Source organism: Coregonus clupeaformis, chromosome 29, assembly GCF_020615455.1.
Source record: "Coregonus clupeaformis isolate EN_2021a chromosome 29, ASM2061545v1, whole genome shotgun sequence".
Lineage (NCBI taxonomy): Eukaryota > Metazoa > Chordata > Actinopteri > Salmoniformes > Salmonidae > Coregonus > Coregonus clupeaformis.
The window spans coordinates 20,057,802-20,159,090 of NC_059220.1; the positions used below are offsets into that span (position 1 = coordinate 20,057,802).

Consider the following 101,289-nt stretch of genomic DNA (forward strand, 5'->3'; position numbering starts at 1 on the left):
ATTCTGCCAAAGTCTGGAATCCTTCCATAAGACCTTGAAGTAACTCCTCGTGTCTTCCAATGATGGCTCCCTGGGAGGAGACGGCGTTGCGGAGCTGGTTCGAGTCTGCTGGGTGAGTCATGGCCAGTTCGTACTATCACGATTCAGGATAAGACCCAGATACAGACAGTTCGAAATAGCAGAAGTTTATTTACAAAAACAGGGGGCAGGCAAACGACAGGTCAAGGGCAGGCAGAGGTCAGTAATCCAGAACAGTGTCACAAGGTACAGAACGGCAGACAGGCTCAGGGTCAGGACAGGCAGAATGGTCAAAACCGGGAAAAACAGGAAAATAGGGTCTAGAGCAAAACATGAGTACGGGAAAAACGCTGGTAGGCTTGACGAGACAAGACGAACTGGCAACAAACAAACAGAGAACACAGGTATAAATACACAGGGGATAATGGGGAAGATGGGCGACACCTGGAGACAAGCACAAAGACATGTGAAACAGATCAGGGTGTGACAATCATAACAAACTTGAATAACCAAATGGCACGTTCCAGGTTGATTTTATTGCAGCCGTGCTGTGCAGATGATCTCATCTTCTTTTAAAGCTAAACTTCAGCATTCAATGTTATTTGTAAACACCGGAGTAATACATCCTTACAATGGTAGAGTAAGACAGTTGCTAAAAAAGGTCATTTAGAAGTTACATTCTTCAAGAATCAATAAGTAAATATAGCTGCGAACAGCAATTAACGGGGTTCACAGGATGACAGAAAGGACACAAGATCAGTTGGATAACACAGCAAGCACTCTATCATGTAGGAACTATCATCCTTTATGTGCAATCAGTGAAAGCATTACCATGTTTATCTCGCAATACCACAAGTATGACGCAAGTGAAGTTTAGTCTAGTGCTGTATGTTGGTTTTCTTTGAATACAGCAGGTAATCAATTGTTGAAGTCATTACTTAATGTATTGAGTTTATATATAAATTTAAATATATATATACAGTGCCTTCGGAAGGTATTCAGACCCCCTGACTTTTTCCACATCTTGTTAGGTTACAGCCTTATTCTACAATTGATTAAATTGTTTTTTTCCCCCTCATCAATCTACACACAATACCCCATAATGACAAAACAAAAACAGGTTTTTAGAAATGTTTGCTAATTTATAAGAAATAACACATTTACATACGTATTCAGACACTTTACTCAGTACTTTGTTGAAGCACCTTTGGCAGTGATTTCAGCCTCGAGTCTTCTTGTGTATGACAAGTTTGGCACACCTGTATTTGGGGAGTTTCTCCCATTCTTCTCTGCACATCATCTCAAACTCTGTAGGTTGTCTGAGGTCCTGAGCGCTCTGGAGCAGGTTTTCATTAAGTATCTCTCTGTACTTTGCTCCGTTCATCTTTGCCTCTATCCTGACTTGTCTCCCAGTCCCTGCCGCTGAAAAACATCCCCACAGCATGATGCTGCCACCACCATGCTTCACCGTAGGCATGGTGCCAGGTTTCCTCCAGACATGACGCTTGGCATTCAGGCCAGAGTTCAATCCTGGTTTCATCAGATCAGAGAATCTTGTTGCCTTTTGGCAAACTCCAAGTGGGCTGTCATGTGCCTTTTACTGAGGAGTGGCTTCCGTCTGGCCACTCTACCATAAAGGCCTGATTGGTGGAGTGCTGCAGAGATGGTTGTCCTTCTGGAAGGTTCTCCCATCTCCACAGAGGAACTCTAGAGCTCTGTCAGAGTGACCATCGGGTTCTTGGTCACCTCCCTTTCTTACTTGTTCAAAGGTTGCCTGAAATAGGCCTAGATCAGGCATCTTGCAATTGGTTCAAGAACTATTTAACGGACAGGACACAATGTGTGCTTACTGATGGTATCAAATCTAGTTTCTTCAATATTACGAAAGGTTTGCTGCAGGGGAAGATTTTGGGCCCTGTTCTCTTCACTATTTACATAAATAATATTGGTCTATCTGTTAAAACTTGTAACATTCATCTCTATGACGATGATACAGTTATTTACTCCTGTGCCCCCTCAATACAGCAGGACATTCATGAACGTCAGCATATTTTTCACTCAATTCAAAAATCGCTTACTGATCTTAAACTAGTGCTAAATGCTAATGAAACCATGTTTATGTTGTTCTCTAGGTCTTGTAATATTGACCTTGAGGACCTGCGTATTTACGCATTAAAGGGAGACCAAATTGAACAAGTTCCCCATTATAAGTACTTGGGTATTTGGATTGACGATAAGCCCTCTTTTAAAACACACATTGAAAAACTGACAAAAAAAGCAGAGAATTAAGATTGGTTTCTTTTATAGAAATAAATCCTGCCTCACTTTGGAAAGTAGAAAGAAGAATGTTTGAGCAACGCTTCTCCCAGTACTTGATTATGATGATATAATCTAAGTACATGCGGCAGCCTTGTCGTATAAATATTTGACTCAAAAGTAGTCAACTCAAAAATATCTCTCAAGAGACTGGAGCTTGTGAATCCAAAAATTAGACTTTATTATTGCGTAACAAAGCCGAGCTTGCTCCATGGAACAACTGCCTCTCCTTGGCTCAAAGATCTCCTTTTATACAAATACAAGTGCACAATCATCCTTACATAGCATATACAGTTACTCCCCTTAGGGTAAATGATTAACTTCTTTCATGGCCACTCTACCCTTATCTTTCAATGTCCAGATGTCACATGTGGTTTACTCCAAAAGGCCATGGGCGCTTTTCCATATGAGGCCTCTTTCCCTTATCTCATTATATTGGTGGCGTGGCTCAGACACTTTCTTAAAAAATAATATACATACATTAATTAAAGCATGGTTACATACTGCATTGATTATATTCCTTATTTAGGCATGCATCTGGATTATAAAATATCAATCATGTTTACTATATTTTACCTTTGACATTTCCCAACTTTTTGCCTTAATGATACATAAAATATTTCTATATATTCCCCCCTTTGAGACTTCCAACAAAGTCCCAACAGTACAAAGATTAACTTTAAAATGAATGTAAGCCTGTGCATTTACTTATTCTTAGCCTTGCCACATGTGGTTACCTTTACATGTATATTTTAAACCAATATATCTTCCTCATGGTTAGACCCATCCTGATGAGGACCCAGAGCCCAGTCAGGTATTGGATACAAGTCTAAAAGGTTTTCCTCTAAATTAACCTCCAAGTTTTTCTGTTGAGCTTTGTAACCATGGCAGGCCCATCCACCCCCAGGAACAACACCATACAGACATTCAGGATTCCCGAATGGACAGTCCATTGGTCCTCCTTTAACATTACAAGGTTTCCCATATTTATTAACATACTGTCCTGGAGCTCCCTGAACTGGATGTATTTCTTTGTAAACATTGCTCCCCACTTTTGTTTAGTTATAGCATTTCCCATATATGTGTTAGTAACCTAACACATCAAAATATGCAACTTTGTCTTAACATTAATATCTAGGACATGTTAAGAATGGTGTCAACATCTTTAGCTTACATAACCTTTTTCACAAGTATTATAACAATCAAAATAATCAATATCAATATCTAATCCATTAATTGCAATGTCAACATCATTAGGCATTAATATGAATAACTTATTCAGATCAATCAGTCCACTTATAATTCATAATCATAATCAAATTAATTACTCAAAACAACTTCAGAATGACAATTCTTAGTTAGTCACCTTGGTTCCTTCATTCAAAGTTAAAACTCTCACCTTGGCACACATTGACACTGGCAGAATGTATATTTATATTATCATAATTCTAGCATTAACTTCCTCATAACGAGAATTACAACAGATCAGTATCTTAATGCATTCCTAGTCCAAATTACTATAAATTTAGCAGTGTATAATACCTCCTTTATCAACATACTGTCACGCCCTGGCTCTAGGGACTCTTTTAAGTTGAGCCAGGGTGTGTAGAGTTGATGTTTTGTGCTCGTTGTGTCTAGTCTAGTTTTTGTATGTCTATGTTGGCCAGAGTGGTTATCAATCAGAGGCAACGAGTATCAGCTGTTGCTGGTTGTCTCTGATTGGGAACCATATTTAGTCAGGTGGTTTTCCCACAGTGTTTGTGGGATCTTGTTCCGTGTTGGTTTGTGTTTTGCACCTGTGGACGTCACGTATCGATTTGTTGTTTTGTTCGTGTATCATTTAATAAATAAGTATGTTCACCTTCCACGCTGCGCCTTGGTCCTCTATATCCGACGATCGTGACAGAAGATCCCACCAATACAGGACCAAGCAGCGTGCCCAGGCAGGAGAGGAGAAGCGGCGCCAACCGGGCAGTCGTCGGACAGGCGAGGGGCACCCCCAATACATTTTTAGGGGGGGGCACATGGCAGGGACGACGGGGCCACTGGAGGCAGATAAGGGGCGAGTTGGTGGACGAGGAGAGAAGGCCACCGGGTTACGGGAGCCATTGGTGTGTAGAGGGAAGGAAAATTTTGAGGCACGGCGAGAGGTACTGAAGTGTGTTGCCAGTCCGGTCCGGCCCGTTCCTGATCCCCGTGTAAGGCCAGTGGTGTGTGTTCCCAGTACGGTCCGGCCTGTTCCTGCCCCTCGCACCAAGCCTATGGTGCGCGTCGCCAGCCCGGCCTGGCCCGTTCCTGCTCCCTGCACCAAACTTGTGATGCGCATCGCCAGCCTGGTCCGGCCTGTTCCTGCTCCCCGCACCAAGATAGTGGTGCGCGTCGCCAGCCCGGCCCGGCCTGTTCCTGCTCCCCGCACCAAGCCAATGGTGCATGTCGCCAGCCTTGTCCGGCCTGTTCCTGCTCCCCGCACCAAACCTGTGGTGCGCATCGCCAGCCCGTGCCCGTTTCACCGGTGCCTGAGCAATCCGCTCCACCGAAGTCCAGTCCAGCTCCAGCCAGTGGGGCTAGACCAGACCAGGGGCACCACGGGGGGGTTAGTAGAGGGTGGTGGTCAAGCCCGGAGCCTGAACCGCCTCCGAGGAGGAATGCCCACCCAGCCCTCCCCTGTTCGGTGATGTTTAGGCGCGGTCGCAGTCCGCGCCTTTAGGGGGGGGTACTGTCACGCCCTGGCTCTAGGGACTCTTTTAAGTTGAGCCAGGGTGTGTAGAGTTGATGTTTTGTGCTCGTTGTGTCTAGTCTAGTTTTTGTATGTCTATGTTGGCCAGAGTGGTTCTCAATCAGAGGCAACGAGTATCAGCTGTTGCTGGTTGTCTCTGATTGGGAACCATATTTAGTCAGGTGGTTTTCCCACAGTGTTTGTGGGATCTTGTTCCGTGTTGGTTTGTGTTTTGCACCTGTGGACGTCACGTATCGATTTGTTGTTTTGTTCGTGTATCATTTAATAATTAAGTATGTTCACCTTCCACGCTGCGCCTTGGTCCTCTATATCCGACAATCGTGACACATACTACCTTAACTAACACTCCCTTCCTCTACCGGCACTCAATCTTCTGGCGTCTTCATTATGTTCTTCAGATAGCTTCATATTTCATCTTGGGTTGCCCATGGCAATATCCCAATTCCAATGTCACACCTGAACCACCTCACCTCTACCCCCATTCTGTTTTGTCCATTTGCCAACCAGTATACCAGCACCATCAGAGATGTTATATTTGAATAAATCTCTATTCATGCCCACTCCAAATGGACTCCTGTCACACTCTTGAGAGAAAAGGCATAAGAGAAAAGAAAAGGCAGTTGATTGCTTCGATAGGATGCTGGTTCTGATTCAGGTCTGGTAGAGGTGATTCTGAACAGGAACATCTTCAACGCCTTTGTTGCTCCTCTTCAGCCGGGTAGAGTTTTTTAGTTTTTTTTATTGAGGTTCACACCGTTCTGGACCGAATTATCTCTGCTATGCATCAAGACATCATCCGTTGCAACCTCGAGAAAGGACAAATCATAACAATTTAGTTGAGTTCATTTCCAATCCAAAACATCCCTATAAGCATTGACTATATGACAAGTTATTATGTTTCACCAATCATTCTTAATACCAATTTCTAATACTTGATCCTGCTGCCTGATACATTTTTCCTTGAGGGGTCCCTGTATTCCAAAGGCTATCTGTATAAATGCCACATATTTCACATTCTCCCTTGTATTCTTCCAAATTCTATAACTCAATTGTTTTATTGTACCACTCCAATATATTTGCTCATAGTCTATTTGACATTACTCTGGCGCTTTCCTTTTCCTTATTCCTATTCTAACCACTAATTGCTTACCCTTCTGTCCCCATCCTGGTTGATTATAAAATTGTTTATATTTAGGATTTCCTAAATATTACAAACATTCTGCTGGCCAATATGGTCTTTCCGAGTTCCTTATATGACAAAAGTTGTGGTTGAATCATAGCACAGTCCTAGTAACTGTGGAGATGTTGAACTACTGTTAACTATTTAAAACGGTGATGTGGTGCATTGTTTAACGGCTCCTTCCATTCCCTTTCTTCTGTATTTGGTATGGCTCTAACATGTACAGGTTTTAGTGCACTTTCCCAAGGAATAACTACTCCAATAACACTTCCCCCTGGAAATCTAACACTAAATATTACATCAAATAGTTTATCTAAGTCTTGGGCTGTTCTCCTTATGTCTATGATTCACCTGTGTCACGATCGTCGACAGATGAAGCGGACCAAGGCGCAGCGTGATAAGCGTACATTCTTTAATTGTGTACACAACACGAACCAAAACAATAAACAAACTATACGTGAAGTCCTAGGTTACAACACAAAACTTTCGGAACAAGATCCCACAAAATATTAGTGCCCAACAGGCTGCCTAAGTATGGTCCCCAATCAGAGACAACGAGCTACAGCTGCCTCTGATTGGGAACCACCCTGGCCAACATAGATCAAAACGAACTAGAACCAAAAACATAGAAAACAAAACATAGAAAATCCACACCCTGGCTCAACATATAAGAGTCCCCAGAGCCAGGGAGTGACAGTACCCCCCCCCAATGGCGCGGACTGTGACCGCGCCACACCAACACAACAGGGTAGGGGCCGGGTGGGCATTCCGCCGATCCGGCTCCGGGCGTGACCACCACTCTCTCTCTACCCCCCCGTTGTGCCCCTGGTCTGGTCTGGCCCCGCTGGCCGGAGCTGGACTGAACACCGGTGGAGCGGATTGCTCTGGCTCCGGAGTGGAGCAGCTGACCGGTGCCGGACCAGGCACCGGTGAAACAGGCACGGACCGTGCGGGGAGCAGGAACGGGCCGGACCGGGCTGACGACGCGCACCACTGGCTTGGTGCGGAGCAGAATGGCCGACCGGTCGACGCGCACCACTGGCTTGGTGCGGGGAGCAGGAACAGGCCGGACCGGGCTGGCGGCACGCACCACTGGCTGTGCGAGGGACAGGAACAGGCCGGACCGGGCTGGCGACGCGCACCACAGGCTTGGTGCGGGGAGCAGGAACAGGCCGGACCGGGCTGGCGACGCACACCACTGGCTTGGTGCGGGGAGCAGGAACGGGCCGGACCGGGCTGGCGACACGCACCACTGGTTTGGTGCGAGGGACAGGAACAGGCCGGACCGGGCTGGCGACGCGCACAACAGGCTTGGTGCGAGGGACAGGAACAGGCCGGGCCGGACTGTGGAGACGGACTGGAGGTCTGGAGCGGAGAGCTGACACAACCTGTCCTGGCTGAATGCCTATTTCCACACAATCTGTGTGAGGCATCAGCACAGGACGTACAGGGCTGTGCACTCGTACTGGCACTACAGCACGTGGCACTGGCGCAGGATATCTGGGACCGAGGAGGGGTACTGGAGGCCACGAGCGTTGAGCCGGCACACTCCGTCCTGGCTTCATGCCCACCTTAGCACGACACGTGCGTGGTGCTAGCACAGGACGTACAGGACTGTGCCGGAACACTCGCGGCACGGTACATGGCTCCGCATAACACGGAACCTGCCCAGTCTCTCGCTGCCTAGCCTGAGTACGGGGAGTTGGCTCTGCTCTACCTCTAGGCTCCGCCAACCACCCTTCCAAGCCCCCCAAACCTGGTGGCCTCCTCTCCTAGTCCGCCGATTCGCCCTGTAGCTGCCTCCAGCAGCCCCGTCGTCCACGGCGTGTGCCCCCCCCAAAAAATGTATTGGGGTTGCCTCTCGCGTGAAGCGGACCAAGGCGCAGCGTGATAAGCGTACATTCTTTAATTGTGTACACAACACGAACCAAAACAATAAACAAACTATACGTGAAGTCCTAGGTTACAACACAAAACTTTCGGAACAAGATCCCACAAAATATTAGTGCCCAACAGGCTGCCTAAGTATGGTCCCCAATCAGAGACAACGAGCTACAGCTGCCTCTGATTGGGAACCACCCTGGCCAACATAGATCAAAACGAACTAGAACCAAAAACATAGAAAACAAAACATAGAAAATCCACACCCTGGCTCAACATATAAGAGTCCCCAGAACCAGGGCGTGACAACCTGTCTCTTTCTTTCATTATCTTAAGGTCACACTACCCCATGTGACTTCCCCATACTCTTTGTGCGGGTTCCTCCCACACCAATAATAATTTAACCCTTGTATTTTAATAGTGATCCCTTCCTGTATTTTAGTAATGGTTCCTGCCTGTGCAAGAATATACATTTTAATCCTGTCTTCATCCCTTCTATGTCTTGTTCTTCTGCTCTTTACTATTATCAGTACCCCATTCCCCTTATTCTCAGGGAACTAGTCAAGTGCAGAGAAATCAATGATGGGGATATCTGGTGCGTCTTGAATATCTCGAAGATCTCGAAGATCTAGAAGGTCTTGAAGGTCTTGAAGGTCTCGAAGATCTGCCCCTCCGCCGAGGGAATCAGCAAGAACACGTAGCTCATCAGTAATTGCCATCCTGACCCATCTGATTCTCGCCAGCATCCTCAGCTCTCTCATCTCTCAGTCATCGGTTCCCTCACTCTGGTACAATGGTTTAGATGATACCAGGTCACGCTCCCCTCTATCCGTACCGCCGTTGGTGTAACCTGGACGACGATGTATGGTCACTTTAGCTGTTAACCTTCTTCCGTCACTAGGGTCTCCGGATCAGCCAGAGTCCCTCTCAATCTATCGACATCGGTCTGCGAAGAGTGTCCTTCTACCAGCCTACCCATAGGGAAGCTCGGAGTTACTGCTGCAAAGACACACAAACACAGACAAACACAAAAGACAACAATGCTACCCAATGGCGGGCCGTCTTCCTCTCCTGGGGTTGGAACACTCCTATAGTGGGAAACATGGATCTAAGTATCGGTCTCACCTACTTTTACCATCATTGAGGTAGCCAACAACACCTGGTATGGGCCCCTCCACATAGGGTCTTTCCAGCTCTTTCTTCTGTAGTCTTTTGCCATCACATAGTCTCCAGGGCGCAGAAAATACTCAGATTCTCCTACTCAGTTGGGCAGAGTTATCTTCACCCATGAAAATAAAATCTTAAGAACATTGTTAGGTTAGGTGAGACACAGTATGCTACTTATGTCCTCTCATCCGTCAAGAGAAGCCTTGAGATTATGAAGCGCACCTGCTTCCAGCTTGTTGTAGTCCACTAATTTCATAGACAAACCACCTCTACACCCTGCCTCCTATCACAAAAACAAAAAAGATTTAACGTAACCCATAACACATTATTACTGCTGCTCATATCCTTAATACACCTTGCATATTTCCCCACAAACCCATTATAAAACATTAAAACCTCTGTAAGCCCAACTTCCCCCCTTGGACACATGCATCACATCGTGATGCATGTGTTCAAAAAACAAAACAACAACAATATTGCCTATCAAACCAAAAATAATAACTAAACTTAAAATGACAACTTTTGAGTATATCTTTACTTAACTGTATCCCATAACACTATTCAAGGAATACCTCTCCTTCAGGACTAACTCTCTCACTTCATCCTTGTCCTGTTTTAACTAATATATAGGATTTTTTCCAAATTATAAACTTCTTCACAATTATCCTTATTGTATCTAACCCCCAATTCAGCATGCCTCTAGGATTTACAGTGTGGGTGATCAGGTCACACTATAAAGCCAGGACAGATTTCAGAGGTCATTGAAATCATTCAATGAATTGTTCCATCCAATAGTATACTACTCATTAACAACCATCAAAACATTTCATAAATGTTGTATCCCGAGTGTACAGTAAGTCCTTAGTACAGCTCTTTTCAAAATAAATCACACGTATTTACTTATCTCTCAGTAAATAAAAACCCAAATTACATGTGTTTGCCCCTTTAAGATATTTCACTTCAGAGAAAATCACTCCCCCCTTTTTCCTGGAAGAAAAAGTACACATTTAGTTAGTTTACATTTTGATACCTCCTAACCAATCCAAACAATCTAAATTCGAAATTCTCACTCTCTATTCCCACCTCTCCTAATTCTCCTACTCAGAAAACCCTCAAGAACATCACTTGTGACTGCTCCCTTCCCCGATGAATTCCACAATCCAGAGCACATAAAACGACATAAAGTCCCATAAGATTTCAACCCCAGAGGCTTTTCCGTAACCTCAAATACAGTCAATTTCTCCGTATAAGGAATCAGTGATATTTGATCCCAAGTATCTATTAAAATGTTGTTTGAGACGTGGGTCTCCTACATCTCCTTCATCATTCATTCTGTAGGGGATTTCCATCAATCCCAGAAAAGACTCCCAACCAAGACACATCAGACATTTATCATGTTTCATTAAGTGGAATGTACACCTATAACATAACAAACCCATTACCACTTTCCAGTAATCTAATAATTTCAACCTGTTGCATTGTTTTTAGTAAAAATATAAATTGTTGTGTAACCAATCCAGAACCCACAAGAAGTTAGTGCTGTCTCCTGTCCCCTAGTCCAAAATAAATGCTTCTCTAGCTATCCTGATTTGGTCTTTCCCACAGGTTCTAAGACTGCTGCCATTCAGCCAAGCTGGGCCCATTCCCTTGCCAATTTCTCTGTTGTGGTTGCCTAGGCCACCACGGCTTGGTAGGACAATCCCTTCCTGTATGTCCTGATTGACTGCACCCCCAGCAGACCCCTGGTCTTCTTGGTAGTGGTGTAATTAAGACTTTTTTGGTTCACTCTCCCTCTATTGTTATTGTAGTATCTGAAGAGTCTAGGATTGTGCTGACGTTTACAAAATTGTGTAACAGCTGAACGTGGCTCTTTTTGCTGAAACATCTGGAAAGCATTACTAAATTCCTGGAAAAGAGGATATGTAATGGGCAGGGATTGGATGTTAGAATCACGCCATGCTCTGGCCATGTAGGATATAAAAGCATGTCTTGAACAATAGAATGGGGAATAGCTAATCAGATTGGCTCGGGCTATCTCCAGACATCTGCAGGTGTTGGTCAAAATTCGATGCTGTAAACTCTTTGTTATAATAAACCTTTGTGAACAGAGTACAGTGTCGGCGGATTCCTTTATCATCACAAGCATGGACCAGCAAAAGTGTTTCTTTTAGGCACTACATTAATGGCGACGAGATTGTTTTCTTTGGGACGTGCTATGTCTCTTCTTTGCATTCCATTCCTGGGCTACAAAACGACTACCGCTCAAAGAAGCCGGCAAAAATAAGGTGAGTTTAATCCCTTACATTGGACGCTGGCCGTTTTGTGAGTCCAGAGAGTGTGTGCGTTAGAGATGTACCGTTAAATTACTTATGCGTGCATTTTGCTGGTTCTTTTTGCTGTGTGGTAGGAGTTCCGTTCTAAATTTTCTGAATTAGTTTGCGTTGAGAACAACGCAAACAGTGGGGAAGTGTCTGTAGGGCACACCGATTTGGACACACATATTTTGCCTTGAATAAAAGTGAAAGGAGTGTCCAATGAAAGGCTTAGAGGATAACGCGTGATATGAGTCAACAGTATACTTTTAGGGCGCCGTTAATTTAAGGAAGCCCTTGTGAGACCAAGGCATCCATATGATGGCCGTGAAACCAGGGGGAGTTGTTAGATTGACTCTCTGGTCTGTTCTGGGAACAGTGAGTTTGTACGACATATATTAAATTGTATGTAACCTCTTGGTATATAGTTGACGAATTGTATATCCAATGTCGCCTCTCATTTAATGTCGTCAACTTAAGGTAGCAGAAATTTAGCAAAACAATTTAAAAGACAAAGAAACGGCGATAGGCATGCCTTGTGCAACGGATCCTGTATGTGACAGAAACGTAGCCTGTGTGTGTGTGTGTGTGTGTTTGGGTGAAACGGAGTGAGTTTGGCTGCGTGCTTGATGACTTCCAGATGTGTGTCGACTAAGGTTTTGAGCAGAGTTTTTAGTCTCTTGTAAATAAATGTGTTAGGTATCTTGGTTTTCAAAAGTTAAGCCCCTAGAGTAAAAAGTTAAAACCCCTACAACACAGTTAAGGTTAAATATCTTATGAGTCTCTGTTTGTGAGAACGTTTGTAATTCTTAAACTATATAAACTATGAGCCCCCTGGAAGGACTATAAGTTTAAAGATCTTGTGAGTCTCTATAAAAGAGAACGTTTACTAACGAATCATGAGCCTACAGGGAGGACTTTTTAAGAGTGTATAGAGATGTTTTGTAATTGATAACAGCATAACTATAAATCTGCAGATAAGTGAAAGATAACAAGCTTGGTAGTGGGTTTGTGTTCTGTGTTCTGTATGTTCTATGTGTTCAGTTTGTGAGCTCTGTTAAAGTCTAAACAGTTATTGTCTATGGGAGAAGAGAACGGAGCAACTTTCTATAGCTCCTACCACTCTGAAATCACATTGGTGACCGAACTGCGCACGCGTAGGATTCATGAGTTTAGCCACTCCCCTGCACTGAACTGGAGAGAGAACGGGAGAGTCCGTTTTCAGTGCAGACAAAATAGAAAACGGGAGGGGGAATTTTGCACACAAGTGAAATCTTCTCTTGAATTAACTATTGCTTGACTGTAAAACTGTTTGGTTGATAATCGGTTGAGTTGGTGAATGACAGATATATTGACGGATTAATAATAATAATAATAAAATAAATGAATAAAATAAAATGATATTGAGCTATTTATAATATTCCTGAGTTAAGCTGTTTGCTTATTTCTTAGCGTGAATGTGGGAAAAAATATATACACTAAACTCTTCTTTGTGCTTTTGTCTTTCTGTCATACGAGAGACGAGAAGGAGGAGACAGAGAGAGAGAGAGAAAGAGGAGGGGCTGACATCAACTGACACCAGTGACGGCAACCCAGTCCAAATCAAGGCCAGTGCTGTCATTATTCACAAATCTACTTTCCCTTACAGGATATAATTGATACATTGTGTTTACATAGAATATTTCATGTTGTGACCATTTCGCAAGAGCTTGGCAACAGACTGATGAATTTATGTAATTGATAATTGCACATTACAGTTTCCGTGAATGACTTGTATTGATTAGAGTTGTCTTGGAAATCCAGCATTAACATTATTCTGTAAAATTAAGGTAATTAGGTGCTTATTAAGCAATTGGGTTGTGAGTTGGTACAGATCTTTTATTTTTAATTGCTCTGGAGTTGACTACTTTCCTTTACCTTTCCTGATCGGATGTGGTAAGACTGCCACCAATCAATAATTTGGTAAAATAGAATTCACAAACAAATTGATATATTGATTGAATTGATGGATTGAATTGGTTGATTTAGTTGGTTGGTTGATTGATTGATTTAGTTAATTGGTTGATTGATGTGGTTAATTAATTAATTGATTGATTGATTTAGTTAATTGGTTGATTGATGTGGTTAATTAATTGATTGATTGATTGATTTATTGATTGAGTTGGTTGATTGATTTTATTTTTAATTAATTAATTGATTGATTGATTTATTGATTGAATTGGTTGATTGATTTTATTTTTAATTAATTAATTGATTGATTGATTTGGTTTAATTAGTTGATTGATTGATTTCATTGGTAATCGATTCATTGATTGATTGATTGGTAATTGATTGATTGATTTGGTTTAATTTGTTGATTGATTGATTTCATTGGTGATCGATTGATTGATTGATTTGGTTTAGTTGGTTGATTGATTGATTTGATTGATTGATTGATTGATTGATTGATTTGTTGATTGATTGGTTGACTGATTGATTAGTAATTCATTGATTTGATTGATTGGTTGATTGATTGGATTAATTGATTAATTGATTTGATTAGTGATTGATTGATTGACTTCATTGATTAGTTTATTGATTGGATTGGTGATTGATTGATTGATTTGATTTTTTGATTGATTTAATTGGTTGATTGATTGATTGGATTAATTGATTAATTATAAAAAAAAAAAAAAAAAAAAAGGAGGGAAACAACAGGGAAGCACATAACATAGTCATTACAATGGGGAAAAAGATATCAGGACTATGAAAGTCATTACACGGGTTGAAATAGGGGTAATCCTTTAATTAAAGTGTTGCTAGGTTATCCGGCAAGTGAAACAAAAATTGCCCTTCATTCTCAAACAGAAATTGATAAAATATTTCAGCGATAAGATAGGTTCAAAAAGTAGAGCTTGGGGATGTTTGTTCTCAGCTTACAATGATCATCCAGGAGTGATTATTGCATCAGAAATATAGATTAATAATAGATAGGGTACCCGCAGAAACAACGATGAAGATGAATCCAGAAGACGGAAGAAAATGAGATGTCTGGAACGTGAAGGAGAAGAGGATGATGAAGATGAGAGTGATTCAGAAGAGATCATGGGTGGATATGACCCTGTCATCAGACAGGGGTTGGCAAGAGAGGAAAGAAGAAATGGAGAAGTGGAAGAAGTAACACGACTGGATGAAGACCTCAAGAATTGAAGGAAAAGAATAATACAGTGAGGCCAAAGGAAAGGCCACTGGTAAGAAGATGATATTTCAAGAACAGAACTTAGAAGAGAACCTTTTGAAGAATACTGATATGTCAACAACGAGAAAGAACAAGACGAAGAAACTCTGAAAACTCAATCATACAACTGGTGGAGAAGAAGAAAAGAAGTGTTGGTTATGATCAATCAGAGGGAACCGAATCAACAATCACTGCTACAGTTTCAACTGAACAAGGTCAAATGCAATGGTACCAGCCACAACTAGTGGTACAAGTTGTTTCATATCCATAGATAGTTTCTGGAAAGAAATAATTTCAGAGGAAGATACAGGAGCAAGTGAAGATCATCTGGAGGACAGGTGAACCCTTTAGAGGAAAGGAGCAAGAATTCTAGAGGTGCCCAGAAGATCCGAAAAGGAGGAGTTTCAACTGATAGCACCGATTAGAGAAGAAGAGAAAAAGATCCAACAATGGAAGTGAAAATAAACAATGGACTATGGGAAGTGATGATGGATAGCAGAAAGGCTTTTATCTGTGTTCAGCCTGAAGAGGTTACACATCTCACTATGTCAAATCAACTAATTATGAGAAGGATTTGGAGGAGTGAAAATCAGCGATTTCTGAAAATGATGATTTTGGCTCAAGGACAAGGAGAGTCATAAGCTGTACGGAAGATAAATGAATGTGTTTGAAGTGTGAAGATGGATTGAGAATCTATGGAAGAAGAGATGTTGAAAAAAGTTCAAGAATGTTTGTGATATCAAAGAAGGACTGATATTGAACTCAATTGAGGTGAAAGTTGAACTTCGACCAGGAGCCAGACCTCCTTGGAAGAATCAGTATCCATTGAAAGATGAAGCAATCCAAGGAATTGAACCAGAAATTGAAGGACTTTCGAAAGCAAGTGTTTTGAAGACAATGAAAGAGAAAAATCGTTAGAGTAGCAATCAATTATTGTTTTGGAGAAACCATGATGATTTAGGAAGCTATGGGTTAGCTAATGTTGTAAAAGGGGAGATTAGGATAAAGATCACAAAGGAGTAGAGTTTTTGGGAACCATATTTTCTTGAATAGATTGACTATGTCATAGGTAGGTGCATAATCTGTCCGAAAAATAATGTGTGACTGTTATTCTTGGTTACATTCATATACCAAGTGGTGCATAAGATGTTCAACTAAGCTAAAATATGCTCAGTCGGTTGCAAAGTTATTGTGTAAAGAAGTCATCAGCAGGTGGGAATTTCCCGATTTAATATCCTCAGAAAATGGGAAAGAGTTTTGTGAATAAATCAGTGAAATGGTTTTTGAAAAAATTTGATAAAGAAAAAAAATTGGAAAAAGTCAGACTAAAATGTTATGAAAACTAGGGTTGAAATAACTCTAGGAAATTTGGAATATCTGATTGTGGGACGATTATATTATTGTGATGAATCAAAGGGGGGAAATGGAATGTGATTCATTTTATATCTAATTTTATATATCAATTTTAGTTGACATTGATGTTTTAATTTGCATGTGTTGTTTTGCAAAAGATACTGTTTGGTATTTTCTTTTCTTCCAGAAGCATATGGGGGAATATGTAGAGGGACTCAAATACTCAAACATGGACAATATGAATGGACTGGAGGAAGTGGAACAAGGAAGGAGTGGAAATGTTCCGATTCCATCATCAACGTCGCATTGAAAGACGACACTGTGGAGGAGATGAAGTGTAGTGGACTACATTCCAGTGTTATATTCTTTCTGTATTAATTTTGAAGAATTATGTTTTCTGTGTTGGGTACATGTGGGGACCTCAGATGTTTTTGTTTATTTCGTTGAAGTTTAGGGATATGGGGTCTAGGCAAGGACAGAGAGAATCCACAGGAGGGTCCGATGGGTCGACCAGCCTGAATGTGGACATTTTGATTGTATTTTGTTTGCTGGGGTTTTCATATGTATTCAATTGTATCATAGCTTAAAATGTATTCATGAAGATGTGTGAATTGATCTGGAGTACTTAGGTGGTCGCCTAGGGCAGAGGGGCCGTGAGAGAATTTTCCTGTCTTGACTGACTGATGGATATTTGGAATGAAAGCTGCCAGACAGGTTTTTCGCTCTTACACTCCATGACAATTCATTTACACTCCATGACAATTTATTTACACTCCATGACAATTCATTTACACTCCATGACAATTCATTTACACTCTATAATAATGTATTTACACTACATACAAAAATGTGTCTATATAAACATGTGTTTAATCTCCATAAATTTTGGTTTATTGTTAAAGTTACTCAAGAGCAAGAATTGTTATTTGTCATAATCTTATTCTTTTTGTTTTCGAGACTTAATTAGTCTCGAAGGGGGGAAATATGTAGTATCTGAAGAGTCTAGGATTGTGCTGACGTTTACAAAATTGTGTAACAGCTGAACGTGGCTCTTTTTGCTGAAACATCTGGAAAGCATTACTAAATTCCTGGAAAAGAGGATATGTAATGGGCAGGGATTGGATGTTAGAATCACGCCATGCTCTGGCCATGTAGGATATAAAAGCATGTCTTGAACAATAGAATGGGGAATAGCTAATCAGATTGGCTCGGGCTATCTCCAGACATCTGCAGGTGTTGGTCAAAATTCGATGCTGTAAACTCTTTGTTATAATAAACCTTTGTGAACAGAGTACAGTGTCGGCGGATTCCTTTATCATCACAAGCATGGACCAGCAAAAGTGTTTCTTTTAGGCACTACATTATCCTTCTAGCTTTGTATCATTACTGGATTAATGACATATGTAATAACTGTTTCGCATTAGATTGTGCCTTTTTCTGATATTGTTATAATTGTAGCCTATTGCATTAATTTAGTTTAAAATACAAACTTGTTGTTGAACAAATCTAGAACCTACATTAAGTCGGTACTATCCCATCAGCATAATAGTTAAAACTACCTACACTCCACTGGTCCACGTAGTGAAAACAAATTATCATTTTAGAATTCTTTAACTATTTGCATACATCACTGGTGTCACGCAAACTATAGAAGAAAGTAATAACAATTAGAATTTGTCAAATAAATGTTTTCCACCCAACTATTCAAACTTGCTTCAAATATCTCTTTCAGCTAGATACAGTCAAGCAAGTACGACTCTCTTTTTCCCGAGAACTAAAACATGGCATCATTAAAATCTATTCACAACCCAACAATAACTAATAGTATATTTGTATTCATATTATTAAAAGACGTTACTTTCATTCCAGTCTACCTAAACAATTCAAATTATGGCCACAACTCTATCGCAATTGCCAGTCCGCTATTCAAATGTATGTAACTGTCCTTTCTGATTAGACTATAGTCACTCCTCCCTCTTTCCCGTTGAATAAGTGAGTCCTTCAGTTTGAAAAGACGCAGGCTGCTAAATCGTCCAGTCTTATCCTGACTGTTCCATCAATCTAAACAACCCACAACCATAGTTGAACTATACTTAGAAAACCTAGACTCAGCAGAATATATGCTTTATTGAAATGACAAGTAAATCCTCCTTTATTCCAATGATAATGGTCAGTAGTTTTAGTATCTGGCACATACCACACTTTATCAGAAAATAGCTTTACAGGACTAAGATTTCACAAGCTGGAAGCTTTAACAGTCAACGAGTCAAATCTACATTCATTAATTTGGAAACAGATCTAACGAATTCAATCAAATGGATTATGTTCTTTCCCCCTATTATACTAACATTCCTTTACTATCTCACTTCTGCTTCAAAATGATAGATAGTTATCATAATGCCTGCTCTTATTTCTATCAATGATCTATGTACTTTCCCTCACGTACGTCTACATTTTTGGGTGTGCAAGTCAGCACCTATTATTTTATCTAATCCCTCGTAATAAATTACACTCACATAAAATTCATTATATTCTAATATATTCACATCAACCAAACCATTCATGTTTCTAATGATTCTTTATTACCACAAATCAGTTAATCATAATCTAGTCTCAGCGGAACAACAACTAATAACCCAAATCCTTCCCCTCAGTCATAGAATCCTCCCAGAATCGTATAGGCTGGTCACTATTCACTGATCTTACAAAATTCTATGACAGGCATTGTTGTACGAAACTCCAAGATATCATTTACATGAAAAGCTTATTATTCAAACGTACATGCAGTGGGGAAAAAAAGTATTTAGTCAGCCACCAATTGTGCAAGTTCTCCCACTTAAAAAGATGAGAGAGGCCTGTAATTTCATCATAGGTACACGTCAACTATGACAGATAAAATGAGAGAAAACAAATCCAGAAAATCACATTGTAGGATTTTTTATGAATTTATTTGCAAATTATGGTGGAAAATAAGTATTTGGTCAATAACAAAAGTTTCTCAATACTTTGTTATATACCCTTTGTTGGCAATGACACAGGTCAAACGTTTTCTGTAAGTCTTCACAAGGTTTTCACACACTGTTGCTGGTATTTTGGCCCATTCCTCCATGCAGATCTCCTTTAGAGCAGTGATGTTTTGGGGCTGTCGCTGGGCAACACAGACTTTCAACTCCCTCCAAAGATTTTCTATGGGGTTGAGATCTGGAGACTGGCTAGGCCACTCCAGGACCTTGAAATGCTTCTTACAAAGCCACTCCTTCGTTGCCCGGGCGGTGTGTTTGGGATCATTGTCATGCTGAAAGACCCAGCCACGTTTCATCTTCAATGCCCTTGCTGATGGAAGGAGGTTATCACTCAAAATCTCACGATACATGGCCCCATTCATTCTTTCCTTTACACGGATCAGTCGTCCTGGTCCCTTTGCAGAAAAACAGCCCCAAAGCATGATGTTTCCACCCCCATGCTTCACAGTAGGTATGGTGTTCTTTGGATGCAACTCAGCATTCTTTGTCCTCCAAACACGACGAGTTGAGTTTTTACCAAAAAGTTATATTTTGGTTTCATCTGACCATATGACATTCTCCCAATCCTCTTCTGGATCATCCAAATGCACTCTAGCAAACTTCAGACGGGCCTGGACATGTACTGGCTTAAGCAGGGGGACACGTCTGGCACTGCAGGATTTGAGTCCCTGGTGGCGTAGTGTGTTACTGATGGTAGGCTTTGTTACTTTGGTCCCAGCTCTCTGCAGGTCATTCACTAGGTCCCCCCGTGTGGTTCTGGGATTTTTGCTCACCGTTCTTGTGATCATTTTGACCCCACGGGGTGAGATCTTGCGTGGAGCCCCAGATCGAGGGACATTATCAGTGGTCTTGTATGTCTTCCATTTCCTAATAATTGCTCCCACAGTTGATTTCTTCAAACCAAGCTGCTTACCTATTGCAGATTCAGTCTTCCCAGCCTGGTGCAGGTCTACAATTTTGTTTCTGGTGTCCTTTGACAGCTCTTTGGTCTTGGCCATAGTGGAGTTTGGAGTGTGACTTTTTGAGGTTGTGGACAGGTGTCTTTTATACTGATAACAAGTTCAAACAGGTGCCATTAATACAGGTAACGAGTGGAGGACAGAGGAGCCTCTTAAAGAAGAAGTTACAGGTCTGTGAGAGCCAGAAATCTTGCTTGTTTGTAGGTGACCAAATACTTATTTTCCACCATAATTTGCAAATAAATTCATTAAAAATCCTACAATGTGATTTTCTGGAGAAAAAAAATCTCAATTTGTCTGTCATAGTTGACGTGTACCTATGATGAAAGTTACAGGCCTCTCTCATCTTTTTAAGTGGGAGAACTTGCACAATTGGTGGCTGACTAAATACTTTTTTTCCCCACTGTATAATTATCATACAAATCTCTATATCTCAACATTCAAACTTCAGAGTGCGACTCATTTACACCATTATACCACTCTCATTCCACATTCACACAATGTTGTTCTCAAACGCGCTTAATTACTATTTGTATAACCTACAAGAATATTTTATTCTATCAAAGGGCCCAAATTTGGAATGTTAACCCTATCCCAGTTATTATTTTACTGTAGTCAATTTATCACAATACTACATCACCTCTAAAGTTTCCAAATATAATGTCAGAGACACACCCTAAAAGATTGACCAAAATACAATGCATAGACGTCATATGATCACACCGGTACACGTGACCTGTTCCTCCAACAGGATTCCTCATACCCCTCCTAGTAATGTGAATTTTCCACTCAGTTGGTAAATGTATATCCACATAACATTAATTCTTCTCTTTCCTTTTTGAACATGTTGAGTACTTATTTTTCTCTTTTTCTATTGGTGCTTTTCTTCTTTCCTGTGTCTTTTGCTTTATGGTTCTTTATCAGTGTTTCCATTTCCTCACACACCGAGACATCAAATGTTCCTCCTTCTGGCCATTTGGTGCCCATTTTCCTGGTGCGTTTCTCCCATTTTTCAGATGTTTTCGCTATTTCTTCCTTGCCTAAGGGATACTTAGCACTCAGTATTTCTACCGCCGTTTTATTCATATTTATGGCCTATATTTTTAACTTCCTTTTTAATCTATTTTAGTATTCGTCCTATTTATTTATTTATCCTTCTTAATTATTTTTATATTAGTATTCGCTTTTATTGTTAAACTATTTGTGCTTCTTTGATTATTGTTTGGTCAGAACTTATTTATTATTAATGGGCATTTGACAGTCTCTTTATGTAATAATAATATAATATCTCCTGATGTCCACTTTTCCTTTGTGTGGAACACCTCATGAATCTTTCCCTTGCTAGTGTTTTTTCTTAGCTTTAAATCACTCAGCTATATTCTTTATGTAATAATAATATAATATCTCCTGATGTCCACTTTTCTTTTGTGTGGAACACCTCATGAATCTTTCCCTTGCTAGTGTTTTTTCTTAGCTTTAAATCACTCAGCTATATTCTTTATGTAATAATAATATATTATATCCTGATGTCCACTTTTCTTTTGTGTGGAACACCTCATGAATCTTTCCCTTGCTATTGTTTTTTCTTAGCTTTAAATCACTCAGCTATATGTGTGTTTCTACCCCTATGAGCATTCACACACCATTCACTCTTCCTCTCCTGGTGCAAGACCGGGTGCGTCCTTCCTACCAGATTACACTTAAGTAACGGTCCAGGAAAGGTGCGCCAACCTTTCTCCACCAAAGACAGAAACTTCAAACGACCTCAAACACAGTTTCTCTCCTCAACACAAAATAAGCTATTATCTGCAGGATTTCTTATTATTCTCATTCATACAGATGAGTAGCCACCCGCGCCTAAATTAATCAGACAGTTAAATGACTCACAGTAGCCCAAGCAAACCACTCATCCACATGAGATGATCAGACCTACTCTATCTAACACTTTCTCTATATTTTGAAGCCTTAGTGGCTGTTTAACCCGTTCACCTACTCAGGATGACCGGTGTTAACTCCAATTTATGTCACCTACTCCGGATGACCTATCTTTTTACCTGATCGACCCTTTCTGATTCACTTCCCCGACACAAGAAAGATGATTTTATACAGGATTTCTATCTACCTATATAGCCCTCTAGGTGATTCACTTCCTCGACACACCCTTACTGGACTTCTATCTTACGTTTCCTAAGCGACCTGTAAATTCAGCCCTTTCTTCTGACAGAGAAAAAAGCGGTATTACACAGGATTTCTGCCTACCTAAGCAGCCCTCTAAACGATACACTTCCTCGACACGTTTAGAGCGGTATCTGTAGGGCTTTGACCAATTTATTATCTGATTGTTCAAACAGATGGACAGCCGCCCGTGCCAAAGCAACCCAGACAAAGCGATCAGCAGGATGAATCAAGTGAATCAAATGAATTGAACAGACGGTTCAGACAAACAACAGAGTGACATCGACATGTATTCTTAAATCCAAAAGCTCCCAGTCTCTAATTTTCTGGTTCTTAAATTTGGAGAGACCTACTTGGTATTCTGCGGCTGAGGCCGGGCCCCGGATCGAACCACACAAACGTTATACTATATAAGTAAGAACTTGGCTTACCTTTTTTAAAAGCGGCCGCTTTGTTTGTATGGTCCGTCCAAGCCGTTTCACAGCCGCAGATGTCCACCATGTCTGGACCCGGTTTCCAACTCCTGGCAACGCTCGCCATTTATGTCGTAGAAATATTTGACTAAAAAGTAGTCAACTCAAAAATATCTCTCAAGAGACTGGAGCTTGTGAATCCAAAAATTTGACTTTATTATTGCGTAACAAAGTGCACAATCATCCTTACATAGCATATACAGTTACTCCCCTCAGGGTAAATGATTAACTTCTTTCATGGCCACTCTACCCTTATCTTTCAACGTCCAGATGTCACATGTGGTTTACTCCAAAAGGCCATGGGCGCTTTTCCATATGAGGCCTCTTTCCCTTATCTCATTATATTGATGGCGTGGCTCAGACACTTTCTTAAAAAATAATATACATACATTCATTAAAGCACGGTTACACACTGCATTGATTATATTCCTTATTTAGGCATGCATCTGGATTATAAAATATCAATCATGTTTACTATCTTTTACCTTTGACATTTCCCAACATTTTGCCTTAATGATACATAAAATATTTATATAGCCTCTGTTTTAAAACATTTAGATTCAGTTTATCACTCAGCACTGCGTTTTATCACTGGGGACAATTTTCATACACATCACTGCATTTTGTATAGTTCTGTTGGCTGGGAGTCTCTGACTACCAGAAGGGCCCACATTGGCTACGTTTTGTATATAAAGCGGTTCTTCAGAGACGCTCCCACTACCTCAGCTCATGTATTTATTGGAGATCCAGCAATTTTCAGACTGACTGGTTCTGGAGGTCTCACGGGTCTCCACTGACCTGGGGAAAAATGCTTTTAGTTTTTATGCCCCCAGCTCATGGAATATCCTTCAGGCAACCTTGAAATTAGACTTGTTGGTCTCCATTGGACAGTTTAGACCCAGTTTAGGGGAGGTGATATGTGAAAGATGTGTTTGTTTTGATTAATCTTGTAATTAATTTATTGTATTGATATTATTATCTTACATTCTGTATATTCAATTGCGTATGTTCATATTCACAGGGTTCCCTAGTAAATGAGACCCTGGCCTCAATTGTGACTCAACCTGTATAAATAAAAGTTAAATATATATACAGTGCATTCAGAAAGTATTCAGACCTCTTCCCTTTTTCAAAATGTTGATGCTTTACAGCCTTATTCTGAAATGGATTACATTTTTAAAAATCCTCATCAATCTACACACAATATCCCATAATGACAAATTGAAAACAGGTTTTTAGAATGTTTTGCAAATGTATTAAAAATAAAAAACAGAAATAACTTATTTACATAAGTATACAGACCCTTTGCTATGAGACTCGAAATTGAGCTCAGGTACATCCTGTTTCCATTGACCATCCTTGAGATGTTTCTACAACTTGATTGGTAAATTCAATTGATTGGACATGATTTGGAAAGGCACACACCTCTCTATATAAGGTCCCTCAGTTGACAGTGCATGTCAGAGCAAAAGCCAAGCTATGAAATCAAAGGAATTGTCCGTAGAGCTCCGAGACATAATTGTGTCAAGGCACAGATCTGGGGAAGGGTAACAAAACATTTCTGCAACACTGAAGGTCCCTAAGAACACAGTGGCCTCCATTATTCTTAAATGGAGGAAGTTTGGAACCACCAAGACCCTTTCTAGAGCTGGCCGCCCGGCCAAACTGAGCAATCAGGGGAAAAGGGCCTTGGTCAGGGAGGTGACCAAGAACCTGATGGCCACTCTGACAGAGCTCCAGAGTTCCTCTGTGGAGACGGGAGAACCTTCCAGAAGGACAACCATCTCTGCAGCACTCCACCAATCAGGCCTTTATGGTAGAGTGGCCAGACGGAAGCCACTCCTCAGTAAAAGGAACATGACAGCCCACTTGGAGTTTGCCAAAAGTTACCTAAAGAACTCTCAGACCATGAGAAACAAGATTCTCTGGTCTGATAAATTCAAGACTGAACTCTTTGGCCTGAATGCCAAGTGTCACGTCTGGAGGAAACCTGGCACCATCCCTACAGTGAAGCATGGTAGTGGCAGTATCATGCTGTGGGGATGTTTTTCAGCGGCAGGGACGGGAAGACTAGTCAGGATCGAGGGAAAGATTAACGGAGCAAAGTACAGAGAGATCCTTGATGAAAACCTGCTCCAGAGCACTCAGGACCTCAGACTGGGGCGAAGGTTCACCTTCCAACAGGACAACGACCCTAAGCACACAGCCAAGACAACGCAGGAGTGGCTTCGGGACAAGTCTCTGAATGTCCTTGAGTGGCCCAGCCAGAGCCCGGACTTGAACCCAATTGAACATCTCTGGAGAAACCTGAAAATAACTGTGCAGCGATGCTCCCCATCCAACCTGACAGAGCTTGAGAGGATCTGCGGAGAAGAATTTGAGAACCTCCCCAAATACAGGTGTGCCAAGCTTGTAGCGTCATACCCAAGAAGACTCTAGGCTGTAATCGCTGCCAAAGGTGCTTCAACAAAGTACTGAGTAAAGGGTCTGAATACTTATGTAAATGTCATATTTCCATTTTAATTATTTTATAAATTAGCAAAACTTTCTAAAAAACTTTTGTTTTGTCATTATGGGGTATAATGTGTATATTGATGAGGGGGGGGGGGAACAATTTAATCAATTTTAGAATAAGGCTGTAACATAACAAAATGTGGAAGAAGTCAAGGGGTGTGAATAATTTCCGAATGCACTGTATATTTATCCAAAGCGGTGCATATATTTTTACATATGGGTGGCCCCAGCAGGAATCGAACCCACAACTCTTGGCGTTGCAAGCGCTACTGACTGAGCCACTATACCATTGCAATATACACTGAACAGAAATATAAACACAACATGCAACAATTTCAAATATTTTACTGAGTTACACTTCATATAAGGAAATCAGTCAATTGAAGTGAATACATTTGCCCTAATCTATGGATTTCACATGACTGGGAATACAGATGTGCATCTTTTGGTCACAGATACCTTAAAAAAAAAAGTAGGGTGATGTATCAGAAAACCAGTCAGACACACTGTCTGCCATCTGCCCGGTACAGTTGAAACCGGGTTTCATCCGTGAAGAGCACACTTCTCCTGTCACGCCCTGGCTCTGGGGACTCTGAAATGTTGAGCCAGGGTGTGTAGTTTTTGTGTTATATTTTCTATGTTGATGTTCTAGATCGTTTAGATCTATGTTGGCCAGGGTGGTTCCCAATCAGAGGCAGCTGTATCTCGTTGTCTCTGATTGGGGACAATACTTAGGCAGCCTGTTTGGCACTAGTCGGTGTGGGATCTTGTTCCGTTAAGGTTTGTTTTGTGTAACCTAGGACTTCACGTTTCGTTTGTTTGTTGTTTTGTGTCGAGTTAAGTACTTAATAAAATGTACGCTTATCACGCTGCGCCTTGGTCCGTATCTTCCATAAACGATCGTGAGATCTCCAGCGTGCCAGTGGCCATCGAAAGTGAGCATTTGCCCACTGAAGTCGGTTACAATGCCGAACTGCAGTCAGTTGAAGACCCTGAAGAGGACGACGAGCACGGAGATGGTCTGCGGTTCAAATAAAATAAAATAAAATTGTATTTGTTACATGCGCCGAATACAACAGGTGTAGACCATGCAGTGAAATGCTTACAAGCCCTTAACCAACAATGCAGTTTTAAGAAAAATAAGTGTTAAGTAAAAATAGATACCTAAAAATTATAAAATAACATTAGCGAGGCTATATACAGGGGGTACCGGCACAGAGTCAATGCGCAGGGGCACAGGTTAGTCGAGGTAATTGAGGTAATATGTACATGTAGGTAGAGTTGAAGTGACTATGCATAGATAATAAACAGAGAGTAGCAGCAGCGTAAAAGAGGGGGTGGGGGGGACAATGCAAATAGTCCGGGTGGCCATTATATTAATTGTTCAGCAGTCTTATGGCTTAGGGGTAGAAGCGGTTGAGAAGCCTTTTGGACCTAGACTTGGCGCTCTGGTACCGCTTGCCGTGCGGTAGCAGAGAGAACAGTCTATGACTAGGGTGGCTGGAGTCTTTGACAATTTTGAGGGCCTTCCTCTGATACCGCCTGGTATAGAGGTCCTGGATTGCAGGAAGCTTGGCACAGTGATGTACTGGGCCGTATGCACTACCCTCTGTAGTGACTTGCGGTCGGAGGCCGAGCAGTTGCCATACCAGGCAACCAGTCAGGATGCTCACAATGGTGCAGCTGTATAACTTTTTGAGGATCTGAGGTCCCATGCCAAATCTTTTCAGTCTCCTGAGGGGGAATAGGCTTTGTTGTGCCCTCTTCACGGCTGTCTTGGTGTGTTTGGACCATGATAGTTCATTGGTGATGTGTTCCACTACAGCCCCGTCGATGAGAATGGGGGCGTGCTCAGTCCTCTCAGTCCACTGTTGTGTAGTCAGCAAACTTAATGATGGTGTTGGAGTCGTGCCTGGCCATGCAGTCATAGGTGAACAGGGAGTACAGGAGGGGACTGAGCACTGAGCACGCACCACTGAGGGGTCCCCGTGTTGAGCATCAGCGTGGCAGATGTGTTGTTACCTACCCTTACCACCTGGGGGCGGCCCGCCAGGATCCAGTTGCAGAGGGAGGTGTTTAGACCCAGGATCCTTAGCTTAGTGATGAGCTTTGAGGGCACTATGGTGTTGAACGCTGAGCTGTAGTCAATGAACAGCATTCTCAAATAGGTGTTCCTCTTGTCCAGGTGGGAAAGGGCAGTGTGGAGTGCAATAGAGATTGCATCATCTGTGGATCTGTTGGGGCGGTATGCAAATTAGAGTGGGTCTAGGGTTTCTGGGATAATGGTGTTGATGTGAGCCATGACCAGCCTTTCAAAGCACTTCGTGGCTACAGACGTGAGTGCTACGGGTTGGTAGTCATTTAGGCAGGTTATCTTAGTGTCCTTGGGCACAGGGACTATGGTGGTCTGCTTGAAACATGTTGGTATTACAGACTCAGTCAGGGACATGTTGAAAATGTCAATGAAGACACTTGCCAGTTGGTCAGCACATGCTCGGAGTACACGTCCTGGTAATCCGTCTGGCCCTGCGGCCTTGTGAATGTTGACCTGCTTAAAAGTCTTACTCACATCGGCTACGGAGAGCGTGATCACATAGTCTGGTAGGCTTGTGTCACTGGGCAGCTCGCGGCTGTGCTTCCTTTTGTAGTCTGTAATAGTTTTCAAGCCCTGCCACATCCGACGAGTGTCAGAGCCGGTGTAGTATGATTCAATCTTAGTCCGGTATTGACTCTTTGCCTGTTTGATGGTTTGTCGGAGGGCATAGCGGGATTTCTTATAAGCGTCCGGGTTAGAGTCCCGCTCCTTGAAAGCGGCAGCTCTACCCTTTAGCTCAGTGCGGATGTTGCCTGTAATCCATGGCTTCTGGTTGGGGTATGTATGTACGGTCACTGTGGGGACGACGTCATTGATGCACTTATTGATGAAGCCAGTGACTGATGTGGTGTACTCCTCAATGCTATCTGAAGAATCCCGGAACATATTCCAGTCTGTGCTAGTAAAACAGTCCTGTAGTTTAGCATCTGCATCATCTGACCACTTTTTTTTTACCGAGTCGCTGGTGCTTCCTGCTTTAGTTTTTGCTTATAAGCAGGAATCAGGAGGATAGAGTTGTGGTCAGATTTGCCAAACGGAGGGCGAGGGAGAGCTTTGTATGCGTCTCTGTGTGTGGAGTAAAGGTGGTCTAGAGTTTTTTTTCCTCTGGTTGCACATTTAACATGCTGGTAGAAATTAGGTAGAACGGATTTAAGTTTCCCTGCATTAAAGTCCCCGGCCACTAGGAGCGCTGCCTCTGGATGAGCGTTTTCCTGTTTACTTATGGCCTTATATAGCTCATTGAGAGCAATCTTATTGCCAGCATCGGTTTGTGGTGGTAGATGGACAGCTACGAAAAATATAGATGAAAAGTATCTTGGTAAATAGTGTGGTCTACAGCTTATCATGAGATACTCTACCTCAGGAGAGCAAAACCTCGAGACTTCCTTAGTATTAGATTTTGTGCACCAACTGTTGTTTACAAATATACACAGACCGCCACCCCTTGTCTTACCAGAGTCAGCCGTTCTATCCTGCCGTTGTAGCGTATATCCCGTCAGCTGTATGTTGTCCATGTCGTCGTTCAGCCACGACTCGGTGAAACATAAGATATTACAGTTGTAATATGTCCCGTTGGTAGGATAACTGTAATCTTAGGTCGTCCAATTTGTTCTCAAATGATTGAACATTGGCTAATAAGATTGATGGAAGAGGCAGTTTACTCGCTTGCCATCGGATCCTTACAAGGCACCCCGACCTACGTCCACAATATCTCTGTCTCTTTTTCATGCGAATGATGGGGATTTGGGCCTTGTCAGGTGTCTGTAGGATATCCTTCGCGTCCGGCGCGTTGAAGAAAAAATTTTCATCCATACGAGGTGAGTAATCGCTGTCCTGATATCCAGAAGCTCTTTTTGGTCATAAAAGACGGTGGCAGAAACATTATGTACAGAATAAATTACAAATAACGCGAAAAAACACACATAATAGTACAATTGGTTAGAGGGCTGTAAAATGGCAGCAATCTTCTCCGGCGCCACTTCTCCTACGAACACAGGCTGTAAAACAGTGATCACTAGGGTCATTACAGAGACTGATACCTATCAGGATTATTTGTGAGGATAACATCAAGGAGAGTAGCCTTTTCTGGGTGTTTGGAGTCATACCTTGTGGGATTGGTAATAATCTGAGAAAGATTTAGAGAGTCCCATTGCTTTAGGACTTGGTCAGGTGGTTTAAGCATGTCCCAGTTTAGGTCACCTAGCAGGACAAATTCAGACTTAGTGTAAGGGGCCAGTAGAGAGCTTAGGACAGGTAGGGTACAGGCTGGTGCTGATGGTGGACGATAACACCCAGCAAATCAATTTATAACATTTTTGACATGCGTTTTTCTGGATTTATTGGTTGTTATTCTGTCTCTCACTGTTCAAATAAACCTACCATTAAAATTATAGACTTATCATGTCTTTGTCAGTGGGCAAACGTACAAAATCAGCAGGGGATCAAATACTTTTTTCCCCTCACTGTACATACAAAATATGATACATCAGGAAGTCCTAAAAACATGTTTACAACAAACAATATTGTTAGCAAGTCTTGAATGCTTCTTGCTATTGCCCAATCCTTAGTTGGCCTCATTCAGAAGGACCAAATCGAATGGTCAAAGTTATTAAATGAGAAGACAGAACAGATGATACCTGATTGGTTGAAGACACAAACCTTTTCTGTTAATCCGCCTGAATGAGCAAAGCACGAAGCGCAAGCTCAGGATCTGCAAGTCACACCGAGACTGAAGGTCTAACTGCAATGGGAGAGCTGCAGGAGAAATGGCAATCAATCAATCAGTTGATTGATTGATGGTGCAATTCTTCCAGATGGTGTCAAATATCATTGACACCTGTCTGAAGACATCCCTGCAGGATTTTGTCAAAACAGCCAGGAACCCACACCTGAAGTATGACTCAAGTATGTTCTTGAAGGATATGATAAACCAACAGGCATTTCAAGCTTCCAACATTGTAAATCTGGTGAATATGATATCTGGAACCTACACTGAGGTCTCCAGCAAGTACTTGATGGACAGAGTCAGCAGCCTAGGAAGACTCATGGCTTTGGATCCCAAAGACCCAACTTTCAAAGCTGGACGCTTAACATTGGCTGCATCTTGTGATGACGCCAGAAACGAAATCAAAGCTCTTGTCCTGAAGAACAATGAACTTTACAAGGCAAGGACCAAAGCAAGACTTGAGAAAATTTAAAATGAGCTAAATGCAGTTTTACCCCCACCATCTGAAAAGGAAATAAGAAACTGCGAGAGATAGTGGCCTCTGGATTCCAGGACAACCCCGAGGATATGGATCAGTTTGAATAAAGATTTCTGGAGGAAGTTGAGTCTAATCAATCCCCCATCCCATGCCTTAAAGACTGTGTTTACACATGCAGCCCAATTCTGATATTTTGCCCATTTATTGGCGAAAGAGCTGATCTGATTGGTCAAAAGACCAATTAGTGGAAAAATATCAGAATTGGGCTCTCTGTGTAAACTCAGCCAAAGTGCCAGTAATGGCTTCATGGAACTAGCTGAACTAGCATGCCTTTGGGCAAAAATCTGAATGTTTTTTCTTTGTTTTTTGTTGTTGCTGTTTTGGATAACATTCAAGTAAGCTACTATATATCTTCCTATACTAATAATAGCCAATAAGAATGTGATTGAGGCAGGAGACTCCAACTATATTATTTTTGGTAAAATAATAATAATAATAATAATAATAGTCAAAAATAAAATTTCTAAAATGCCAAACCAATGAAACGTGTAATGTAGATGCTCAGCCTTGATCTTCCAGTGCTTAGTCTCTTAGTTTGTTGTCAACATTTTTTTCTTTAATTATTTCATTATATCTACTGGTAAATCTATTTTTAGTCCAATATTAGTTTTTTATTTGAACGACAAAAAACACTTATTTTCGTATTAAAGTAAGATACATGTTGCATGTGTGTGTTAAACCAATTGTGATCTGTTGTTTGTGGGGAGGATGTAGTTAAAAAGATCAACAATGTCACTGATATTGAAATAATTGCTTACTGCATGTTCAATAAAGTCACGTCTTAAAGCTGCGGTATCAGTTGCAATTGGTGATCAATTCTGTTCAGACATTATACTGGTTTGAGACAAACTGCCAAACTGCCATGGTCAACCATAATGAAAGTGTCCCTGTCCTCTTCAGCCGTCATTGTTCTCATTGGACACTCAGCTATCCAGCGGCCTCAAGCCTACTTGAGTTTGAGTTTGAGTTTGAGTTTATTTTTACAGGGACAGTGCACATTAATCAACGTTTCAGTAAAAGTGCCGGTTTTAGCCAGCCGGCTAATTTTCAACCGCAGTCCCTGGGCAGGTTATTAAAAACAATTACAATATAGACAATAACAACATAGAACAAGACATAGCATACAGACATAGCAACATAGGACAAACAAGATGTAGCATACAGACCGAGCAACATAGAACAAAAAGCAGCAAGACAAAATTCATAAAAGCAACAAAGTGTTTCCACACCTCACAAGTTACAGACAACAGACATGGAAAGCGGCAACACACAGCTAGGGGACCATGTTCTACAAATCTGATTGACCTTTAACCATGTCTTCAAGCATTTTGTGAAAGTGTGATATGTGGTGCAGTTATGTGTGTCTGATGGCAGTGTATTCCAGACATGGGAAGCTCTCACAGAAAAAGCGGATTTACTAAAGGTGCTTTTCCTTAAGGGAACTACACAGTCACCTCTCATGGCAGACCTTGTGGATCTGCTGCCATATGTTTGGGTTTTCTGTTTAACAAAAATACTGAGTGGAGGGGGAGCCAAGCCATTTAGGATCTTGAATACAAGACATGCATCGGTGTATTGCACAAGATTTTCCCAACTCAGGAGCTCATGCTTTCTAAGGATGTGACAGTGATGATGGCTATTGGGCTTCCTATCAAGCACTTTGAGAGCCTGTTTGTAGACAGACTGAATAGGTCTTACTGTTGTACAGCAAGCTTGGGCCCAACTAGTCAAGCAGTATGTTAAGTGGGGGAGTATCATAGATTTGAAGTACAGTTTTGCTACCTCTGTAGTCAAACAATTTCGTATAAATCGGAAATTAGCTAGGTTGAATTTGGTTATTTGAATTACCTTTTTCACATGCTTTTTTAAAAGAGAGGTTGGAATCAAGTATGATGCCAAGGTACTTAAAATCAGATACCCCCTGGAGCTTCTCCCCTGACACATAGACTTCTGGCTCAGTAGCATCTGTTGCCCCCTTTGTGAAGAACATGCAAACAGTTTTTTTCACATTGAGATGCAAACACGAGTCACTGAGCCACTTTGTAACCTGGACCATTACAGTAGTGAGTTCTTGTGCAGCTTGTTGTTTGCTCTTTGCATGCACATATATCACTGTATCATCTGCATACATTTGAACTTCAGACCCAGTACAGACAGAAGGCAGATCATTAATGTACAGGCTGAACAGAGGGGCCCCAGTATTGACCCTTGGGGCACACCCACATCATAGCTAAGAGTGGGCGACAGCTCATTGCTCACTCTGACACACTGAGTTCTGCCTTCAAGGTATGATTTCATCCATCTCAAGGCATCGGGGGAAAAGTTGAACTTGGACAATTTTGTGATGAGAATCTCATGGTTAACAGTATCAAAAGCCTTCCTTAGGTCCAGAAACACAGCCCCAACAACGCCCCCCTTTGTCCATCTTGGACTTCACATTTTCCAGAAAAAAGCAGTTGGCCATTTCTGTGGAGTGTTTCGCTCTGAAGCCAAACTGCATGGAATGTAATGTGGAAGGGGCTGTTGTTGAGGTGGGCAATCAGTTGTTCTGCTACACACTTTTCAACAATCTTTGACACCACAGGTAGTATACTAATGGGCCTGTAGTTACTCACATCAGCAGGGTCGCCTGATTTAAAGATGGCCGTTATTAGTGGCCGACTTCCATACCCTTGGAAACACCCCGAGACCAATAGATGTGTTGGTGACCTTAGTAATGGGGCCAATGAGTGACTCTTTGTAGTTTTTAAGAAAGGTAGAGTCCATCCCAAACACATCTTTGGCTTTAGAGTTCTTTAGTGAGCTAATCACCTTGTCTACCTTTGACTCAGAAACCTCCCTTATGATGAAGACAGGTTGAGCATCATTTACTAGCACTGAGCCCAAGAAACCAGTGGAGGGGTTCTGTGTCAGTTACATGTTGCTGATTAGTCATCACTGCAAGGCCAATATTGTTGATGTGGCACCTAGTCTATGGTAATGGTCGTTCTTTACTAATCAGTAACTGTGAGTTCAACCCCGTATCATCAGAACGTCAATATTGGTTCCCTGCTTTACAAAGTCAGTCGTAACAACAAACAGTAATCATTGTGGCAGTAGTAACAATAGCCATAGCAATAGTATTAGATACATGGTAGTGAATTCTGCATTATAGTCTTACAAATATTTAGTAGATACACTGCATTGTCCATTTTTGATCTGCAAATACAATCCTGCTAGATGTCACAGAGAAAGGGACTGGGGGTTGTTATGCACAGAAACTGGTCAGGGCCCAAACTGAACCCACATATACAGCCATCCATTTGAGTAACTTGGCATAACAAGGCTCTTCAGACACAATATCACTCCACTGCATTCACAACTGCAATTGTTGCCTTATTTCTGTTCCCCTGTGCAGCTCTAATGTTTAGTCAGGACTCACGTGGGTTTCAACTCCATTATGAAAACCTTCCATGTGACTTGTAAGCCTCTCTTGTGTTCCCCCTACCCATGTTATGCACAAACAACAACCTCCCCAGTATCTGGTAATAAGGGGGAGAAAGTTCGCTCTAATCCTTTATACTCTCCAACACACACGCACGCACGTGCGTACATGCGCACACACACTATTTGGAGACTCCGAAGCTTTCCAGAATTTCCCTCATTCTCTGTATTTGGAGGAGAGGTAGCGTTAGTTTCAGCTTTCTCATTCACAGGCTCCCATCATTTTGCATGGACCACGTTTTGTTTACTGTGGACTCATATAAGAATCTGGAAGGTATCTTGCTGGTGTAGAAGATTCCTATTATTTCACTGTTAGTTTATATGGTGTTTTTCACTGAGGCAACTGAAACACTGGAATGGAGTCTGGAGTCAACACCACAGGGGAGGTCATTCCCTACGGAGGAAAGAGTGCCTTTTCACAATTGGAGCACAACATAGTGGCGGCATACCTGATCACTGCAGGTACAAATGCACTGCATAGCATCCACAACACTGTCAATCAACGTAATTATTTTAGGATAGGGAATGTCGTTTTGTCAATTGTTTGTGTGTTTGTGTGTTTCTCCGAATTATTTATAAGCTACTGTAACTGCTATGATCATTATTTTGATGATAAAACAGCTCCCTCTGTGATATAATTTAGATGATGGATTGTTGATGTCTTCTTAGATTGATTTATACAGTAATGTACACTCTTCATGCCTGACTGAATAATATACATTTGTAGCGTCTCTCCCTTGGTGTGACAAGTTATGAGAGAATTTTAGTCATAAAATGTAACACTACTGTTATAATCTACAAAAGTGATTGAGAGTTACTTCATCATGAATTGATGATTGCTATAGCAGTGGTATCACTGGGGAACCAAATCTGGTATTTTTTTTTGCAAAGGTGCAGCAACTTTATAGGTAGTACTATGCTGCCCTATAGATTCATCCTCTCTCCCCTCTGTATGGTAAATCACCTGACATGACCTCTGCACTTCATCAGTGTGTGTGGACCAACGCTGTCTCTTGTCTCTGGGTGCTGTTAGCATTTCTCAATGAGGCCCACCCCACACAGTCCTTCTCTTTCATAAGAGGCAAGTCTAGCTCTGGCACACTCTTACTGCTCAGGCGGCTGATGTCATTATGTAACAAGTAGGCCTACCAAGCAAGTGTGGCCTTTCAAAATAAGTTTTCCCCATGAGTTGGCATTAATTTACCTTTGAAACAGTCTTGCTCAACTATTGTTGGGCAAGCTTCACTTGAATGGCTTCTGTGTCTGTTATAGCTAGGCCTGAGATTCTAGTCTGATTCACCAGAACAGAAGGTGGGTTTCTTTGGGGGGGAAACCAGAAGGGACCATTTTCAAGATTAATAAAGATGACACCAGAGCCATTCAATTGAGTAGGCTGAGTAGGCTAACACCCACTTATCAGAAACAGGGGTGGATTGGCCATCTGGCAATTCTGGCAGATGCCAGATGGGCTGGACCATTTTTTAGTTGGGTGGGCTGGTCGTGAAGAATGGAAAATGAAAATAGTGCCGCGGCCAGCAGGCCATGGCCCTGTTAAGATTTTTTGTAAAAGATTTTTGCCAAATTTCTCTGCTATAATAATATACAATGAGCCTTTGAATGATCGGTTTTCTGATAGGCTGAGCTGAGGTCACACAAACTCACATTCAAAGTTTAACACGCCATTAGCAAAGAGACCAGCTCCGTCATCAATTAGACAGCCAAGATAATGGATAATAAGAAACGGAAAGTTGGTGCCGATAAACTTAGAAAGAGCACATTCTACATTGTCACCTCACTCAAAATGTCCTATTGTTGGTTGAAGTGCATTATCCTCATGATTCCTGTAATGAAAGAGTCTGCCCTGCCCCTGTGCCTGTTTTGCTGGGGCCTGCTGCTGTGATGAGCGAGGCACTCTCCTCCTCCCATGCGCTCGAGAAAAATGCATTCTGATTGTAAATTATAACATATCTAAATGCAATTGCGGGAAAAAAAACGGCTTTGGAAGCTTCTCAACGCTCAATATTCAGCTCAATAGCAACTATTTCACAACCAAGATATTTGATTTGGCTTTGAGATATAGAGCGGCACACGTGCGCGAAATGCGCACTGGCTTTTAGGAGGGCAGAGGCCTATAGGTCTCACAGGTAGTAGCCTACAACTGCAAAGTTTTTTAGGACATTACATTTACTGTTGGATGAATATATGGCTACTAGCAGTGGGTATTATATTTAGAGTTAGCAATCTAGTTCATGTGTTTTGAGTTTCTACTTCCTCAGCTGTTGAACCCCAAATTAATTAGCCTATGATTTAAGTTAGTGCACATAAAGATGTATCCAATTCATCTCTATTGAACTAAAATAATCTGGAAATTATGTAGTCCTATGTTGACAGTAAAATATAGCAACTATAGTCTAAATTTCAACCCAAAATTCATGACAATCAATGGATAAGGTTGCACATCAAAATATCTTGATTCATGCATTCCTCACTCATCACTAAGCTAAGGACCCTGGGACAAACACCTCCCTCTTCAACTTCCTGACGGGCTGCCCCCAGGTGGTAAGGGTAGGCAACAACACATCTGCCACGCTGATCCTCAACAAGGGGGCCCCTCAGTGGTGCGTGCTCAGTCCCCTCCTGTACTCCCTGTTCACCCACGACTGCGTGGCCAAAGACGACTCCAACACCATCATTACGTTTGTTGATGACACAACAGTGGTAGGCCTGATCACTGACAACGATGAGACAGCCTATAGGGAGGAGGTCAGAGACCTGGCAGTGTGGTGCCAGGACAACAACCTCTCCCTCAATGTGAGCAAGTCAAAGGAGCTGATCGTGGACTACAGGAAAAGGCAGGCCAAACAGGCCCCCATTAACATCGACAGGGCTGTAGTGGAGCAGGTCGAGAGTTTCAAGTTCCTTGGTGTCCACATCACCAATGAACTATCATGGTCCAAACACACTAAGACAGTCATGAAGAGGGCTAGACAATACATTTTCCCCCTCAGGAGACAGAAAAGATTTGGCATGGGTCCCCAGATCCTCAAAAAGTTATACAGCTGCACCATCGAGAGCATCCTGACTGGTTGCATCACCGCCTGATATGGCAACTGCTCGGCATCTGACCATAAGGTGCTATAGAGGGTAGTGGGTACGGCCCAGTACATCACTGGGGCCAAGCTTCCTGCCATCCAGGACCTACAGTGGGGAGAACAAGTATTTGATACACTGCCGATTTTGCAGGTTTTCCTACTTACAAAGCATGTAGAGGTCTGTAATTTCTATAATAGGTACACTTCAACTGTGAGAGACGGACTCTAAAACAAAAATCCAGAAAATCACATTGTATGATTTTGAAGTAATTCATTTGCATTTTATTGCATGACATAAGTATTTCATACATCAGAAAAGCAGAACTTAATATTTGGTACAGAAACCTTTGTTTGCAATTACAGAGATCATACGTTTCCTGTAGGTCTTGACCAGGTTTGCACACACTGCAGCAGGGATTTTGGCCCACTCCTCCATACAGACCTTCTCCAGATGCTTCAGGTTTCGGGGCTGTCGCTGGGCAATACGGACTTTCAGCTCCCTCCAAAGATTTTCTATTGGGTTCAGGTCTGGAGACTGGCTAGGCCACTCCAGGACCTTGAGATGCTTCTTACGGAGCCACTCCTTAGTTGCCCTGGCTGTGTGTTTCGGGTCGTTGTCATGCTGGAAGACCCAGCCACAACCCATCTTCAATGCTCTTACTGAGGGAAGGAGGTTGTTGGCCAAGATCTCGCGACATGGCCCCATCCATCCTCCCCTCAATACGGTGCAGTCGTCCTGTCCCCTTGGCAGAAAAGCATCCCCAAAGAATGATGTTTCCACCTCCATGCTTCACGGTTGGGATGGTGTTCTTGGGGTTGTACTCATCCTTCTTCTTCCTCCAAACACGGCGAGTGGAGTTTAGACCAAAAATCTCTATTTTTGTCTCATCAGACCACATGACCTTCTCCCATTCCTCCTCTGTGTCATCCAGATGGTCATTAGCAAACTTCAGACGGGCCTGGACATGCGCTGGCTTGAGCAGGGGGACCTTGCGTGCGCTGCAGGATTTTAATCCATGACGGCGTAGTGTGTTACTATTGGTTTTCTTTGAGACTGTGGTCCCAGCTCTCTTCAGGTCATTGACCAGGTCCTGCTGTGTAGTTCTGGGCTGATCCCTCACCTTCCTCATAATTATTGATGCCCCACGAGGTGAGATCTTGCATGGAGCCCCAGACCGAGGGTGATTGACCGTCATCTTGAACTTCTTCCATTTTCTAATAATTGCGCCAACAATTGTTGCCTTCTCACCAAGCTGCTTGCCTATTGTCCTGTAGCCCATCCCAGCCTTGTGCAGGTCTACAATTTTATCCCTGATGTCCTTACACAGCTCTCTGGTCTTGGCCATTGTGGAGGTTGGAGTCTGTTTGATTGAGTGTGTGGACAGGTGTCTTTTATACAGGTAACGAGTTCAAACAGGTGCAGTTAATACAGGTAATGAGTGGAGAACAGGAGGGCTTCTTAAAGAAAACTAACAGGTCTGTGAGGGCCGGAATTCATACTGGTTGGTAGGTGATCAAATACTTATGTCATGCAATAAAATGCAAATGAATTACTTAAAAATCATACAATGTGATTTTCTGGATTTTTGTTTTAGATTCCGTCTCTCACAGTTGAAGTGTACCTATGATAAAAAATGACAGACCTCTACATGCTTTGTAAGTAGGAAAACCTGCAAAATCGGCAGTGTATCAAATACTTGTTCTCCCCACTGTATATACTAGGCGGTGTCAGAGGAAGGCCCAAAAAATTGTCAAAGACTCCAGTCACCCAAGTCATGGACTGTTCTCTCTGCTACGGCACGGCAAGCGGTACCGGAGCGCCAAGTCTAAGACCAAAAGGCTCCTTAACAGCTTCTACCTCCAAGCCATAAGACTGCTGAACAATTAATCAAATGGCCACCCGGACTATTTACATTGACCCGCCCCGCCTTTGTTTTTACACTGCAGCTACTCGCTGTTTATTATCTATACATAGTCACTTTAGCCCTACCTACATGTACAAATTACCTCAATTACCTCGACTAACCTGTGCCCCCGCACATTGACTCGGTACCGGTACCCCCTGTACATAGCTTTGTTATTTGGTATTTGGTATTTTATTAGGATCCCCATTAGCTGTTGCAAAAGCAGCAGCTACTCTTCCTGGGGTCCACACAAAACATGAAACATGACGTAATACAGAACATTGATAGACAAGACCAGCTCAAGGACAGAACTACATACATAATTTTTTTTAAAGGCACACATAGCCTACATATCAATACATACACACAAACTATCTAGGTCAAATAGGGGAGAGGCGTGCCATGAGGTGTTGCTTTATCTGTTTTTTGAAACCAGGTTTGCTGTTTATTTGAGCAATATGAGATGGAACGGAGTTCCATGCAATAATGGCTCTATATAATACTGTACGCTTTCTTGAATTTGTTCTGCATTTGGGGACTGTTAAAATACCCCTGGTGGCATGTCTGGTGGGGTAAGTGTGTGTGTCAGAGCTGTGTGTAAGTTGACTATGCAAACAATTTGGGATTTTCAACACATTCATGTTTCTTATAAAAAGAAGAAGTGAAGCAGTCAGTCTCTCCTCAACTCTTAGCGAAGAGAGACTGGCATGCATAGTATTTATATCAGCCCTCTGATTACAATGAAGAGCAAGATGTGCCGCTCTGTTTTGTGCCAGCTGCAGCTTAACTAGGTCTTTCCTTGCAGCACTGGACCACACGACTGGACAATAATCAAGGTTAGACAAAACTAGAGCCTGCAGAACTTGCTTTTTTGCAAAATAGCCTAAGTCGTTAGCTTGGTGGCTCGCCCAGTGATGTGGGCTGGTTTGGATAAAATGCCAGGGCCGAATTCTTGTCCCAGTCTGGCCCTGATCAGAAAACACAAAGATCTGAGTATTTTCAAGCTTAGGTTTCTCTTCCCCAGGTGTCATCAGTTTGGCCAGCAACATTGTAGTACTGGTGATGTTTGTCAAGTTCAAGGAGCTGCGAAATGCCACCAACGCCATTATCATCAACCTGGCCTTCACTGACATTGGAGTGGCTGGCATAGGCTATCCCATGTCTGCTGCCTCTGACCTCCACGGGAGCTGGAAGTTTGGCTACACTGGATGTCAGGTTGGTGTAATGTGCGGAGCCCACTGTGTTAGTCAATGGCACTGTTTGAATGAACCTGCCATTTGTAAAACCTGAAGTAAAAAATATTTGTACGCTATGAAAATGTACGAAGTAAATTCAGGCAAACTTCATATGCTTTATATTAACTCTATATCACACAGGACAGGAAAATGGATTTATTGTTTGCTGGATTGGTTTGAACTGCCCCTCAGTGCAACAGTGTTTAACACCTCACGTGGCCAAGCCAGAAATAGCATTTCTTATTACATTTTCTAGACTTCTCTAATGATCTGAGATTATGGCGTTTAGGAGGTGCTGTGTGAAATCAGAAATTCAGTGCCATGTGACGCTAATCTGGGGCTGAAGCCTTGAGCTTGAGAACCACATATTGGACATGAGGTGGGTTGGTGAAATTGACAATGGCCTTCTGATTGGATATGCTGACCGAGGCCCAAATCCAGTCTGTGGTTATGTCTAGGGCTCCCAAGTTGCATCTCAATAGTGTAAACAGACTTCCTCTTAATCTGCTTTAGGAGATCTGAAAGACCTGGACAGGAGGAAGTCAAATCCGTGGGGGTATCCACTCAATTTCACCTGTTCTTTGTTTTCAGACCACATGAAACCAATGTTTTAATCCTGCTAAACAGATTCTGAAATGAGGGATGCTGCTGACTGTTTTCCCCTCCAGATCTATGCAGCTCTGAACATCTTCTTTGGGATGGCCAGTATTGGACTGCTGACTGTGGTGGCCATTGACCGCTACCTAACCATCTGTAGACCTGACATAGGTATTTACAAAGTCTTCTATTACTTTCCATGGATGTTTGTATTTCATCTGTCTGTAGTCTCTTGCTAGAAGCTACTATTGGCCTGGTAAAATATAGGCTAATCTCTGTGAACTGACAAGAGCCTACAACATCTGCATGACCTCTAAGCCTTTTCCCTGCTTTTCCTACTGTTCTCCAGGGCAGAAGATGACCACCCGCTCGTACACACTCCTCATTCTGGCTGCATGGCTCAACGCAGTCTTTTGGTCCTCCATGCCTGTGGTGGGTTGGGCCGGCTATGCCCCTGACCCCACTGGTGCCACCTGCACCATCAACTGGAGAAACAATGATGCGTGAGTTGGGATGTACTTAAAATATATTTGGTTAATTTCAAGGATTATATGGCATGAAGATAAAATGAATATTATGTAATTAATCATATACAGTGACTCTTTTCCAGGGGCTTTGTCTCCTACACCATGGCAGTGATCGCTGTGAATTTCATCATCCCTTTGTCAATGATGTTCTACTGCTACTATAGTGTGTCTGTCACCATGAAGAGATACAAAGCCAGCAACCGTTTGGACAGCATTAACATGGACTGGTCAGACCAGATGGATGTGACTAAGGTAAGCCAGTGTTTCTCCATCCAGTCCTGTGTGTTCACATGTTTCTTCTTCTAGCACAGTTTTGCCTCTCAATATGGTCCATTTTAACCTCACAGTTTGACTGACAGGCAGGATTCTAGGATTCTATGGTTATAACGAGCAGTAACAATCTGCAGAAGGGTATGTACAGTATATTAAATCTACATGAATCTTTCTCTCTGATCTGTCGTTGCTGGCTAGATGTCGATAGTGATGATTGTCATGTTCCTGGTGGCGTGGTCACCATATTCCATAGTGTGCCTATGGGCATCCTTTGGGGACCCCAAAAAGATTCCTGCCCCCATGGCTATCATCGGTCCTCTCTTTGCCAAGTCCTCCACCTTCTACAACCCCTGCATCTACGTTATTGCCAACAAAAAGTAAGCTTTCGCCCCTTCCTCTTGTTGATCCCACTTTATAATAAGTGACCATAATACCTATGTGTATTTAAAGTGTAATTACAGTAAAGGTACACACTGTATAGTAGTTACAACCTATTAACGTCCTTGTGGACTTTTTATTCAGGTTCAGAAGAGCGATCACAGGAATGCTCCGATGTCAAACCCGACAACGGATCACCATCAACAACCAGGTTCCCATGACGATTTCCCAGCTCCCTTTGACCCAATAAGGGAGGATTACTAGATGTTACATTCTACAATTATTTTTTCCCCCCAAACTCTCTGATTACACTTGTCATTGAGTATACTGTTAGAGGATGGGATACGTGTAAGCAAGTTTAAAAGATCCTACCCTACCAAGCTTTCTAGACCCTACCAGTGTTCATGGGAGAACAGGAAAATACTAAATTCAAGAGTACTGAGGTACAGCCCAAGTCACCCATTATTTATAGGGACCTCAAAATATACGAAGTCATTTTATGTAATTAGAGACACATTAGACGCCATCAACCTTACATCTTGCCCTACATTGCTGTACATCAAAGAAGAGTGTCTGTCCAATACCAGTGTTTCTGGACCACGTGGGTACATTTTTAAGATAGGTGCTTCTATATTAACTGGATTTTGTTTTGATATGTTGGGGTTTACCATGTAAATTGCTCTTTTTATGACATTCTAGCCATTGTCTTCCCAATGTGTTTTACTTTACTGTAATATTAGCATAAACTAACAATAAAGTATGTTTCTGTGTACACCATTATGCTTTCTTTATTTTCTTTCCTGTGGCAACACTCATCCAGACTGCAGTATTCACAGTAAGTGCATATACGCTCTTCTTTATTTCTTATACAGTTGTACATTCTACTAAGTACATACATTTGTAAACTTTGCATTATTTGAAACATTATTTAGAAATACATCTTTGTATATATAGATCAATATACCTGACACGAGATTAAAAGTAATCATGGTTATTTGGATATGACATCTCGAATTCTGTACAAGCACTTAATAAGAAATGAAAATGTGTGTGTCTAAAACATTAAACTTGTTTTATTTGTCCTTCCTTAATTTAACACAAATATACTGTAGATAATGCAGGAAAGGTACTAAGTTGATTCCACTTGAGTAAAGAGAAAGTGGCTCACTGAGTTACAATCACATCAGAAGCACAGCAGCATATCCAGTACAGAGGGACTTGACACTTGATTTAGAAAGGCAGTCCTGTAGCGTGAACTTTCACTGTCGTTGAATGAATGAATGAATGAATGAATGGAAACAGCATGAAGGTTATTTTATTTGGATTAGGCATGGGTTCTTTAGTCTTATGTTGACCTGATGTCATCAGTAGGTGACATTGATCTCCAGCCATGAGCTGATCTCTGCCTTGTTTCTCCTGACCCACTCAATGTTGTTCTTCACTGTCTCTAGAGCTTGCTGCCTAGGCATCTCCCCAGCCCCGGCATTAGGGTTCAGCTTGAAAAAGTGCTCCATCTAAAACACAAGCACACAGTCAACACGGTCAGTCATAAACCGAGCCACAATAAAAAGACACAATCCACAACATAGATCATGGTCAATCTTAAATTCAAGCATACCAATGCTAGTCTCGATTTAAGTGGTATAATGTTCGATTTACTTATTCTAATTCTATGAGTAGAACATCCCAGTTCTAACCTGCCACAGCTGTAGCTCTGTATTGTAGGTGGTGCTGATTCTGGTCAGCAGGCGCCCCAGGCTCCTGTCATTGATGGTGTATCTGTAACAAAACAAAAGGAAATTGAAAACTGTCACAGTATTCACATTATTCATTCACTCTAGGCTCAGTTGCTGCTGATTTAGTGAATTGACTTACAGCATTCCATTCAGTCACTATCACTTCAATGACTCTGGGCTCAGTAACTCTCCATTCAGACTCAGAGAAGTGACTCAGAGAATGGGCTCACCTGTTCACTAGGTAGACCCAGTTGGGGGTGACCCAGTCTCAGGCCATGGTCTTGCCGTAGCGATTCAGAGAGACATATTGGACCACAGTGAACAGATCCTGAGTCCTCACAATACTCTCATCTTTGGATGCCTCCAGTAAGCTGCAAAACAACACCATTCTAACAAGCAGCATTCTCTCAAGCCATATCTAGCTAAACAAACTAAAATGTTTGCCAGAAAAAAAATTACACACTTTTGCCAATAAATGTACAGTCGTTCTAGTAATAACTTTTCACTGGATGATGTTTAAAAGCGATTTTGAATAACACATGTAATAATTAATGTTTTTTATTTACTTGAACAGAAGAGTGATGTTCTCCACAGATGCCAATCCATACAGGAGCTTGTCCTTCTCTTGGGCCAAGGTCTCTGTTTTGTACCTCTCAAACATTAAGTTCCACTTCGCCTCAGTGCCTGAGTTCCTCATGCCATAGCGATACACCAACAGGCGCAGGTTCACCCCCACACTGCTGGAGGTCAAAGGTCATGTTATCATTAGGGCTTAGTGGGATGAACATGCTTTTAGGAATAGTAATGCTAATAAAGTAGTTAGTTGTGTCCATCAGTTTAGGGCTAACATCAGCATGTACTGCAGCTGGATTAGTAAGTAGATAATGTGTCATTTAATGATTTAATTGAAGACTAATATTTACCTGGTGTTTCCTGAGATCCATTGGTCAAATAAAACAGATGCCTCATTTAGCACTTCCTGGTCACCCATTTGGCAAGCAATTCCCAGGACTGTCTCACGCAACAGCCTATACAAAACCATGCATTTCCACTGCATTTCAGCCCTGCCACAAAAGGACCAGCTACCAACATGTCAGTGATTCTCTGGTTAACACAGGTGAGAGTGTTGACGAGGACAAGGCTGGAAATCACTCTGTCATGCTGATTGAGTTAGAATAACAGACTGGAAGCTTTAAAAGGAGGGTGGTGCTTGAAATCATTGTTATTCCTCTGTTAACCATGGTTACCTACAAGGAAACACGTGCCGTCATCATTGCTTTGCACAAAAAGGGCTTCACAGGCAAGGATATTGTTGCTAGTAAGATTGCACCTAAATCAACAATTTTTCGGATCATCAAGAACTTCAAGGAGAGAGGTTCAATTGTTGTGAAGAAGGCGTCAGGGAGCCCAAGAAAGTCCAGCAAGCGCCAGGACCGTCTCCTAAAGTTGATTCAGCTGCGGGATCGGGGCACCACCAGTGCAGAGCTTGCTCAGGAATGGCAGCAGGCAGGTATGAGTGCATCTGCACACACAGTGAGGCGAATACTTTTGGAGGATGGCCTGGTGTCAAGAAGGGCAGAAAAGAAGCCACTTCTCTCCAGGAAAAACATCAGGGACAGACTGATATTCTGAAAAAGGTACAGGGATTGGACTGCTGAGGACTGGGGTAAAGTCATTTTCTCTGATGAATCCCCTTTCCGATTGTTTGGGGCATCCGGAAAACACCTTGTCCGGAGAAGACAAGGTGAGCGCTACCATCAGCCCTGTGTCATGCCAACAGTAAAGCATCCTGAGACCATTCATGCAGGGGCGGTGTGTTCATTAGGGCGATATGGGCGACGCACTGCCAAACGGGAAAAGGAAGGGATTTTTTTTCTAATCAATTATATCACGGCAACAGTAGTTATCAGTGTTCTAATCTAGACGTCTGATCTGCCACTAAATGTCCAATCAGGCTAAAGTCGTGCTTCAAATGGCCCCGCCCCTTTTGGGGCGATTTCAGTCAGGTTGAAAATCGCCCAGGAGTCTCTCATAGACTATCATGTAAAATATATATTTTTTCAAATATCAGAGCTTTCAATACAATCTCTATGGGTTCGGGAGGGCTTGCACTTACGCGCTTTCGTCATACGTAACATAAGTAACCATGAACATAACTAAGAAAAGAGCGGGTAGCAGCGTCAATCAATTCACGTACAACTGTCAAGATGGCTAGCTTTGCGAGGCAAAGATGAAACTGAGGGCTCCACCAACCCTGGTATTTTTCTTGGACTTGTCAACTTTGTGGCACAATTAGATGAGGTGTTTGATGACCATCTTAAAAATGCTAAAGTTTTCAAGGGCACATCAAAGACCATTCAAAACGAGCTACTGGAGTGTATGCTAGCGGTCATGAGGGAACATATTGTGGAGGAGGTGAAGTCGGCGAACTTCGTAGCTATCCAAGCTGACGAGACCACGGACGTTTCTACACAGACACAGCTGGTGCTTGTGCTGAGGTACATAGATAGCAACCACAAAGTGCAGGAGCGCTTTTTTGAATTCCTTCCCATCTCGGAATCAACCTCAGTCTCAATCGCCAGTGTGCTTTTGGAGAGACTGAACGGTCTTTTGCCGACGACGAGAAAGTCAAACTCATTGCGCAAGCTTACGATGGAGCCAGTGTGATGAGGGGAGAGAAGGCTGGTGTGCAGCAAAAGGTGCGTGAGCATTTCAAGAATGCCCATTACGTGCATTGCTATGCGCATCAGCTGAATTTGATCATGCAGCAAGCTAGAACAGTTTCAGTACAAGTAATGTAGCCTCTCTCTCTCTTTGTCCCTCCCTGTCTGTCTCTTTAACACACACACACCCAAATCAGTTCACAGTTGATGTTGTTTAAAATAGTTATTTTCCATTTTTTTTAAAGTTTAAAAAAAAAAAATCTGTTCATGTTCATTTTTACAAATCTATACAATTGGCCAGAATATGGTTGTTCATATTTACAAATCTATACAATTGGCCAGAATATGGTTGTTCATTTTTACAAAGCCATACAGATAGCTGTGTTTACCTTTTCTAGAAATTATTTTCAAATTCTGTTTTCAGGCAAAATGTCTATCACTGTTCATTTTCACAAATCTATACAAGAGGGCAGAATATGGAAGTCTATAAAAATTTCTTATTACCAATAACTTGCATCAATGTTTTCAGTAGCCTCTATCAAAAGCTCCTGCTTGCTTGTTGTGAATTATGCTCAGGTGCACATATTTCCAATTCAACCATGAGGCCTTTTTGAAGCAAGTAATGTGTATATCAGTATTGACTTATATGCTGCCCCTGTCTTCATGTTGTTGCTGGACATATCTTTTTTAAAATGTGTGTAGGTCACCTAAATCATCAGAAAAATTGCCCCCCCTGAGAATTTTTTCAGGAGCCGCCACTGCATTCATGTGTGGGGTTGCTTCTCAGCCAAGGGAGTGGGCTCACTCACAATTTTGCCTAAGAACACAGCCATGAATAAAGAATGGTACCAACACATCCTCCGAGAGCAGTTTGGTGACGACCAATGCCTTTTCCAGCATGATGGAGCACCTTGCCGTAAGGCAAAAGTGATAACTAAGTGGCTCGGGGAACAAAACATTGACATTTTGGGTCCATGGCCAGGAAACTCCCCAGACCTTAATCCCATTGAGAACTTGTGGTCGATCCTCAAGAGGCGGGTGGACAAACAAAACCCCACAAATTCTGACAAACTCCAAGCATTGATTATGCAAGAATGGGCTGCCATCAGTCAGGATGTGGCCTAGAAGTTAATTGACAGCATGCCAGGGCGGATTGCAGAGGTCTTGAAAAAGAAGGGTCAACACTGCAAATATTGTCTCTTTGCATAAACTTAATGCAATTGTCAATAAAAGCCTTTGACACTTATGGAATGCTTGTAATTATACTTCAGTAAACCATAGTAACATCTGACAAAAATATCTCATAACACTGAAGCAGCAAACTTTGTGAAGACCAATACTTGTCATTCTCAAAACTTTTGACCACGACTGTACACGAGTGGACTACTCTAGTCCTGAAACTTCGTCAGGGAGATTCCCCCAAAACACCCCACCAGGGACATGGAGCTAAACAAGGTACATGTTTTAGACCTATTCTCTATTTTACATTATTATCTCATACGTACAGGTAACTGCCAAAATAACCCTTAAAAATGAATTTGTTGAGGCAAACTTTGTGTCAAATTTGCAATGTTTGCCACTAGTGGTGAATCTGCGGCAAACCTTTGGCAACAATAATATTTATTGGCACTAGTGCCAAACAGTTCGCCAGAGGTTTTTTTCTGGCAGACAATTCTCTCAAGATTCAATTTGAATCTGTGGCAACAAGTTCCAAGACCAGTAACCGTTGATGACCAATCAGGGGGATTAGAAACATCTGTTGAAAAATGGAAACCTAGCTAGCTAGCTAGCTACCAAAGTTGTCCGGTGAGTGTCTAACTTACTAATTAAACGTCCAAATAAACTTTAACAGTTTATTAGCTAAATGATGCCTAGTTAGCAATGTCATGTTTTATGGGATAGAGTGAAACATTTTGTTGATACCAGTTTCAATCTGTCAGCGCCACTGACTGGCTAGTGCTTAGCTAGCTAACGTTAGCTATCATATTTTTGCACAATTAATGTGATAGGTAGCTAACGTTAGCTAGCTAATGATTTGCCTAAACACTTATTTTTTGGTGAATACGTTGCTGTCTCAATACCAATATGCATGTCAATATGCTAGTGTCACGGTTCAGTAGCATGTTAGCTAGCACAACAGCTAAGCTAAGGTAGCAACAATATGAGTTGATATGACATCAAAGCAAAACTGATGGATAGATACCCTTTCCCAACCCGTGGTGTTAGAAGAGGCTGAGAGGAGGATGCATCAACACCCTGAAAATATGTTTGTGATGCAATCACTCATAACACTTTTTTTTTTTGAGTGATAAATGAGTGTATTGTCTACAAGATTGATAAAGTAAGCAAATGCATGTATTCTCAAATGTAGCCCATACATTCATTCTTTGTGACAATTATATTTTCATTGCATTAAACTAGTAGTAGCTAGCTCATCTTGATCATGTTGTTACTTCTCTCATCCTAGAAGCAATCAGTTACAAGGCAAAAATACAGATTGAGGCCTTCAATCAAACTGAGGACAGAGAAATGTGTTTGCACCAGACAGGTCAAGGTTTCTTGCATGCATGGCTTTAAGATATGTTACACTCAAAAGAATGCTGGGTTGTTTGGATGACCCAATTGCTGGGTTGCAGGTATGGGGTCAATAGTTGGGTTGTTTTCTGTAAAAACAGCTGTCACACCCTGGCTCTGGGACTCTATATGTTGAGCCAGGGTGTGTTCATTCTATGTGTTCTGTTTCTTTGTTTGGGTGTTCTAGGTTGTCTGTTTCTATGTTTGCCTGTGTGACTCCCAATCAGAGGCAACGAGTGTCAGCTGTCGGCTGGTTGTCTCTGATTGGGAGCCATATTTAAACTGTATGTTTTACCTTGGGTGTTGTGGGTTTTTGTTCCGTGTCGGTATTTGTTTACCGTGGACTTCACGAGTCGTGTTTTGTTTGGTATACTTTAACAAATTAAAGTCATGTTTGTTTCACACGCTGCGCCTTGGTCTACTCACTCCTACGACGATCGTGACAGAAAAACCCACCATAAAAGGACCAAGAAGCGTGTCCAGGAGCAGGCAGACTGGACATGGGAGGAAGCGCCAGGAAAGGAGATGGAGAGGCTGGCGATGGCCCAGGTGGGCAAATCGTGGTCCTGGGAGGACATGCTCGGGGGCAAGGGACCTTGGGGTAGGATTAAGGCCCTGGTGAGAGAGGAGCAGCGGCGTCAGCAGTGCCATCGTCGGACGGACGAGAGGCACCCCCCAATAATTTTTTAGGGGGGCACACGGCATGGGGCGACTGGGCAGCAGGAGGCTGCCACAGGGGCGAAATGGGAGACGAGGAGAGAAGGCCACCGGGTTACGGGAGCCATTGGCGAGAGGAGGGAAGGAAGTTGTAGAGGCACGCGAGAGGTACTGAGGTGTAGTGCCAGTCCGGTCCGGCCCGTTCCTGATCCCCGTTTAAGGCCAGTGGTGTGTGTTCCCAGTACGGTCCGGCCTGTTCCTGCTCCACGCACCAAGCCTACGGTGTGCGTCGCCAGCCCAGTCCGGCCTGTCCCTGCTCCACGCACCAAGCCTACGGTGTGCGTCGCCAGCCCAGTCCGGCCTGTCCCTGCTCCACGCACCAAGCCTACGGTGTGCGTCGACAGCCCTGTCCGGCCTGTCCCTGTTCCACGCACCAAGCCTACGGTGTGCGTCGCCAGCCCTGCCCGGCCTGTTCCTGCTCCACGCACCAAGCCTACGGTGTGCGTCGACAGCCCAGCCCGGCCTGTTCCTGCTCCACGCACCAAGCCTACGGTGTGCGTCGCCAGCCCTGCCCGGCCTGTTCCTGCTCCACGCACCAAGCCTACGGTGTGCGTCGACAGCCCAGCCCGGCCTGTATCTGCTCCACGCACAAAGCCTACGGTGTGCGTCGCCAGCCCTGCCCGGCCTGTTCCTGCTCCACGCACCAAGCCTACGGTGTGCGTCGCCAGCCCTGCCCGGCCTGTTCCTGCTCCACGCACCAAGCCTACGGTGTGCGTCGACAGCCCAGCCCGGCCTGTCCCTGCTCCACGCACCAAACCTACGGTGTGCGTCGTCAGCCCAGTCCGGCCTGTCCCTGCTCCACGCACCAAGCCTACGGTGTGCGTCGCCAGCCCTGTCCGGCCTGTCCCTGCTCCACGCACCAAGCCTACGGTGTGCGTCGTCAGCCCAGCCCGGCCTGTCCCTGCTCCACGCACCAAGCCTACGGGGTGCGTCGCCAGCCCGGCCCGGCCTGTCCCTGCTCCACGCACCAAGTCTACGGTGCGCGTCGCCAGCCCGGTCCGGCCTGTTCCTGCCACTCGCACCAAGTCTACGGTGCGGCGTCGCCAGCCCGGCCCGGCTCGTTCCTGCCACTCGCACCAAGCCAGGGGTGCGAGTCGTCAGTCCGGCACAACCCGTGCCTGGGTCATCGGTGCCAGATCAGGTACCGCTTTATTGCTCCCCAACGGAGCTGAAGCTAGCCGCTCCTGCTACGTCCCAGGTCAGCTCCAGCCAGCGGAGCCAGACTGGACCAGGGGCGCTATGGGGGGGTTCATTGGAGGGTGGTGGTCAAGGCCGGAGGCAGAACCGCCGCCGAGGAGGTATGCCCGCCCAGCCCTCCCCTGTTTTGCTTTAGTTGAGGCGCGGTCGCAGTCCGCGCCTTTAGGGGGGGGTACTGTCACACCCTGGCTCTGGGACTCTATATGTTGAGCCAGGGTGTGTTCATTCTATGTGTTCTGTTTCTTTGTTTGGGTGTTCTAGGTTGTCTGTTTCTATGTTTGCCTGTGTGACTCCCAATCAGAGGCAACGAGTGTCAGCTGTCGGCTGGTTGTCTCTGATTGGGAGCCATATTTAAACTGTATGTTTTACCTTGGGTGTTGTGGGTTTTTGTTCCGTGTCGGTATTTGTTTACCGTGGACTTCACGAGTCGTGTTTTGTTTGGTATACTTTAACAAATTAAAGTCATGTTTGTTTCACACGCTGCGCCTTGGTCTACTCACTCCTATGACGATCGTGACAACAGCAAGGTTGGGTTGTTGGTGCTGGGTTATTAAGGTTATATTATGTCAGTGCCATATTATTTTAGCATGTAAATCTTGGTGGGGCAAACTCAACCATAAAAAATAAAAATAAATGTATGCCAGCAAAGCCACTACACAACACTAAACAATACATTATGGATATTTGTACCAGCCAGTCAGGGTGGCCATGTCCTCGGTTTTCCCGCAAATTGGGCTACTTTGAAAACAATGTCACGGGTGAAAATGTATTGGTTGTGGGTTTTTGGGCAAATTCTAAAATGCATTGCATCCGCCATGGTATTAATCTTATTCATATGTGTATATATATGTGGGTGTATATTGATATATAAATATATATTGATATTTTAGAATAAGGCTGTAACCTAACAATGTGGAAAAAGTCAAAGAATCTAAATACTTTGCGAAGGGAAAAAAGTATTTGATCCCCTGCTGATTTTGTATGTTTTCCCACTGACAAAGAAATGATCAGTCTATAATTTTAATGGTAGGTTTATTTGAACAGAATAACAACAAAAAAATCCAGAAAAACGCATGTCAAAAATGTTATAAATTGATTTGCATTTTAATGAGGGAAATAGAGTGGGGGGAAAAAAGTATTTAGTCAGCCACCAATTGTGCAAGTTCTCCCACTTAAAAAGATGAGAGAGGCCTGTAATTTTCATCATAGGTATACGTCAACTATGACAGACAAATTGAGAAAAAACATTCCAGAAAATCACATTGTAGGATTTTTAATGAATTTATTTGCAAATTATCGTGGAAAATAAGTATTTGGTCACCTACAAACAAGCAAGATTTCTGGCTCTCACAGACCTGAAACTTATTCTTTAAGAGGCCCACTGACAAAGAAATTATCAGTCTATAATTTTAATGGTAGGTTTATTTGAACAGTGAGAGACAGAATAACAACAAATAAAAAAATAAAGAAAAACGCATGTCAAAAATGTTATAAATTGATTTGCATTTTAATGAGGGAAATAAGTATTTGACCCCTCTGCAAAACATGACTTAGTACTTGGTGGCAAAACCCTTGTTGGCAATCAGAGGTCAGACGTTTCTTGTAGTTGGCCACCAGGTTTGCACACATCTCAGGAGGGATTTTGTCCCATTCCTCTTTGCAGATCTTCTCCAAGTCATTAAGGTTGAGGCTGACGTTTGGCAACTCGAACCTTCAGCTCCCTCCACAGATTTTCTATGGGATTAAGGTCTGGAGACTGGCTAGGCCACTCCAGGACCTTAATGTGCTTCTTCTTGAGCCACTCCTTTGTTGCCTTGGCCGTGTGTTTTGGGTCATTGTCATGCTGGAATACCCATCCACGACCCATTTTCAATGCCCTGGCTGAGGGAAGGAGGTTCTCTCCCAAGATTTGACGGTACATGGCCCCATCCATCGTCCCTTTGATGCAGTGAAGTTGTCCTGTCCCCTTAGCAGAAAAACACGCCCAAAGCATAATGTTTCCACCTCCATGTTTGACGGTGGGGATGGTGTTCTTGGAGTTATAGGCAGCATTCCTCCTCATCCAAACACGACGAGTTGAGTTGATGTCAAAGAGCTCCATTTTGGTCTCATCAGACCACAACACTTTCACCCAGTTCTCCTCTGAATCATTCAGATGTTCATTGGCAAAATTCTGACGGGCATGTATATGCGCTTTCTTGAGCAGGGGGACCTTGCAGGATTTCAGTCCTTCACGGCGTAGTTTGTTACCAATTGTTTTCTTGGTGACTATGGTCCCAGCTGCCTTGAGATCATTGACAAGATCCTCCCGTGTAGTTCTGGGCTCATTCCTCACCGTTCTCATGATCATTGCAACTCCACGAGGTGAGATATTGCATGGAGCCCCAGGCTGAGGGAGATTGACAGTTATTTTGTGTTTCTTCCATTTGCGAATAATCGCACCAACTGTTGTCACCTTCTCACCAAGCTGCTTGGCGATGGTCTTGTAGCCCATTCCAGCCTTGTGTAGGTCTACAATCTTGTCCCTGACATCCTTGGAGAGCTCTTTGGTCTTGGCCATGGTGGAACGTGTGGAATCTGATTGATTGATTGCTTCTGTGGACAGGTGTCTTTTATACAGGTAACGAGCTGAGATTAGGAGCACTCCCTTTAAGAGTGTGCTCCTAATCTCAGCTCGTTACCTGTATAAAAGACACCTGGGAGCCAGAAATCTTTCTGATTGAGAAGGGGTCAAATACTTACAGTGGGGAAAAAAAGTATTTAGTCAGCCACCAATTGTGCAAGTTTTCCCACTTAAAAAGATGAGAGAGGCCTGTAATTTTCATCATAGGTACACGTCAACTATGACAGACAGAATGAGAAAAAAAATCCAGAAAATCACATTGTAGGATTTTTTATGAATTTATTTGCAAATTATGGTGGAAAATAAGTATTTGGTCACCTACAAACAAACAAGATTTCTGGCTCTCACAGACCTGAAACTTCTTCTTTAAGAGACTCCTCTGTCCTCCACTCGTTACCTGTATTAATGGCACCTGTTTGAACTTGTTATCAGTATAAAAGACACCTGTCCACAACCTCAAACAGTCACACTCCAAACTCCACTATGGCCAAGACCAAAGAGCTGTCAAAGGACACCAGAAACAAAATTGTAGACCTGCACCAGGCTGGGAAGACTGAATCTGCAATAGGTAAGCAGCTTGGTTTGAAGAAATCAACTGTGGGAGCAATTATTAGGAAATGGAAGACATACAAGACCACTGATAATCTCCCTCGATCTGGGGCTCCACGCAAGATCTCACCCGTGGGGTCAAAATGATCACCTTGTGAAGACTTACAGAAAACGTTTGACCTGTGTCATTTCCAACAAAGGGTATATAACAAAGTATTGAGAAACTTTTGTTATTGACCAAATACTTATTTTCCACCATAATTTGCAAATAAATTCATAAAAAATCCTACAATGTGATTTTCTGGATTTTTTTTCTCATTCTGTCTGTCATAGTTGACGTGTACCTATGATGACACGGAACAAATGGAAGAAACACAAAATAACTGTCAATCTCGCTCAGCCTGGGGCTCCATGCAATATCTCACCTCGTGGAGTTGCAATGATCATGAGAACGGTGAGGAATCAGCCCAGAACTACACGGGAGGATCTTGTCAATGATCTCAAGGCAGCTGGGACCATAGTCACAAAGAAAACAATTGGTAACAAACTACGCCGTGAACCACTGAAATCCTGCAGCGCCTGCAAGGTCCCCCTGCTCAAGAAAGCGCATATACATGCCCGTCTGAATTTTGCCAATGAACATCTGAATGATTCAGAGGAGAACTGGGTGAAAGTGTTGTGGTCTGATGAGACCAAAATGGAGCTCTTTGACATCAACTCAGCTCGTCGTGTTTGGAGGAGGAGGAATGCTGCCTATAACTCCAAGAACACCATCCCCACCGTCAAACATGGAGGTGGAAACATTATGCTTTGGGCGTGTTTTTCTGCTAAGGGGACAGGACAACTTCACTGCATCAAAGGGACGATGGATGGGGCCATGTACCGTCAAATCTTGGGTGAGAACCTCCTTCCCTCAGCCAGGGCATTGAAAATGGGTCGTGGATGGGTATTCCAGCATGACAATGACCCAAAACACACGGCCAAGGCAACAAAGGAGTGGCTCAAGAAGAAGCACATTAAGGTCCTGGAGTGGCCTAGCCAGTCTCCAGACCTTAATCCCATAGAAAATCTGTGGAGGGAGCTGAAAGTTCGAGTTGCCAAACGTCAGCCTCAACCTTAATGACTTGGAAAAGATCTGCAAAGAGGAATGGGACAAAATCCCTCCTGAGATGTGTGCAAACCTGGTGGCCAACTACAAGAAACGTCTGACCTCTGTGATTGCCAACAAGGGTTTTGCCACCAAGTACTAAGTCATGTTTTGCAGAGGGGTCAAATACTTATTTCCCTCATTAAAATGCAAATCAATTTATAACATTTTTGACATGCGTTTTTCTTGATTTTTTTTTATTTGTTGTTATTCTGTCTCTCACTGTTCAAATAAACCTACCATTAACATTATAGACTGATAATTTCTTTGTCAGTGGGCAAATGTACAAAATCAGCAGGGGATCAAATACTTTTTTCCCTCACTGTATGTATGTATGTACACAGTGCCTTCGAAAAGTATTCAGACCCCTTGACTTTTTCCACCTTTTGTTACATTAGCCTTATTCTAAAATTGATTAAATTGTTTTTTTTTTCTCATCAATCTACACACAATACCCCATAATGACAAAGCAAAAACAGGTTTAGAAATGTTGGCTAATTTATTGGAGAAAAAAAAACGGATATTACATTTACATAAGTATTCAGACCCTTACTCAGTACTTTGTTGAAACACCTTTGGCAGTGATTACAGCATCGAGTCTTCTTGGGTATGACACTACAAGCTTGGCACATCTGTATTTCGGGAGTTTCTCCCATTTTTCTCTGCATATCCTCTCAAGCTCTCTCAGGTTGGATGGGGAGCGTCGCTGCACAGCTATTTCCAGGTCTTTCCAGAGATGTTCGATCGGGTTCAAGTCCGGGCTCAGGCCGGGCCACTCAAGGACATTCAGAGACGTGTCTCGAAGCCACCTTCTCCCCCGATTGCTGAGTTTGGCCGGGCGGCCAGCTCTAGGAAGAGTCTTGGTGGTTCCACATTTCTTCCATTTAAGAATGATGGAGGCCACTTTGTTCTTGGGGATCTTCAATCCTGCAGACATTTTTTGGTACCCTTCCCCAGATCTGTGCCTCGACACAATCCTGTCTCTGAGCTCTACGGACGATTCCTTCGACCTCATGGCTTGGTTTTTGCTCTGACATGCACTGTCAACTGTGGGGCCTTATATAGACAGATGTGTTCCTTTCCAAATCATGTCTAATCAATTGAATTTACCACAGGTAGACTCCAATCAAGTTGTAGAAACATCTCAAGGATAATCAATAGAAACAGGATGCACCTGAGCTCAATTTCAAGTCTCATAGCAAAGGGTCTGAATACTTATGTAAATAAGGTATTTCTGTTTTTTATTTTTACTAGATTTGCAAGAATTTCTATACCTGTTTTCGCTTTTGTCATTATGGGGTATTGTGTGTAGATTGCTGAGGATTTTTTTGTATTTAATCCATTTTAGAATAAGGCTGTAACGTAACGATATGGGAAAAGGAAAGGGGTCTGACTACTTTCTGAATGCACTGTATATATTGTGATGTCACGAGAGGCTGTGTCCTGGAGGGACGTTACATCCCCCTGAGGTGGCTGCAAACCCAGACAGCTATGGCTCCATCTGCTGGTATGGCCGGGAACTCCACCCCTCTATGGCCAATCTTCCCACGCAGCTGAAACAAATCAGGAGCTGATGAGCTGAAGGTTTGGGAAGGGAAGAGACACTGAGGGAGTGTGTGGGGGGTGAAGAAACACAGTCTCCAACCTGGGCTCTCTGGAGGACAAGAGTGCTGCACGTCCACTTCCATGAGGAATATAAGGATTTGGAGATACTTACCTTTGGGAAATACTCACCTTTGGATATATGCACCTGTGGAAATACGGGAGAGACATTTGGAAGGACTTTTTGCTGGGTTGGCCACTAGCTGCAACGTGGACTACAGTAAGGCTGGGGAAAAGTTATCTGAGCGAGTGAGAATTATGATTTTGGATGTGGAAGAGACATCCCTGAACTGTTAACCCTTAAAGAGCCACAAGAGAACAGAATTTTGTTATATTTTCGTTAATTTCCCAAGACCTATAATAAAATCCTTGTTTTGTTTGAACCTTGTCTCCTTGCACTACTTGAGCAATCCCGCTGAAAGCTGTGTAGCCTCTCGTGACGTCACAATATATATACATGTATGTATGTGTATATATACAGTACCAGTCAAAAATGTGGACACCTACTCATTCAAATTTTTAGCTGGACCTGGCAAACCTTGGTTAGCTACCATAGCTAGATTTGACTTATTCTCCGTATGGATTAATTTAAACAAGCTATTTGTCAGGCTTATGTCATGCTTGCATGGTTATTGATTGAGTTAGCTAGCGTTACTGTACTGGTTTTCAATGGTTTCTGACAATGGCAGCTTTAGTCGGAGGAGCATTGATGCAAATTATTTTCGCTAGCTAACGTTAGAATTTACTTAATTTTATGTAGCCAAGTTAGTATAACTAGCTAGTTATGTTTCTAACATTTCTTTATTTCTGTTCTTAAATGCAAAGGTCAAGGCCAAGGGGGGGGGACACTGATTTTTATTGACCCTGTGTAAAACAGCATCTACATCTTCCACATTGTCATCGATAACCAATAGTACAACCTTAATGGAAACTTGAAAGACTTCACCAGAGCCTCTTAGAACTATGCAGACACTTTGGGACTAGATACATTACATGCACAGCTACCATAGATTGTCAGGCCTTCATTTGACCATACTTGCTTTATTGGTCATTTGCACAGATCTTCTGTCACAGTGACCAACCTAACACACGTCACAGGCTGGGAGCAGATCTTGGGTACTTAGGGCACAACAGCAGTAGGTAGTATACAGAGATATTGTAGCTGGTAACTAGGGTTGTGCCGAGTAGTCGGACTAAACAAGTATCATAACTGATATGGGCAATTTTTTGGATTCGATTATGATCCAAGTATCTTTTTGTAATTATCCGTGATCAGAAAAGTTATTTTCGGGTGTCAGCAAGCATCTTTCTCGTGCCAGTCGGTCAGAGTTTCTAAACCATACTGTACTGTTTTTGAGTCAGTCATGTGCGTGGTCTAAATAACTCAACTGGCTAGTTTGCCTGTCTGTAAAGAGAAGGGCAGGCTTTACATTGATCCTGCTGCTCTGATTGGATAGAGTGAAACTGTATTTCTCTGTCCACTCACTTCATAATTTCACGATGGCTTTTTCTCGCATGTTTTCGGTCTGATCATTTGGATTGCTGCTGCCTGCCGGTATGATAAATCACATGGCGAGGACATTTGCTGTCAATGTGCACAATATCTAACAAGTGGCACAAAGGTAGGAGGAAAAAATATGAAACGCTAATGCACGTTCTGACTGAGTGACAGCAAACTTGGATGCCAGCTGCAAGTTGAGGACACACACCCACCCCTTCGCGTGCTGCTCCCAATCTGCAGTTTATTTTGCAGCGAGAACTTGCAGGGAGGTATTTTGACAACATCTATTTAGGCATATTAAAACACTTCCGTATTTTCCGATCACAAGTATCATGCGATCCGACTATCAACAGTCAATTTACGGATACGATTATGAATACCAGTGTTGCCATGTCGGCACTCCTCTATTGGTAACCCTTTGGCTGCCGGATCACTCCCTGCAGATTTCCCCGCAGGCAGCTAGGGGTTCAAACCAATAATCCTGCCTTTCGAACCTCGAAGGTACTGCCGCCCCTATGCATTTTGCTCTTTCCTCACTCCATTGCCTTTGTTCAATCATTTGACCTGTCTTATCAACCCTTCTCTCAAAGTATGTAATTTAGAAATGTGTGTGAAACTATCCCTTAAAATCTCCCCCATAGCGGTTGAGCGTTGGGCCAGTAACCGAACGGTCGCTAGTTCGAATCCCTGAGCCAGCAAGGTGGAAAAATCTGCCGTTCTGCCCTTGAGCAAGGCAGTTAACCCCCAACAACAACTGCTCCCTGGGCGCCGAGGATGTCTATTAAGGCAGCCCCCCGCACCGTTCTGATTGAGCGGTTGGGTTAAATGCAGAAGACACATTTCGGTTGAATGCATTCAGTTGAGCAACTGACTAGGTATCCCTTCATATTACAATGCTAATATGCTCTTAAGACACTATTTATAGCGCTGTTAAATTAACTTTTAGTTTGATTTAATGCATTTGTGCCTGCTTTATGCCTACTGTACGGTATGTGCTTGTTTGCCTTTAGTTCAACTACTGTTACACATAAATCTTTATATATTTTTATTATAATATATGACATTCTTTGTTCAAGCTGGGCTGAAGCGCATTCCGCTTACGCTTTCATTCTATCACAACAATTTATCCTAATTTTGTTTTTGTGTTTTCTGATTGTTTCAGTGCATGCATTCCTCAAGCTTTGGCTTGGGCAGGCATCTCTGAAGTTCACTCAAAAAGTTAATAGTTCTGAACTGGGTTTACATTTACATTTACATTTTAGTCATTTAGCAGACGCTCTTATCCAGAGCGACTTACAGTTAGTGAATACATATATTTTTATACTGGCCCCCCGTGGGAATCGAACCCACAACCCTGGCGTTGCAAACGCCATGCTCTATCAACTGAGCTACATCCCTGCCGGCCATTCCCTCCCCTACCCTGGACGACGCTGGGCAAATTGTGCGCCGCCCATGAGTCTCCCGGTCGCGGCCGGCTGCGACAGAGCCTGGATTCGAACCAGGATCTCTAGACCACTGCGCCACTCAGGAGTTTGATTTAGTTTTAGTTTTAGTTTTAATTATTTACATTTTGTTAAATATCTTTTAAACTTCCATTGGTTGAAATCTATTGCTCAGTTTTCACTTGGCTCATGTAAATAATTATGTACTAGCCCCTTTAAACATCCTAAGGTGAACATCCCCATAGTGTTCCCCAGCCAGAGCCAGGACTTAAACCCGATCTAACATCTCTGGGATGACCTGAAAATAGCTGTGCAGCGACGCTCCCCATCCAACCTGACAGAGCTTGAGAGGATCTGCAGAGAAGAATAGGAGAAACTCTCCAAATACAGGTGTGCCAAGCTTGTAGCGTCATACCCAAGAAGACTCGAGGCTGTAATCGCTGCCAAAGATGCTTCAACAAAGTACTGAGTTAAGGTTCTGAAAACTTTTGTAAATGTAATATTTCCGTTTTTTTTAATTTTTTACATTTGCAAAAATGTAGACTTGTTTTTGCTTTGTCAATATTGGGTATTGTGTGTAGATTGATGAGGGGATTAAAACTATTGAATCAATTTTAGAATAAGGCTGTACAGTGCATTCGGAAAGTATTCAGACCCCTTCACTTTTTCCACATTTTGTAACGTTACAGCCTTATTCTAAAATAGATTTTTAAAAATATAATCCTCAATCTACACACACCATAATGACAAAGCGAAAACAGGTTTTTAGAACTATTTTGCACATTTATTACGAATTTAAAAAAGAAATACCTTATTTACATAATTATTCAGACACTTTGCTATGAGACTCGAAATTGAACTCAGGTGCATCCTGTTTCGATTGATCATCGGTAGGGGCCGGGTGGGCATTCCGCCTCGGAGGCGGATCCGGCTCCGGGCGTGACCACCACTTACTCTCCACCTCCCTGTTGCGCCCCTGGTCTGGTCTGGACCTCGGCGCGCTGCTTCCCCTCTCCTTCCTCCCACGACGTACCAAGCCCTGTCTGGACCCTGATGTGGGAGACCCCGAACCTGGAGAGGGGCTGACGTCTGGGTCTGGACTGGAACCGCTGACTGGAGCTGGACCCGACGACGGTGGATCGAACTGCTCTGGCTCCGGAGTGGAGCCGCTGACCGGAGCTGGATCAGGCACCGATGGAGCGGACTGCTCCGGCTCCGGAGTGGAGCCGCTGACCGGAGCTGGACTGGACCCCGGTGGATCGGATTGCTCTGACTCCGGAGTGGAGCAGCTGAACTGGGCACCGGTGGAGCGGATTGCTCTGGCTCCAGAGTGGAGCAGCTAACCGGAGCTGGATCAGGCACCGGTGGAGCGGACTGCTCTGGCTCCGGAGTGGAGCAGCTGACCGGTGCCGGACCAGGCACCGGTGGAACAGGCACGGGCCGTGCCGGACTGGACACACGCACCACTGGCTTGGTGCAGGGAGCAGGAACAGGCCGGGCCGGGCTGGCGACGCGCACCACTGGCTTGGTGCGAGGGACAGGAACAGGCCGGGCCGGGCTGGCGACGCGCACCACTAGCTCGGTGCGAGGGGCAGGAACAGGCCGGGCCGGGCTGGCGACACGCACCACTGGCTTGGTGCGAGAGGCAGGAACAGGCTGGGCTGGCGACGCGCACCACTGGCTTGGTGCGAGAGGCAGGAACAGGCCGGGCTGGCGACGCGCACCACTAGCTTGGTGCGAGGGACAGGAACAGGCCGGGCCGGGCTGGCGACGCGCACCACTGGCTCGGTGCGAGGGGCAGGAACAGGCCGGGCCGGACTGGCGACGCGCACCACTGGCTTGGTGCGAGAGGCAGGAACAGGCCGGGCTGGCGACGCGCACCACTGGCTTGGTGCGAGAGGCAGGAACAGGCCGGGCTGGCGACGCGCACCACTGGCTTGGTGCGAGAGGCAGGAACAGGCCGGGCCGGGCTGGCGACGCGCACCACTGGCTCGGTGCGAGGGACAGGAACAGGCCGGACCGGGCTGGCGACGCGCACCACTGGCTCGGTGCGAGGGGAAGGAACAGGCCGGGCCGGGCTGGCGACACGCACCACTGGCTTGGTGCGAGGGGCAGGAACAGGCCGGGCCGGGCTGGCGACGCGCACCACTGGTTTGGTGCGAGGGGCAGGAACAGGCCGGGCCGGGCTGGCGACGCGCACCACAGGCTTGGTGCGAGAGGCAGGAACAGGCCGGGCTGGCGACGCGCACCACTGGCTTGGTGCGAGAGGCAGGAACAGGCCGGGCCGGGCTGGCGACGCGCACCACTGGCTCGGTGCGAGGGACAGGAACAGGCCGGACCGGGCTGGCGACGCGCACCACTGGCTCGGTGCGAGGGGAAGGAACAGGCCGGGCCGGGCTGGCGACACGCACCACTGGCTTGGTGCGAGGGGCAGGAACAGGCCGGGCCGGGCTGGCGACGCGCACCACTGGTTTGGTGCGAGGGGCAGGAACAGGCCGGGCCGGGCTGGCGACGCGCACCACAGGCTTGGTGCGAGAGGCAGGAACAGGCCGGGCTGGCGACGCGCACCACTGGCTTGGTGCGAGAGGCAGGAACAGGCCAGGCTGGCGACGCGCACCACTGGCTTGATGCGAGGAGCAGGAACGAGCCGGACCGTACTGGGAACACACACCACTGGCTTAGTGCGGGGAGCAGGAACGGGTCGGGCCGTACTGGGAACGCGCACCACTGGCTTAGTGCAGGGAGCAGGAACGGGCCGGACCGGACTGGCGACACGCACCACTTGCTTGGTGCGAGGAGCGGGACTGGGTTCCTTTATAAACCCCCGCTCCTTCTGCTGCCTAACCAGCTCCTCTCGCCGTGCCTCTACACCTTCCTTCTCCCTTTTAGCTTCCTGTAGCTCCTCCCTCTGACCAAATAACTCCTGCTCCCTCTGAACCAATAGCCCCCGTAACATGGTGGCCTCCTCTCCTAACCTGCAGATCCGCCCTTTAACGGCCTCCTGCTGCCTCGACTTCCACACCGTGTGCCCTCCCCAAAAAAAATCTTGGGGTTGCCTCTCGGGTCTCCTTCGTCGGCACGGTTGGCGCCGTTTCTCCTCTCCTGCCTGGGCATTTACCTTCGCCCATGGCCCTTTCCCTGCGAATATCTCCTCCCATGACCACAATTTTCCCACCTGTGACATCGCTACTCGCTCTTCCTGGGCACGCTGCTTGGTCCTCGTTTGGTGGGATCTTCTGTCACGTTCGTTTATAGACGGGACGGACCAAGGCGCAGCGTGATAAGCATACATGTTTATTTATATTGAATGAACACCACGACAAAACAATAAACAAACGATACGTGAAGTCCAAGGCAGCACAACACAACATACTTTAACATGGAACAAGATCCCACACTTAAATAGTGCCAATTGGCTGCCTAGGTATGGTCCCCAATCAGCGACAACGAGCTACAGCTGCCTCTGATTGGGAACCACCCCGGCCAACATAGATCTACACATACTAGATCTAACATAGAAAATCAACATAGCAAAACCCAACACAGAAAATACACACCCTGACTCAACAAATACGAGTCCCTTGAGTCAGGGCGTGACACTACAACTTCATTGGAGACCACATGTGATACATTTAATTGATTGGACATGATTTGGAAAGGCACACACCTGTCTATATAACGTCCCACAGTTGACAGTGCATGTCAGAGCAAAAACCAAGCCATGAGATCGAAGGAATTGTCCGTAGAGCTCCGAGACAAGAATGTGTCGAGGCACAGATCTGGGGAAGGGTACCAAAACATTTCTGCAGCATTGAAGGTCCCCAAGAACTGTGGCCTCCATCATTCTTAAATGGAAGAAATTTGGAACCACAAACACTCTTCCTAGAGCTGGCCACCCGGCCAAACTGGGCAATCGGGGGAGAAGGGCCTTGGTCAGGGAGGTGACCAAGAACCCGATGGTCACTCTGACAGAGCTCCAGAGTTTCTCTGTGGAGATGGGAGAACCTTCCAGAAGGACAACCATCTCTGCAGCACTCCACCAATCAGGCCTTTATGGTAGAGTGGCCAGACGGAAGCCACTCCTCAGTAAAAGGCACATGATAGCCCGCTTGGAGTTTGCCAAAAGGCACCTAAAGGACTCTGACCATAAGAAACATTCTTTGGTCTGATGAAACCAAGTTTGAACTCTTTGGCCTGAATGCCAAGCGTCACGTCTGAAGGAAACCTGGCACCATCCCTACGGTGAAGCATGGTGGTGGCAGCATCATGCTGTGGGGATGTTTTTCAGGAGACTAGTCAGGATCGAGGGAAAGATGAACGGAGCAAAGTACAGAGAGATCCTTGATGATAACCTGCTCCAGAGCGCTCAGGAACTCAGATTGGGGCGAAGGTTCACCTTCCAACAGGACAACGACCCTAAGCACACAGCCAAGACAACGCAGGAGTGGCTTCGGGAGTTTTTTTTTTATTTTTTTCATTTGCAAAAATGTAGACTTGTTTTTGCTTTGTCAATATTGGGTATTGTGTGTAGATTGATGAGGGGATTAAAACTAGGAGGAGTTAAAACGCAGGAGTGGCTTCGGGACAAGTCTCTGAATGTCCTTGTGTGGCCCAGCCAGAGCCAGGACTTGAACCCGATTGAACATCTCTGGAGAGACCTGAAAATAGCTGTGCAGCGACACTCCCCATCCAACCTGACAGAGCTTGAGAGGATCTGCAGAGAAGAATGGGAGAAACTCCCCAAATACAGGTGGGCCAAGCTTGTAGCGTCATACCCAAGAAGACTTGGCTGTATTCGCTGCCAAAGGTGCTTCGACAAAGTACTGAGTAAAGGGTCTGAATACTTATTTAAATGTAATATTTCCGTTTTATTTTATACATTTTCAAAAAAATCTTAAACCTTTTTTTGCTTATTTTGGCTACCATGGCCATGCCCCCATAGGATGACAATGCCCCCATCCACAGGCCAAGAGTGGTCACTGAATGGTTTGATGAGCATGAAAACAATGTAAACCATATGCCATGGCCATCTGTCACCAGATCTCAACACAATGAAACACTTATGGGAGATTCTGGAGCTGCACCTGAGATAGCGTTTTTCACCACCATCAACAAAACACCAAATGATGGAATTTTTAGTGGAAGAATGTTGTCACATCCCTCCAATAGAGTGCCAGACACTTGTAGAATATATGCCAAGGTGCATTGAAACTGTTCTGGCTCATGGTGGCCCAATGCCCTATTTAGACACTTTATGTTGGTGTTTCCTTTATTTGGGCAGTTACCTGTATGAGCAAATTCCCAAGATTATTATTTTGTGCGTGTTCTAGTTAACCAGCAGAGGGCGAAATTGACCTGTAAAAAAACAATATACAAAAAATAAGTTGAAAACGGACTCACCTGGAATTTGGGGTAAAGAACAGTGTCGTCAGATAACATGTCTCGCACATAGGCAATGGAAGAAGACACCCGTTCCCAGACGATGTACTCAGTCTCAATGGTCAGGTATTTTGTCAGGTTGAATGCATTTCCATAATCGACAATGTCTGCCCTGATGAGGCCAATAAGAACAAGACGTTTCATCATAGTTTTCAAAGCTCAGCGCAACTGAATTGACAGATGTACTTCAAGTGAATGTCAGTAATGTTGGTTTACCTTCCCAGAGCAAAGACATCATCTATGTAACCGCATCGGTCAGCAGCGTCAAACTCCTAGTAAAGAAAGTGTCCTGCCGATTACTATAGTAAAGAACGTGTCCTGCCGATTACTATAAGTGCAACATATGAACTGGTAAGATTAAAACGTAATATTACATCTGATACTATAGTAGCAATTTTTATTGATATTTACCCGGCGATTTGTTTGGAGCTGTTGACTAATGGTGCTCCACATGCTGTCATGGTGATTGAATCCGATATGGTCGTTATTGATCTTCAGGAGTCCATCCGTAGCAGGGAAATAGTCAGCTAAGACTTGCTCTAGATATTAGTATGAGAGACAAACATGTATTACTTCAATTTAATTAAATACGTGTCGTCACCAGAGGCTGGAATTGTAATATTAAAACGGTCAAGCCAAGCGTTTGGACAGAAGTATCTTTACCTGGACTAGACTTGTTGAACATGATGGACATATTCTTATTACTATCCACTGAGTGCCACTTAACAGGGATGGTCCACTTGTAGCTGAAAGAAAAGCATAGCCTTTTAGGATTTACAGGTTTATCCTAAGAAATATAGCTGACTTCCATGGGGAAATCAACCAATGATCACAAAGGGATTTAATAGTGCGGTGAATCACTGACCTGAGTGGTGAGGGTGGCTGGGTGGTGTTAGCATTGGGGTCCAACAGGAATCTGCGCTGGGTGAGTTTGGTCTGAGCACCGGCGGTAGACAGGTCCAGTACTGGGTAGCCCATCTGTTTGGTCCATGTGTCCATCACATCTGCCACGGGCAACCCACTCACCTGCAACCAAAAACATTTTGTGTGTAACACACAAGTACACTAGATGCAGTGAAATATTAACAATAATATCAACAACTTTGATGTTTTGAAATTACTATGACTAAATTAGATATGACAAACATACATTAGCAAGGGATGCCCAGAAGTTGGCTGTTTTGGCATTCTGAAAATGGAAATATTTCAAGTATTTCTGTTGAAGGGAGAGAAAAACAGGTTACCATCCATAGATTTTATGATAAATAAAATGTAGGCTATGTATCTGACAGTAATCCTAATTTTCATTCAACAGGGAAGGGATTGTATCTCCCTAACACTTGCTATTACTAAATTATTCTGCTATTGACTGAATATGGATCAAGAAACTTGGTGTAGGGATACTTCTATCCACTTTACGTCAAATGAAATGGATTCTTACCCGACAGCCATCTCTGAAGTTGTCTCGACCCAACCAGTCCTCCACCATCCTGAGAATTGATGCCCCCTACAGGAAGATGTTTGGAAAGAATTTCAAGACTAATTGAATGTAATTACATTTTATTTCATCCCATGTAGTAGGGTGAAAAGTGGCAGTTTTAGATTACCTTGTTGTAGGATATACCATCAAACACAGAGGTAATCTCAGCCGGAGTTGACACATCCACAATGATTGGATGGGAGGTGACCAGGGCGTCGTCCACCATGACAGGAAGTACATCACTGATGATCATGATGTCACGCTGGTAAAGACAGAGACCGAAGTAGATGTAGAATGTATTCATAACCAGAGTTGAGATTAAAACAATTCAATTTCAAATCACTCAATTCAGGATCTGTCAGATGGACTCACCATTCCCCAGAGTGGCTCAGCCTTCTCTACACCGATGTACTCAAAGAAACTGGCAAAGCCCTCATTTAGCCAAAGGTCATCCCACCAATCCATAGTCACAATGTTCCCAAACCACTGCAGGAAAATACAACATGCAAAGTTATCTTACAGCAGACTTTATTTCAAAACAAGTGTGTGTGAGTGTGTGACAGGGTTAGGAAAATGTGACGCCGGACATTTGACAGGCAACATTTTAATTTACCGGACATTTGAAAAATCTGCCGGACCCATATGCATTGATTAGTGCATATATATATTTTTTGTATTTGGTCCCTTATTCCTAGCACGCAATGATTACATCAAGTGTGTGACTCTACAAACTTGTTGGATGCATTTGCTGTTTGTTTTGGTTGTGTTTCAGATGATTTTGTGCCCAATAGAAATTAATGATAAATAATGTATTATGTCATTTCGGAGTCACTTTTATTGTAAATAAGAATATGTTTCTAAACACTATTACATTAATGTGGATGCTACCATGGTTATGGATAGTCCTGAATGAATCGTGAATAATGATGAGTGAGAATGTTAGACGCACATATCATACCCCAAAGACATGCTAACCCCTCACCATTAAAATAACAGGGGAGGTTAGCACTTTTGGTGGGGTATGATATTTATGCCTCTAACTTTCTCACTCATCATTACTCACGATTCATTCAGGATTATCCAAAGTGCTGGAGTACAGAGACAAAACAACAAAGAATTTGTCACTGTCCCAATACTTTTAGAGTCCACCTAATTACATTTTCATGCACACAAAATATCAAAGCATTCAGTGTAACACTCTAGAGCTCTGCATACAATATAAAAAATAAAACACAAAACAAAGCTACAGACACAATATGAACAAATAAAACCCACAGTTTCTACTGGTATTTAGTCAATTCAAGTGCTACCGAACAAGCATTTTCACATTCACTTTTAACAGTATATTATGACATGCTTGTTTAATTGCTACTGATTGAATATTACATTGTTTTATTACCAGTGTTGGGGAGTAGTGAACTACATGTAGTTCAACTAGTAATTAAACTACATTTTATAGTATCTTGGTGCTAGTTGAACTAAATTCAAATCTTGGTAGTGTTTTTAGTAGTTAATAACTTTTTTGCCATGTAGTGGTGTAGCTAACTACTGGAACTACACACTACTTTTTTTGCTAAAATAAAATATGGGTGAAGTATAAGGCAAGTATCAGACCTTCCTAATTCTCACTTGAAACATTCTGTGTTTATTAGGCTAAATTACACATTCCGTTAACATCTGACACCAGATTGATATTTTCTTGCAAATTGTAGTCTATGACATTTCAGATTTAGATATGATAATATTTCACTAAGTAGCTTGGATGTAGTGAACTACTGTTTCAAAATAGCTTTACTTAAGTAAACTATATTTTTCTTAAGGGTAGCTTTAGTGTAGCTTAACTTCTTCCAGTGTGAAGTAATTGGTAGTTTGGTAAACTATGATTTCAGAAAATCTTCCCTAACACAATTTATTACTTTATGATTTGATCACTGTCTGAACTGTACATTGTGATCCAGGTTGTTCAACCTGGTATCCGAGCATTTCGTATTATTCTGTACGTATCTCCGAGACACTCTATTTAGTATGATATGTTACGTTTCGTATGGTATGTATTAATTTGTGGATGTCCATCACCCATTTCGTATGATATGTTACGAATTACAATTTATATTATATGTTACGAATTTTAAAAACATACAATATGTTATGAATATGCAAAACGTGTTATGTTATGAATTAGCTGAACATACAATATTACATTTACATTTTAGTCATTTAGCAGACACTCTTATCCAGAGCGACTTATAGTTAGTGAGTGAATACATTTTTTCAACAAAAAAATGTTTGTTTTTTTCTCATACTGGCCCCCCGTGGGAATATGTTAATATGTTGCGAATTTGCAAAATGTATGATATGTTACGAATTCTAGCTAGCTCGCTAACATTAGCTGGGTTAGGGTTAAGTTTAGGAGTTAGGTTAAGGTTAGGGAAGGGTTAGCTTAAAGGGTTAAGGTTAGGGGAAGCTAACATGCTAAGTAGTTGCAAAGTAGCTACAAAGTTGTAAGTAGTTTAAAAGTTGCTAATTAGCTAAAATGCTAAAGTTGTCTGTGATAACATTTGAACTCACAACCTTTGGGTTGCTAGATGTTCACGTTTGGTATGTAACCATACCCAACGTAACATATCACATACTAAATGGAGTGTCACCGATTTACGTACATAATAATACGAAATGCTCTGAGACCAGGTTGGGTTGTTCTAACTCTGTGATTTGGTTGCAACTGTGCTGATATTCACCTTCCTGTAAACAGACTATGGAAACAAGGAAACAGCAGCCAGCTCTCACTTGCCCTCAGTCCTTTAACTTTGGACAATTCATAAAACTTTATGGACAGCACCATCACCCTCTTATTGCCGAACAATAAAGAGATGATATCTTGGAAAGAGGCCTTATTGTGTTGCCTATCATAAAAGGTACTTCAATAGAACACTAGTATTTCCATGACCAAATTCAGGGTCAGTGTCAAACCTTTCCAAGCTATTGATTGGAACAAAGATATGGTGGTTCTCTTTTCTAAACATTGAGTTCTGCCGCTAATGGTTGCCTCATGACTTTACATCCTCATTTAGGCTTCATCATGGTAACACAATTCCGTAATACAAATGTTGGGTGATTGAGCTTTGAGTCTATGATTATGACTATTAAATATGACTTGATTTTCCACTATAAGATGTGTTCCAGTAGTTTTCCACTCTAACATGACTAATGAAGAACGCCCTGAACTCTGGAGCATTCTCTAGTGGTTGTGGGAATGTTGGGGACAGGTGTCTCTCACCTGGTGGACCAGCTCGTGAGCGATGACGCTAGCCACACGTTGTTTGTTGTACGATGACGACTGGTTCTCATCATAGAGGAGGTTGGCCTCCCTGTAGGTGATCAGACCCCAGTTCTCCATGGCCCCCGTGCCAAAGTCAGGGATGGCAATCTTATCTGGTAGAAGAGAAAAACATTTTATGCAACCATGTGTGTGTATAAGGCATTATTAATTATTTTTATCCAGTGTGGGCTCACACAGTGGTCACAACAGTTCACAGACAGAGGAAATCGCAAATTACCTAGCTTTGGGATGGAGTAATTCATGTTGAAATATTCCTCAAAGTAGTCAAAAATGACCTTGGTCGTGTCAGCAGCATACTCTGCTGTCTTGATGTGTGCAGGTTTTGCATAGATTCGCTACTGGAAGAACATGATTTGAAATCAGAGTTATTAAGTGTGTATACACTACACTACAGAATGTGTAAGCATGCCTGTGTGTTTGTGTTTACATTTAATCAAGACAGTATTTATAATTCTTTAGATTGTCCAGTAACTCCAAAACATTTACATTGTAAAATGTCACTAACTGCTGAAAACTCAACACAAAAGACTAACAGCTGTGACACAGATCAGAGACCAAAGTTAAATAAACTTTGAACTTAGCTTTTACACCATTTAAAGCATTGAACTTACACTACATGACCAAAAGTATGTGGACACCTGCTCGTCGAACATCTCATTCCAAAATCATGTGCATTAATATGGAGTTGGTCCCTCCTTTGCTGCAATAACAGCCTCCACTCTTCTGGTAAGGCTTTCCACTAGATGTTGGAACATTGCTGCGGGGACTTGCTTCCATTCAGCCACAAGAGCATTAGTGAGGTTGGGCACTGATGTTGGGCGATTAGGCCTGGCTCTCAGTCGGTGTTCCAGTTCATCCCAAAGGTGTTCGATGGGGTTGAGGTCAGGGTTCTGTGCAGGCCAGTCAAGTTCTTCCACACCGACAAACCATTTCTGAATGGACCTCGCTTTGTGCACAGGGGCGTTGTCATGCTGAAACAGGAAAAGGCCTTCCCCAAACTGTTGCCACAAAGTTGAAAGCACAGAATCATCTAGAATGTCATTGTATGCTGTAGCGCTAAGATTTCCCTTCACTGGAACTAACGGAACTAGCCCGAACCATGAAAAACAGCCTCAGACCATTATTCCTCCTCCACCAAACTTTCCAGTTGGCACTATGCATTGTGGCAAGTAGCTTTCTCCTAGCATCTGAAAAACGTATGCACTCACTAACTGTAAGTCGCTCTGGATAAGAGCGTCTGCTAAATGACTAAAATGTAAAAAATCTGCCAAACCCAGATTTGTCCGTCGGCCTGCCAGATGGTAAAGCGTGATTAATCACTCCAGAGAATGCGTTTCCACTGCTGCAGAGTCCAATGGTGGCGAGCTTTACACCACTCCAGCCGATGCTTGGCATTGCACATGCTAGGCTTGTGTGCGGCAGCTCGGCTATGGAAACCCATTTCATGAAGCTTCCGAGGAACAGTTCTTGTGCTGACGTTGCTTCCAGAGGCAATTTGGAACTCGTTAGTGAGGGTTGTAACTGAGGACAGACGATTTTTACGCAAAACGCGCTTCAGCACTTTGCAGTCCCGTTCTGTGAGCTTGTGTGGCCTACCACTTTGCGGCTGAGCCGTTGTTGCTCCTAGACTTTTCCACTTCACAATAACAGCACTTACAATTGGCCCGGGCAGCTCTAGCAGGACAGAAATTTGACAAACTGACTTGTTGGGAAGGTGGCATCCTATGACGGTGCCACGTTGAAAGTCACTGAGCTCTTCAGTAAGGCCATTCTGCTGCCAATGTTTGTCTATGGCGATTGCATGGCTGTGTGCTCAATTTTATACACCTGTCAGCAACGGGTGTGGCTGAAATAGCCGAATCCACTAATTTGAAGGGGTGTCCACATACTTTTGTTTATATGTAGTGTAGCTTTTCCACCATTTAAAACGTTGAACTTCACAGGCTTAAAGTAAAGTGTTACAACATTTACTCTCAACTGTAGACTATACAATACGACTTACAACACTTATTATACAGTCAGTCTTTTCTTAGTTTAAGGTATGGAAGGACCAATGACTGCTGAGAAAAATAGCACAATGACTGCTGAGAAAAATAGCAAGTACTTACAGGAATTCCTCGAGACGAGTTCCTTTCCACAAACATAAACTGGTGCACAGCAAAACATACCAAATAGGTACTCATTGGAATGGACCTCTGGAAGGACGTTTTGATCTTATTGCCAGGAAGCGTTTCTGGGACGCCCTGGAAAGGAAGAGGTTCTGTGGTTTAATAAAGATGTCAGACAACATCTCTTATAGTTGTGTTCTCAGCACCAAAGACCCGGAGCAGAAGATTGATGGCTCCTGCTCTTGCATTCATGACACTCACTCTCTCTGTATGACTCCCATTGCAGCTTCAAGAAAACTAACCAGTAACACTATGCGCCACCTATTTTGTGATACATTCAATAAGTTGTGGATACATTATGCATTTATATAGTATGTTATATAAGGAGCCATTTGTTATTATGAGTACTTATGTGTTGCTATTTTTTTCTTGCATAGACTGTACCTCCATTGGCATATTGGCGAGGGCTTCATAGTCCTTGTCGTGGGTGATGGAAATATTGTAGGTGGCCTTTTTGTTCGGCTCATCAAAACAGGGGAAAGATTTGCGGGCGTCTGTTGGGTCATGGTCAGTGGCAGCAATTTTTCTTGGGAGAAAAGAAACATGGCATGATTCCATTAATAACTAAGCCTCCCCATTTTACTATTATGTTGTTTGCAATTAATGTTGAACTATGCAGTGTTTACTGGATTTTGGCTGTCTAAATGTACCTAACCTGTACCCCCGCACATTGACTCGGTACCGGTACCCCCTGTAGATAGCCTCATTATTGTTATTTTATTGTGTTACCTTTTTTACATTATTTTAAAATTATTATTATAAAAAATATATATATATACAGCTGCGGAAAAACTTAAGAGACCACTGCAAAATTATCAGTTTCTCTGGTTTTACTATTTATAGGTATGTGTTTGGGTAAAAATAACATTTTTGTTTTTTTCTATAAACTACTGACAACATTTCTCCCAAATTCCAAATAAAAATATTGTCATTTAGAGCATTTATTTGCAGAAAATGACAACTGGTCAAAATAACAAAAAAGATGCAGTGTTGTGAGACCTCGAATAATGCAAAGAATATAAATTCATGTTCATTTTTAAACAACACAATACTAATGTTTTAACTTAGGAAGAGTTCAGAAATCAATATTTGGTGGAATAACCCTGATTTTCAATCACAGCTTTCATGCGTCTTGGCATGCTCTCCACCAGTCTTTCACATTGATGTTGGGTGACTTTATGCCACTCCTGGGCGCAAAAATTCAAGCAGCTCGGCTTTGTTTGATGGCTTGTGACCATCCATCTTCCTCTTGATCACATTCCAGAAGTTTTCAATGGGGTTCAGGTCTGGAGATTGGGCTGGCCATGACAGGGTCTTGATCTGGTGGTCCTCCATCCACACCTTGATTGACCTGGCTGTGTGGCATGGCGCATTGTCCTGCTGGACACTGTGGCTTGTAGGCCTCTTCAGGTCTCCGTCTAACCATTAGACAACCAGGTGTTGGGCAAAGCTGAAAATTGAACTCATCAGAGAAGATGACCTTACTCCAGTCCTCTACGGTCCAATCCTTTTGGTCTTTTGCAAACCTCAGCCTGGCTCTTCTTTGCTTATTATTGATGAAGGGCTTTTTTTCTAGCTTTGCACGACTTCAGCCCTGCCCCTAGGAGCCTGTTTCAAACCGTCCTCGCCGTGCACTTCACCCCAGCTGCCGTTTGCCATTATTTTTGTAGGTCACTAGATGTCATCCTACGGTTGTTGAGTGACATTCGAATTAGTTGGCGGTCATCCCGGTCAGAAGAGAGTCGTTTTCGCCCACTGCCGGTCTGTAGCTTTGTTGTCCCCAATGTCTGCTGCTTGACCTTGTTCTTATGAATCGCCGTCTTTTAAATTTTAAGGATGGAAGCAACCTGACGCTCACTGTATCCCTCTGCCAGTAAAGCCAGAATTGAACCCTTCTTTTCCTCACTCAAAACGTTCCTTTTCAACTCTTTTGGCATGGTCAATCATTTTATTAATATTACTTTTGAGGTACTATTAGCACTGTTTTTGCCATCCAGCTGGTCCGATTGCAAGAGGATAGTGATGACCACAGCCGTGTTTTTTATACTTTTCCTCGTTAAATAAGATTTGGTTCATGTGATCACCTAATCAGTACCTAATTCAGTAGAATGAGGTGTGCCTGTGTTGGAATTCAACAGACACTGGAATGGAATGGCTGTCATACATGTAGAGGAGCTGATTTAAGAAAAATGTGCAGTGGTCTCTTAATTTTTTCCACAGCTGTATATAGATATTTTTTACTTTAGTTTATTTAGTAAATATTTTCTTAACCAACAATGCAGTTGTAAGAAAATAGAGTTAAGTGCTTGTAAGTAAGCATTTCACGGTAAGGTCTACACCTGTTGTATTCCGCACGTGACAAATACAATTTGATTTGATTTGAAATGTGATTCAAACAGCAAAGAGAAAATGGACACTTCATGGCCAATGCTGTAGCTCACTACACCTGTCTACCTTTCAGGTTATACTTCCGAGACCTTGGGACTATAAGGTTCTATCTGCGCAAAGCATAGTTCTGAGAATTGAGCATCAAAGTTTTCACATCCCAGATCTCAGAACTGTTTTGTAGTGAATTCTTCTTTCATAACCCATAAAGGTACCTCAAGTGCTGAGTATCAAAATCCTAAGACATTTCTAAATACATATTTTTAGGGGGGGTGCAATCGCAAATAGAACCTTATGGCTCTGAAATGTCAATCTGGGTTCCGCCATAAAGTTCTATCTGCCACAGAATCTTAAAATTATTTCAATAGAAAAGTACAGATATTTAATGATTAAATAAAGAGAATACCATTACTTTTTCTAATCACATCATCAAATATACTGAACAAAAATATAAAGGCAACATGCAACAATTTCATAGATTTTACTGAGTTACAGTTCATATAAGGAAATCAGTCAATTTAAATACATTCATTAGGCCCTAATCTATCGATTTCACATGACTGGGAATACAGATATGCATCTGTTGGTCACAGATACCTTAAAAAAAAAGGTAGGTGCATGGATCAGAAAGCCAGTCAGTATCTGGTGTGACCACCATTTGCCTCATGCAGCGTGACATCTCCTTCACATAGAGTTGATTGTGGCATGTGGAATGTTGTACCACTCCTCTTCAATGGCTGTGCAAAGTTGCTGGATATTGGTGGGAAATGCTGTTGTACACGTCGATCCAGAGCATCCCAAACATGCTCAATGAGTGACATGTCTGGTGAGTATGCAGACCATGGAAGAACTGGGACATTTTCAGCTTCCAGGAGTTGTGTACAGATCCTTGCAACATGGGGCCGTGCATTATCATGCTGAAACATGAGGTGATAGCGGCGGATAAATGGATGACAATGGGCCTCAGGATCTCGTCACGGTATCTCTGTGCATTCAAATTGCCATCGATAAAATGCAATTGTGTTCGTTGTCCGTAGCTTATGCCTGCCCATACCATAACCCCACTGCCACCATGGGGCACTCTGTTCAAAACGTTGACATCAGCAAACCGCTCGCCCACACGATGCCATGCACGTGGTCTGTGGATGTGAAGCCGGTTGGATGTACTGCCAAATAATCTAAAACGACGTTCGAGGAGGTCCTTTGGGGACCCCAAAAAGATTCCTGCCCCCATGGCTATCTATGGTCCTCTCTTTGCCAAGTCCTCCACCTTCTACAACCCCTGCATCTACGTTATTGCCAACAAAAAGTAAGCTTTCGCCCCTTCCTCTTGTTGATCCCACTTTATAATAAGTGACCATAATACCTATGTGTATTTAAAGTGTAATTACAGTAAAGGTACACACTGTATAGTAGTTACAACCTATTAAAGTCCTTGTGGACTTTTTATTCAGGTACAGAAGAGCGATCACAGGAATGCTCCGATGTCAAACCCGACAATGGATCACCATCAACAACCAGGTTCCCATGACGATTTCCCAGCTCCCTTTGACCCAATAAGGGAGGATTACTAGATGTTACATTCTACAATGATTTTTTTCCCCCCAAACTCTCTGATTACACTTGTCATTGAGTATACTGTTAGAGGATGGGATACGTGTAAGCAAGTTTAAAAGATCCTACCCTACCAAGCTTTCTAGACCCTACCAGTGTTCATGAGAGAACAGGAAAATACTAAATTCAAGAGTACTGAGGTACAGCCCAAGTCACCCATTATTTATAGGGACCTCAAAATATACGAAAGTCATTTTATGTAATTAGAGACACATTAGACGCCATCAACCTTACATCTTGCCCTACATTGCTGTACATCAAAGAAGAGTGTCTGTCCAATACCAGTGTTTCTGGACCACGTGGGTACATTTTTAAGATAGGTGCTTCTATATTAACTGGATTTTGTTTTGATATGTTGGGGTTTACCATGTAAATTGCTCTTTTTATGACATTCTAGCCATTGTCTTCCCAATGTGTTTTACTTTACTGTAATATTAGCATAAACTAACAATAAAGTATGTTTCTGTGTACACCATTATGCTTTCTTTATTTTCTTTCCTGTGGCAACACTCATCCAGACTGCAGTATTCACAGTAAGTGCATATACGCTCTTCTTTATTTCTTATACAGTTGTACATTCTACTAAGTACATACATTTGTAAACTTTGCATTATTTGAAACATTATTTAGAAATACATCTTTGTATATATAGATCAATATACCTGACACGAGATTAAAAGTAATCATGGTTATTTGGATATGACATCTCGAATTCTGTACAAGCACTTAATAAGAAATGAAAATGTGTGTGTCTAAAACATTAAACTTGTTTTATTTGTCCTTCCTTAATTTAACACAAATATACTGTAGATAATGCAGGAAAGGTACTAAGTTGATTCCACTTGAGTAAAGAGAAAGTGGCTCACTGAGTTACAATCACATCAGAAGCACAGCAGCATATCCAGTACAGAGGGACTTGACACTTGATTTAGAAAGGCAGTCCTGTAGCGTGAACTTTCACTGTCGTTGAATGAATGAATGAATGAATGAATGAATGAATGAATGGAAACAGCATGAAGGTTCTTTTATTTGGATTAGGCATGGGTTCTTTAGTCTTATGTTGACCTGATGTCATCAGTAGGTGACATTGATCTCCAGCCATGAGCTGATCTCTGCCTTATTTCTCCTGACCCACTCAATGTTGTTCTTCACTGTCTCTAGAGCTTGCTGCCTAGGCATCTCCCCAGCCCCGGCATTAGGGTTCAGCTTGAAAAAGTGCTCCATCTAAAACACAAGCACACAGTCAACACGGTCAGTCATAAACCGAGCCACAATAAAAAGACACAATCCACAACATAGATCATGGTCAATCTTAAATTCAAGCATACCAATGCTAGTCTCGATTTAAGTGGTATAATGTTCGATTTACTTATTCTATTTCTATGAGTAGAATATCCCAGTTCTAACCTGCCACAGCTGTAGCTCTGTATTGTAGGTGGTGCTGATTCTGGTCAGCAGGCGCCCCAGGCTCCTGTCATTGATGGTGTATCTGTAACAAAACAAAAGGAAATTGAAAACTGTCACAGTATTCACATTATTCATTCACTCTAGGCTCAGTTGCTGCTGATTTAGTAAATTGACTTACAGCATTCCATTCAGTCACTATCACTTCAATGACTCTGGGCTCAGTAACTCTCCATTCAGACTCAAAGAAGTGACTCAGAGAATGGGCTCACCTGTTCACTAGGTAGTCCCAGTTGAGGGTGACCCAGTCCCAGGCCATGGTCTTGCCGTAGCGATTCAGAGAGACATATTGGACCACAGTGAACAGATCCTGAGTCCTCACAATACTCTCATCTTTGGACGCCTCCAGTAAGCTGCAAAACAACACCATTCTAACAAGCAGCATTCTCTCAAGCCATATCTAGCTAAACAAACTAAAATGTTTGCCAGAAAAAAAATTACACACTTTTGCCAATAAATGTACAGTCGTTCTAGTAATAACTTTTCACTGGATGATGTTTAAAAGCGATTTTGAATAACACATGTAATAATTAATGTTTTTTATTTACTTGAACAGAAGAGTGATGTTCTCCACAGATGCCAATCCATACAGGAGCTTGTCCTTCTCTTGGGCCAAGGTCTCTGTTTTGTACCTCTCAAACATTAAGTTCCACTTCGTCTCAGTGCCTGAGTTCCTCATGCCATAGCGATACACCAACAGGCGCAGGTTCACCCCCACACTGCTGGAGGTCAAAGGTCATGTTATCATTAGGGCTTAGTGGGATGAACATGCTTTTAGGAATAGTAACGCTAATAAAGTAGTTAGTTGTGTCCATCAGTTTAGGGCTAACATCAGCATGTACTGCAGCTGGATTAGTAAGTAGATAATGTGTCATTTAATGATTTAATTGAAGACTAATATTTACCTGATGTTTCCTGAGATCCATTGGTCAAATAAAACAGATGCCTCATTTAGCACTTCCTGGTCACCCATTTGACAAGCAATTCCCAGGACTGTCTCACGCAACAGCCTATACAAAACCAATATAGACAATACAGTTTATGATCAATATCCAGCAAATACACCCATGATATATAAAATAAAGTAGATTGCCTCTCCTTGTTTTACCTATCTCTCTGGCTTCCCTCGTCGTCCCATCCGAGCTGCCTGCAGATAGTCTGCACATGCTCACGGAATAATTTCTGTAGGGGAAATAAGCGAGTACAGTCGTGGTCAAAAGTTTTGAGAATGACACAAATACTAATTTTCACAAAGTCTGCTGCCTCACTTTTGATGATGGCAATTTGCATATACTCCAGAATGTCATGAAGAGTGATCAGATGAATTGCAATGAATTGCAAACTCCCTCTTTGCCATGAAAATGAACTTAATCCCCCCAAAAACGTTTCCACTGCATTTCAGCCATGCCACAAAAGGACCAGCTACCATCATGTCAGTGATTCTCTGGTTAACACAGGTGAGAGTGTTGATGAGGACAAGTCTGGAAATCACTCTGTCATGCTGATTGAGTTAGAATAACAGACTGGAAGCTTTAAAAGGAGGGTGGTGCTTGAAATCATTGTTATTCCTCTGTTAACCATGGTTACCTGCAAGGAAACACGTGCTGTAATCATTGCTTTGCACAAAAAGGGCTTCACAGGCAAGGATATTGCTGCTAGTAAGATTGCACCTAAATCAACCATTTTTCGGATCATCAAGAACTTCAAGGAGAGAGGTTCAATTGTTGTGAAGAAGGCGTCAGGGAGCCCAAGAAAGTCCAGCAAGCGCCAGGACCGTCTCCTAAAGTTGATTCAGCTGCGGGAACGGGGCACCACCAGTGCAGAGCTTGCTCAGGAATGGCAGCAGGCAGGTATGAGTGCATCTGCACACACAGTGAGGCGAATACTTTTGGAGGATGGCCTGGTGTCAAGAAGGGCAGAAAAGAAGCCACTTCTCTCCAGGAAAAACATCAGGGACAGACTGATATTCTGCAAAAGGTACAGGGATTGGACTGCTGAGGACTGGGGTAAAGTCATTTTCTCTGATCAATCCCCTTTCCGATTGATTGGGGCATCCGGAAAACACCTTGTCCGGAGAAGACAAGGTGAGCGCTACCATCAGTCCTGTGTCATGCCAACAGTAAAGCATCCTGAGACCATTCATGTGTGGGGTTGCTTCTCAGCCAAGGGAGTGGGCTCACTCACAATTTTGCCTAAGAACACAGCCATGAATAAAGAATGGTACCAACACATCCTCCGAGAGCAGTTTGGTGACGACCAATGCCTTTTCCAGCATGATGGAGCACCTTGCCATAAGGCAAAAGTGATAACTAAGTGGCTCGGGGAACAAAACATTGACATTTTGGGTCCATGGCCAGGAAACTCCCCAGACCTTAATCCCATTGAGAACTTGTGGTCGATCCTCAAGAGGCGGGTGGACAAACAAAACCCCACAAATTCTGACAAACTCCAAGCATTGATTATGCAAGAATGGGCTGCCATCAGTCAGGATGTGGCCTAGAAGTTAATTGACAGCATGCCAGGGCGGATTGCAGAGGTCTTGAAAAAGAAGGATCAACACTGCAAATATTGTCTCTTTGCATAAACTTAATGCAATTGTCAATAAAAGCCTTTGACACTTATGGAATGCTTGTAATTATACTTCAGTAAACCATAGTAACATCTGACAAAAATATCTCATAACACTGAAGCAGCAAACTTTGTGAAGACCAATACTTGTACAGTCGTGGTCAAAAGTTTTGAGAATGACACGAGTCGACTACTCTAGTCCTGAAACTTCGTCAGGGAGATTCCCCCAAAACACCCCACCAGGGACATGGAGCTAAACAAGGGACATGTTTTAGACCTATTCTCTATTTTACATTATTATATCATACGTACAGGTAACTGCCAAAATAACCCTTAAAAAATGAATTTGTTGAGGCAAACTTTGTGTCAAATTTGATGCAAACTAAATAGTCTGCCACAAAATGTTGCCAGAAGTTTGCAATGTTTGCCACTAGTGGTGAATCTGCGGCAAACCTTTGGCAACAATAATATTTATTGGCACTAGTGCCAAACAGTTCGCCAGAGGTTTGTTTCTGGCAGACAATTCTCTCAAGATTCAATTTGAATCTGTGGCAACAAGTTCCAAGACCAGTAACCGTTGATGACCAATCAGGGGGATTAGAAACATCTGTTGAAAAATGGAAACCTAGCTAGCTAGCTACCAAAGTTGTCCGGTGAGTGTCTAACTTACTAATTAAACTTCCAAATAAACTTTAACAGTTTATTAGCTAAATGATGCCTAGTTAGCAATGTCATGTTTTATGGGATAGAGTGAAACATTTTGTTGATACCAGTTTCAATCTGTCAGCGCCACTGACTGGCTAGCGCTTAGCTAGCTAACGTTAGCTATCATATTTTTGCACAATTAATGTGATAGGTAGCTAATGTTAGCTAGCAAATGATTTGCCTAAACACTTATTTTTTGGTGAATACGTTGCTGTCTTAATACCAATATGCATGTCAATATGCTAGTGTCACGGTTCAGTAGCATGTCAGCTAGCACAACAGCTAAGCTAAGGTAGCAACAATATGAGTTGATATGACATCAAAGCAAAACTGATGGATAGATACCCTTCCCCAACCCGTGGTGTTAGAAGAGGCTGAGAGGAGGATGCATCAACACCCTGAAAATATGTTTGTGATGCAATCACTCATAACACTTTTCTTTTAGTGATAAATTAGTATATTGTCTACAAGATTGATAAAGTAAGCAAATGCATGTATTCTCAAATGTAGCCCATACATTCATTCTTTGTGACAATTATATTTTAATTGCTTTAAACTAGTAGTAGCTAGCTCATCTTTATCATGTTGTTACTTCTCTCATTCTAGAAGCAATCAGTTGCAAGGCAAAAATACAGATTGAGGCCTTCAATCAAACTGAGGACAGAGAAATGTGTTTGCACCAGACAGGTCAAGGTTTCTTGCATGCATGGCTTTAAGATATGTTACACTCAAAAGAATGCTGGGTTGTTTGGATGACCCAATTGCTGGGTTGCAGGCATGGGGTCAATAGTTGGGTTGTTTTCTGTAAAAACAGCAAGGTTGGGTTGTTGGTGCTGGGTTATTAAGGTTATATTATGTCAGTGCCATATTATTTTAGCATGTAAATCTTGGTGGGGCAAACTCAACCATAACAACAACAAAAAAATGTATGCCAGCAAAGCCACTACACAACACTAAACAATACATTATGGATATTTGTCCCAGCCAGTCAGGGTGGCCATGTCCTCGGTTTACCCGCAAATTGAGCTACTTTGAAAACAATATCACGGGTGAAAATGTATTGGTTGTGGGTTTTTGGGCAAATTCTAAAATGCATTGCATCCGCCATGGTATTAATCTTATTCATATGTGTATATATATGTGGGTGTATATTAATACATTGATATATAAATATATATTGATATTTTAGAATAAGGCTGTAACCTAACAATGTGGAAAAAGTCAAGGGATCTAAATACTTTGCGAAGGGAAAAAAGTATTTGATCCCCTGCTGATTTTGTACGTTTGCCCACTGACAAAGAAATGATCAGTCTATAATTTTAATGGTAGGTTTATTTGAACAGTGAGAGACAGAATAACAACAACAAAATCCAGAAAAACGCAATGTTATAAATTGATTTGCATTTTAATGAGGGAAATAAGTATTTGACCCCTTCTCAATCAGAAAGATTTCTGGCTCCCAGGTGTCTTTTATACAGGTAACGAGCTGAGATTAGGAGCACACTCTTAAAGGGAGTGCTCCTAATCTCACCTTGTTACCTGTATAAAAGACACCTGTCCACAGAAGCAATCAATCAATCAGATTCCAAACTCTCCACCATGGCCAAGACCAAAGAGCTCTCAAAGGATGTCAGGGACAAGATTGTAGACCTACACAAGGCTGGAATGGGCTACAAGACCATCGCCAAGCAGCTTGGTGAGAAGGTGACAACAGTTGGTGCGATTATTCGCAAATGGAAGAAACACAAAATAACTGTCAATTTCCCTCGGCCTGGGGCTCCATGGAATATCTCACCTCGTGGAGTTGCAATGATCATGAGAACGGTGAGGAATCAGCCCAGAACTACACGGTAGGATCTTGCCAATGATCTCAAGGCAGCTGGGACCATAGTCACCAAGAAAACAATTGGTAACACACTACGCCGTGAAGGACTGAAATCCTGCAGCGCCCGCAAGGTCCCGCTGCTCAAGAAAGCGCATATACATGCCTGTCTGAATTTTGCCAATGAACATCTGAATGATTCAGAGGAGAACTGGGTGAAACTGTTGTGGTCAGATGAGACCAAAATGGAGCTCTTTGACATCAACTCAACTAGTCGTGTTTGGAGGAGGAGGAATGCTGCCTATAACCCCAAGAACACCATCCCCACCGTCAAACATGGAGATGGAAACATTATGCTTTGGGGGTGTTTTTCTGCTAAGGGGACAGGACAACTTCATCGCATCAAAGGGACGATGGACGGGGCCATGTACCATCAAATCTTGGGTGAGAACCTCCTTCCCTCAGCCAGGGCATTGAAAATAGGTCGTGGATGGGTATTCCAGCATGACAATGACCCAAAACACACGGCCAAGGCAACAAAGGAGTAGCTCAAGAAGAAGCACATTAAGGTCCTGGAGTGGCCTAGCCAGTCTCCAGACCTTAATCCCATAGAAAATCTGTGGAGGGAGCTGAAGGTTCGAGTTGCCAAACGTCAGCCTCAACCTTAATGACTTGGAGAAGATCTGCAAAGAGGAGTGGGACAAAACCCTCCTGAGATGTGTGCAAACCTGGTGGCCAACTACAAGAAACGTCTGACCTCTGATTGCCAACAAGGGTTTTGCCACCAAGTACTAAGTCATATTTTGCAGAGGGGTCAAATACTTATTTCCCTCATTAAATTGCAAATCAATTTATAACATTTTTGACATGCGTTTTTCTTGATTTTTTTGTTGTTATTCTGTCTCTCACTGTTCAAATAAACCTACCAATGAAAATTAGAGACTGATAATTTCTTTGTCAGTGGGCAAACGTACAAAATCAGCAGGGGATCAAATACTTTTTTCCCTCACTGTATGTATGTATGTACCCAGTGCCTTCAAAGTATTCAGACCCCTTGACATTTTCTGGATAGAACATCTCTGGGATGACCTGGAAATAGCTGTGCAGCGAAGCTCCCCATCCAACCTGACAGAGCTTGAGAGGATCTGCAGAGAAGAATAGGAGAAACTCTCCAAATACAGGTGTGCCAAGCTTGTAGCGTAATACCCAAGAAGATTCGAGGCTGTAATCGCTGCCAAAGATGCTTCAACAAAGTACTGAGTTAAAGGTTCTGAATACTTTTGTATAGTAATATTTCCGTTTTTTTTGTGTTTTTTTACATTTGCAAAAATTTGGACTTGTTTTTGCTTTGTCAATATTGGGTATTGTGTGTAGATTGATGAGGGGATTAAAACTATTGAATCAATTTTAGAATAAGGCTGTACAGTGCATTCGGAAAGTATTCAGACCCCTTCACTTTTTCCACATTATGTTACGTTACAGCCTTATTCTAAAATAGATTTTTTAAAATATAATCCTCAATCTACACACACCATAATGACAAAGCGAAAACAGGTTTTTAGAACTGTTTTGCACATTTATTACGAATTTAAAAAAGAAATACCTTATTTACATAATTATTCAGACACTTTGCTATGAGACTCGAAATTGAACTCAGCTGCATCCTGTTTCGATTGATCATCCTTGATGTTTCTACAACTTGATTGGAGACCACCTGTGAAAAATGTAATTGATTGGACATGATTTGGAAAGGCACACACCTGTCTATATAACGTCCCACAGTTGACAGTGCATGTCAGAGCAAAAACCAAGCCATGAGATTGAAGGAATTGTCCGTAGAGCTCCAAGACAAGAATGTGTGGAGGCACAGATCTGGGGAAGGGTACCAAAAAATTTCTGCAGCATTGAAGGTCCCCAAGAACTGTGGCCTCCATCATTCTTAAATGGAAGAAATTTGGAACCACAAACACTCTTCCTAGAGCTGGCCACCCGGCCAAACTGGGCAATCGGGGGAGAAGGGCCTTGGTCAGGGAGGTGACCAAGAACCCGATGGTCACTCTGACAGAGCTCCAGAGTTTCTCTGTGGAGATGGGAGAACCTTCCAGAAGGACAACCATCTCTGCAGCACTCCACCAATCAGGCCTTTATGGTAGAGTGGCCAGACGGAAGCCACTCCTCAGTAAAAGGCACATGATAGCCCACTTGGAGTTTGCCAAAAGGCACCTAAAGGACTCTGACCATAAGAAACATTATTTGGTCTGATGAAACCAAGTTTGAACTCTTTGGCCTGAATGCCAAGCGTCACGTCTGAAGGAAACCTGGCACCATCCCTACGGTGAAGCATAGTGGTGGCAGCATCATGCTGTGGAAATGTTTTTCAGGAGACTAGTCAGGATCGAGGGAAAGATGAACGGAGCAAAGTACAGAGAGATCCTTGATGATAACCTGCTCCAGAGCGCTCATGACCTCAGACTGGGGCGAAGGTTCACCTTCCAACAGGACAACGACCCAAAGCACACAGCCAAGACAACGCAGGAGTGGCTTCGGGACAAGTCTCTGAATGTCCTTGTGTGGCCCAGCCAGAGCCAGGACTTGAACCCGATCGAACATCTCTGGAGAGACCTGAAAATAGCTGTGCAGCGACACTCCCCATCCAACCTGACAGAGCTTGAGAGGATCTGCAGAGAAGAATGGGAGAAACTCCCCAAATACATGTGGGCCAAGCTTGTAGCGTCATACCCAAGAAGACTTGGCTGTAATCGCTGCCAAAGGTGCTTCGACAAAGTACTGAGTAAAGGGTCTGAATATTTATTTAAATGTTTCCGTTTTATTTGATACATTTTCAAAAAAATCTTAAACCTGTTTTTGCTTATTTTGGCTACCATGGCCATGCCCCCATAGGATGACAATGCCCCCATCCACAGGGCACGAGTGGTCACTGAATGGTTTGATGAGCATGAAAACAATGTAAACCATATGCCATGGCCGTCTGTCACCAGATCTCAACACAATGAAACACTTATGGGAGATTCTGGAGCTGCGCCTGAGATAGCGTTTTTCACCACCATCAACAAAACACCAAATTATGGAATTTTTAGTGGAAGAATGTTGTCACATCCCTCCAATAGAGTGCCAGACACTTGTAGAATATATGCCAAGGTGCATTGAAACTGTTCTGGCTCATGGTGGCCCAATGCCCTATTTAGACACTTTATGTTGGTGTTTCCTTTATTTGGGCAGTTACCTGTATGAGCAAATTCCCAATATTATTATTTTGTGTGTGTTCTAGTTGGCCAGCAGAGGGCGAAATTGACCTGTAAAAAAACAATATTCAAAAAATAAGTTGAAAACAGACTCACCTGGAATTTGGGGTAAAGAACAGTGTCGTCAGATAACATGTCTCGCACATAGGCAATGGAAGAAGACACCCGTTCCCAGACGATGTACTCAGTCTCATTGGTCAGGTATTTTGTCAGGTTGAATGCATTTCCATAATCGACAATGTCTGCCCTGATGAGGCCAATAAGAACAAGACGTTTCATCATAGTTTTCTAAAGCTCAGCGCAACTGAATTGACAGATGTACTTCAAGTGAATGTCAGTAATGTTGGTTTACCTTCCCAGAGCAAAGACATCATCTATGTAACCGCATCGGTCAGCAGCGTCAAACTCCTAGTAAAGAAAGTGTCCTGCCGATTACTATAAGTGCAACATATGAACTGGTAAGATTAAAACTTAATATTACCTCTGATACTATAGTAGCAATTTTTATTGATATTTACCCGGTGATTTGTTTGGAGCTGTTGACTAATGGTGCTCCACATGCTGTCATGGTGATTGACTCTGTAGAATCCGATATGGTCGTTATTGATCTTCAGGAGTCCATCCGTAGCAGGGAAATAGTCAGCTAAGACTTGCTCTAGATATTAGTATGAGAGACAAACATGTATTACTTCAATTTAATTAAATACGTGTCGTCACCAGAGGCTGGAATTGTAATATTAAAACGGTCAAGCCAAGCGTTTGGACAGAAGTATCTTTACCTGGACTAGACTTGTTGAACATGATGGACATATTCTTATTACTATCCACTGAGTGCCACTTAACAGGGATGGTCCACTTGTAGCTGAAAGAAAAGCATAGCCTTTTTAGGATTTACAGGTTTATCCTAAGAAATATAGCTGACTTCCATGGGGAAATCAACCAATGATCACAAAGGGATTTAATAGTGCGGTGAATCACTGACCTGAGTGGTGAGGGTGGCTGGGTGGTGTTAGCATTGGGGTCCAACAGGAATCTGCGCTGGGTGAGTTTGGTCTGAGCACCGGCGGTAGACAGGTCCAGTACTGGGTAGCCCATCTGTTTGGTCCATGTGTCCATCACATCTGCCACGGGCAACCCACTCACCTGCAACCAAAAACATTTTGTGTGTAACACACAAGTACACTAGATGCAGTGAAATATTAACAATAATATCAACAACTTTGATGTTTTGAAATTACTATGACTAAATTAGATATGACAAACATACGTTAGCAAGGGATGCCCAGAAGTTGGCTGTTTTGGCATTCTGAAAATGGAAATCTTTCAAGTATTTCTGTTGAAGGGAGAGAAAAACAGGTTACCATCCATAGATTTTATGATAAATAAAATGTAGGCTATGTATCTGACAGTAATCCTAATTTTCATTCAACAGGAAAGTGATTGTATCTCCCTAACACTTGCTATTACCAAATTATTCTGCTATTGACTGAATAGGGATCAAGAGACTTGGTGTAGGGATACTTCTATCCACTTTACGTCAAATGAAATGGATTCTTACCCGACAGCCATCTCTGAAGTTGTCTCGACCCAACCAGTCCTCCACCATCCTGAGAATTGATGCCCCCTACAGGAAGATGTTTGGAAAGAATTTCAAGACTAATTGAATTTAATTACATTTTATTTCATCCCATGTAGTAGGGTGAAAAGTGGCAGTTTTAGATTACCTTGTTGTAGGATATACCATCAAACACAGAGGTAATCTCAGCCGGAGTTGACACATCCACAATGATTGGATGGGAGGTGACCAGGGCGTCGTCCACCATGACAGGAAGTACATCACTGATGATCATGATGTCACGCTGGTAAAGACAGAGACCGAAGTAGATGTAGAATGTATTCATAACCAGAGTTGAGATTAAAACAATTCAATTTCAAATCACTCAATTCAGGATCTGTCAGATGGACTCACCATTCCCCAGAGCGGCTCAGCCTTCTCTACACCGATGTACTCAAAGAAACTGGCAAAGCCCTCATTTAGCCAAAGGTCATCCCACCAATCCATGGTCACAATGTTCCCAAACCACTGCAGGAAAATACAACATGCAAAGTTATCTTACAGCAGACTTTATTTCAAAACAAGTGTGTGTGAGTGTGTGACAGGGTTAGGAAAATGTGACGCCGGACATTTGACAGGCAACATTTTAATTTACCGGACATTTGAAAAATCTGCCGGACCCATATGCATTGATTAGTGCATATATATATTTTTTGTATTTGGTCCCTTATTCCTAGCACGCAATGATTACATCAAGTGTGTGACTCTACAAACTTGTTGGATGCATTTGCTGTTTGTTTTGGTTGTGTTTCAGATGATTTTGTGCCCAATAGAAATTAATGGTAAATAATGTATTGTGTCATTTTGGAGTCACTTTTATTGTAAATAAGAATATGTTTCTAAACACTATTACATTAATGTGGATGCTACCATGGTTATGGATAGTCCTGAATGAATCGTGAATAATGATGAGTGAGAATGTTAGACGCACATATCATACCCCAAAGACATGCTAACCCCTCACCATTAAGATAACATGGGAGGTTAGCACTTTTGGGGGGGTATGATATTTATGCCTCTAACTTTCTCACTCATCATTACTCACGATTCATTCAGGATTATCCAAAGTGCTGGAGTACAGAGACAAAACAACAAAGAATTTGTCACTGTCCCAATACTTTTAGAGTCCACCTAATTACATTTTCATGCACACAAAATATCAAAGCATTCAGTGTAACACTCTACAGCTCTGCATACAATATAAAAAATAAACACAAAACAAAGCTACAGACACAATATGAACAAATAAAACCCACAGTTTCTACTGGTATTTGGTCAATTCAAGTGCTACCGAACAAGCATTTTCACATTCACTTTTAACAGTATATTATGACATGCTTGTTTAATTGCTACTGATTGAATATTACATTGTTTTATTACCAGTGTTGGGGAGTAGTGAACTACATGTAGTTCAACTAGTAATTAAACTACATTTTACAGTATCTTGGTGCTAGTTGAACTAAATTCAAATCTTGGTAGTGTTTTTAGTAGTTAATAACTTTTTTGCCATGTAGTGGTGTAGCTAACTACTGGAACTACACACTACTTTTTTTGCTAAAAGTAGTATAAGGTATAAGTATAAGGCAAGTATCAGACCTTCCTAATTCTCACTTGAAACATTCTGTGTTTATTAGGCTAAATTACACATTCCGTTAACATCTGACACCAGATTGATTTTTTCTTGCAAATTGTAGTCTATGACATTTCAGATTTAGATATGATAATATTTCACTAAGTAGCTTGGATGTAATGAACTACTGTTTCAAAATAGCTTTACTTAAGTAAACTATATTTTTCTTAAGGGTAGCTTTAGTGTAGCTTAACTTCTTCCAGTGTGAAGTAATTGGTAGTTTGGTAAACTATGATTTCAGAAAATCTTCCCCAACACAATTTATTACTTTATGACTTGATCACTGTCTGAACTGCACATTGTGATCCAGGTTGTTCAACCTGGTATCTGAGCATTTCGTATTATTCTGTACGTAACTCCGAGACACTCTATTTAGTATGATATGTTACGTTTCGTATGGTATGTATTAATTTGTGGATGTCCATCACCCATTTCGTATGATATGTTACGAATTACAATTTATATTATATGTTACGAATTTTAAAAACGTACAATGTGTTATGAATATGCAAAACGTGTTATCTTATGAATTAGCTGAACATACAAGATTACATTTACATTTTAGTCATTTAGCAGACACTCTTATCCAGAGCGACTTATAGTTAGTGAGTGAATACATAAAAAAAAAAATAATAATAATACTGGCCCCCCGTGGGAATATGTTAATATGTTGCGAATTTGCAAAATGTATGATATGTTACGAATTCTAGCTAGCTCGCTAACTTTAGCTGGGTTAGGGTTAAGTTTAGGAGTTAGGTTAAGGTTAGGGAAGGGTTAGCTAAAAGGGTTAAGGTTAGGGGAAGCTAACATGCTAAGTAGTTGCAAAGTAGCTACAAAGTTGTAAGTAGTTTAAAAGTTGCTAATTAGCTAAAATGCTAAAGTTGTCTGTGATAACATTTGAACTCACAACCTTTGGGTTGCTAGATGTTCACGTTTGGTATGTAACCATACCCAACGTAACATATCACATACTAAATGGAGTGTCACCGATTTACGTACATAATAATACGAAATGCTCTGAGACCAGGTTGGGTTGTTCTAACTCTGTGATTTGGTTGCAACTGTGCTGATATTCACCTTCCTGTAAACAGACTATGGAAACAAGGAAACAGCAGCCAGCTCTCACTTGCCCCTCAGTCCTTTAACTTTGGACAATTCATAAAACTTTATGGACAGCACCATCACCCTCTTATTGCCGAACAATAAAGAGATGATATCTTGGAAAGAGGCCTTATTGTGTTGCCTATCATAAAAGGTTTGATGGATAACTGGAGGGATGAAGTACTTCAATAGAACACTAGTATTTCCATGACCAAATTCAGGGTCAGTGTCAAACCTTTCCAAGCTATTGATTGGAACAAAGATATGGTGGTTCTCTTTTCTAAACATTGAGTTCTGCCGCTAATGGTTGCCTCATGACTTTACATCCACTATAAGATGTGTTCCAGTAGTTTTCCACTCTAACATGACTAATGAAGAACGCCCTGAACTCTGGAGCATTCTCTAGTGGTTGTGGGAATGTTGGGGACAGGTGTCTCTCACCTGGTGGACCAGCTCGTGAGCGATGACGCTAGCCACACGTTGTTTGTTGTACGATGACGACTGGTTCTCATCATAGAGGAGGTTGGCCTCCCTGTAGGTGATCAGACCCCAGTTCTCCATGGCCCCCGTGCCAAAGTCAGGGATGGCAATCTTATCTGGTAGAAGAGAAAAACATTTTATGCAACCATGTGTGTGTATAAGGCATTATTAATTATTTTTATCCAGTGTGGGCTCACACAGTGGTCACAACAGTTCACAGACAGAGGAAATCGCAAATTACCTAGCTTTGGGATGGAGTAATTCATGTTGAAATATTCCTCAAAGTAGTCAAAAATGACCTTGGTCGTGTCAGCAGCATACTCTGCTGTCTTGATTTGTGCAGGCTGTGCATAGATTCGCAACTGGAAGAAAATGATTTGAAAGCAGAGTTATTAAGTGTGTATACACTACACTACATAATGTGTAAGCATGCCTGTGTGTTTTTGTTTACATTTAATCAAGACAGTATTTATAATTCTTTAGATTGTCCAGTAACTCCAAAACATTTACATTGTAAAATGTCACTAACTGCTGAAAACTCAACACAAAAGACTAACAGCTGTGACACAGATCAGAGACCAAAGTTAAATAAACTTTGAACTTAGCTATTACACCATTTAAAGCATTGAACTTACACTACATGACCAAAAGTATGTGGACACCTGCTCGTCGAACATCTCATTCCAAAATCATGGGCATTAATATTGAGTTGGTCCCTCCTTTGCTGCAATAACAGCCTCCACTCTTCTGGTAAGGCTTTCCACTAGATGTTGGAACATTGCTGCAGGGACTTGCTTCCATTCAGCCACAAGAGCATTAGTGAGGTTGGGCACTGATGTTGGGCGATTAGGCCTGGCTCTCAGTCGGTGTTCCAGTTCATCCCAAAGGTGTTCGATGGGGTTGAGGTCAGGGTTCTGTGCAGGCCAGTCAAGTTCTTTCACACCGACAAACCATTTCTGAATGGACCTCGCTTTGTGCACAGGGGCGTTGTCATGCTGAAACAGGAAAAGGCCTTCCCCAAACTGTTGCCACAAAGTTGAAAGCACAGAATCATCTAGAATGTCATTGTATGCTGTAGCGTTAAGATTTCCCTTCACTGGAACTAACGGGCCTAGCCCGAACCATGAAAAACAGCCCCAGACCATTATTCCTCCTCCACCAAACTTTACAGTTGGCACTATGCATTGTGGCAAGTAGCTTTCTCCTAGCATCTGAAAAATGTATGCACTCACTAACTGTAAGTCGCTCTGGATAAGAGCGTCTGCTAAATGACTAAAATGTAAAAAATCTGCCAAACCCAGATTTGTCCGTCGGCCTGCCAGATGGTAAAGCGTGATTAATCACTCCAGAGAATGCGTTTCCACTGCTGCAGAGTCCAATGGTGGCGAGCTTTACACCACTCCAGCCGATGCTTGGCATTGCACATGCTAGGCTTGTGTGCGGCAGCTCGGCTATGGAAACCCATTTCATGAAGCTTCCGACGAACAGTTCTTGTGCTGACGTTGCTTCCAGAGGCAATTTGGAACTCGTTAGTGAGGGTTGTAACTGAGGACAGACGATTTTTACGCAAAACGCGCTTCAGCACTTTGCAGTCCCGTTCTGTGAGCTTGTGTGGCCAACCATTTCGCGGCTGAGCCGTTGTTGCTCCTAGACTTTTCCACTTCACAATAACAGCACTTACAGTTGGCCCGGGCAGCTCTAGCAGGACAGAAATTGTACAAACTGACTTGTTGGGAAGGTGGCATCCTATGACGGTGCCACGTTGAAAGTCACTGAGCTCTTCAGTAAGGCCATTCTGCTGCCAATGTTTGTCTATGGCGATTGCATGGCTGTGTGCTCAAATTTATACACCTGTCAGCAATGGGTGTGGCTGAAATAGCCGAATCCACTAATTTGAAGGGGTGTCCACATACTTTTGTTTATATGTAGTGTAGCTTTTCCACCATTTAAAACGTTGAACTTCACAGGCTTAAAGTAAAGTGTTACAACATTTACTCTCAACTGTAGACTATACAATACGACTTACAACACTTATTATACAGTCAGTCTTTTCTTAGTTTAAGGTATGGAAGAACCAATGACTGCTGAGAAAAATAGCACAATAACTGCTGAGAAAAATAGCAAGTACTTACAGGAATTCCTCGAGACGAGTTCCTTTCCACAAACATAAACTGGTGCACAGCAAAACATACCAAATAGGTACTCATTGGAACGGACCTCTGGAAGGACGTTTTGATCTTATTGCCAGGAAGCGTTTCTGGGACGCCCTGGAAAGGAAGAGGTTCTGTGGTTTAATAAAGATGTCAGACAACATCTCTTATAGTTGTGTTCTCAGCACCAAAGACCCGGAGACAGAAGATTGATGGCTCCTGCTCTTGCATTCATGACACTCACTCTCTCTGTATGACTCCCATTGCAGCTTCAAGAAAACTAACCAGTAACACTATGCGCCACCTGTTTTGTGATACATTCAATAAGTTGTGGATACATTATGCATTTATATAGTATGTTATATAAGGAGCCATTTGTTATTATTTTCTTGCATAGACTGTACCTCCATTGGCATATTGGCGAGGGCTTCATAGTCCTTGTCGTGGGTGATGGAAATATTGTAGGTGGCCTTTTTGTTCGGCTCATCAAAACAGGGGAAAGATTTGCGGGCGTCTGTTGGCTCATGGTCGGTGGCAGCAATTTTTCTTGGGAGAAAAGAAACATGGCATGATTCCATGAATAACTAAGCCTCCCCATTTTACTATTATATGTTGTTTGCAATTAATGTTGAACTATGCAGCGTTTACTGGATTGTGGCTGTCTAAATGTACCTAACCTGTACCCCCGCACATTGACTCGGTACCGGTACCACCTGTATATAGCCTCATTATTGTTATTTTATTGTGTTACTTTTTTACATTCTTTTTAAATTATTATTATTTAAAAAAATATATATATACAGCTGCGGAAAAACTTAAGAGACCACTGCAAAATTATCAGTTTCTCTGGTTTTACTATTTATAGGTATGTGTTTGGGTAAAAATAAATGTTTTTTTTTTAATTCTATAAACTACTGACAACATTTCTCCCAAATTCTAAATAATAATATTTTCATTTAGAGCATTTATTTGCAGAAAATGACAACTGGTCAAAATAACAAAAAAGATGCAGTGTTGTGAGACCTCGAATAATGCAAAGAATACAAGTTCATGTTCATTTTTAAACAACACAATACTAATGTTTTAACTTAGGAAGAGTTCAGAAATCAATATTTGGTGGAATAACCCTGATTTTCAATCACAGCTTTCATGCGTCTTGGCATGCTCTCCACTAGTCTTTCACATTGATTTTGGGTGACTTTATGCCACTCCTGGCCAAAAAATTCAAGCAGCTCGGCTTTGTTTGATGGCTTGTGACCATCCATCTTCCTCTTGATCACATTCCAGAAGTTTTCAATGGGGTTCAGGTCTGGAGATTGGGCTGGCCATGACAGGGTCTTGATCTGGTGGTCCACACCATGATTGACCTGGCTGTTTGGCATGGCTCATTGTCCTGCTGTTAAAACCAATCCTCAGAGTTGGCGAACAATGACAGAGCAAAAGGAAGGACGTTTTTTTCCAGGACAACCTTGTACGTGGCTTGATTCATGCGTCCTTCACAAAGACAAATCTGCCTGATTCCAGCCTTGCTGAAGCACCCCCAGATCATTACCGATCCTCCACCAAATTTCACAGTGGGTGCGAGACACTGTGGCTTGTAGGCCTCTTCAGGTCTCCGTCTAACCATTAGATGACCAGGTGTTGGACTCATCAGAGAAGATTACCTTACTCCAGTCCTCTACGGTCCAATCCTTATGGTCTTTTGCAAACCTCAGCCTGGCTCTTCTTTGCTTATCATTGATGAAGGGCTTTTTTCTAGCTTTGCACGACTTCAGCTCTGCCCCTAGGAGCCTGTTTCAAACCGTCCTCGCCGTGCACTTCACCCCAGCTGCCGTTTGCCATTCTTTTTGTAGGTCACTTGATGTCATCCTACGGTTGTTGAGTGACATTCGAATGAGTTGGCGGTCATCCCGGTCAGAAGAGAGTCGTTTTCGCCCTCTGCCGGTCTGTAGTTTTGTTGTCCCCAATGTCTGCTGCTTGACCTTGTTCTTATGAATCGCCGTCTTTTACATTTTAAGGATGGAAGCAACCTGACGCTCACTGTATCCCTCTGCCAGTAAAGCCAGAATTGAACCCTTCTTTTCCTCACTCAAAACGTTCCTTTTCAACTCTTTTGGCATGGTCAATTGTTTTTATTAATATTACTTTTGAGGTACTATTAGCACTGTTTTTGCCATCCAGCTGGTCCTATTGCAAGAGGATAGTGATGACCACAGCAGTGGTTTTTATACTTTTCCTCGTTAAATAAGATTTGGTTCATGTGATCACCTAATCAGTACCTAATCCAGTAGAATGAGGTGTGCCTGTGTTGGAATTCAACAGACACTGGAATGGAATGGCTGTCATACATGTAGAGAAGCTGATTTAAGAAAAATGTGCAGTGGTCTCTTAATTTTTCCCACAGCTGTATATAGATATTTTTTACTTTAGTTTATTTAGTAAATATTTTCTTAACCAACAATGCAGTTGTAAGAAAATAGAGTTAAGTGCTTGTAAGTAAGCATTTCACGGTAAGGTCTACACCTGTTGTATTCCGCACGTGACAAATACAATTTGATTTGATTTGAAATGTGATTCAAACAGCAAAGAGAAAATGGACACTTCATGGCCAATGCTGTAGCTCACTACTCCTGTCTACCTTTCAGGTTATACTTCCGAGACCTTGGGACTATAAGGTTCTATCTGCGCAAAGCATAGTTCTGAGAATTGAGCATCAAAGTTTTCACATCCCAGATCTCAGAACTGTTTTGTAGTGAATTCTTCTTTCATAACCCATAAAGGTACCTCAAGTGCTGAGTATCAAAATCCTAAGACATTTCTAAATACATATTTTTAGGGGGGTGCAATCGCAAATAGAACCGTATGGCTCTGAAATGTCAATCTGGGTTCTGCCATAAAGTTCTATCTGCCACAGAATCTTAAAATTATTTCAATAGAAAAGTACAGATATTTAATGATTAAATAAAGAGAATACCATTACTTCTTTCTAATCACATCATCAAATATACTGAACAAAAATATAAAGGCAACATGCAACAATTTCATAGATTTTACTGAGTTACAGTTCATATAAGGAAATCAGTCAATTTAAATACATTCATTAGGCCCTAATCTATCGATTTCACATGACTGGGAATACAGATATGCATCTGTTGGTCACAGATACCTTAAAAAAAAGGTAGGTGCATGGATCAGAAAGCCAGTCAGTATCTGGTGTGACCACCATTTGCCTCATGCAGCGTGACATCTCCTTCACATAGAGTTGATTGTGGCCTGTGGAATGTTGTACCACTCCTCTTCAATGGCTGTGCAAAGTTGCTGGATATTGGTGGGAACTGGAACACGCTGTTGTACACGTCGATCCAGAGCATCCCAAACATGCTCAATGGGTGACATGTCTGGTGAGTATGCAGGCCATGGAAGAACTGGGACATTTTCAGCTTCCAGGAGTTGTGTACAGATCCTTGCAACATGGGGCCGTGCATTATCATGCTGAAACATGAGGTGATAGCGGCGGATAAATGGATGACAATGGACCTCAGGATCTCGTCACGGTATCTCTGTGCATTCAAATTGCCATCGATAAAATGCAATTGTGTTCGTTGTCCGTAGCTTATGCCTGCCCATACCATAACCCCACTGCCACCATGGGGCACTCTGTTCAAAACGTTGACATCAGCAAACCGCTCGCCCACACGATGCCATGCACGTGGTCTGTGGATGTGAAGCCGGTTGGATGTACTGCCAAATTCTCTAAAACAACGTTCGAGGTGGCTTATGGTAGAGAAATTAACATAGAATTATCTGGCAACAGCTCTGGTGGACATTCCTGCAGTCAGCATGCCAATTGCACACTCCCTCAAAATGAGACATCTGTGGCATATCAAGAAGCTGATTAAACAGCATGATCATTACACAGGTGCACCTTGTGCTGGGGTTAAAAGGCCACTCTAAAATGCACACTTTTTAGAGTGGCCTTTTATCCCCAGCACAAGGTGCACCTGTGTAATGATCATTATTTTTAATCAGCTTCTTGATATGCCACACCTTTCAGATGGATGGATTATCTTGGCAAAGGAGAAATGCTCACTAACAGGGCGCAGGTAGCTTAGTGGTTAAGAGTGTTGTGCCAGTAACCGAAAGGTCGCTGGTTCTAATCCCCGAGCAGACTAGGTGAAAAATCAGTCGATGTACCCTTGAGCAAGGCACTTAACTCTAATTGCTCCTGTAAGTCGCTCTGGATAAGAGCGTCTGCTAAATGACGTAAATGTAAAGAAATGTGTGCACAAAATTTGGGAAAAATATTGTTTTTGTGCTTTCTGGGATCTTATATTTCAGCTCATGAAACATTGGACCAACACTTTACATGTTGCGTTTACAATTTTGTTCAGTGTATATTATTTCATGTTCAACATTAGATCTTATGGATAACTAGCAATATTGCTAAAGGTTAGCTCTGGATGAGTAAAGTGATATATTTTTTCTGGTCTCTGACACCCAAAGTCAGTAAACTACTTGCTAGTTATCAATAAAATGTGGTAAGTTGGTAAGTGCACCTCCTTCCAAGGAGGTTTATGCATTGATATAGAACAAGACAAAAACAGCAATGCTTCTGCTAAAGGTTTTAAACATGCTCTAATCACCTGTATTTATTTGGTTTTACCATAAAGAGTTTACTTTATGGCCATTCTTCTGAAAAAGTGGTGAAAAAAAATCTACGGAATTGAAAAAGAGGACCAGAACCTATGATATGAATAATCAAGGACTTGGTACTATAAGGTTCTATCTGCAAAATGTATAGTTTTGAGATGAGTATTTTTCAAGTTCCAGATCGCAGATCGTTTTGTGATGTCTTTCTCTTTCATGACTCAATAAGTATATCACCTTACATACAATTATATTTGACTGACAACCCAGCATTGTGTGATTGGATTGCAGATAGAACCTTATAGCACAAAGTTAAAAGGTGTTTCCGCAGATAGAACTTTTGGATTTTTCATTTTCTACATCATAAATTGACTTTTAAAAGATTCTAACATATCTCACATGTAAAGGACCACCTAAAGAGCAACTCTGTGATTAACTCATTTTTGACCAAAATGTCAGATAGTCCTTGGGACTATAAGGTTCTTATTGACACACTAAAAACTACACTACATCATAGATTCTATCATTTGAACTTTGAATAACAGCGGTTTAACAGATAATCAGTGACAGGTAAATATGGATTTTCAGATACACTCTGACCTTACCAAGGTTTAACCATGTTCACATTATTGCTAAGAATCACTGCACTCCCTGGGCAAAATAACCATTGTGGAATATAAGTTTATTTTTCCCTTGGTGGTGTCATCCCATTACACCCATGTTTGGAGTAGCTCTGTAGTGTGATATAAAGTACTTACAGATGGTATTTTGCATACTTAACCATTCTAAATAGTTGCTTTTTCTTGCCACCTGTTCCAAGAATTTACTTGGAATATAGGGCAGCATATTTGCCAAGATGGAAATCCCCAATGAGGGATTGTAGTACATTCCCGTAACAATCTGCACGTTGTCATACTACAGCTAATAGTAGTCATAATAGTAGCAGCAGCAGTAGTAGTTGTTACTAGAGTGAACAATAGTTCTGTCTAACATTAATTACATTATTTTCCAGTGAGCTGCTGGGCCTCATGTGCACACACACGCATACACACAGACACACGCATGCACACACTAACACTCAGCAACACTCAGTTGTCAACACTCAGATTACAACTTCTAAACTTGTTCCCAAAAGGAAATTGTCCTTGAAGGAATTTGGCTGACAGCCTGTCTGAAGTTCTGCAGATTTTCTTCCCTCTCCCACATTTTATAGCTGAGTCATGGTTTTAGATCTATTAAAATGGGTACAAAGTAGCATATACAGCACTCATAACACTGAGCATGTGAGGGATTTAGTTACATTGTAACCATTCTCATGCATTTATTAATTTCTGTCTTCATAAATATTGTCTTCCCCTAACGTTTGTTTTAATTATACATGCATAGAGACATACAAAAACATACTGAAATACACCCAATCTATTACCAAACATGCATGCCTCCAATTACTTACTTGATGGCCCCATTCTCTGTGTAGGTGACTCTGTAGAAGCCCACCAGAGATCCATTGAGCCAGCCCTGGAAGTCCAGGCTGAGAACGTACACCTCATTGAGCTTGGTGGCCACAAGCTCCTCCGCCGCCTCCACTACCACATACTCCTGTGGTTTGAACTCAAAGCAACCCTTGATGGCCACAGTGACGTCCCTCTGAGTCTGTGGGGTTTTCAGGACGAGCCTGGGGACTGCGCTGATGAACGTCTCCCGGATGTGGAGCCACAGGTGCCTCGTGGGTCGTCTCACCTCCAGGTGCACGGACACGCTCCCTGTGTAGAGGTCAGTGGTCAGGTCAGGCTCCAGATGGAGGTCATAATGCACTGGCTTCACGTAGTCTGGCAGCCGGAAATTCTTCCAGTCCCCATCAGTGTTGTTGGAGGGCTTGCAGGGCCCCCTGTCTGCTGGTGTGAGGGTGGGGGTGGGGTTGGGGCTGGGCTTGGGGGGTTCCTCTGTGGGGACCGGGTCAGCCAGGGTACTGTCCGGCTGCGTGAGGCCCACCCCCAGCCCCACAGCTATGGCCGACACCACCACCACTGCACAGATGAGGGCCACATGCTTTCCGCGGATGTAGTAGCGCTTCTCCTCCTTTTCAAAGTCCATACTTTCAACCATAGTGCCCGGCTTGGTGGCGCAAGACCATACGCTGTGGTCTCAGATATCCTCTGAATCCCCTACGGGGGGAATAACGTGGGAGAAAACAGCTGTTTCCAGATCAGATTTCCGGAGGTTGCAGCAGAAAGAGAGCACAAAGCCAAGCTGATTTAAAACTGACAGCAGATCAGTTTCTTGGAGAACATGATAAAAGAGGACCCTAGAGTTCAAGCATATCTAAGAGGAAAAACTATTGGTCTGAGTTGATCCAAGCTCGGTCTGCCTGTCACCGAGTGCAGGGCAGTCTGTGGGAGGTGGAGAGAGGTTAACTGGAGTGGTGGAGAGGAGGAGGAGGGTTGCGGAGGGGGAGTCTACAACACAACAGAGAGAAGGAATCCCACACTCTGGAGGCAAGCCTTATACACCAGACAGAAAACTCACCGCTATTAATACCCTGTTGGGGTTAAACATCTATAATTCCCTGTAAATCAACAACTGGGAAACCAAAGTCATGTTTCAGTTGGGTTTGTCGAATAGTCTCTCTCTCTCCCTCCCTCCCCCAGAGGCAGCATTTCTGGTGGGCGGAGACTTTAATGCGGATAGACTTAATATTATTCTACCTCACTTTTAACAACACGTCTCCTGCGCCACTAGGGGCACTAAAACTCGAGACCACTTTTATTCTACCCACAGAAACGCATATAAGGCCCTCCCTCGTCCTCCCTTCGATAAATCTGATCATGACTCTATTCTCCTGCTTCCTGTTTACAAACAAAAACTCAAACAGTACCAGTGACGCGTTCAATACGGAAGTGGTCCGATGAAGCAGAAGCGAGGCTACAAGACTGTTCTGCTAGTACAGACTGGGATATGTTCCGGGATTCATCCGATAGCATTGAGGAGTTTACCACATCAGTCACGAGCTTCATCAATAAGTGCGTAGACGACGTCGTCCCCAGAGTGACTATAAGAAAGTATCCAAACTAATGGATTACAGGCAATATCCGTGCTGGGCTAAAGGCTAGAGCTACCACTTACAAGGCGGGACACGGACATGGAAAGAAAGACTGCTACTACCGCCAACAAGACATCAAACATGCAAAAGAAAAATATAGGAGGAAGGTGGAATCCTATTACACCGGCTCCGACGCTCGTCATATGTGGGATGCAGAACTCCCAAACGAGCTAAATGCCTTTTATGCTCGCTTCGAGGAATACAACACTGAGTCTTGCGTGAAAGCCCCTGTTGTTCCAGATGGCTGTGATCTCACCCTCCGTGACCAATGTGAGTAAAACTTTTAAACAGGTTGACACTCGCAAGGCCGCCGGGCCAGACGGAATACCAGGGCGCGTTCTCAAAGCATGCGCATACCAGCTGGCAAGTGTCTCCACTGACATTTTCAATCTCTC

General features: G+C 42.7%; 2 protein-coding genes, 1 long non-coding RNA gene and 1 pseudogene across 4 annotated transcripts; 2 read left to right on the forward strand and 2 right to left on the reverse strand.

Moving 5' to 3' along the window:
* Window positions 1–11,109: 11,109 nt before the first annotated feature.
* LOC121544337 lies at window positions 11,110–13,220 on the forward strand. The gene is made up of 2 exons (XR_005996088.2): window positions 11,110–11,584; window positions 13,130–13,220. It is a non-coding gene; the product is annotated as an uncharacterized LOC121544337 (long non-coding RNA).
* A 21,056-nt stretch (window positions 13,221–34,276) lies between these two features.
* rrh (retinal pigment epithelium-derived rhodopsin homolog) lies at window positions 34,277–42,656 on the forward strand. The gene is made up of 7 exons (XM_041854959.2): window positions 34,277–34,628; window positions 40,187–40,377; window positions 41,066–41,165; window positions 41,344–41,497; window positions 41,605–41,773; window positions 41,993–42,171; window positions 42,317–42,656. The coding sequence occupies exons 1-7, from the start codon at window positions 34,523–34,525 to the stop codon at window positions 42,420–42,422; spliced, it is 1,005 nt and encodes a 334-aa protein (XP_041710893.1). The 5' UTR covers window positions 34,277–34,522; the 3' UTR covers window positions 42,423–42,656.
* A 345-nt stretch (window positions 42,657–43,001) lies between these two features.
* Window positions 43,002–72,908, reverse strand: LOC121544283 (annotated as a pseudogene).
* A 3,968-nt stretch (window positions 72,909–76,876) lies between these two features.
* LOC121544803 (glutamyl aminopeptidase-like) lies at window positions 76,877–100,281 on the reverse strand. Of its 2 annotated transcripts, none has more exons than XM_045209120.1 (20): window positions 99,248–100,281; window positions 93,552–93,693; window positions 93,130–93,264; window positions 91,239–91,359; window positions 90,959–91,113; window positions 88,141–88,254; window positions 87,896–88,030; window positions 87,730–87,795; window positions 87,439–87,504; window positions 87,154–87,314; window positions 86,951–87,033; window positions 86,690–86,826; window positions 86,524–86,579; window positions 86,268–86,418; window positions 78,922–78,995; window positions 78,719–78,823; window positions 78,362–78,532; window positions 78,026–78,166; window positions 77,757–77,838; window positions 76,877–77,573 (listed from the first exon to the last, which is right to left on the reverse strand). In XM_045209120.1, exons 1-20 carry the CDS (start codon window positions 99,898–99,900, stop codon window positions 77,424–77,426), a joined length of 2,898 nt encoding a protein of 965 aa, XP_045065055.1. In that variant the 5' UTR covers window positions 99,901–100,281; the 3' UTR covers window positions 76,877–77,423. The 2 variants fall into 2 exon arrangements, with proteins under 2 accessions (XP_045065055.1, XP_041710895.2); XM_041854961.2 differs by having other exon boundaries at window positions 78,362–78,535.
* Between the last annotated feature and the right edge of the window lie 1,008 nt (window positions 100,282–101,289).

Bases quoted from the DNA above. Each gene is read 5' to 3' on its own strand.
- rrh (XM_041854959.2), top strand. From the start codon at position 34,523: ATGGAGTCTGGAGTCAACACCACAGGGGAGGTCATTCCCTACGGAGGA. The intron at 41,166-41,343 runs GTATTTACAAAG...ACTGTTCTCCAG, and splicing joins CATCTGTAGACCTGACATAG to GGCAGAAGATGACCACCCGC. The intron at 41,774-41,992 runs GTAAGCCAGTGT...GTTGCTGGCTAG, and splicing joins ACCAGATGGATGTGACTAAG to ATGTCGATAGTGATGATTGT.
- LOC121544803 (XM_041854961.2), bottom strand. From the start codon at position 99,900: ATGGTTGAAAGTATGGACTTTGAAAAGGAGGAGAAGCGCTACTACATC. The intron at 86,419-86,523 runs GTAAACCAACAT...TGGCCTCATCAG, and splicing joins GATGTCTTTGCTCTGGGAAG to GGCAGACATTGTCGATTATG. The intron at 78,167-78,361 runs GTAAATAAAAAA...GTTGTTTTGCAG, and splicing joins AACATCACTCTTCTGTTCAA to CTTACTGGAGGCGTCCAAAG.